This window comes from Anomaloglossus baeobatrachus, chromosome 9 (assembly GCF_048569485.1).
Source record: "Anomaloglossus baeobatrachus isolate aAnoBae1 chromosome 9, aAnoBae1.hap1, whole genome shotgun sequence".
Lineage (NCBI taxonomy): Eukaryota > Metazoa > Chordata > Amphibia > Anura > Aromobatidae > Anomaloglossus > Anomaloglossus baeobatrachus.
The window spans coordinates 83,345,275-83,489,453 of NC_134361.1; the positions used below are offsets into that span (position 1 = coordinate 83,345,275).

The following is a 144,179-nucleotide window of genomic DNA, read 5'->3' on the forward strand; positions in this document are numbered from 1 at the left end:
CTGTGAGTTACAGTTTTGCTTTCCCCATTTGTCTATTTGTGTGGGTGTAACCACGTCTGTCCAGGATCTCCCCTGGGGTGAGGGAGAGAGGGTATTAGAGCAGGGATGGCCAGGAGCAGGGCTAGGTTGGCAGTTCAGTTCCATCTGAAGTAACTCTGGGATAACGGACAGCTAGGACCCCCTTGTCTGAGGGCCAGTGTTTTCACATGGACTGTGTAGAGCGCATGAGTGTCTGTGTGCTCCACACGGCAACATGTCTGTTTTCTGCTGGCAGCACGGGTGTCAAACGGACTGCACACTGATGTGATCCATGTGACATGTACCGGAGAAAACATGTCACTTAAAAAAAATTTCTACTTACCTGTCTCTGGTACTGCTGTCACTTCTGGGTCCCGCTCATTATGCTCATGAATATTCACTGCACCAACTGTGGACCTGGAAGCAAGTGTGACAGCAGTGCCGCCAGAGACAGCAGTGCTGGAGACAGGTAAGTATACAAGTTCATGCTGTCCATGTGTTATCCGAATGTCACATGGATAGCACACGAACAGCAACCGGGACACACACATGGACAGACATACATACCTACACCATGGACCGTGCAAAGCGTTTGCTTTTTGCACAAATGTGTGAAAGCGGCATATTATGAAGTGTTTTTAGAGTATTTATCGGAATGTTTTCCTTTTTATCCTAGTCTAATTAACAATTCATATTTTAATCCTACTTCCTTGCTATTATCACGAGAAATCTAACATTTCAGGCTAGAAGTGCAATGGAGTCAAATTAAAACACTGAAAAAATCAGGTTCCGGAATGAAAAAAGTCCAGTTCCCTTCTGAACCGAGTTAAAATGTAGGTATCCTCTATAACATTCTGTTTTCCTGTCTAAAAATTTCACTAAATGGATATTTTTTAAAAAGTGTAATAGAAAACTTTATTATTTTCTGGAAGAGACCCTCTCTCCTGGCATCTGGGACACGTAGGGTGAAGCCGCTGTAAGATGGGCCCTATATTTACACCCCGTTGCGATTCTTTAATCTAAGTTTAAGGACTTTTTAGTTTTTAGATGATTGTATACAATGTTTATTGTAGGAAAACTTGTGGAATTCCAGACAATTAAACTGGCATCATTCTTAATGTTTCCCGAGTATGTTCTGTATTAGTAAGAAACTCATGAGAAATGATGAAACTTGGAACATAATAGGTTCTGATAACCTGAAAACCATTTCCTCTAGTAAACATATTCAGGCCCTCACTCTCATCATCTCGCTATACAACAATTACACCATTTCAAGATGCATGAAACTGATGAAGGAGTCTCTTAAAGTAACAAAACATGTTGCTGATTGATGTCATAGTTATGTAGAGGGATCAGCCCTTTTGTTCGGTTTATACAAACACAGAAAAAAGCTAAATAAATGTGTACACAACACTAACATACCACCTAATGCTGGCCAGATGCGCCGTCATTATTTCCGAGATATGGTACCATAAGAACAGCTCTGTACACTGCTTATCCCTAATATCTAGAAAATATGTTTTAGGCTGTGTTCACATAGTGCAGTTTTTATGAAGCTAGATTTAATAAAGCTAGCTGAAGCTGGTCATACACATTAAATTACTGTTGGAAGAACACGCAGATTTTGGCAGGGCCATACGACCAGTGTGTTTCCTGGTCTCCTGACCCTCCATTATGTAAGAGAAGAATCCTTTCAACATTCCTGATCCTTTAGTACCTTAGCAGATTAACCTCTGCCGCTTTAACTAAAGGCCCAGTCACACTAAACAACATCGCTAGCAACATCGCTGCTAACGAACAACTTTTGTGACGTAGCAGGGATGTTGCTAGCGATGTTGCTTAGTGTGACATCCAGCAACAACCCGGCCCCTGCTGTGAGGTCGCTGGTTGTTGCTGAATGTCCTGGGCCATTTTTTAGTTGTTGCTCTCCCGCTGTGAAGCACAGATCGCTGTGTGTGACAGCGAGACAGCAACAACTAATGTGCAGGCAGCAGGAGCCGGCTTCTGCGGACTCTGGTAACCACAGTAAACATCGGGTAACCAAGGAGCCCTTACCTTGGTTACCCAATATTTACCTTCATTACCAGCCTCCGCCGCTCTCAGCTGTCAGCGCCGGCTCCTGCTCTCTGCACATGTAGCTGCAGTACACATCGGGTAATTAACCCCATGTGTACTGTAGCTAGGAGAGCAGGGAGCCAGCGCTAAGCAGTGTGCGCTAGTAACCAAGGTAAATATCGGGTTGATTACCCGATATTTACCTTAGTTACCAAGCGCAGCATCGCTTCCACGTGGCGCTGCTGGCTGGGGGCTGGTCACTGGTTGCTGGTGAGCTCACCAGCAACTCGTGTAGCCACGCTCCAGCGATCTGCCAGGTCAGGTTGCTGGTGGGATCGCTGGAGTGTCGCAGTGTGACATCTCACCAGCAACCTCCTAGCAACTTACCAGTGAATCCTATCAGGTTGGATCGTTGTTGGGATCGCTGGTAAGTTGTTTAGTGTGACTGGGCCTTAAGTGTGCATGGTGTGGTATGTAAGAACAGTATATGGGCCCAATAATGTCCTTGTGACAGAGTGTATTAGTTTCGTTGTAGGTAGAAGTGGGTCCCTTTATCACGTGGGCCCTTGTGCGAATTCACAGGATGCTCCAATGCTATGTCCACTCTGGTACTCTACTTTAGGTGTTGTCCACACGTGAATTAGACTGACAGCGATCTCTTCCAACTCGCCCATATGCTTGAACATTCAACTTGCCTGGTTGAGCCATCATGTTTGAGAAAAATGGCTGTTGGCTAACCATGCATTTACCTAAGTTGCATTGCCACATTATTCTTTCATAAAAGACTTTTTTGAATTATTCTCCTCTGTCTTATTATATTACTGTTAACTTGAAATTACTCTTATAAATAGATAAAAGTTTGTAGCCTATTGTGGTCTAAGGGCACATGCAGACATCTGTGAAACTCACTGCAAATATTTAAAAAACTGACCCGCACATCCTTCAAGTGTGTTTAGGTGCCAGTCGAAAAAACCTAGAAAATACAAAATGGATACAGCCGCACACTAAATGCCATCAATGTATAAGGGAACTCTGGTACTGCATTACTGCTATATGAAAAAATTAGATTTTTAGTTTATGAATTGGCCAATGCATGTAAGCCCGGAAACCAACGGCAAGGTAAATCTCAATATTCCGGGTCCCTAACTAAAATGCCACTATCTAGGTTAAAAACATCCATGTCTGGGCAGCTAGACAAAAAAATCTAACTTGAAATGCCACTATCTGGACTAACCTCCATGTCTGGGCAGCTAGGACTCCTGGTATAAGGATTATGAACACAGCCTGGTTTATAGGGCGGAGTGCTCAGTCAGAGAGAAACTCACTGCAAATATTTCAAAAAACTGACCTGCACATCCTACAAGTGTGTATAGGTGCCAGCTGAAAAAACTTAGCAAATACAAAATGGATACAGCCGCACACTAAATGCCATCAATGTATAAGGGAACTCTGGTACTGCATTACTGTTATATGAAAAAATGAGATTTTTAGTTTATGAATTGGCCAATGCATGTAAGCCCGGAAACCAAACGGCAAGGTAAAACTCAGTCTGAGCACAAGTACAAGTACAGCCAGTCCGCAGGTCTCCCAACCCGAACGCGTCAGCCTCTTATATGTTTGTGAGGCTGTCAGGCATGGGTTAGGAGAGCTGTTGGACAGTCCATGTGTTGTGGACCCTGCGTGAACAGAGGCTGCATGAGCTATTTGGCTGCACTTATGCATTGTGGCTGAAATGTGTGAACACAGCGTTAATTATGGTCATTTCCAAAACACTGATAAAGCAATTAACTAAGTTCTCATCATAATGAGAGTGTCTTGGTTCTTGTTTGCTATTCATTGCTTACAAGGGTTTTCTGCTATTTAGATACTGCTTTTGTTTAACCTTGTTTTATGTGATCAATATCAGATTAGTCTCGAGGTCCCATAATCAGCATTTCCAGCTTTGGTGGCAGCTGGATATCAAGAGTAAGATGTAAAGTTGTAGAGAGGACTTCAGCCTACTCAGATCAATGATTACGCAAGATGCAACCATGGTACCAGAAGTCAATAGGAGAATAGCTACGGGCAAATCAACAATGAAGCCACTGGAGAAGGCCCTCAAATCGAGGAACATTTCACTGGTGATGGAGACACAACTTGCACATAGTCTGGTGTTTTCTGTAGTATCATATGAAGGCGAAATATGGACGATAAAGAAACAAGACAGAAGAAGAATCAACACCATAGAAATGTGGTGCTGGAGAAGGAGGTTATCAATACCATGGATGGCAAGAAGAACAAACATCAATTTTGGAACAAATCAAGCCAGACATATCACTCGGGGCAAGGGTCACCAAGGTACGACTTGCCTACTTTGGACAAATCATTGGAAAAGGACATTGTAGTTGGAAGAATAGAAGGAACAAGGTTAAGAGGAAGATCTGCAACCCGATGGCTTGCTAATATCAAGAAAATGGCGGAGACCCTGGTGGTCCTATCTATGCTGCACAAGATAAATGTTCCTTCAGAGCCTTCATCCATGAAGTTACCATAGCTCGAGATTGAGCTAAAATTCGTTAAAAAATAATTAAAAAAAAAAAAAATTGAAACAGAACAGCACAGCTCTGTACACTGCATACTGGATATTCTTGGACACTACAATTCAGCTCCTTTTCAATTCACTATGATCTGATCTGCAGCACCTTAGTGCATCCACTACACAGTGTACGGAGCTGTGCTGTTCTGGCTATTTATGTCTGTTTACATACGGCCTCTGCCAGAGCTGCACACAGCTGATTAATGGAGGTGTAGGGTGTGGGATTTCCACTGATGTGATATTGATCACCCATACAGAGGAGAGGTTGTCAATATCTTAGTAGCTTCTAACCCTATTAAGGCTGCTCCAAACATGCAATTGTCTGCTGACAGATTTGCAGGATAGCAGCCATGAATTTACCCAGATCCCTACATCTTGTCATAGTTCTGTCCTCAGATCATTGCTGCAGCTAAGATGCTTCTGATTTATTGCAGAATTTCTATGTGAGTCCCTATATATGTACAGCACGAGGGGTTATAAATAATAACAGTATGGCCAAATGCAATTTTTATGATTTTGCTTTTTGATAGTTTTTTTAACTGGTTAGTGTATCTCATGCCCTTATTCTCTTTTTCTTATGGAAAATGTCATGTTAACTTCATCGGATGCCACTTAGTATTTAATGTGCGGATGCTAATGTCATGAGTATGTTCCGCTTTGGGGAAACCTCATGCGAGTCTGGGACCAGAAGGTCACAGCGCCTTATATTCAAATACCAGTTGTAGACCTGTGAACAATATCTACTTTCTCTTAAGGTACCGTCACACATAACGAGATCACTAGCGAGATCGCTGCTGAGTCACGGTTTCTGTGACGCAGTAGTGATCCCGTTAGCGATCTTGTTATTTGTGACACCTACCAGCGATCATGCCTCTGCTGTGAGATCTCTAGTTGTTGCAGAATGGTCCAGGCCATTTTTTTCAAAGGCGATGTCCTGCTGGGCAGGACCCATCACTGTGTTTGACACTGTGTGACAGGGTCACAGTAACTGCTGAGATCATTATACAGATCGCTACTGCGACCTGTATTGTTCCTGCATCGCTGGTAAGATCTGACTGTGTGACATCTCACCAGCGACCTCCCAGCAACTAAGGGTACGTCACACTTTAGCGAAGCAGCAGCGATCCCACCAGCGATCTGACCTGGTCAGGATCGCTGCTGCGTCGCTACATGGTCGCTGGTGAGCTGTCAAACAGGCAGATCTCACCAGCGACCAGTGACCAGCCCCCAGCCAGCAGCGACGTGCAAGCGGCGCTGCGCTTGCATGGAGCCGGCGTCTGGAAGCTGTGGACACTGGTAACTAAGGTAAACATCGGATATGGTTACCCGATGTTTACCTTAGTTACCAGCGCACACCGTTTAGCTTAGCGTGTGCAGGGAGCAGGAGCCGGCACTGGCAGCGTGAGAGCTGCGGAGGCTGGTAACGAAGAAGACGGCCAGTATACAATAGATTTGTATCTTCAGCAAGCATTGCACGGAAAACACTACAACTTATACCTGAAGGAGCAAGGCTACAAAGCACCTGCAACTGAAATGCTCTGCTGGTAACAAAACTGACATTAACTCCTTAGGTCCCAAAGGAAATGAGACTACGTTTAATTATAGAGCCTGAGATGGTTATGAGTGACTCTAGTCCTGAATCTGTCACTAGTCTCCAAAAATAGAGGGACGACCATGACACTATGAGAACCCCTCACCGACCTAGGACATATATATACGTCCCAGGTCGCCTCCCTCCCTTTCACGTGGGTTCATGCAGTGAGCCCACATCTTTCCCCGCACATGTCGGCTGATCTGATCTCGGATGACTAGTGACAAGCAGGTCTCCAGTGGTTTTTCCCCTGCTAATCTCCCCTAGACTGACAGGTCTCCCTATGTGTCTCCCTGTGGTTGGGCAGCATGAATGTCATGACCCTTTAACCTGCACAACCCTTTTAGGGAAATTCTCATTTTACATGAATTTAATAGCATCTGGATAACATTATTGAAGGCTCTAAAACTAAAAACATTTTAGGAAGCAATGCTGGCAATGGCCCTGCGCCATTTTATATATATAGAAAAGTGGAGTATTTTGACAGACGGAATGATATGTCCCCTTATTACACAATATACAATGACAGCAAACCTGCGAGCATTAATCATCATACCTTATAGTATATGCTCCGTGGTGGATTAAGACCTAGTTAAAGCTGCAGTGTTTGCACATATGGTTATTACTTTTACATGATTGATTTAGGATAACATACAATGTAATACTACATAAAACACAAACAAAACCAGGGAACTTATAATGCATAAAGCATCTTATAGCTACTTTATAGGTCTCGGTTTCATATTCTTAAGAATGTATGGTCTTTAAAATACCAATATTTATAAGCCATTTTTAGCTACATTTCTAGTGACCTTAAAGCACCACTGCAGAGCTCTCTTTTCTTTCCGTCTAAGTGGTGTTTCTAATCTAAGGTCCCAAGTAATAGATTGTCCGAGGACAAGGATAAGCGCTTGATCCTAAAAACTCACTTAAAATTCTGCAGCTGGTTTAAGGCAAAAAACCCCAAAAATTGCCTGGGTACAGAAAGAATAATAAATTGAGATTTTCCTACGTAGAAAAAACTCACCAACCAGCGCTGAATAGTAAGATTAGTTTGTAATTTATTAAGAGCAATAATAATATAAAGAAAACAATAAATAATGAAAAATAAAATTACTGCACAAGACAGGACACAAAAGACATAATGATAATAACGCAAACAAAAACAAATGTAATAAAAACTGTGTCCTCGTGGGGCCCCGGCCGGTGGCAACCACGAATATTACTAGGTACTAAAAGTCCAACTAAGGAAAAAAAACTTCCTCTGGAATAATCAACACATGAACAATAATTGTTGCAAAGATTTCTTTCAAGGGGGTACCACATCCGTGTTAGCCCATATGTGAGGGCAAAGATTCCTTCTAGCGGGTACTTGTGCCCAAATAAATACTTCAAAGTTGATTAGATTGTGCTAACATCCACGCTGCAAGTTTTCACGGTTCCTAGTTGAGATTGAATATGCCGCGCTTCTACCAGGGAGTCTAACAGGCAGAGGGATCAGTGCACCGGGAACTCGTTACAAGTCCCAGTGTATATTACCTGACACCCGCGCTGGCAATGGGAGCTCCGTGAAGTATGGTCCTTGCGTGGGGCAATTCTCTCTCCTAGTTAGAGAGGAGGGAGTAATGCTGGATCGCAGTTTGCGAGAGTCTTTAAATCCAAACCATAGGGTGCTAGTTGAAAGTTGCTATAGCAGGATTGCACCGTCCTAGGACATGGATTCCTCCGTGCATCTACTTAGGCGTGCACCTGCCAATGAGCCGGTAAAGTCCGTAACCGGTAGAGACGAGAAGACTGTTACGTCCACTTCACAATATTAGACAAAGCTAGATCCGACGTGCGTTTCGGGGGCGTCACCAGTCCCCCTTCCTCAAGGATAGCTCAGTCATTCCATTAGAACCTATTTATAGCAAGAAAAGGAGTAAAAAAAAAAAACTGCAGACTCCCACAGAAAAATTCATGTGTGAATCATATTACAAAATACATTTTTTAGTGCAGTCATTCTGTTACAACCTATTTATAGCAAAAATAAGAAGACTGCAAATAAAAATAAAGATGAAAATAAAAATAAAAATGGATCAAACACATACAACAACCACATATTAAACACACTACATAATATATTTAGTGCAGAGATTTTTTGAAAGAAAATTCCTCCAAATGGGTTTTTTTATTATTATTAATATATAAGTAAGGATTTCCAAACTAAGCTGTGCCCATCCACAATTCACAAAACATTTTTATAAATTGTATATAGTAACATGTAAATATTAAAAACAATTCAAAAGTTATGAAAAAACATACAAAAATATATATATATCTGATTGTCTTATATAAAATATATAGTAAAAAAATATAAAAGAGTAAAAATTAAATAAATATATAGAAAAAGATTTTTGGCTAGGAATTTCCCTTATTTAACAGGAAGAAAACCCTTACTTATTTTTTATTTTTTGTTTTTAGTTTTGTTTTCATTTTTGTATTTATTTAACCATCTATACATACAACATGTTTAAAAAATTTTTTATGATTGGATAAAAACTATAAAAATTTTAAAAAAAAATTTATTTTCCTTTTTTCTTTCATTTTAAGATTATATATATAAAAAATAATAAATAATAATAATGAGTAATATCGAATATAGATAGAGATGAATTTTTGTGGGGATGAATTTTTTATATATATAGGGAAAAAAAGTGCACAGGCATAGGTATGTGCATATAGAAGAATTTATTCAGTCAAAGGCAAAAAGTTCAATGTCATTATTGAGTCCATTCGGTCTTAATGTATTTAACTCAAAAATCCATTGACTTTCAGCCCTTGACATTTTCCTAATGTAATCGCCTCCCCTCCAATCCCTTGTTACCTTTTGTATGCCCCAAACTTGAGAACCTTTAAAAGAACCCCCATGTTTCAACAAATAATGCTTAGATAATGGGTGTTTAATGCATTTGTTCCTAATATTTCTAATATGTTCACCCACTCTTCCACATAGGGGTCTGATGGTTCTACCTACATATCTCTTTTGGCAGGGGCATTGAATACAATAGATGACACCTTTAGTATGACAGGTAATCAAATCATTAATAAAAACCTCCTCCTGTCCAAGGGGAGGCGATTACATTAGGAAAATGTCAAGGGCTGAAAGTCAATGGATTTCCTAGCCAAAAATTTTTTTCTATATATTTATTTAATTTTTACTCTTTTATATTTTTTTACTATATATTTTATATAAGACAATCATATATATATATATATTTTTGTATGTTTTTTCATAACTTTTGAATTGTTTTTAATATTTACATGTTACTATATACAATTTATAAAAATGTTTTGTGAATTGTGGATGGGCACAGCTTAGTTTGGAAATCCTTACTTATATATTAATAATAATAAAAAAACCCATTTGGAGGAATTTTCTTTCAAAAAATCTCTGCACTAAATATATTATGTAGTGTGTTTAATATGTGGTTGTTGTATGTGTTTGATCCATTTTTATTTTTATTTTCATCTTTATTTTTATTTGCAGTCTTCTTATTTTTGCTATAAATAGGTTGTAACAGAATGACTGCACTAAAAAATGTATTTTGTAATATGATTCACACATGAATTTTTCTGTGGGAGTCTGCAGTTTTTTTTTTACTCCTTTTCTTGCTATAAATAGGTTCTAATGGAATGACTGAGCTATCCTTGAGGAAGGGGGACTGGTGACGCCCCCGAAACGCGCGTCGGATCTAGCTTTGTCTAATATTGTGAAGTGGACGTAACAGTCTTCTCGTCTCTACCGGTTACGGACTTTACCGGCTCATTGGCAGGTGCACGCCTAAGTAGATGCACGGAGGAATCCATGTCCTAGGACGGTGCAATCCTGCTATAGCAACTTTCAACTAGCACCCTATGGTTTGGATTTAAAGACTCTCGCAAACTGCGATCCAGCATTACTCCCTCCTCTCTAACTAGGAGAGAGAATTGCCCCACGCAAGGACCATACTTCACGGAGCTCCCATTGCCAGCGCGGGTGTCAGGTAATATACACTGGGACTTGTAACGAGTTCCCGGTGCACTGATCCCTCTGCCTGTTAGACTCCCTGGTAGAAGCGCGGCATATTCAATCTCAACTAGGAACCGTGAAAACTTGCAGCGTGGATGTTAGCACAATCTAATCAACTTTGAAGTATTTATTTGGGCACAAGTACCCGCTAGAAGGAATCTTTGCCCTCACATATGGGCTAACACGGATGTGGTACCCCCTTGAAAGAAATCTTGGCAACAATTATTGTTCATGTGTTGATTATTCCAGAGGAAGTTTTTTTTCCTTAGTTGGACTTTTAGTACCTAGTAATATTCGTGGTTGCCACCGGCCGGGGCCCCACGAGGACACAGTTTTTATTACATTTGTTTTTGTTTGCGTTATTATCATTATGTCTTTTGTGTCCTGTCTTGTGCAGTAATTTTATTTTTCATTATTCATTGTTTTCTTTATATTATTATTGCTCTTAATAAATTACAAACTAATCTTACTATTCAGCGCTGGTTGGTGAGTTTTTTCTACCTAGGAAAAATTCAATTTATTATTCATTTAATCTAAGGTCCCTGCTCCATCTTATACTCATCCTCCAGAGTTTTAACCTTCTATCATAGACAGTTGCTCCTGTGGGTGCATTATAATATTGTGTGCAGGGGATCATGATGTGTGTGGGGCACTATGGGGGCATTATATTGTGTGCAGGGGATCATGCTGTGTGTGGGGCACTATGGGGGCATTATATTGTGTGCAGGGGATCATGCTGTGTGTGTGGCACTATGGGGGCATTATTTTGTGTGTAGGGAATCATGATGTGTGTGGGGGACTATAGGGGCATTATATTGTGTGTAGGGGATCATGCTGTGTGTGTGGCACTATGGGGGCATTATATTGTGTGTAGGGGATCATGCTGTGTGTGTGGCACTATGGGGGCATTATTTTGTGTGTAGGGAATCATGATGTGTGTGGGGCACTATAGGGGCATTATATTGTGTGTAGGGGATCATGCTGTGTGTGTGGCACTATGGGGGCATTATATTGTGTGTAGGGAATCATGATGTGTGTGGGGCACTATGGGGGCATTATATTGTGTGTAGGGGATCATGCTGTGTGTGTGGCACTATGGGGGCATTATATTGTGTGTAGGGGATCATGCTGTGTGTGTGGCACTATGGGGGCATTATATTGTGTGTAGGGAATCATGATGTGTGTGGGGCACTATAGGGGCATTATTTTGTGTGTAGGGAATCATGATGTGTGTGGGGCACTATGGGGGCATTATATTGTGTGTAGGGGATCATGCTGTGTGTGTGGCACTATGGGGGCATTATTTTGTGTGTAGGGAATCATGATGTGTGTGGGGCACTATGGGGGCATTATTTTGTGTGTAGGGAATCATGATGTGTGTGGGGCACTATAGGGGCATTATATTGTGTGTAGGGGATCATGCTGTGTGTGTGGCACTATGGGGGCATTATATTGTGTGTAGGGGATCATGCTGTGTGTGTGGCACTATGGGGGCATTATTTTGTGTGTAGGGAATCATGATGTGTGTGGGGCACTATAGGGGCATTATATTGTGTGTAGGGGATCATGCTGTGTGTGTGGCACTATGGGGGCATTATATTGTGTGTAGGGAATCATGATGTGTGTGGGGCACTATGGGGGCATTATATTGTGTGTAGGGGATCATGCTGTGTGTGTGGCACTATGGGGGCATTATATTGTGTGTAGGGGATCATGCTGTGTGTGTGGCACTATGGGGGCATTATATTGTGTGTAGGGGATCATGCTGTGTGTGTGGCACTATGGGGGCATTATATTGTGTGTAGGGAATTATGATGTGTGTGGGGCACTATAGGGGCATTATTTTGTGTGTAGGGAATCATGATGTGTGTGGGGCACTATGGGGGCATTATATTGTGTGTAGGGGATCATGCTGTGTGTGTGGCACTATGGGGGCATTATATTGTGTGTAGGGGATCATGCTGTGTGTGTGGCACTATGGGGGCATTATATTGTGTGTAGGGGATCATGCTGTGTGTGTGGCACTATGGGGGCATTATATTGTGTGTAGGGAATTATGATGTGTGTGGGGCACTATAGGGGCATTATTTTGTGTGTAGGGAATCATGATGTGTGTGGGGCACTATGGGGGCATTATATTGTGTGTAGGGGATCATGCTGTGTGTGTGGCACTATGGGGGCATTATTTTGTGTGTAGGGGATCATGCTGTGTGTGTGGCACTATGGGGGCATTATTTTGTGTGTAGGGAATCATGATGTGTGTGGGGCACTATAGGGGCATTATATTGTGTGTAGGGGATCATGCTGTGTGTGTGGCACTATGGGGGCATTATATTGTGTGTAGGGAATCATGATGTGTGTGGGGCACTATGGGGGCATTATTTTGTGTGTAGGGAATCATGATGTGTGTGGGGCACTATAGGGGCATTATATTGTGTGCAGGGGATCATGCTGTGTGTGTGGCACTATGGGGGCATTATATTGTGTGTAGGGAATCATGATGTGTGTAGGGCACTATGAGGGCATTATATTGTGTGTAGGGGATCATGCTGTGTGTGTGGCACTATGGGGGCATTATATTGTGTGTAGGGGATCATGCTGTGTGTGTGGCACTATGGGGGCATTATATTGTGTGTAGGGGATCATGCTGTGTGTGTGGCACTATGGGGGCATTATATTGTGTGTAGGGAATCATGATGTGTGTGGGGCACTATAGGGGCATTATTTTGTGTGTAGGGAATCATGATGTGTGTGGGGCACTATGGGGGCATTATATTGTGTGTAGGGGATCATGCTGTGTGTGTGGCACTATGGGGGCATTATTTTGTGTGTAGGGAATCATGATGTGTGTGGGGCACTATAGGGGCATTATATTGTGTGTAGGGGATCATGCTGTGTGTGTGGCACTATGGGGGCATTATATTGTGTGTAGGGAATCATGATGTGTGTGGGGCACTATGGGGGCATTATATTGTGTGTAGGGGATCATGATGTGTGTGGGGACTATGGGGGCATTATATTGTGTGCAGGGGATCATGATGTGTGTGGGGCACTATGGGGGCATTATATTGTGTGCAGGGGATCATGCTGTGTGTGGGGCACTATGGGGGCATTATATTGTGTGCAGGGGATCATGATGTGTGTGGGGCATTATGGGGGCATTATATTGTGTGTAGGGGATCATGCTGTGTGTGGGGCATTATGTGGGCATTATATAATGTGTAGGGAATCATGATGTGTGTGGGGCACTATGGGGGCATTATATTGTGTGTAGGTAATCATGCTGTGTGTGTGGCACTATGGGGGCATTATATTGTGTGCAGGGGATCATGATGTGTGTGGGGCACTATGGGGGAATTATATTGTGTGCAGGGGATCATGCTGTGTGTGGGGCACTATGGGGGCATTATATTGTGTGTAGGGGATCATGATGTGTGTGGGGCATTATGTGGGCATTATATTCTGTGTAGGGAATCATGATGTGTGTGGGGCACTATGGGGGCATTATATTGTGTGTAGGGGATCATGCTGTGTGTGGGGCACTATAGGGGCATTAGTGTGTAGGGGATCATGCTGTGTGTGGTGCACTATGGGGGCATTATTTTGTGTGTAGAGGATCATGCTGCATGTGGGGCACTATGGGGGCATTATAGTTTGTGTAGGGGATCATGCTGTGTTGGGGTGGTATGGGGCATTATATTGTGTGTAGGGGATCAAGCTGTGTGTGGGATACTGTTGCAACATTATAGTGTGTGTAGGGTAATATGCTGTGTTGGGGGGGTATGGGGGCATTATATTTTGTGTAGGGGATCATGCTGTATGTGGGGCAGAATGGGGGCACTACGCATGTCATTTGCTGTGGTCCCAATGACCACAACTCCCCAGATCTATTTTAAGCCCCCCTGCAGTATATCCCCTGCAGAATCCTCGTGATAGAGGAAGAAAGGCACTACAAGATTATTTGGGGTACTGAATAACATTGGTGGCGGTCACACACTTGGGTAGTGCCCTTGTAAGGACAGCAGAAAATGAATGGGGCACAAGAGCTGCAGGTAAAATATAGACCTATATTAACCTTTTGGAACCCCTACATGCTCCTGCATATCACAGATCTGTTCCTGGATATTGGGTGAGATTTAACCATTTATTATCATGCCCTGTTTTTCAGGAGCGCCTTTCTGCATATTCTGGGACTGATCTTGCTGCAACTGGTAGCCACAGTTTATGTGAATCAGACCCTTATGGGAATGTGGGAACACTGGTTGAATTACTTTTAACTATTTCTGTATCTGTTAATATGGCTTTGTATGCTTTTTTTTTTATCCTAAGGTTCCCCTTTATCCACAACGATTAGGCTGCGCCCCCCATTGTCACGCTCGGACAGGCAAGGGGGAGATGTCCGATGGAACACAGAGGTACAACGGGAATGGAAAGAGAGTATGAAGGCCCTTATCATAGGGAGAGCAGAGACGGGTCACCACCTGACACTAACCTGGGTCTGCTTCCTGAGCTCCCTAATATCCCTAAACAGGTCCTTTTCCCCCTCCACCATCACGTGCCTAGTCCCTAGCTGTTCCTCCACTCACCCTGGCTAGTGCAAAGGCTGGTGAGTGCAGTAGACTTCACCACTGCTGTAACAAGAAACGGGGGACGGAAGACACATAGGGGTAACATAGACGAGAAAAAAGATAAACTCCAAACTGCAGCCAAGCAGCTATCAAAAGCTTCCTCTCTCCATGATGGTCAGTCCAGAATGATTTCTATAACCAGCATCATGTGAAGGAACATGTGACTATTTAAAGAAGAAGGTAGTGTTCACAAACCAACTGCACCTGCACCTGAGATAAGACTAACCAGGAACCTGTCACAAGTCTCCTGAGGACAGGAGACCCCCTCGTGACAGTACCACCTTTGTAAGAGGGACCTCAGGACCATCAAGACTGGACTTGCACAGATAGTAAGACATATGGAAAGAATGCCCCAACTTACTTGCGTCCACTTCTGCTGTCACCTGACCTTTCAGGTCTGGAGGTAGCAGTAATAAAATAGGATCCTGAGACATGACACATCTCCTGAGAGACGACCTGTTGAAAACGTTATGAACGATCACTTCTGGGGGTAGCGCCTGCTGAAGTCATAGCGTTAATAACGGCCGCTACTTTATATGGACCGATACATCTTGAGTCCAGATGAGCTCTTCTACCTGATCGTTTTAGTGGACACCCATATGTAATCATTCACACACACAGGTCTGGACCTGAAAGTTTATTACCAGCCATGCTTTTGTTGGGAGTAGATAAAGCCTCTGAAAGACAATCAAGAGAGGTGTCCCCCTGTGCCTTCAACACCTTAGGGGTGCTTCACACATAGCGAGCTCGCTGCCGAGATCGCTGCTGAGTCACGCTTTTTGTGACGCAACAGTGACCTCATTAGCGATCTCGCTGTGTGTGACACTGAGCAGCGATCTGGCCCCTGCTGTGAGATCGCTGCTCGTTACACACAGCCCTGGTTCGTTTTCTTCAAAGCCGCTCTCCTGCTGTGACACACAGATCGCTGTGTGTGACAGCAAGAGAGCGACAAATGAAGCGAGCAGGGAGCAGGAGCCGGCGTCTGACAGCTGAGGTAAGCTGTATCCAAGATAAACATCGGGTAACCAAGGTGGTTACCCGATATTTACCTTAGTTACCAGCCTCCGCAGCTCTCACGCTGCCTGTGCTGCCGGCTCCGGCTCTCTGCACATGTAGCTGCTGTACACATCGGGTTAATTAACCCGATGTGTACAGCAGCTAGGAGAGCAAGGAGCCAGCGCTCAGTGTGCGCGGCTCCCTGCTCTCTGCACATGTAGCTGCATTACACATCGGGTTAATTAACCCGATGTGTACTGTAGCTAGGAGAGCAAGGAGCCAGCGCTTAGTGTGCGCGGCTCCCTGCTCACACTGGTAACTAATGTAAACATCGGGTAACCATACCCGATGTTTACCTTAGTTACCAGTCTCCGCAGCTTCCAGACGGCGGCTCCGTGCAAGCGCAACGTCGCTTGCACGTCGCTGCTGGCTGGGGGCTGTTCACTGGTCGCTGGTGAGATCTGCCTGTTTGACAGCTCACCAGCGACCATGTAGCGATGCAGCAGCGATCCTGACCAGGTCAGATCGCTGGTCGGATCGCTGCTGCATCGCTAAGTGTGAAGGTACCCTTACCCTCAGGAACAGGACAATCAGTGGAAACAACCATCCCACTTCACCCACCTTGCCCAAGCTTCACCTGAAGTGGGAATAGAATAGCATGCCTTCTTTCCAGAGGCACCTTATTTACATCCAACAGGAGAGCAGAGGGGACGGTGGTGCAGAGAGGACGTGGTGCATAAGTGAAGTGGTGCATAGGAGAAGTGGTGCATAAGTGAAGTGGTGCATAAGAGCAGTGGTGCATAAGAGCAGTGGTGCATAAGATAAGTGGTCCCGAGGGGGAGTGGTGCATAAGAGAAGTGGTCTAGAGGGGGAGTGGTGCATAAGAGAAGTGGTCTAGAGGGGGAGTGGTGCATAAGAGAAGTGGTCTAGAGGGGGAGTGGTGCATAAGAGAAGTGGTCCAGAGGGGGAGTGGTGCATAAGAGAAGTGGTCCAGAGGGGGAGTGGTGCATAAGAGAAGTGTTGCATAAAATAAGTGGTTCAGAGGGGGAGTGGTGCATAAGAGAAGTGGTGCATAAGTGAAGTTGTCCAGAGGGGGAGTGGTGCATAAGAGAAGTGGTGCATAAGAGAAGTGGTGCATAAGAGAAGTGGTGCATAAGAGAAGTAGAGCATAAGAGAAGTGGAGCATAAGAGAAGTGGAGCATAAGAGAAGTGGTTCAGAGGGGGAGTGGTGCATAAGAGAAGTGGTCCAGAGGGGGAGTGGTGCATAAGGGGAGTGGTGCATAAGAGAAGTGGTGCATAAGAGAAGTGGTCCAGAGGGGGAGTGGTGCATAAGGGGAGTGGTGCATAAGAGAAGTGGTCCAGAGGGGAAGTGGTGCATAAGAGAAGTGGTGCATAAGAGAAGTGGTCCAGAGAGGGAGTGGTGCATAAGGGGAGTGGTGCATAAGAGAAGTGGTCCAGAGGGGGAGTGGTCCAGAGGGGGAGTGGTGCATAAGAGAAGTGGTCCAGAGGGGGAGTGGTGCATAAGGGGAGTGGTGCATAAGAGAAGTGGTGCATAAGAGAAGTGGTCCCGAGGGGGAGTGGTGCATAAGAGAAGTGGTCTAGAGGGGGAGTGGTGCATAAGAGAAGTGGTCCAGAGGGGGAGTGGTGCATAAGAGAAGTGGTCCAGAGGGGGAGTGGTGCATAAGAGAAGTGTTGCATAAAATAAGTGGTTCAGAGGGGGAGTGGTGCATAAGAGAAGTGGTGCATAAGTGAAGTTGTCCAGAGGGGGAGTGGTGCATAAGAGAAGTGGTGCATAAGAGAAGTGGTGCATAAGAGAAGTGGTGCATAAGAGAAGTAGAGCATAAGAGAAGTGGAGCATAAGAGAAGTGGTTCAGAGGGGGAGTGGTGCATAAGAGAAGTGGTCCAGAGGGGGAGTGGTGCATAAGGGGAGTGGTGCATAAGAGAAGTGGTGCATAAGAGAAGTGGTCCAGAGGGGGAGTGGTGCATAAGGGGAGTGGTGCATAAGAGAAGTGGTCCAGAGGGGGGGGTGCATAAGAGAAGTGGTGCATAAGAGAAGTGGTCCAGAGGGGGGGGGGTGCATAAGAGAAGTGGTCCAGAGGGGGAGGGGTGAGGAAGTATGGTGCAGAAGATAATTATTGCAAAAAAGTGCTGCAAAGGAGAAGTAGGGCAAAAAAGGAGCATTGACGAAAAAAAGTGGTTCAAATGGTGAATGGTGAAGAGAAGCGGTTCATAAGTGTTGCAGAAGAAACGTGCTGAAGAGAAGTGGAGCAGATGAAAAACTGCAGAGAGAAGCGCTGCAGTTCCCTGTAGCAATATTCCTTTTGAAGGTAGAAGACTGCAGCCTGGCCCGGCTGAGGTGACGGCTGCAGGCTCCGGGCAGCTCCTCCGCACTCACGGCCGGGCTTTCTGCATTCTCGCCGCGGCTGTTGCTGCATTTTCTTCAGCGCTGGAAGAGTTACTAAACCTTGCCCTGAATAAACCTCCGGAGCACAATAGACGCCTGTGTGTCCGTGACCGACAAGCCTCTTATCCAATAGGAGACCAGGTGTGTGATGTTCGTCCAATGGGAGCTTGGAGGCGGGGCAGAAGTCTGAGCTGAGCGTTTCCCGGCCAGTGAGTCGTGTAGAGTGCTGGGGCTGCGCAGAGGGGTCGGGAGCTGAGCAGGTCCGGACTACACCGGGACTACGGCCACTACACCGGGACTGCACACTACACCGGGACAACAGCGGGGCTGCGGAGTACACCGGGACTGCAGACGACACTGGGACTACACACTACGGCGCTACCCCGGGACTGCGGCGTCCATATGGTGGGTACCAGCCTTGTCGGCGGCCCCGGGGCAGCTGTGTGACGTTAGGCTCCGGTCTGTGCGCCTTCTGCGGTGTCTTTGTCGGTTGTCAGTATTTTCTATGTCTGCGGTAGTGCTGGTGCCATGTGTAGGGCACAGAGTGAGTGCATTGTGCCCGCCGTCCTCCTGCCGTCTACACCAGTGATGTGCGGTGCCTTTATCCGCGGGTCGGGACGGTCAGGGTCTGACGCTGTTCACACGCTGCGGCCGGGGCGATTATTTCTGGGATAACTAATAGTGAGTTGTTTTTAGACTTTTAATCAATGAAGAAATCTGCCTGTGAGAGGCGCCTGGAGTACAATGTGGGGCTGTGCTGAGGCTGGCAGGGTTTGTGGTTGTTGGCCCAAAACGCGTGGGGTGTATGTGTGTATGTGTGTGTATATGTGTATATATATGTATGTGTGTGTATATGTATGTATATATGTATGTGTATGTATATATGTGTATATATATATATATATATATATATATGTATGTATGTATGTATGTGTGTGTGTGTGTGTGTGTGTGTGTGTGTGTGTGTATATATATATATAATATAAATTTTATAAGCTGTTGTCCGTTTCTATACCGTCGCGCCGTGTTCCTCTTGTCCCTTCTCATCCATCCTCTTTTCATTCTCCCCGTCCGCCCTCTTACTTTTAGGCACAGCGTTGGGTTTTCCTGATATGAATGTTTTCTATATTTGGTCCCTGTAACACAAAAGTTTTTTGCCATCAGTCACAATCCGTCGAATTCTGGGGAAAAAATAACGATCCGGTGACTGATGCCGCTGGATCCGTTTTTTTCTCATTGACTTGTATTAGCGACAGATTACGATGGATGGGCTCACGATTCATCCGTTGTTCGACGGATTAGTCGAAAAATGTGTGTCCATCAGACGGAGACAACGGACATAACGTTTTTTGTGTACGTCGAAAAAAAGGACGGCGACAGATCCGTCACCATCCGTCGTTTGGTAGAATGGAAGCCTATGGGCGCAGGATCCGTCGTAATCCGTCAAATGACAGAATCCAGCAACTGATTCCTTTTTTTTTTTTTAACTGAGCGTGCTCCAATATCAGTATATAACGTAGAATACACCCCACGTGTCATTATCAGTGCTGTGATTGGTTTTCAGTAGCCACCCCCTTTAAAAAACAGATATGTCAAAAAACTGAAGAAACAGATGACAAACTGATGCCACGGATCCGTAAAAAAAAACAGATCTGCTGAGCCGACGGATTGTGACTGGCAAAAAACTGATGTGTGAAAGGGGCCTTATTCTCTCGGTGACGCCGGCTGCGCCGTACAGAGGTCGTCCTTATTTCATGTTCCATTTTCTACTCTTGGTCATCAATGCTTCGTTCTCTTTTGCACACACTGGCTGTAAATGACAGCGTACAGCTTCGCTTTGTGGGGCAGCCTGAGGGCTTCTCTCTTCGCTTTGTGGGGCAGCCTGAGGGCTTCTCTCTTCGCTTTGTTGGGCAGCCTGCGGGCTTCTCGCTCCGCTTTTTGGGGCAGCCTGCGGGCTTCTCTCTCCTTTTTGGGGCAGCCTGCGGGCTTCTCTCTTTGCTTTGTTGGGCAGCCTGCGGGCTTCTCTCTCCTTTTTGGGGCCGCTTGCGGGCTTCTCTCTCTCCTTTTTGGGGCCGCCTGCGGGCTTCTCTCTCTCCTTTTTGGGGCCGCCTGCGGGCTTCTCTCTCTCCTTTTTGGGGCCGCCTGCGGGCTTCTCTCTCTCCTTTTTGGGGCCGCCTGCGGGCTTCTCGCTCTCCTTTTTGGGGCCGCCTGCGGGCTTCTCGCTCTCCTTTTTGGGGCCGCCTGCGGGCTTCTCGCTCTCCTTTTTGGGGCCGCCTGCGGGCTTCTCGCTCTCCTTTTTGGGGCCGCCTGCGGGCTTCTCGCTCTCCTTTTTGGGGCCGCCTGCGGGCTTCTCTCTTTGCTTTGTTGGGCACCCTGAGGGCTTCTCTCTCCTTTTTGGGGCAGCCTGCGGGCTTCTCTCTCCTTTTTGGGGCCGCCTGCGGGCATCTCGGTTTTTTTTTGGGGCTGACTGCAGGCTTCTCGCTCCACTTTTGGGGGCCGCCTGCGGGCCCCTTGCTCCTCTTTTTGGGGCCACCTGCGGGCTTCTCGCTCCTCTAGCTGGCACAGTGATGCTTTTCGGCTGCGCACACCTGTCTCCCTGTGACATCCGCCACCTGTTCTCAGCAGGGTCCCACCTCTCGCCTTCCTCCTCTTGTCATTCACCTCTGGTCCAATCTTTCCAGGGAAGAGAGGAAGGGAGGAGTGGAGTTTGGCAGGGAGGGCTCCTACGTGGCTGGAGACCTGGGGTGGGAGCATGAGATTCCTGTCTCCAGGAAACCGCAGTACCACATTCTCCCTCCACAGAGCCCTCTCCTCCCCCTGCCATACAAATGTCCGGGGAGCACGAACACCGAGTCACTAAGCAACAATATGGACGCTCTGCGAGTGCGGCGCACACTGCCTGCCCAACAACGGGTGCTGCATTTCTCTCCTGCACCCCAGAAAGTTCTGTTTCTTTGGTTATTTGTTTATAGTTTTGTAATCAGATTCTGTTCCAGGACACGCTGTAACACTGAGCTGATCTGTACTTCTATCTCTTTGTGTAACGGTGCAGCCTTGTGATAAATGTTTGCCATTTTTCTGTTGATTTGTGTCTTTTCAGCAGTTTTCTTTCTTCCATATTGATGTGAGGTTGGGTAGATTAATGGTGTTTCCTGGGGGGACCAGAAGGGTCTGCGCCCCCCGATGCCATCACTTCACTACCCCGGATTTGTCCTGAAGCAGCGCTGCATAGCGGAGGAGCATCTGCCCGCTATGTCCTTTGTGTAGCGCTGCGTTTACACTTCACCCATTATTCATTGAGTTCATCGAGACCATTGCCTAAGCCGCTCATTTACAAGCACAGTTTTACCCACCCAAAACTCTTAATGGGGTCTTTACGGACTGTATTTCCTAGATAAATAGTGTAATTGTGAGGTCAGGTCCACACAGCGCTCTTTATGCCACAATTAAGAGTGGATCCTAGAGAGAACAATATACAGAAAACAAGCAATATCTGTAAAGATTGTTGTGTGGTCACAAACTTGCAGCACGAAGCCCCTGACCATAATGCAAAATTTGCCACAGGACCCCCAACCTTCCCATCACAGATGGGATTTTATCTGCTGTCTTTTCCATGAGAAATCTGCAGGAATATGTAGATCATGTTTTTCCGCTGCATGTGATTGAGGTTGATGATTATTTACTTCCATTTTTGGTGGATTTAATGTTTAGTTCACTCCAAAACTGTCATCAAATGTTTTAGGTTCCAGGACGCTCGTGCACTCACCATTTATATATGTCATGACCTCAGTGTAAATGTTGTGGTGAGATCCCATTTTTGGAACCAGATTTGCGCAGGATGAATGTTGTAACTTTAACACTTGAGCTGAGTTCACATCTGCGTTTTTGGGTTATGTTGTTCTCTCCTGGGAGCAGAAAACAAAATAAAACTGAAAGCCTCATCTGTCACGTGACTTCACATGATCGTCATGTTGACAAAAAAAAGTAGCACGTTGTCCTTCACTTTCCTTCTTATCCCATATGGCGGAATCTGCAAAGAAAGTCTGCTGCAAGTGTGAACCAAGCCTAAAAATAACAAACCAAGCTTTATTTACCCTCCCCCGGTCCACAAAAGTATCTCTATTGTTGCCCTGTTATTTGGTTGCAGCAGTGACTTCACATTGATAACGCTGCAGGCAATCACTTAGCTCAGCAATGTAGACGACTGGAGCCACTGACCTCAGTGATTGGCTGCACTGTTGACATGCCATCATCACTACGGCCAAATGAGACTGGGTCAGTGGTGGAGACACATTGTTGGACCAGGGGAGGGTGAGTAAAGCTCACTTTGTTCTTTACACCAAACTGAGCCTTGAGGAGAAGTTTGGTGAAAGGAGACAACCTCTTCTAATAGCGATTTTGTACTGGTGTAGCTTATACTATTATATTCTGGTGCTGATAAAGCAGAGGTCCTGTCTGGGAATTCCTCTGCTTTATTAGTGTTCAGCGTCTGTTTATACTCTGATATTATATAGAGAGAAGGTCTGCACACCAGTGACAGTGCAAGGGGAATACATGTAATAGCAGAAACTGCTATGTGAATACTGACATGAACAATCCAATAGCTATATGTAAAAATGAAAATATGACAATGGAATCTGCATAACTGCCATGAACTTTAAGAATAAAGAGAAATTTAGCTATTGAATTGATCAATACAACAGAGCCCCAACACCTCGTCATGGTATTCTCTTACATTGGAGTCTAGTGTAGCTAATGTGTGTCCTCTCTTGCAGTTAAAAAAAAAAAAAAACACTGTGTATGGGAAGCTGAGACCCAGGCTATATATGTATAATGTGGACCAGCAATACATATATAGCCTGGGTCTCAGCTTCCCATACACGGTTGGATTTTTAACTGCAAGAGAGGACAGACATTAGCTAGGGACCCCAATGTAAGAGAATACCGTGACGAGGTGTTGGGGCTCTGTTGTATTGATCAATTCAATAGCTAAATTTCTCTTTATTCTTAAATTCCATGGCAGTTATGCAGATTCCATTGTCATACTTTCATTTCTACATATAGCTGTTGTATTTTTCATGTCAGTATTCACACAGCAGTTTCTGCTTTACATTTATTCCCCTTGCACTGTCGCTGGAGTGCAGCCCTTCTCTTTATATAGTGAAGGGTTTTTTAGGGTTTTTGCACCCAGTTCGGACTTAGAATGGTGTTCCAAACGTTATTTCTTAATTGATTTATACTCTGATATTGTGATGTGACATAAATGCAGAATGGCCAGAGCTCCGTGCATCCCCAGGTTATGTGGAGGGCTGATCCCTACGGGGCCAACATGTCCTCTAATCTAAGGGTGATGGCATGAATAGCTGAATTTCCCACTCCACATGGTAAAGGACAACCATTGGATTGTGGTGCAGGAGCTGTAAGCTGCAGCTTCATCCTGTGAATGCTCCGTTTGTGACAGAGATACAGAGGAATGTGGGGTTACCGGGTCAGAGGATTAAAGCCTATCAAATGGGAAAGAATCTGTAGATTAAAGGGCATATTTGACCCCCGCCGGCCAAGACCTCTGTGAGAATTTTTTTTTTTTACCTCCTTTTGCAACTGCAGAAGTGTGGAGGAGGCATCGTGTAGCAGATCACAAACTGTACATTGCGGAGATGAAGTTCCTATGGAAACACAAATTATCAGATTGATTCATTATTATTGAAATTTCATGCCTCTTGCTTTATCGCATGGTGTTATATGCCATTTCTAGCATGCTGCATGGGAGAATGCTCGGTGTAAAGGCTGGGGAGCTATTCCTAGGCGAAAGAATCGGGGGGATATTCCTAGGCTATAGGATGAGGGGGAGATATTCCTAGGCTAAAGGATGGGGAGGAGATATTCCTAGGCTAAAGATGTGGGGGGGATATTCCTAGGCTAAAGATGTGTATGTGTGTGTGTGTGTGTGTGTGGGGGGGGATATTCCTAGGCTACAGATGTGTGTGGGGGGGATATTCCTAGGCTAAAGATGTGTGTGGGGGGATATTCCTAGGCTAAAGGTGTGTGTGTGTGTGTGTGGGGGGGGGGGAATATTCCTAGTCTAAAGGTGTGTGTGTGTGTGTGGGGGGGGATATTCCTAGGCTAAAGGTGTGTGTGTGTGGGGGGGGGATATTCCTAGGCTAAAGGTGTGTGTGTGTGTGGGGGGGGATATTCCTAGGCTAAAGGTGTGTGTGTGTGTGTGTGTGTGTGGGGGGGATATTCCTAGGCTAAAGGTGTGTGTGTGGGGGGGGGGGATATTCCTAGGCTATAGGATGGGGGGGAGATATTCCTAGGCTAAAGGATGGGGAGGAGATATTCCTAGGCTAAAGATGTGGGGGGGGGGATATTCCTAGGCTAAAGATGTGTGGGGGGGGGGGGATATTCCTAGGCTACAGATGTGTGTGTGTGTGGGGGGATATTCCTAGGCTAAAGGTGTGTGTGGGGGGGATATTCCTAGGCTAAAGGTGTGTGTGTGTGTGTGTGTGTGTGTGTGTGGGGGGGGGATATTCCTAGGCTAAAGGTGTGTGTGTGTGTGTGTGGGGGGATATTCCTAGGCTAAAGGTGTGTGTGTGTGTGGGGGTGGGGGGATATTCCTAGGCTAAAGGTGTGTGTGTGTGTGGGGGGATATTCCTAGGCTATAGGATGGGGGGGAGATATTCCTAGGCTAAAGGATGGGGAGGAGATATTCCTAGGCTAAAGATGTGGGGGGGGGATATTCCTAGGCTATAGGATGGGGGGGAGATATTCCTAGGCTAAAGGATGGGGAGGAGATATTCCTAGGCTAAAGATGTGGGGGGGGGATATTCCTAGGCTAAAGATGTGTGTGTGGGGGGGATATTCCTAGGCTACAGATGTGTGTGGGGGGGGGATATTCCTAGGCTAAAGGTGTGTGGGGGGGATATTCCTAGGCTAAAGGTGTGTGTGTGTGTGGGGGGATATTCCTAGGCTATAGGATGGGGGGGAGATATTCCTAGGCTAAAGGATGGGGAGGAGATATTCCTAGGCTAAAGATGTGGGGGGGGGATATTCCTAGGCTAAAGATGTGTGTGTGGGGGGGATATTCCTAGGCTACAGATGTGTGTGGGGGGGGATATTCCTAGGCTAAAGGTGTGTGGGGGGGATATTCCTAGGCTAAAGGTGTGTGTGGGGGGGGATATTCCTAGGCTAAAGGTGTGTGTGTGTGGGGGGGATATTCCTAGGCTAAAGGTGTGTGTGTGTGGGGGGGATATTCCTAGGCTAAAGGTGTGTGTGTGTGTGTGTGTGTGTGGGATATTCCTAGGCTAAAGGTGTGTGTGTGTGTGTGTGTGGGGGGGATATTCCTAGTCTAAAGGAGGTGTGTGTGTGTGTGTGGGGGATATTCCTAGGCTAAAGGTGTGTGTGTGTGTGTGTGGGGGGGATATTCCTAGTCTAAAGGTGTGTGTGTGTGTGTGTGTGTGTGTGGGATATTCCTAGGCTAAAGGTGTGTGTGTGTGTGTGGGGGGGATATTCCTAGTCTAAAGGAGGTGTGTGTGTGTGTGTGTGTGTGTGTGTGGGGGATATTCCTAGGCTAAAGGTGTGTGTGTGTGTGTGTGTGTGTGGGGGATATTCCTAGGCTAAAGGTGTGTGTGTGTGTGGGGGATATTCCTAGGCTAAAGGTGTGTGTGTGTGGGGGGGATATTCCTAGTCTAAAGGTGTGTGTGTGGGATATTCCTAGGCTAAAGGTGTGTGTGTGGGGGGGGATATTCCTAGGCTAAAGGTGTGTGTGTGTGTGTGTGTGTGTGTGGATATTCCTAGGCTAAAGGTGTGTGTGTGTGTGTGTGTGGGGGATATTCCTAGTCTAAAGGTGTGTGTGTGTGGGGGATATTCCTAGGCTAAAGGTGTGTGTGTGTGTGTGTGTGTGTGTGTGTGTGTGGGGGGGATATTCCTAGGCTAAAGGTGTGTGTGTGGGGGGGATATTCCTAGCCTAAAGGAGGTGTGTGTGTGTGTGTGTGTGTGTGTGTGTGTGTGGGGGTGGGGGATATTCCTAGGCTAAAGGTGTGTGTGTGTGTGTGTGTGTGTGTGTGGGGATATTCCTAGGCTAAAGGTGTGTGTGTGTGTGTGTGTGTGTGTGTGGGGGGGGGGATATTCCTAGTCTAAAGGTGTGTGTGTGTGTGTGTGGGGGGATATTCCTAGGCTAAAGGTGTGTGTGTGTGGGGGGGATATTCCTAGGCTAAAGGTGTGTGTGTGTGTGTGTGTGTGTGTGGGGATATTCCTAGGCTAAAGGTGTGTGTGTGTGTGTGTGTGTGTGTGTGGGGGGGGGGGGATATTCCTAGTCTAAAGGTGTGTGTGTGTGTGTGGGGGGATATTCCTAGGCTAAAGGTGTGTGTGTGGGGGGATATTCCTAGGCTAAAGGTGTGTGTGTGTGGGGGGGATATTCCTAGGCTAAAGGTGTGTGTGTGTGTGTGTGTGTGTGTGGATATTCCTAGGCTAAAGGTGTGTGTGTGTGGGGGATATTCCTAGTCTAAAGGTGTGTGTGTGTGTGGGGGATATTCCTAGGCTAAAGGTGTGTGTGTGTGTGTGTGTGTGTGTGGGGGATATTCCTAGGCTAAAGGTGTGTGTGTGTGTGGGGGGGATATTCCTAGTGTCACACACAGCTAGATCGCTAATGAGGTCACAAAAAACGTGACTCAGCAGCGATCTCAGTAGCGATCTCGCTGTGTGTGAAGCACCCCTAAAGGTGTGTGTGGGGGGGGGGGGGGGATATTCCTAGGCTAAAGGTGTGTGTGTGTGTGGGGGGGATATTCCTAGGCTAAAGGCATGTGTGGGGGGGAATATTCCTAGGCTAAAGGTGTGTGTATGGGGGGGGATATTCCTAGGCTAAACCTTGTGCTGGGATGACATTGCATGCACGGGTGTTGATTTCATTTAATAAAATTAAGTTCATGAGAATTGGTGGTTGTGATGTAGCCATTGTTTGCTATGTAAAACACGTTTTACATTGGGTAATATTACTGAGTTGGTACTAAACAGCCCTGAGCTGTGAGGCCTTTAGTTCGCGAGCTGCTTATCTGTCCAGGGCCGGTTTCATATACCGTTTGGCCCTACGTTCGGTGGCTCTGTTGGTGCTTATGTCTGTGCCTATAGGGCCATTGGCTGTATTCATGCAGACGGAGTCAGTGTGCTCTGTCCTGCGCCATCTGACTTTTTTCACGGACCCATACACTTCATACGTGACTCTGATCAGAAGTGGGCATGTGGCCATACTATCTTTGAGGACACGGCCATGTGAACAGCTCCAAAGACTGTAATGGGTACGTGTTCTATCTGTGAAAAAAACCAGCGCACGTACATGGAAATCGTCTAAGTGTAATACAAAGAATGCTTATATTTTTTTTGTTTCCTGATCACTTGGTATCACGTTTTGTAATCCTCCTTCAGGTGGTTTTTTTTTTTTTTGTGTAAGATTATATCTGGGAATTGCATAGACTGCAAATCTTGGATTATATCAGAATCGCTGGTTTTGTGTGCAGTAGTAATAAGCTGTGGGAAATGTTGTAATATCCTGCATTGTCCAACAGAATAAACAGTATACAGGCTGTGCCCGGGCTGTTGTAATATCTGCGAGCCTCCAAAGTGTTTTCACAAGATTTTTCCTTGCTGATTTGCAGGCAGTAAAGTGTAATACATTACAAGCATTCCATGAAATTTATAGGAATTTCATCTACATGTTTAAAATTTCTGTAGCGAGCGCATATAGCTTCCTAAGGGTATGTTCACACGATCGCAACACACTGCGTCCTGAACACAGCATGTCCCACCCTCCGGGGCCGCGAGTGTTCTCCGCAGGACACCACAGCATCTGAGCCCACAGGGTTTGGGCCACTGCGGTCTTTTTCTCTGTTCTCCCTGCGGAGAACGCTTGGGGCTCTGCAGCATAAACTGACGTGCTGCGGCTCAGGAAGCTGCGCCAGCTTATGCTGCGGAAAAAACAAGCACAGAAGGCATGGAATTTCTAGAAATCTGTCCACTGTGCTTGTACTGTACAATGCAGCGTTTGTATCTGTATGTAATACGGATTTGAGGTGGAAAATACCCCAAATAGTGTGTGAACCTTTCCTGTTTTTCTTTTAGCCTCTAATATTATCAATAATATTATTATTTAAAACATATTATATGTATCAAACAATAGAAAGAAGTGGTCCTGCACCACCGCGCTGTGTCTCGCACCAGTGTCAGCAAGAAGTAGGTTACTTCAAGTTGTTCCAGGAGATAGACTGGCCATGGGTATATGCACCAACACAGAATGGTCGTGCACCACTGCGCGTCACTAGCGGTACCGCATATGCCCGGGGTATTTTTCTTGCCGGTGATTCAATCCAGAGCGGGGTGCGTGTCACATAACAAAGTCCAGAGATGATGATGATGATGAAAGAAGAGAGGGAACTGCACTCCGCTGTGCTGAACATTTTTTATTTAAACAGGTGCAAGGTAAAAAGCTGGAGGCAACCTGTATGCCAGCTCCTGTAATGGACTACGGCTGTTTCGCCTACTGATTAGGCTTCCACGGGTCCACATGTGGTAGTAGAGCACCACCCCTTTTATAGGACTGGCCATGGGTGCTCGTTTAACAGGAGTTTTCTCATAAAGCCAGCAAATAGATAGAAAAACAATGATGGACCCATAGAAGTGCTTTTGGGCACGAAACGTTCGTCGTCCTGAGGGGACCCGCACCCAGCTCTCCTCCCGCTTTTTACCCGCACCGTTGGATGAAATAAAGAACGTTAATATCTGGATCTTCGTTGGTATGTGCCGTTGTTTTTCTATCTATTTGCTGGCTATATTCTATGTATCGTCAACTTCCTTTTCTTGGTGCAAATACAATGTTTTTTGTCCTGTCAGACCAGGTATGGGATCAGCCTGTGTAGTATAGATTACTTATATGCTTAATTTCTCACATCTTTTTATTCTTCATTTCTGGCCCATTTTTGTAGTAGTCTTAGTCCCTTCAGAGGCTATATTCCAGGATATGTTGTTGTTGTTTCCCAGTTTTTGGCCCATTTTTTTGCAGTAGTTCTAGTCCCATAGGAGGCTATAGTCCAGGAGATGATGGTGTCTCTTAGTTTCTGTCCCAGTTTTTGCAGTAGTGTTAGTTCCCTCAGAGGCTATAGTCCTTGGGTTGTTGGTGCCTCCTAGTTTCTGGCCCATTTTTGCAGTAGTGTTAAGCCCGCTTTACACGTGTCAATATGTCGTTCGATCGCACCCGCCCCCATCGTTTTTGCGACACGGGCAATTTCTTGCCTGTGTCGCACAAAGTCTTAAGCCCCCGTCACACGTACTTACCTTCCAAACAACCTCGCTGTGGGCGGCGAACATCCACTTCCTGAAGGGGGAGGGACATTTGACATCACAGCGATGTCACACAGCGGCCAGCCAATAGAAGTGGAGGGGCGGAGATGAGTGGGACGTAAACATCCCGCCCACCTCCTTCCTTCCTCATTGCCAGCGGCCGCAGGTAAGCTGTGTTCGTCGTTCCCGGGGTGTAACACTGAGCGATGTGTGCTGCCTCAGGAACGACGAACAACCGGCGTGCAGAAGGACGTTCGATTTTTATAAAATGAGCGACGTGTCAACGAGCAACGATAAGGTGAGTATTTTTGCTCGATCAGACGCTCGTAGCTTTCACACGCTACGATATGTCAAACGATGCCGGATGTGCATCACTAACGACGTGACCCCCGACGGCATATCGTTAGATATATTGTAGCGTGTAACGTACCCTAAGTCCCCTCAGAGGCTATAGTCCAGGAGATATTGGTGTTTCTTAGTTTCTGGCCCAGTTTTTGCAGTAGTGTTAGTCCCCTCAGAGGCTATAGTCCAGGAGATATTGGTGTTTCTTAGTTTCTGGCCCAGTTTTTGCAGTAGTGTTAGTCCCCTCAGAGGCTATAGTCCAGGAGATATTGGTGTTTCTTAGTTTCTGGCCCATTTTTGCAGTAGTGTTAGTCCCCTCAGAGGCTATAGTCCAGGAGATATTGGTGTTTCTTAGTTTCTGGCCCAGTTTTTGCAGTAGTGTTAGTCCCCTCAGAGGCTATAGTCCAGGAGATATTGGTGTTTCTTAGTTTCTGGCCCAGTTTTTGCAGTAGTGTTAGTCCCCTCAGAGGCTATAGTCCAGGAGATATTGGTGTTTCTTAGTTTCTGGCCCAGTTTTGCAGTAGTCTTAGCCCCCTCAGAGGCTATAGTCCAGGAGATATTGGTGTTTCTTAGTTTCTGGCCCATTTTTGCAGTAGTGTTAGTCCCCTCAGAGGCTATAGTCCAGGAGATATTGGTGTTTCTTAGTTTCTGGCTCAGTGTTTGCAGTAGTGTTAGTCCCCTCAGAGGCTATAGTCCAGGAGATATTGGTGTTTCTTAGTTTCTGGCCCAGTTTTTGCAGTAGTGTTAGTCCCCTCAGAGGCTATAGTCCAGGAGATATTGGTGTTTCTTAGTTTCTGGCCCAGTTTTTGCAGTAGTGTTAGTCCCCTCAGAGGCTATAGTCCAGGAGATATTGGTGTTTCTTAGTTTCTGGCCCAGTTTTTGCAGTAGTGTTAGTCCCCTCAGAGGCTATAGTCCAGGAGATATTGGTGTTTCTTAGTTTCTGGCCCAGTTTTGCAGTAGTCTTAGCCCCCTCAGAGGCTATAGTCCAGGAGATATTGGTGTTTCTTAGTTTCTGGCCCATTTTTGCAGTAGTGTTAGTCCCCTCAGAGGCTATAGTCCAGGAGATATTGGTGTTTCTTAGTTTCTGGCTCAGTGTTTGCAGTAGTGTTAGTCCCCTCAGAGGCTATAGTCCAGGAGATATTGGTGTTTCTTAGTTTCTGGCCCAGTTTTTGCAGTAGTGTTAGTCCCCTCAGAGGCTATAGTCCAGGAGATATTGGTGTTTCTTAGTTTCTGGCCCAGTTTTTGCAGTAGTGTTAGTCCCCTCAGAGGCTATAGTCCAGGAGATATTGGTGTTTCTTAGTTTCTGGCCCAGTTTTGCAGTAGTCTTAGCCCCCTCAGAGGCTATAGTCCAGGAGATATTGGTGTTTCTTAGTTTCTGGCCCATTTTTGCAGTAGTGTTAGTCCCCTCAGAGGCTATAGTCTAGGAGATATTGGTGTTTCTTAGTTTCTGGCCCATTTTTGCAGTAGTGTTAGTCCCCTTTGAGGCTATGGTCCAGGAGATGTTGGTGTGTAGGGGATTACAGGGTAAGCACACACAGATTCCTACATGCTGACGGATTTCCTGTGAAGTGGGCTTTTTTTGCTGATCTTTCTTTGCCTGTCCCTGGCCACTGAGCGCAGAGTTTCCGTTTCGGTGGCCTCCGTACAGAGCGCGGCCGGCATCCTGGTTACAGAAACACTAACCCTTTCACTGCTATGTTATAAAAGAAGTTCTTTTGTGATCTCGGTCACAGAAATGGTGATATTGCATTTGGGGCTCACCACCCGAACTTTTACTCGCTAAACTCCAGTACATAGGATTGTAGACCGCTGAGTAAGGCTCAGTTCACACTACATCCCACTAATAAGGATATGTTCAGGATGGGTGGGTCCGTTTCCTTTTCGTCTTTTTCTGATCGGCGGCTCTGTAGTCTGTAGGTTATAACTGGTGTTGTCTTGCTGTAGTACAAATCAGCTCTCCAAGTAATTACTCCCTAGTGAGGCTCTGCATTTACATGGTAGCCAATCGGAGGAGCGAGAGCTGCAGGGGGAGGGATAAAGCAGCACTTTGAACCAATGATGAGACGGGGGTGTGTCTCCGACCACCTCCGACTCCCAGTATGCACTGCAACTAAACTATTGCCGCAGTTCACATCTCTGTCCATATGGAAGCGACCTAAAAAAAAGCAACTAACAAGTACTGAGTAAAGCAGAAGGTAAGTTTATTGCCTTATGTTATTTTTGATCTTAGGCTTTAAAGTGAACCCTTCCTTTAATTTTTTTTTTAATTACTATTTTTTTATTATTAGTAGTTAGTTATTCTGCTTTTCCACTAATTTTGGAATCGTTTTCTGTGGCTGTTTTCCACAGTTACTGTATCTTCCCCTGTAATAAAGATGCAACTTTTCTCTTCAACTAACTGGGCATATAGCACAGAATTTCTCTGGGCTTTTGCTTTTTATCCTATGATAGAAATCCTGTGGTACACGCCCAGTTGGCTAAAGGGAAAACTTGCATCTCTATTACTGGGGGTTTAACTTTCGAATGAATGGGTACAGAAAAAGGAGAGAATCAGTGGAAGATCAGCATTTGGAAGGGGTCCTCTGTAATCTATTGCTTTAATGGAAAATATGATAATGGACTCCTCATATTTTCCTTTAAAAGCAATAGATTACAGAGTACTCCTTCCAAATGCCGATCTTCCACTGATTCTCTCATTTTTCTGTGCCCATCCATTCCAAAGAGTAATAAAGATGCAAGATGTGGTAAATAAAGTGCTTTTCACTACATATAATAGATCTGTAGGGGTTTAAAGAGGGCGTCACGCCAGGTCAAAACTGTCCAGTGTCTCCTCTTATTTTTATTTTGGCTGCTTCCCTGCGTAGTCGGCTATTTTCATTCTTAAAATCCACTTTAGGCCCTATGCACACGCTGCGGATTTGCCGCAGAAAATGTGTCTAACATTGCTGCAGTCATTCCCCAGCAAATCCTATGGGTTTTAAAAAATGCTGTGAGCACACTGCGTTTTTTTTATACCCGCGGATTTCTGTGGAATTAATGAGCATGTCACTTCTTTTCTGCAGGTACATGCGGTTTTAGCCATAGATAATGGTAAAAATCCGCAGGGACCAACCTGCGGCAAACCGCGGTAAAACCGCATGCAGTTTCGGTGCTTTTTTTTTTTTACAGCGAGTGCGGGATTCCTTAAGAGGGTCCGAATTTTCCTTAAGAAAAAGTCACTTTCTAGTGCGCACATAGCCTTACAGTCCCAGAGATATGGGACTTTTCATTAAGTGCTCATTATGGTCTTTACCAAGTGGGCGTGACTTAGTCACAGGAGCGTTGCCTTAGGCTACTCTGCATGATTTAGCTTGTGACCATGCCCCTTTGGCAAAAAAACATACAAATTAGTACTGAATAAAAAGGTCCTGATCTCTGGAACTGAAAGAAAAAAGTGGAGCAGTGGGAATAAGCCGGGGGAGTCACTCAGATATCCTGCAGCTGTTCACGGATTTGTCAAGAACACGACTACTCTCTAGCGCCCCCTTAGTGTCAGGTCAATTTCGGAACTGCCGGACAATAAGTAAATGAGGCTGCTGAGCTAATAATGCCAAATATTGGAGGTCTCACAGAAAGGGTAAATGTATATATCACCGATTCCCGCTAATGGACTATAGATATACCTTGGTACCGTTAATGATAGCACCCCAATAATTCTACACAACAATAATTCTGCTGCCACCACCGAAACTTAGTACAGGAAGTTCGGACACCCGTTACAGATAGCATATGGCCCTTCGGGTTGTGGATTCATAAATATAGAGTATGAGGAAAGAAACTATTACATTTTATAGATTTAATCCAAAATAGAAGGCAGTGTTTATAAAAATATACAAGAATTTACAAAAGGGAACAATACAAATACAGTATAGACAGTTACATAAAAAAAGAAAAAAAAAATGAAAGATTACTACACCTGGTCACAGATTATGGCTCAGATATAGGGGGAGAGGCAGCCCCTTGGAACTGGACAATCCTATGCCCAGCATGCATATCCTCTGGCATTGACGGCGGCACGGTGGCCCAGTGCTTAGCACTACAGCCTTGTAGCGCTGGGGTCCTGGATTCGAATCCCACCAAGGACACCATCTGCAAGGAGTTTGTATGTTCTCCTCGTGTTTGCGTGGGTTTCCTCCGGGTTCTTCGGTTTCCTCCCACACTCCAAAGACATACAGATAGGGAATTTAGATTGTGAGCCCCAATGGGGACAGTATTCCTGGTAAAGTGCTGCGGAATATGTTTGCGCTATATAAAACTAAAGATTTATTTATTTATTTATAAGATGGGAGCGAAAGTTGGCCACTTTTTTTTTTCCACGCTGCTTTTGCAGCTCGTTAGGAGCTTAGTAGTCCAGTCTTTGTTATTGTAGTCCAGTATTTAGTCTTTGTTATTTCGGCTTCTGTTACGGCTTCTTGTTGACTATTTTTCCTCTTCATCTCCATACTATTGATTAAACAGTCATGTTGTTATAGAATGGCGAGAAAACAAATATTAGCGCCTCTACCTGGGGAAGGCAAACTTTTTATGTCAACACATTATACCGGTATTTCAGTAGTTGCTTGGAGAGAGACGCAGAACACTCTGAAGCATTACATCCATGAATGCACCCAGCGCTTATCAGCCGCTCAATAAATGGGAGGAGGGGGCATTGTTAGAGAATTCTTGCTGAATACAATGACATCAGAAATGCAAGGAGCAGACAGAGGAAATGGGACCTCTCCCAATTCTCAGCTACCAGCGCAAAGTACACAGCCTATGCTAGATATCCTGGGAGGATCCGCTGCTATATCTTTATATACTGGAGACATTGCTGTCTTATCTCGATTGGTCTGCGCACTCTGTAGCAGCGAGGTAACATTTCTCAGTAATGACTTGTTGGCCGGGCGCCGTTCTGCATGGAGTTTTGTAGCCTCACGTGATTCTCATCAGGCTCTTACATCAGCATCCCTGTTATGTAGTGGGGGATGGAGCTGCAATATTTTATATTTTTTTCTTATTTTTCTTATTTTTTTTTTTTGTGTGTGTGTTTACGTAGTATGGTGGGAGATTCCTCCAAGTATCCACTCCCCTTATCCCCCTCCTTCATGGCCACTACTTTCTCAACACCCATCTGCATTTAATCAGTATAAAATCTCTTTGGAAGCAATTACTGATTGATTGTGGTTACATAGTTACGGTTCATTGTAAAAACGGCAACAAATAATCCGTTAACTCTCTAAGCGCTTATCATTGTGGGCATATAGCCCACCATGGGGCCATAGGCATAGTGTGCCGCTATATGGTGCCTCAGTAATGCGCTCCACTGTAGGATACAACCTTTTTTTGGAACATGGAAACTGTATGAGTGTGGAAAGCTAGTCCGCACAATCCAGCTATATCGTGACGGGGTGTATTATGTTTTGGTTGGAGCCATGATCCTAATTTTGGTACAGCCTACACAGCATGTAAATGGAGATTGGCACATGACGCCTTTTAAATGTGCATATTCGTCACGTTTTAGTCACAAAACAAATTTCCGGAAAAGAACTGTGGGTCTTTTCCTGAAGCTTTTATTTATTTATTTATTTATTTATTTATTTATTTTATTTGTTCAGGGAGTCTATTTAGGTCATTTTTTGCTTCTACTTTTTTATGCTTGTATGTAAAAAGTACCGGGCGGCTCCCAGGCGGAAGCCGCCTTTTAGAGTGGACAGGCCTCTTCTTTTAAAGGGAAATTGTCCTGTAAAATGAACTTGCAGATTTGGGGTTAATATGCAGGTTAATAGCATTCTGTATTTGCCTAGCCACCGCACTGAGGAAATTAACTTTGTTCATTGTTACATAGTTACTTAGGTTGAAAAGAAAGACCTAGGTCCATCTAGTTCAAACTTCCTCCACCAGTTCTACATTTGGTCACTAAGTCATTTATAACCAACAATGTTGATAACCAACAATGTTCCTCCTGGAAGCCTCTGGCTTTCAGTCATCAGGGCGCCACCAGCGTGGGATCAGTCCCCACTCTGTACATATTGAGCGGCGGCGGTAACAGTGTCCCTGCACTGACTGAAAGCCGGCTTAGCAGTGCATCAATTCAGAACCAGCTGTCAGTTAGTACGGTGGGCACAGTTACAGCTGTTGATCACTATGTACTGAGTGCGCTGGCCCGATGACTGAAAGCTGGAGGCTGCCTGGGGTTTCAACTTCATCTCCTCCCGACAGCTGTACAGATTCATAACAATATTAACCTGCAGATTAACCTCATACCTGCAGGATAATAGCATTTTTTTGCGACATGTTCCCTATATCTGATTGGCCTCTTAACAAATGTGAAGTGGTTAAAAGAAGCTCAGAAGACTAAATGTAAGCACAGCAAGTTGTTTTTTACATTGCAGCGCACATGTTCATTATTTTCAACAGTTTATTAGCTGAATCGCGTAATCTTTCATTATCTTTTGGGACTGTATTTAACATACTGCCATGATTTTTTTATTATTTTTATTTATTTTTTTTATTTTATGAGACTTAAAATAAAAGTTAATTTTTATTCCACTCTTGGATGTAATTTTTGTTCTACTACAAAGGTTTATTTAGCACGTTTTTTCGGGTGGATTAGGGAGTGTCCTGCCTGAAAAATGAATGTGCACATGGCTTTAGAGCGTATGTGGCTTACCGCTAACTTATCGGAATAAGCTGTTGTGTATGGACCTGAGGACTAACTGCGTCCGGCCATTATAGGACTCCTATTCTAAGGAGAACATACAGATAAAATAGGCATAAAGTAGTAGACCCGCCATATGTTTGCCATCTGATGACACCACATTAAATCCACCCAGCACCCATATAAAGCAGAGCGGCGGCCTTCTGGCCCACAATGCACAGATCAAAGCCTTACCAGGGATGAGGAGCTTTTCCTCCCAGTCAAGATTATATATATATATATATATATATATATATAATATATATATATATATATATATATATATATATTATAGTCAGTTCCATATTCAGAAAAAAGAAATAAAAAAGGATAGGCAATCAATAGAAAAGTCAAAAAAGATTGGGAAAATAGACTTGTATATATCGGGGAGTAACACACTTGACCCCCTGTACCCCGTAGCCTCAGTATATTCACCAGGTCCGCTCCACTTCAGGTAAGAAGTTTTTATTAAGTAATCCATAAAATGTGTCGGCCATATAATGTATAAAATACATCACCCTCCATAAACCTCCCCCGATTTCTGTTTTCCCTTGTTACTTTCTTAGATCTATTGGTTTCCTATCTCGAGCTTTATTTTCTTGTATCCTGCATTTTTAACCACTTTTTCGCTCTACATCTTTAATGTCTCCAATGTGAGAAATAAGACGATTTCTCCTTTACATTTGCTCCTATAGTTGATTGATACAAAGTTTGTTGAAACGACAGTGACCAATGAAGGAAAACCCTTATAACTCGCAGTCGCCAGATGATGGTTAATGTGAATCTTTAGCACATTAAATAGGATCTGGCCAGTTTTACAATCTTTGTCTGACTAAATTAGATACAGAACTGGTGTTTGATCTTTGGGATAGGAGTATTTCTGTCTGTCTGTACACCTTATAAAATGATATATTGCAGAACACCACAGCAAAGAACGCTAAATGCTTCCTTTTTGTCTGGCTCTACAGCCTATTTTCCATTTTTATTTCTTAATTGATCATTGTTCTGTCAACAGACTTTGCATAAATCAATAGTATAAGCGAAATATGAGAAACTTTGCAATATATCTGCTCAGAGAATTAACTTCCTTTTCCACTTATGAGCCACTTCCTCCCCTCCCCCGCCTCCTGCCACCACAGTGAGGTGTCTGCTTACACCTCTTGAGATACTTATTGGAGGAATGAAGAGCAGAGCGAGAACACTGGAGACGGAGAAAAATCATTCTAGGGTTTCTAACAAGGCTTTTACCTTACTGCAGAGCTTGATTCACATCTACTCTGCTCAGTACCTCTGTGTAATACTCTCCGTGCTGCTTCTCTGAGTGTGCACCATCGGGATAATAAGAGCAAGAATGCATCCCGGTGTATTGTGCAGGGAGTAGAGATGAGCGGACTTGCAGATAACCGGCACCGGCGGGTCCCTGCTAATTTTTCTTTTTTTAAAAATCTGGTTCCAGTCTGGAATCCGGTATCCATATCAGTCTATGGGAACCAGAATCCGACAATTAAAAATGTTGATGGAAGGGATAGAGTGCGTTGTACTCACCGAAGCTCCATGTCATGGCGGGCCGCTGCTTCCAGGTCGCGCATTCACTTCTGGGGCTGCATGTGTCTAGATCGTGCATTAAAAATAAAGGTAGATGCTAGAATTTAGGGGCTACTTCAAGATGTAACTTAATGTATTACATGATAGGGGGTCATGTTCAAAATGCAGCCAGATTTAGAATAAACATTCTTTTTCTAAGTCCATGTGGGCATGGAGTATATAATAGAAGCAGGCATCTGGGGGTAAGACCCCTACATGGATGGGGGGGGGGAGATGAGTAGATCTCTGCACCCGTGATGTGTCCTCTTCTGCTCATCCTGAGCCACCTGTTGCATGCAGCAGGAGGCTCCGGAAGAGCTGCACCCGCGATGATGTGTCCTCTGCTCATCCTGAGCCATCTGCTGCATGAGCAATGATTAGCGGCCCAGGGAGGCTGCGGGAGCAGTGTGTACAGCTGCGCCGGAGCCTCGGTAAGTGTGAAGTGCTTGCTTCATTCTTGTTTTCTTTATTTTTTTAATTTATCGAGTGCCGGATCCGGATCCGGGTCAAACACCCCCAGAATCCTGGGCCCAGCAACAGGGAAACTTTTTGATACTGCTCGGATCCGGACCTTTACAGTCTGGGTCCGCCCATCACTAGCAGGGAGACATCATCTCATCTTGACTCACCATCTCCACATCCTTTGTAAATTGAGAGCCTGCAGAGAGCTGAAAATACAGAATACGCCATTATTCCTCATGTCCACACCAATATATTATTCTGAAAAGTTGCCTGAAAGTTCTCTTACCTTTGTAACCATGTTCTGGAGGGTCAGTAAATAGTCTACTCCTGAAGAAATAAGTGATCTGCGTTCCTTCCTTGCCACCTTCTAGGCTTCCACATACCTCTTCTGGCAGCTGGTCCTGCCTCTGGCAGCAGGTGGGTTAACTGACATCGGGAGTACAAAGGTAGCCGTACCTTTTTGTCTTTCTGCTCAATAGCCTTACCTCTAGGAGGTTTGCTGCGGCCTTGAAAAATGTGAAGTATCAGTTGTCCTTTGATCAGTGTCCCCTTGTTAAGTTTATGCAGAGGATTGAAATGACTCAGATTTCCGCCCCGTTCTGGCCTTTGTTCTGCATTCCGCGGTTTTATATTCTTCTCTTTCCCTCTGGAATCTGCTGCAAACAGATTTCTGTGCGCAGTGAAAATATACCAGGGAGGCGACATCAGAGTATGCCGGTGCTATGTGAACCCCGGCAGCATGACGGCCCTGTATGTGATGGGATGGTGTCAGTATGTGGGGTGGTAAGACACGCAAAGTCCAGCTTGTATTAGTAAGAATTGATGCCTCCTTCATCTTCTTTAAAATGATCTGTTGTGGTACTGTATTGTAGCCCCCCCCCCCCCCCCACCCAAGGAAAAAAAATAATGGAGTCCTTCATAGTTAGGACCCTCGTTGCTCCATAGGGCGTCGATTTCTGAGATCAGTACCTTTTTAAAAACCTGTGGATCTCACCATATGTTGAGTGGGTATCTCTTTAAGGCGACCGGCCACATTAAACCGGCAATCTGACCTGCCAGGAGCATTTTATGGAGCTGGAGATGTTGAACAGGTTTGTTGAATTATAGGTTTATAAGACTAGAATCAGAATACCTTGTATTTGTCATTTATATCCCTTAGGCTATGTGCCCAAAGGACTCTGTACCCACGGATTTTGCCACGGAAAATCTGCGGATTTATCTGGATTTTCTAGATAAATCCGCAGTTTTTAGCAAGTACAGACACTCCCCATGTTATCCTATGGGATATGGGGACTGCTGTGTCCATGCTGCGGTATGTGCGGCTGCGGAATATGCGGCAGATGTCCCACAGCCACACGTAGCTGCATGTCCTTTAGAATTATCTGCAGAATTCCCTGCCCTCCACTATGGAGATAGAGGCCGGGACATCCGTAGGTAAGTCGCATGAATGTCCGCAGGTTTACCGCAGATATTTCACTGGAATCCCGCAGCAATGGATAGCTGCAGATTCCGCGGAGCAGCTGCGGGAAACCTGCGGATATATCCACAGGTACAATATCCCGTGGGCACATAGCTTTATTCTGTTCTCTGAAGTCCAGGGGGTGGTCCCAGTCATTGATGGTCAGACATCCTTGTATCATTGTGTGTACATAGAGCTGTCAGTCACTCATTAGGACAGCCCCCTTTACTCCTCAGCCAGGAGAGTTAATTAAATGCTTAACACGTTCTAGCCAATGTTTCCCCACCACGTTATATATCCGTCTTTTCCACGCACAGTGCGGTCAGATTGCACACCATTCCCAAGCTGACATGTAAATGTAGAATTCAGACTCTACTATGAACATGCAAGAAAAAAAAGGTTGTCCACTTAACAAAATAATTGTTTTTGCTACAAAAATCTATAGAACCTCCTGATATAGTTGTTTCCAAAGCTCCACAGATGCCCTGGCTTTCCCATTGTTCCCGGGTCAGAGCAGCTCCACTTCTGGTTTGTGCTGGACAAATGTGGCACGCACAAAGGGGACTAATATTCGCTATCCGCCGTCCTGCACATTTCTACTAGAACAGGTTTTAGTGGTTAACGACTCCATCAAGTCTGAAACTGCATGCCATTAAATTAGAGAAGACCGGCGGCTGATGGTCAATGTGCGACATCCCGAACCCAATGGCCTATAGTATAACATTGAAATCACTGTTTTGCATGGCAACTATTGTTCTCCTGTGATGTCGCATTGCAAGCTGCGACACAGGGTCACAAATATCTTAAAAAGAGTTGGATTTTCTGTTGCAAGTCGTAAATGATTCATATTGTTTGCAGCTTGTCGCTGCTTTGGTGTTATATGTTAAAGCTCTAAACAGTCCGCACAACAGCAAGTCACAGAGAAATTGCTCAAATGCTTTCGTCGTGAAAATATCCTGAGAATTGCTGTTGTGTGACATGGCCTGGTGTAGCCCAAGGCTTAGAAAACTCTTTTTATTATTATTATTATATATATATATATATATATATATATATATATATATATATATATATATATATATATATATATATATATATATATATTTTTTATTTATTTATGCATATAGCAGATTAATATTATCCAATATGCACCCAGGACCATGAGCAGTTCTGGGTGCATGTTGCTAATCCCTGCCTAACAGTCCCTGTATACACTAGCATAGATAAAAAGTATTTCTAACGATCTTATACCACATGCTAATGAGTGCAGGGACTAGTCCCCTGGGCGTTACTTCCCCTGGCTAGTCGCCCCCATTTGCATGTTAGCACACCCACAGTGGCGTACTATCATGCTAATGAATGTGCAGTGTCAGAGGAGATCTCGGTCACCTCTCTGCCGCCATCACCACCTGACGCTGGATTTTGGCTCAGTGCACATGATCCTGGAATTTGGGTCATGCGCACTACTTCAATTTGAAGCCAGGTTGCGTACACCCATCTTCATAGTGTGGATGACCCAAACTCCGGGGTCATGCGCACTGAGCCGAAATCCAGTGTCAAGCGGCGATGGCAGCGGAGAGGCGAGTGACATCGTCCTCTGATGCTGCACATTCATAAACATGTTAGTACACCCATAGGGGCGTAGTAACATGCTAAGAGGGCCAACTAGCAAGGGAAACAAGGCCCTTTGGACTAGTCCCCATGCTCATTAGCATACGGTATAAGATCTTTAGAAATACTTTTTCTATAGATCCCTTTATCTATGCTAGTGTATACAGGGACAGTTAGGCAGGGATTAGCAATATGCACCCAGAACTGCTCGTGGACCTGGGTGCATACTGGATCTGACAGGTTCCCTTTAAACTAATCAAGATCAGAAAGATAAATACTGACAATCCAGAATTCGGTTACCAATAGATCAGTGTGGATTCGGACCCCATCAATTGCCTGAATATGTGGCCTAAATGCTGTGTTGTCCCCTGGCCATAAAATACAATTGTGGAGCCATTGAAGGGACAGGCAGGTTGTGCACAGGTCCTGCTGGGCCGTACTAATATATGACACAAGCATGGCTGCGTGCGGGGATGTTCAGGTCCTATTATGTGACCACCTTCTGCTCCATTGAACCAGGGGTCACTGGGATACAATCCCCCGTTCTGGCGATCAGTGGGGTTCCAGCAGTGGGATACACTTATCTATTACCTACCTATTGCAGATTAACAGAGAGTAGCATGGACCCTGATGGTTGCAATGGCCGACCGCTTACTTTTTCCTTTGCAGCAGTTTTCATACATGTCTCTTATTGTCCAGCATTTGCGGCTCTCATTTTGAACTATGGGAAAATGTTTGATGACTTAATTTCTGTTTCCCCCTGTGTAAGGGTTGTTCCTGATTCTACATAGGTGACTCAGTGTGTGTGGTATGGATAGTCAGTGCTGGCGCCCGTCCATACACCTGCTTCTCACCACACCCTGCATTGCAGAAGAATGTGGGCAGCTCCGGAATATGTTTACTGATGCACACGAGTTACCCTCGTTACCTGTTTAATTTGCATTTTGTGCTTCTCCGCCGCAGTGTTCATATAGAGCAAAGCGGTGAAGTTGTGGTTGTACAGGGGGTATGTAACTCCATAACCATGCAGAAATATGATATTCAGGATCTACTTAAGGCTATGTTCGCACGTTGCGTCGGAGTACCTGCAGTTTATTCTGCACGTTTTCCTTCCCTTGGTTTTTGACCAAATGGCTTTTGACCATTTTTTAGCGCTAAAAACGCATGCGTTTTTAGTGCGTTTTTAGCGCTTTTTACCTGCGTTTTCACCTGCGTTTCTGCAGATGCGTTTTTTAGATCAAGACACTGAGAAATAAAGTTGAATTAGTCAAAAAGAATAAAAAAAGTATAAAATTAAGTTTTAATAAAACTATATGGGAAATTATCAATTTTAATGAAAAAATAGTGGTTATGCACATTTTATCAGAAAAATAGGTGAAGTTTATAATTTTTTAACATATAAATTTTCGGTTATTGTGTGTGTGTAAAGGAACATTAGAACCCATTAATTTTTGTCCAGAAAAGCATGCGTTTTTGGAGCCAAAAACGCAGTGGAAAAGCAGGTAAAAAGCATGAAAAACGCAGGAATTGTGATTTTGGTTGCGTTTTGCCATTTCTCATTGACTCCAATGTTAAGGAAACGCTGCAGAAATGGCAAAAACAACTGACATGCTGCTTCTTTTTCTGCATGGTTTTTGACCACAAATATGCAAATTAAACGCTGCAGAACAAAAAGCAAAGTGCAGACAGGATTTCTGCTTTTCCCATAGACTTTGCTGGCAATCAAAAACGCATGCGTTTTAGCGCAAAAACGCTGCTGCTAAAAACGCTGCAGAAACGCGGAAAAAAACGCAACGTGCGAACATAGCCTAAAGGGAACCTGTCACCAGGTTTTTGCCACCTTTATCTGAGAGCAGCATAATGTAGAGGCAGAGATCCTGATTCCAGCGTTGTCACTTACTGGGCTGCTTGTTGTAGTTGGAGGTTATCAATAAATGACTAGTAAACCTGTAGCCACGTAGTCCTCCATATTCATGAACGCTGTATAACCCTGTCCCACTGATTGGCTGCTTTCTGCCTATGCACAGCATACAAGTGCTGTGAATTAGTAGTGTGGGTGGAGTTATACACAGATCCGCATTCCAGAGAACTGTTAGCTCTGCAGCAGATAAAACAGGGATTTTACTAAAACTGCAGCAAGCAGCCCAGTAACACTATGTGCGCACACTGTGTTTTTTTGACGTTGTGTTTTTGTGCATTTTTTGCCACTGAAAACACACCCGTGGCAAAAACGCATGCGTTTTTACCGCGTTTCAGTGTGTTTTTGGCTGTGTTTTGTAGCATTTTTCAATGCATTGCATGGGTGGAAAACGCAGTAAAACGCAGAAAAGAATTGACATGACCATTTTTGTTTCTTTTTTTCAGCTCAAAAACGCAGCTAAAAAAAAAGCTGTGTGCGGACAGCAAAAATGAAAACTCATAGATTATGCTGGTAATGCAGTCATGCAGTTTGGAGCCCAAAAACTCACCCGAAAAACGCACTGTGTGCACATAGCCTAAGTTACACATCACAGGAATCAGGATCTCTGTAGGGGCAAAGATCCTGATTCCAGTGATTTGTAACTTAATAATGTAAGGGCATTATGCTGATCTCAGATGGGGCAGCAAAAACTTGGTAACAGATTCCAATACCTTAGTGAGAACGCATTGAAAAGTAATGACTGCCCTGAGAGCATGAAGCTTGAATTATAGCATTTCCAAAGGTCCATTTTCTGGGTCTTGCTTCTTTTTTCCTTGCCGATTTTGTTGCAGAAAACAGAAGCAGCATGTCCATTCTTTTTTTTTTTTTTTTTCCCCTGCATTTTCCGTATGTCAATAGATCAAAAAAAGCATGAAAAAAGCACTTTTTTAATCAGCAGCTTTTTTCCACCCAAAACATGCTTTTTTTTTTTGTGCAGAAAAAAACCTGCTACATGTGCACATAAACACTATAAGGCTATTTTAGGGTGAATTCCCCTTCCTTTCTTTAGTCCTGGAGCTGCTCAGTGGTGGGCAGCAGTGTTTACAGGTGCTGGCGTCATCAGCCTAATCATTGCCTCAGTCTCTTCAATGGTCGCTTGTTCAGGTATGGTCACATGCTAGTAAATGAAAGCTGCGCTGCTCCTCGTACAATCACCGGAGCGGAATCACTGAGTCAGGCATTGCAATGAGCTGCACAAGTGTGCTGATCAAACCCACCGCTATACAAGATCTCCAGTGATGGAAATGGAGCTGTCATTGAAACATCATTCATATTCCTATTTTTGTCTCTGTATAGACAGAATGGAGAATCTTTTATTTTTTAGGGTAGTTCCTATAGATACTGTAATTGAATCTGCCCAAACTATAATTCAGGTAAACTCCATTCACAGCCAAGTTTCTGTCTAGGAATTGAGTTTTCCTGATGTTTGGTGGTCTCTCCAGACCCCGTACCATAATAAACAAAGGATGTTCTAAATAAAAAAGTAATACCTTATGCTCATGTGTCCCACCATCCAGAGCTATCAGCCTTCTGTAGCTCTGTGGTTGGCGGCGCTGATCCCCTGTAGCTCTGTGGTTGGCGGCACTAACCCCCTGTAGCTCTGTGGTTGGCGGCGCTGACCCCCTGTAGCGCTGTGGTTGGCGGCGCTGACCCTCTGTAGCGCTGTGGTTGGCGGCGCTGACCCTCTGTAGCGCTGTGGTTGGCGGCGCTGACCCTCTGTAGCTCTGTGGTTGGCGGCGCTGACCCCCTGTGGCGCTGTGGTTGGCGGCGCTGACCCCCTGTGGCGCTGTGGTTGGCGGCGCTGACCCCCTGTGGCGCTGTGGTTGGCGGCGCTGACCCCCTGTGGCGCTGTGGTTGGCGGCGCTGACCCCCTGTGGCGCTGTGATTGGCGGCGCTGACCCCCTGTGGCGCTGTGGTTGGCGGCGCTGACCCCCTGTGGCGCTGTGGTTGGCGGCGCTGACCCCCTGTGGCGCTGTGGTTGGCGGGGCTGACCCCCTGTAGCGCTGTGGTTGGCGGGGCTGACCCCCTGTGGCGCTGTGGTTGGCGGGGCTGACCCCCTGTGGCGCTGTGGTTGGCGGGGATGACCCCCTGTGGCGCTGTGGTTGGCGGCGCTGACCCCCTGTGGCGCTGTGGTTGGCAGCGCTGACCCCCTGTAGCGCTGTGGTTGGCGGCGCTGACCCCCTGTAGCGCTGTGGTTGGCGGCGCAGACCCCCTGTAGCGCTGTCGGTGTATATTCTCATTATATAAAGTGTAAGCAAAATATAGGAAAGTAATGTCCTCTTTACTCAACAGTCAGCCGTGCAGGTATGACAGATAAAAGCAGCGTACTGTAATAACGTGCTAATAGCTGCCATTACTCCTTCACAGGCCCTGACAAAGGGAAGGAAGGTCACAATCCAGTTTGATTTCCTGCAGCTTTTACTCTCCCATTTTACTGCTGAGAATCTTGTGTATTCAGGCAAATGTTACTGGGAGCGCTGGGGACCGGCTTCAATCCCTCACACACGTCTTTTACATTTTCATTATTTTTTACTTTTCCCCTGTGATTTTGGGTGTTGCACAGATGGGGTACACTTAGTGCTGAGTATATGGGGTACACTTAGTGCTGAGTATATGGGGTGCACTTAGTGCTGAGTGTATGGGGTACACTTAGTGCTGAGTATATGGGGTGCACTTAGTGCTGAGTGTATGGGGTACACTTAGTGCTGAGTGTATGGGGTGCGCTTAGTGCTGAGTGTATGGGGTGCGCTTAGTGCTGAGTGTATGGGGTGCGCTTAGTGCTGAGTGTATGGGGTGCGCTTAGTGCTGGGTGTATGGGGTGCGCTTAGTGCTGAGTGTATGGGGTGCGCTTAGTGCTGAGTGTATGGGGTGTGCTTAGTGCTGAGTGTATGGGGTGCGCTTAGTGCTGAGTGTATGGGGTGCGCTTAGTGCTGAGTGTATGGGGTGCGCTTAGTGCTGAGTGTATGGGGTGCGCTTAGTGCTGAGTGTATGGGGTGCGCTTAGTGCTGAGTGTATGGGGTGCGCTTAGTGCTGAGTGTATGGGGTGCGCTTAGTGCTGAGCGTATGGGGTGCGCTTAGTGCTGAGCGTATGGGGTGCGCTTAGTGCTGAGCGTATGGGGTGCGCTTAGTGCTGAGCGTATGGGGTGCGCTTAGTGCTGAGCGTATGGGGTGCGCTTAGTGCTGAGCGTATGGGGTGCGCTTAGTGCTGAGCGTATGGGGTGCGCTTAGTGCTGAGCGTATGGGGTGCGCTTAGTGCTGAGCGTATGGGGTGCGCTTAGTGCTGCGTTATAGTGACCCGCTGACTCCCGAGCTGCGGAATCGGCACAGGGGTCATTGGGATGAGTATGTCTCGGATGGGTAATGGTGCAGATTGCCTCACAGTAACCTGCTCCAGGATGATTGTACAACACCCACTTTTTACTCCGGTCGGGGTGCCTTAATTACACATGCCATCGCTGCATGTATCCAGTAAATAGTGCAGGCTCGGACCTGCAAGAACAGTAGGGAATGATTGATCATTGCGTATATTCATATGCAATGCATAGTCCAGACCCGGATCGGGGATCATTTTTCCCTTTTTCGGCCTCTTCCTGAAGGACTTCTCACTATACTGCCACCTCTGTGATTCTAGATTCTCAATACTAGTCATCGGAGGACATGGGCGACAGATGAAAATACCCATTGGTTATTGTGGTGTAATATTACAATTAATGAACGGCTTCAGGCAGCCGCCGAGTCTCCGCAGAATGGACCATTCATTATGTCCTGCATTGCTGTGGTCTCCGGGGACCGCGCCGTATGTGCCCATTGTTTGGAATATGCTGGTAAAATATAAAGTATCGCCTCGGGGCAGCGCGCGCCCTCCATGTGTCTGCGCCTGAACCTGTCATTTTGGGGAGTATCTAATTAATTACGTTTATGTTACATTGTAAGGAAAGGTCAGGTGATATTAAACAACGCACCGTGTCTTGTGAGACCGGGAGGTGAGAGGTTAAACCTGATGGGGTTTTTTGCCATTTTCTGGTGTAATTTGAGTAAAGGGAATAGCAAAGTGTTGCTTTGAAATGATCCAGTTTGTGTCCTCCAGATTATAGTTTAGTGTCTGGAGACGAAGCAAAAAAGCTCATGAAAATGGAATGGTGGACTTCTAAGGAAACGCTTATTAAATACATTATATTTTTATATTTACTCATTTAAAGCACACCAATCACCAGGATTTTCCTATATAACCTAAAGCCAGTAATGTACTGGGACTATCAGGCTGAGTCTATACATACCTTTAGTGGTCAGCTAGGATTTATAGGTTTTGAAACACAAGCAAGTAAAGCTTGTAAAATGAGCAGCTTTTTGAATGACAGCAGCTGCCGAGTAGCTAATAGCTGGGGTGGGTATTCATAGTGATTTCCGCCCCCCTGCCTGTCCATCCTCCCGCTATCTGTTAGTAAAACTATTCTATAATAGAATTAGCATAAATAAGTGACTAGAAGGATCTTGCTGATGTCATACCCATGTGACCAGAAAGGGCGGGGCCTCAGCCAACATAGCTGATACCAGGAAGCAACATTATTTTTCTGTTGGCTGAGGCCCCGCCCCTACTGGTCACATGGGTATGACATCAGCAAGATCCTTCTAGTCACTTAGTAAAGCGATTCTATAATAGAATTAGCGTAAGCAGATAGGGGGAGGATGGACAGGTAGAGGGGTGGGAATCACTATGAATCCCACCCCAGCTATCAGCTGATCGGCAGCTGCTGTCATTCAAAAAGCTGCTCATTTTACAAGCTTTACTTGCTTGTGTTTCAAAACTTATACATCCTAGCTGACAACTAACGGTATGTATAGAATCAGCCTGATAGTGCCAGTATAGCACTAGCTTTACCTTATATACGAAAATCCTGGTGATTGGTGCGCTTTAATGTATATCTTACTTTATTACTCTGTTGACTTACCTATGGATAATCCACCCTGTAACGAATACCCAACGCATGCACATAGTCTAACAATTCCATCCAAGCTAGGACTATATGCACATGTTGAATATTTAGTTGAAAAAATGTCTGCACCATTTCTGCATCTTTGTTGGAAAAACGCAGGGCAAAAACGCACGGTTTTGCCACTTTTTTTGTGTTTTGCGCTTTTTTCATGCATTTTTGCATGTGTTCTTTTTTATTGCTTTCAATGGTGAAGGACACACACAAAAAATGCTGAAAGAATTGACTAGCTACAGATATTTTTTTTTGCACTAAATCTGCAAAACTCAACATGTGCACTACACTTCAGGTTTCTCATTGACTTTGCATCAGGATTTAATTGCGGTTTTGTGACAAAACTGCACTAAAAAACACCATAAGGCTGAGACTGCACTTTGCGTTTCCACCTGCGTTTCTGCTGCTTTTTAGGTCCGTCTTGAGAAGCACCTTTTTCATGCCAAAAGGCATGCGTTTTGATTTTTCAGCAAAGTCAATAGTAAATGGTGATTTCCTGACCCCACTTTGCGTTTCTAAACGCTGCGTTTAATTTGCATATTTTGTGGCAAAAACCATGCGTTCAAGAAGCAGCATGTCAATTGTTTTTGCCATTTTGGGTGCGTTTTGCTAACATTGCACTCATTGAGAAATGGCAAAAGCCAAGATTCCTTAAAATTCCTGCGTTTTACCTGCTTTTTATGTGCAGAAAACATGCGTTTTGGACTACCAAAACGCATGCTTTTTGAACATTAAAATAATGATTTCATATGTCCCTTTACACACACACATAATCCGACAATTTAAATTTAAGAAAAATAATAATTTATTGCTATTTTTCCAATAAATAGTATATTACCGCTATAATTTTATTAAATATTTCTATTTCTTTAATTATTTCTAAAATTCTATGTGTTGCTTTTTTTTTTTTCTTTTTTCATTTTGTTTGATGATTTAATCTTTATTTAGCAGTGTCTTGATGTTCAAAACGCATCTGTCAAAACGCAGGTGAAAAAGCGCTGAAAACGCATCTAAAACGTGGTAAATACACATGCCTTTTTCAGAAATTTAGCGCTGAAAACGCAACTTTGGTCAAATCAATTAAGCCCAAAATGTGCGTTTAGAACTGCAAGTAGGAGAACGCAAAGTGCGTCTTAGCCTTAAAATGCACTGTGTGCACATAGCCTTATACTGTGCCAGTGCTCTGCTGCAGGGTATAAGGCTGTGTGCCCATGATCAGGGTTTGCAGCATTTTGGACACAGTGTGCTTTCACTGCATCCAAAATACTGCATTGTACAGTACAAGCACAGTGGACGGGATTTCTAGAAACCCCATATGGGTCTTTCTCCCATATGTCAGAATCAACAGAGTGAAAGATGAGTGAGCAATCCAAAGAACATTTATTCCAAGCAAGTCAGAAGGTCCATAAAAAAAGGTCACCACACAGAGGGTAAAATAGTCCATGAACACGGATATACTCCAGTAATGGCATAAATGTCCCTGGCGGTCAGTCATAATCCTCCAGCAGTCCTTTTCCAGTGAAATCAGGGTTTCTCACAGTCTCTCTGGGTTGTCAGCGTCTCCATCACAGGATCATTCTTACTCCTTCTCCCTCGTCTTTCTCAGCCATATTGAACAATCTCCCAGGTAAGCATAGTGTTTAGGTGGATTCCAGGCCCTCCTCCCCCAGACTTGAGGACAAAAGCCCCGCAGGGGGTGATTAACCTGCAAACAGGATAATATACACACAAGGAATACACAAAATGGAAAGAGCACCACGCCTAAAATACGAACCTACACAAAATTATACACAACCCACAATATCACACCACAGCGAGTGTTCTCTGCAGGGACAATAGAGCGAAAGACCGCAGTTGCCCGGACCCTGATCTTGGGCACGGGCAGCTGTGGTCTCCTGCGGACATCACTGGCAGCCTCGCAGGAGACACGCTATATCCAGGATGCAGCATATCCGATCGTGAGCACGTACCCTAAATGCCATGTGACTGTCTTGCAAGTGTTGGATCTCGCAGAACCATATAGAACTGTGTATTGCTAAATAACGTGACATTGCTTGGCAGCACCCACCATCCAATAATGGACGCCACGTTTAATATTATGGGGCACTTACATCCGGTCTATATTTCCTAATTGGAGTTTGCTTTGTTGGGTATCCCGGCGCAGAATCCAGCCATAGGGATTGCTAGGGAATGGAAAAGTGGAACAGCCATGACTTTTCTTCATTAGATTAGACCTGCTTAGCTCAGCAGGATATGTGGAATACTCGCACAGGCCATTTCACCTTCTTGAAGGACGTGCTGTCGTTTTCCTCACCCGTCTGTCACTTCCTTACAGCTTTCTAGCTTGTCATCCACAAAGAATGTGGACTGGGTGTTTGCTGTGGTGTTTTACGATCCACCCTGCTCCTCTCATGGGGTTATAGTACCTAAGGTGTCTGATTATGCTTTACATTATGGAAATGTCGTCATGGTACGGCTGATATTTCATTATCCAAATGACTGTACTTTAAGAAATATATATATATATATATATATATATATATATATATATATATATATATATATATATATATATATATATATATATATATATATATATATGTGTATATATATAATATATATATATTTTTTTTTTATTTATTAAAAAAGGCAATATTGTAATAAGAGCTGCGTTCTGAGGGGTAAATGTATTAATGTTCTTTCTGCAACTGTTTTTCATTTTTACCATTGTAGTTGATGAACATGTAAAAACATTTGTTACATATCATCTCCATTTTTAATATTGCACTATAAGAGTGATCTGATATCGCCAGGGCTGGGCACATTTATATGTCTGAAATGACCTGCGGGATATGCCCAATACTCTGCGGAGTGCAGCTGCGCATGCTCAACCTTGCTCCATTCGTTGTTTTTGGGGCCACCACGATGTTGGGCGCTGTATTCAGCTATTTCTGGCATTCCCGTTGACAATCAATGGAGAGGAGGTCTAAAACGCATAGCTGTACTCTATTCAAGATGGGGCACTTGTGGATCCTTGTTCAGGATCCCTGTTGGTCCCAATGATTAGCAAGTTACCCCTTAACGCACAGATAGCGGATAACTAAATTTTGATTTTGGAAATAGCATGTTATGTCTGTTCTGTCTGATCTTTACAGCTATGTTTCTGAATTATATTTTGTTAAAGAGGATCAACCAACAGGATTTTCATATATAAACTAAATCCAGTGCTATACTGGCGCTATCATACTGATTCTATACATACCTTTAGTTGTGAGATCGGATGTATAGTTTCTGAAATACAGCCAAGTAAAGTTTCTGCATTCACTAACTTGATTGATAGCAGCTGCAGAATGTCTAATAGGTAGGTCTGGTTTTGCTAGTTATTCCTGCTTCTGTCTGCTGCCTGTCCTTCCTCCCCCCTGTCTCTGTTATTACAGGGGGAGGAAGGACAGGCAGGCAGACCGGGGTTGGAATAACTAGCAAAACCCGACCCACCTATTAGATATTCTGTAGCTGCTATCAATCAAGTTAACAGTGAATTTACCAACTTTACTTGCCTATATTTCAGAAAGTATACATCCGATCTCACAACTAAACATATGTATAGAATCAGCATAACAGTGCCAGTATAGCACTGGCTTTAGTTTATATAGGAAAATCCTCTTTAATCTGTCTTCTTTCTTTTGGACGTATAACAGCTAATTTTGCTTTTCACTGTGTTTTTTCAGACTGAAGAAGGCAGCAGACAGACGATTCCTCGTTCGCTCACACACCTCCTCATGAGCAAGAAAACATTACATTGCTGGTGGGCAGCGACTCTCACCAGACAGAAATAGGTACAAATCTACTTTCTTGGAGACATGGGTTTATAGGTTGAGGTTCACCAATAAAAATATTTGGGTAAATCCTTCGTAAGAATAGAAAATAGTCATTTTGCAATTGTTAGGAGTAATCTGCTGTGTATCAGAATTGTCTATTTGTGTAGCATGAGTGGGTGAAGATTTGAGTTTTGGTGGCGTGTGCCTTTTTAATCTGCTAATGACATTTCATTTAATTGCTGCTATTGCAGGTCCCCTGGATTCCGGTTTTGAGGTGACGCTGTTGGAGATGAGGACTTTAGAAGAGCAAGCAGCCACCACAGTGTTGCAAAGACTGCTGCAGGAGCAGCTACGTTACGGGAATCCTAATGACAACCGTAACTTGCTGGCCTTGCATCACCAAGCTACAGGGAACGTGCCCCTCTATGGTGGCGGACCAAACGAGGGACTAAATCCTCAAGACTCCCAGTTAATTCCACATGCTGCCCGCCAGGAGCCACAAGGGCAGGAGATCCAGGTGGAGAATATGATGGAGAAACAGATTCCATTGAGAGGTCAGAACAGCGAAGAGCTCCCGACTTACGAAGAGGCTAAAGTTCAGTCTCAGTACTTCCGTGGACAACCTCATGCTAGTGTTGGAGCTGCTTTTTATGTCACTGGTGTGACAAATCAAAAAATGAGGACTGAGGGTCGCCCAACAGTTCAAAGGGTAAACACAGGGAAAGTTCATCAGGATGATGGCCTAAAGGACCTAAAGCAGGGCCATGTACGGTCCCTTAGTGAACGACTCATGCAGCTTTCACTGGCTACAAGCGGTGTAAAGGCCCATGCCCCTGTAACCAGCGCCCCTCTTTCCCCACAACCGGGAGATTTTTATAAAACCTCTGGATCAAATGAAGTATACAAGACTTCATCATTGGGTGGTGGACCAAAAATGGAACAAAGGGGGCCTCCTCCTGATTACCCTTTCAAAACTATTTCCACGCTACCAACCCTAGGAAAAGCCAAGGACATGGGGCATCACTATGGGGATCCTAGAGGCAGCCTGCCGAATCGTTTAGATGGGCCGATGCTCCGTTACCAGCCTCCCCCAGAGTATGGATCATCCAGGTAGGCTTCCTTTTTCTTGTTGCTTAGCTTGACGTAATGCCTTTTGAAGTATACAATGCCTATGACCATAATCCAAATATCAAAGCACAAAAAGCATATAAACACGTATGCGAGGCAACCTTAAGATATCGGATACTTTATTACATTCATAAATAGTATTAAAAATCCTACAACTCCTAGCACGCACACGGTCAGGCTTGTAGTCCCACACATCTGAATGCTGCGTTCCTCAGACAGGGAAATGTGTCTTGGAGAAGGTCAGGGGAGTGAGATTGTGCAGGTGGTCACGCATCCGAAGAAGCTGTGCTCGGCACGGCTGGACACGCTGGGGCTGATAAATCATGACGAGCATTTCTCATGACCGTTTTGAAGAACAGTCCGCTGATGTGTACGATGCACCAAATTCATTACTAGGTGCCCGGCCTAATGGATTTGGCAGATCTTGAGGCTTCCGTGAGCCAGAACCGGCATTTCTCCTATAGTTTACACCACTTTGTGTTGGACTATAGTGGGCCGTTCCATCCTACTAAGCTCACCCACACAAATAATAAAAAGCAAGATTAAAATAAAAAGTTATCCTTAAGTTGGAAAAAAAAAATAAATCGGAATTTTGTTTTGAGGCAAAATCATCCATTACTATGAAGCAAGATGTATTTAGGTTTTTAAAACTTTTTTTTTGTTTCTTAGTTATAAATGTTTTAATGAGATTGCCAAAAGAAAGTAAGACATTACTGATAATTATGGGGGTTATTGCTTATTTTTTTTCCCCTCCTAATGTTTAGACTCTTTGGACTCGTGACCTAATTTCTCAAGAAATTGATAATTGTTGTTTATAACACTCACAATCTAGAATAACCTGAGGAGAGGAGCAGCTGCGAAGAATGGGGGGCTCCATTGTCATCAGTCACCACCACGCAATTTTATATATATATATATATATATATATATATATATATATATATATATATATATATATATATATATATATATATATATATATATATATATATATATATATATATATATATATATATATATATATATATATATATATATATATATATATATATATATATATATATATATATATATATATATATATATATATATATATATATATATATATATATATATATATATATACATACATACATACATACATACATACATACATACATACATACATACATACATACATACATACATACATACATACATACATACATGCATGCATGCATGCATGCATGCATGCATGCATGCATGCATACATACATACATGGATCTATGTCTCTCTCACAGACACCCATACAGCCAGGGCTCATATATACGCGCACAAACACACACTTTTGGTTTTGCTCCCTTTTTTCGTGAGCTGAACTCAAAGATCGAAGACTTCTATAATGTACACAAAAGGTCTTTTTCTCTCAAATATTCACAGATTTGTCTAAATCTGTGTTATTGAGCGCTTCTCTTACCAAGTTAATCCATCCACCTCAAAGGTGTGGCATATCAAGCTGCTGACTGGTCAGCATGATTATTGCACAGGTGTGCCTTAAGGCCACTTTACACAGAGATAAATCTTTGGCAGATCTGTGGTTGCAGTGAAATTGTGGACAATCAGTGCCAGGTTTGTGGCTGTGTACAAATGGAACAATATGTCCACGATTTCACTGCAACCACAGATCTGCCAAAGATTTATTTCTGTGTGTAAAGTGGCCTTTAGGCTGGCCAAAATAAAAGGCCACTCTAAAATGTGCAGTTTTACAGTATTGGGAGGAATCCTGGGTAATCGGAAAAGCAGTCAGTATCTGCTGTGACCACCATTTGCCTTTTTATTGTGGCCAGCCTAAGGCACACCTGTGCAATAATCATGCTGTCTAATCAGCATCTTGATATGGCACACCTGTGAGATGGATTATCTCGGTATAGGAGAAGTGCTCACTAACACACACTTAGACAAATTTGTGAACCATATTTGAGAGAAGGCCTTTTGTGTACGTACGAAAAGTCTTAAGGCTGCTTTACACATGTCTGTGTCGTGCGATCGCACCCGCCCCCATCGTTTGTGCGGCACGGGCAATTTGTTGCCCGTGTCGCACAAAGTCGGTAACCCCTGTCACACGTACTTACCTTCAAACGACCTCGCTGTGGGCGGCGAACCTCCTCTTCCTGAAGGGGGAGGGACGTTCGGCGTAACCGCGACGTCACACAGCAGCCGCCCAATAGAAGTGTAACATCCCGCCCACCTCCTTCCTTCCGCATTGCCGGCGGGACGCAGGTAAGCTGTGTTCGTCGCTCCCGGGGTGTCACACGGAGCGATGTGTGCTGCAGTAGGGACGACGAACAACCTGCATCCAGGAATTGACTGAGATTTAGAAAATGAGCGACGTGTCAACAATGAACGAGAAGCTGAGTATTTCTGCTCGTTCACCGTCGCATGTAGCTGTCACACGCTACGATATGTCAAACGATGCCGGATGTGCGTCACTAACGACGTGACCCCGACGACATATCGTTAGATATATCGTAGCGTGTAACGTGCCCTTTAGATCTTTTTGATTTCTGCTCATGAAAAATGGGAGCAAAACCCAGTGTTACATTTATTTTTGTTCAGTATGGGTGATGTAGCCCCAATTTTTTCACAAATTTACCCAGAAAACCATCTTTATTATGCAAATGATGGTGGCTGATGCACCATTGGCGTGGCCTACCTCTCACACTGATGATTGGCGAGATCTGCCTGACCGGAAAACTCATCCTTGTGCTCATAAACACTGCAGGAGGCGAGTGCACGCGGTACCAGTGCAGGCACACTGTGATCTATGGAGGTGTAGCAAGTGACAGGCCCTGGCAGACAGAGGAGGATACACGTGTGCCTGCTTGGCTTCTGCACTGACACTGTGCACTCAGTCAACATAGGAGGAGGCAAAACTGTGCACTGAGAGCTTAGCCATGCCAAGGGTGCATAGGGCACCCTCATGGGTATTATAAATAACAAAAAGGTAATCTTAATAGTTTAAATTGAGCTTGAGGTGTTTCCTTAGAAAGAAACCTATAGTCAGGTTTTCCCTATAAGATCTGTTTGGTTTGTAATCTGAGAACAGAATGTTGTTAGGGGCTGAGAGCCTGATTACAGTCATGTTACTTACTAGGCTGTGTTACTGTTTCAATAAAATCAGTGTTATTTCAGCATGAGATTATCACTACACGACTAGGTGAATTTACTCTGTGTAACCCTGCCCCCACCACTGATTGGCTGTTTTTTGTGTACACTATACATTGACAACTGCTAATCAGTGGTGTGGTTGGGGTTATACAAAGCTCAGCATTCTGCGCACACCTGGATCTGCAGCAGAAACTGTGATTGTATCAGTGATACCATACAGACCAGTAAGTGATATACATCCCCGTAGTCAGGGTCTGAGCCCCTACATCCTGCTGCTCTCAGATTGCATAGCAAAAACCTGCTGACCAGTAAAAAATAATGTATTAAAAGATGGAGAACGCTGTAGCAATGGCTTTTATAGGTAAACAAGTTGTAGCATAATTAGGGGTGTAATTGTGTGGACTTTGCCAGTAGAAGTGCTCTGGTGACGTCCATGGCAGATTATAGTAGTGGGTAAGTAGACGAGATCTTACAAATTTCATCTATAGGCTGTGGAATTTTTCTTAAAGCACCACTCCAGTGTGTATTTTTTCTTTTTCAGTGCTGGAGTGTTGTTTTAAATCCCTGTCCCTGATCTCATATTTATCCTCCAGGATTTTCATCCTTTCTTGTTGCTGCACTGCCGCTGCCAGCAGTGCAGCGACAAATAGCCTGAGACTGACCGGAGTGACCCTGGATGAATACTGCGACAGGTGAGTATAAGACGGGGCAGGGGGCTTCCATTTAATACCCCAATCCAGCACTGAAATGGGAAATAACGCTGGAGTAGGTCTTTAACAACAATAATAATTGATCTGTGGTGTGAATCAATATCTGGAAGTCTACCTCAAAATCCGCATGTGACATACAGACTTTGCTATAGAAAAATGTGCGGCATGTTCACCCACAGACAATGGGTTATGGAGCTATGGGACATGTGCCCATTTCATGGACTCCAGATGTGCTTTTATATTGATGTGCTGTCAGCAGGCACCTTCTAGTAGAATATACCATACAAAAAGTGAATAAGCTTGATTATCTGGATACAAAGGCACCGGTAAAATGTGGGTATATTAGGCCCCAGACAGTTCTTGAAGGTGATGGTTAGATGTCAGGGAGGAGCATCTTGTGAGGTGGTCTCCTGAAGGAGAACCAGTGATCCAACATCAGGGTTGTGGGAGCCTAATGCCCATGAATGAGGTTAGCGATGTCTTCTTCTCTGGTCAGGTCCCACAGACTATCGATTATAGCCCAATTTGCTGAAAAAGATAACATTATCTGTGGTAGAAGGGTGTCAGACCACACAGTACGTCGCTGGGTATCAGCCATTGCAGACGGGTCATGGTGCCCATTGTGATCCCTGCCTCTGCTGAATCGCCAACCTCAGAAGGGGATCATGGAGTAAGGTGGCCTGATCGCGTCATGTGAGGGGCGTATGTGTGTCTCCTACCAGAGAAGGAGGTGGCACCGGGCTGCACTGTTAGAAGACAGGCCAATGGAGGCAATGTGACGCTCCAGGCCATGTTCTTCTGGGAATCCTTGGGTCTTGGCGTTCATGTAGAAGTTATTTTACTTGGATATTGAAAATATTTGCATATGTGGACACATTCTCCCCCCCCCTTAAAGACAACTTAACTGTACATGTGTATTGCAGAGACGCTAGGCTGGTGTGACGCCATATTGCTATTGCCGATAATATAGTTTGTACAAGCGCTTAATCTCTTAATAAGTATGTGTCTGATTTCGTGTAGAAGAAGTAGGTAGTGAAATGAGGTAGGGAAACCAGTCCTGTGCATTCTTGATGGCTGATAAATTACACCTCTGAATAGAGAGTTATGAGGGATGTGACCTACATTCCTATTAATGACACATGTATAGATCCACCTTCTGGGCAGAAGCCATGATACTGACTGGTCCTAACAGCTTCCGTCACACACAACATCACCGGCTCCTGCCTTCACGAGCTTACAACGTCTTACTCCTGCGGAGGATTCAAGCGTCTCCATAAAGGTTTTATTAAAAGGCTGGTGTGCCTCCTGTCAGACCCGTCTCCTCGCCCTCCGGCCGGCTCCATGGAATAGACTGGGGGATTTGATGCTGACGGATGAGTTGGTACTCCTAGAGGATGAAGAAGGGCGGGACCACCAAATAATTTGGAGAAAGCTGTAAGATCTCTCTATACTTAAGCTTAGCACTTGCTTTTCATGTACAGTTGGTTTGTGCTTTCTTAGCATTGATTTTTGGGTTTTTTTGTTTTGTGTTTTTTTTATTGTTGGTTCTTTCTATGAACACTTTTGGCTTGGTCAGTGAAGTGAAGTTGGGCCGTGCCTTGATCTATTTGGCCCTTAAATTACACTGTGACTATTAGCGTTTATGCATTTTAGTTTTCTTCTGCTTTATCTATGCATTTGCCTCCCAATTGGAGTTGTTTGACAAAAATATGCCTGACGACCATAGTAAAGCTTACACTTTCATGTGATTTATGCTTGCACCAAAGAGAGCTGTACATCATGTGTTAAAATATAAAGAAATGTATTGTATGTTTACTGTGAAACAGCTGTTAAAAAACAATTAAGATTACAAAAAATAATAAAAATATAGATATACATATATAGACATACTGTATGTGTGTAATAAAAAAAAAATAAAATATATATATATATATATATATATATATATATATATAAATAAAAGAATTGTTATTTTTTTTTATTTTGTTTTTAGTTAGATTTTTTTAAATTGTTCGTCGCTTTTGCACTTTGTTATGCAACAGTATAGATGCATATAATCCATCCCGCGGTTTTAGCACTTTTTGGGGAGGCGGGTGTTACTTGTGATGTAGTTTGAAGGGGCTATCCTCAAGATGCATGCCCTACTCTAAAATATGAACGTCCTAAAGGGGCTTTTTGCCTCAAACTCCACAAAATCCTGAGACAGAAGTGCCAACACAGCGCAACTTGCCCTCTTTTTAATCTGACCCTTACTGTCCATTCTAAAAAGGATAAAAGGTGTATATATAGGCTTTTATTGACAGGTGGAGATTAATCTGAGATGGGGTTATTAAAGGGAACCTGTCACCAGATTTGGCAACTATAAGCTGCGGCCACCACCAGTGGGCTCTTATATAAAGCATTCTGGAATACTATGTATAAGAGCACAGGCTGCTGTGTAGAATGTAAAAATCACTTAATAATACTCACCTAAGGGGTGGTGTGGTGCATAGTGGTCAGATGGGTGTCTCTGTTCTCCGGTACCTGCGCCTCCTCTTTCGGCCATCTTTGTCCTCCTTCTTCTGAAGCCTGGGTGCATGACGCGTCCTACGTCAACCACACTAGCCAGCATTGAGGTCCTGCGCAGGCTTTTTGTTTTTTCCACACTACAATACTTTAATCTGCCCTGCTCAGGGCAGATTAAAGTGCGGCGGTACTGGACCTCCATGCCGACTAGTGTGGTTGACGTAGGACGCGTCATGCACCCCGGCTTCAGAAGAAGGAGGACAAAGATGGCCGAAAGAGTTGGCGCCGCACCCGGAGAACGAAGACACCCATCTGACCAGTCTGTACCACACCACCCCTTAGGTGAGTATTACAAAGTAATTTTATGTTCTACACAGCGGCCTGGGCTCTTATATACAGTATTCCAAAATGCTATATATAAGAGCTCAGTGGTGGTAGCCGCAGCTTAAGGTCTCAAATGTGGTGACAGGTTCCTTTTTAATACGTAGATATTATTTATATTTAAAAATATTAGTATTAATCAATATATTTATCTTTTTAAGGGACAGTATTAGAAAATATAATGTTTTGTTTTTTTTTTCTTTTAATTCTGCAGGCAAAATCAGGATGTGCAACAACATTATCAGCAGCGATCCCCACACTACCACAGTCCCACCTCTTCTCTTACATCCCTGGGATCTATGAGCCTCATTCAGTCCCCTCTCCCATCCGGCATGTCACCATCTCAGCAGCTTCCCTCCCCGAGCCATGGGGAATTCTTCTCCGGAACCCCACGGCCTCATCAAATATCCAGCCAATTTCACCATGGAGATTTTTACCGCATGTCTCAGCCATACCTTGGTCAGCAGAATCAGCAGCTTCCACCAATGGACCCTGCGCGACCTCCTCCGTTACCCTCCCCTTACTCCCAGCTGCAGGGTGACCCGTTTGCCATTGTTTCCCGGGCACAGCAGATGGTTGCTGTTCTTTCTGAAGAGAACAGGTCTCTGCGCCAGGAGCTAGAAGGATGCTACGACAAAGTGGCAAGATTTCAAAAAGTAATTACACGGCGTTGTAGTTTGTTTTGATGTTCTATTACTTTTATTTCCTTTTTTCTTCATTACAAAAAAAATTGTATTGCACTGCAGGTTTTTTTTTTGTTTTTTTTTATCGCGCATATGTTTTTTGTTTAGTTTTTTTTCTTTTCTATCGTTATAAGTTTGAGATCTCATTTGGGAAGGGAGGAAACAGGTGCAGTGTGTCATTACCGAGGGAGTGTACAGTTGGCCATGCTCCTCATGACGTTCTCTTGGCTCTTTGTAGATGGAGATGGAAATCCAGAGAGTCTCTGAAGCGTATGAAAATCTTGTAAAATCCTCGTCCAAGAGAGAGACTTTGGAGAAAGCGATGAGAACAAAACTGGAGGGCGAGATCCGAAGGATTCATGACTTTAACAGGGACCTCAGAGGTACATTACAGCGGTGTGAAAAAGTATTACTGCGCCGGCAGATGAGTTTTCCTTATGCACAAAACAATGGTGCCGATTTTAGGGTATCATCATAATTGTACACACCCTGAAATTCAGACCTAAGTCATCAAAAAGGGTTGCCAGCTTGACTTTCTAGTTTTTCTGGACTGCTTATCAAAAAATCACAATTTTTTTTTTTTATGGACACATTGGAAAACCATAATAAAACATTGATTATAAGTGATCCATCTCTACATAAAAAAAGATCGGCTGCATTCACGATAAAGTGTAAAATGATAATGATTACAGTCAAAATAATCTGTATAAGCTTCTTCAGCTTCAAAAAAAATCATGGAGACCTTGAAGAGGGACTTGTCACAAGAAAAAACACCATTACCCGCAGATATAGGGTTAATCTGCAGGTTAATAGTGTTTGAAACCTGTCTGGCGTCTGCACATTGCACCACGTTGTACTCTCACAAGCGCTGCCCCCGTGACTAAAGCGAGAACGCTGCCAGGAGGAATAGAGTTAATTTCCTCCTGGCAGCGTTCTCGCTTTAGTCACGGAGGCGGCGCTTGCAAGAGTTCAGTTGCCAATCTGTGTACAGAGAGCGGCAGCTGTAACCACTCCTCCCCCCACTGACTGACAACTGCTTGGTATTGGAGCCAGTTGTCAGTGCGATGGAGATTTAAAGCTGCCACTCTCTATAAACAGATCGGTGACTGAACTCTCGCAAGCACTGACCCCGTGACTGAAGCCAGAATGCTGCTAGGAGGCATAAAGTTATCTTCCTCCCGGCAGCCGGGTTTAATGTGCAGGTCCTGGGCAGATTTCAAATGCTATTAACCTGCAGATTAACCCCATATCTGCAGGTTACTAACATTTTTTAATACGTGACAGTTCACCTTTTCATTTTTTTGTTTTACGGATAGAACAAAGTGTTCTAATTTCACAGACTGTTCAGGAATTTAAGGATGGTTGGCAACCCAGATGTGCTGCACACCAATGTCTTGGTGAAGTCAAGGAGTTAGTGACCTCTAGTGCCTTGCCCTGCTCTCCCTCTCCCCGGGCCCTGCTCTCCCTCTCCCCGGGCCCTGCTCTCCCTCTCCCCGGGCCCTGCTCTCCCTCTCCCCGGGCCCTGCTCTCCCTCTCCCCGGGCCCTGCTCTCCCTCTCCCCCGGGCCCTGCTTTCCCTCTCCCCCGGGCCCTGCTTTCCCTCTCCCCCGGGCCCTGCTTTCCCTCTCCCCCGGGCCCTGCTCTCCCTCTCCCCCGGGCCCTGCTCTCCCTCTCCCCCGGGCCCTGCTCTCCCTCTCCCCCGGGCCCTGCTCTCCCTCTCCCCCGGGCCCTGCTCTCCCTCTCCCCCGGGCCCTGCTCTCCCTCTCCCCCGGGCCCTGCTCTCCCTCTCCCCCGGGCCCTGCTCTCCCTCTCCCCCGGGCCCTGCTCTCCCTCTCCCCCGGGCCCTGCTCTCCCTCTCCCCCGGGCCCTGCTCTCCCTCTCCCCCGGGCCCTGCTCTCCCTCTCCCCCGGGCCCTGCTCTCCCTCTCCCCCGGGCCCTGCTCTCCCTCTCCCCCGGGCCCTGCTCTCCCTCTCCCCCGGGCCCTGCTCTCCCTCTCCCCCGGGCCCTGCTCTCCCTCTCCCCCGGGCCCTGCTCTCCCTCTCCCCCGGGCCCTGCTCTCCCTCTCCCCCGGGCCCTGCTCTCCCTCTCCCCCGGGCCCTGCTCTCCCTCTCCCCCGGGCCCTGCTCTCCCTCTCCCCCTCCCCCGGGCCCTGCTCTCCCTCTCCCCCTCCCCCGGGCCCTGCTCTCCCTCTCCCCCGGGCCCTGCTCTCCCTCTCCCCCTCCCCCGCTCTCCCTCTCCCCCGGGCCCTGCTCTCCCTCTCCCCCTCCCCCGCTCTCCCTCTCCCCCTCCCCCGCTCTCCCTCTCCCCCGGGCCCTGCTCTCCCTCTCCCCCTCCCCCGGGCCCTGCTCTCCCTCTCCCCCTCCCCCGCTCTCCCTCTCCCCGGGCCCCCGCTCTCCCTCTCCCCGGGCCCCCGCTCTCCCTCTCCCCGGGCCCCCGCTCTCCCTCTCCCCGGGCCCCCGCTCTCCCTCTCCCCGGGCCCCCGCTCTCCCTCTCCCCGGGCCCTGCTCTCCCTCTCCCCGGGCCCTGCTCTCCCTCTCCCCGGGCCCTGCTCTCCCTCTCCCGTTCCCCCGGGCCCTGCTCTCCCTCTCCCCGGGCCCTGCTCTCCCTCTCCCCGGGCCCTGCTCTCCCTCTCCCCCGGGCCCTGCTCTCCCTCTCCCCCGGGCCCTGCTCTCCCTCTCCCCGGGCCCTGCTCTCCCTCTCCCCCTCCCCCGGGCCCTGCTCTCCCTCTCCCCGGGCCCTGCTCTCCCTCTCCCCGGGCCCTGCTCTCCCTCTCCCCGGGCCCTGCTCTCCCTCTCCCCGGGCCCTGCTCTCCCTCTCCCCGGGCCCTGCTCTCCCTCTCCCCGGGCCCTGCTCTCCCTCTCCCCGGGCCCTGCTCTCCCTCTCCCCGGGCCCTGCTCTCCCTCTCCCCGGGCCTTGCTCTCCCTCTCCCCCTCCCCCGGGCCTTGCTCTCCCTCTCCCCGGGCCCTGCTCTCCCTCTCCCCGGGCCCTGCTCTCCCTCTCCCCGGGCCCTGCTCTCCCTCTCCCCGGGCCCTGCTCTCCCTCTCCCCGGGCCCTGCTTTGGTATCGAGCAGCCTTGCTCTGTTTACGGGCTGTTAGTGTTTCCTTAAAACAGAACGTGTCATGTCAAAAGTGGTATCCAATTTACAGGTAGGATGCTGTAGAGCAGGAGCAGTTGATCAGAATGATTATATAGGTTTTCTGCATTTTCTTAATGGAAATCCCTGGTTTGCATATTGTCCAGTGGGTGGTTCTATGAAGTGATTGACGGTCTTTCCTATATGAGTGTATGCAGAGGCAACTGTCAATCACTAGTAGCACCACCCACTGGACTCATGCATGCAATTTACAGAGATTTCAATAAATGAAATACAAGTTATACTGAATCCTATAATATAAATCAATGCATCATTCCACTCAGCTTTTCCTTTGCTATATCGTTCTGTCCACAGATCGGGCTTCATGTAAAACCTGAGGGGTTCCCTTTACGCCACAATGCTTATATCTAGTCTCCCCCGTAGCTGAAACTGCTCAGAATCCCCTCAGAATTCCAATTTAGGGAATCTGGACACAATTCAATAAGACAGAGAACAGAATTCGGTAATTCCCATATAAGATCTTGCCTCCCATCGTTGTAGTTATTGAGCTCACAAAAATTAAAAGGCCTAAAATGATCAAGTTTTGTGTTATTATTAATCGTCCATTATATAAAGTGACGTGATCACAGATATAACCAAGCAAACTCCATATTCCAAAAGAAGTCTGATGTATGATACATTAAGAGGCTTGTACTACAGTTTTAGGTCTCAAGGACTGTGGTCTAGAGATCATCTGCTACAATGTAGAAAAAAAGTAAAAATTTCCCTAGATTTAAATATCCAAAATGGTCCATGCCCCTTGATGATCGGGTAGGCCGTGGATGCCAATGAATGCCACAATATAGTTACATGATTATGAAAAGCCTAAGGGGCACTTTGCACACTACGACATCGCAGGTGCGATGTCAGTGGGGTCAAATTGAAAGTGACACACTTCCGGCGTCGCAGGCGATATCAGAGTGTGTAAAGCCTTTTTGATACGATTAACGAGCGCAAAATCGTCGTAATCGTATCATCGGTGTAGCGTCGGTCATTTCCATAATTTGGAAATGACCGATGTTACGATGTTGTTCCTCGTTCCAGCGGCATCACACATCGCTGTGTGTGAAGCCGCAGGAACGAGGAACATCTCCTACCTGCGTCCTGCGTCTCACGCCGGCTATGCGGAAGGAAGAAGGTGGGCGGGATGTTTACGTCCCGCTCATCTCCGCCCCTCCGCTTCTAATGTCCGCCTTCCGTGTGACGTCACTATGACGCCGCACAACCCGCCCCCTTAAGGAGGCGGGTCGCCGGCCAGAGCGACGTCGCAGGGCAGGTGAGTGCATGTGAAGCTGGCGTAGCGATAATGTTCGCTACGCCAGCTATCACCATGATATCGCAGCTGCGACGGGGGCGGGGACTATCGAGCTCGGCATCGCAAGCATCGGCTTGCGATGTCGTAGTGTGCAAAGTGACCCAGCACCCGTCTGCAAAGGTGAAAAATCTCAATAGTTTATTTCATAGGATTAAAGAATAGTCCATGAGCCTATGCGTTTCGAATCTAAATTACATGGTTTGAAACGCGTAGGTTCTTAAGGCTATTCTTTTGTACTTGGATTTTTTTTTTATTTCTTATCATATTGGATTTTATTCTTATGAGATAAATATATTCAGATTGTTTTATTTTTGGAGCCGAGAGCGGAAACGTCCTTTTCTCCTAATCATCTGCCCCCATACCTGCGCCGTGGGAATGCCGGTAATTGGATGATTTGCTGTTCGGAAGTGATGTTATTAGGAGGATTTGTTCACATGACTATTTAGTTTAGGCATTCTCTCTCCAAATTGTTTGGGTGTTTCTTGTATTCGAGGCCCTGACACTTGTCATTATACTGTGACTCGTGTGAAAATAAGGAGTCATCTTCTAATCTGCGCATCCTATTCATCGGGTCTTATAAAGCACAATGGCCGTCCAGAGCATGCCGCGTAATAATGAGCACCTTGTGCTGTATTGGCTCCATTCTCTACAATGATGAGCCTCTATTCATAAAGGTGCCCAATAAAGTGTCACCCATGTGTGCCACATTGTCTATGTATATACGTCTATGCCCTGTCGGGGGGGTTCATGAATTTACTTTCTGCTTTGATGTTTTAGTAGTAGCAAATATTTATATATTATATATATTTTTACTTTTCTGTTTTTAAGAACGAATGGAAACTGCAAATAAACAACTGGCAGCAAAGGAGATTGAAGGATCGGAGGACAACCGGAAGACCATATCCCAGCTCCTCGGGCAGAGTGAGTTGTCTCCTAAGAGCACTCGGTCTCAATTCTTCACATTTCATTTATGCAATTAAAAGAAACTGAATTAACTTAAACTTTAGTGTTTTGCATAGTGTTTAGTTATCGATCTGAATAGCAAATAAGGGAATATTTGTAATGTTTTCTTTTTTTTTTTTTTTAAAGGGCTAGGACACATGGCGAGTAAAATAGTCCGAGTGGAATGCAATAAAAAAATCGCATTCCGCTCGGACCCCTGTTACTATGTGGGGCCGTTTCCAACTGCAATTATTTTCTCAGCCCTAATCAGACCGAGAAAGCAGTCGCACCATGCTGCAGGTGGAATCCAATCCGTTTTCACTCACACCCATATAAGTCTGTGGGTGCTGCACTCGGATGACACTAGAGTGCAATGCGATAATCTCATCAGCTAGCAATGGAGGAGATAGGGAGATTAATCCCTCACTCTCCTCCGCAGGATTGGATGACAGTGGCATGACACTCGGCTTAAGCCCCTGTCACACATAGCGATGTAGTTAGCGAGATCACTGAAACATCACAGCTTTTGTCATGCAACAGCGACCTCGCTACATGTGACACATAGCAGCGACCGACCCCCTGTTGCGATTTCGCCGATCGTACCTGAACGTCCTGGTTCATTTTTTGATCGTTGGTGTCCCGCTGAGCAGCATGCATCTGTGTTTGATGCCATAACAACGATGAGTGACCTCATTGGGACCCTGTCACTCAGGCGTGCCAACGACCACTGAGGTTGTTATACAGATCGCCGTATCGTTGCTGCATCGCTAATTAGATCTGCCTGTTTGACAGCTCACTAGCAACCATGTAGCGACGTACCAGCGATCCTGACCAGGTCGTATCATTGTCGGGATCGCTGGAACGTCATTACGTGTAACAGGACTTTTACACTCACAGCACAGCAGGAGCCGAGGTTCATTAGCATATTGCATCCAATGCACTCGCACCGGATGCCCTACGCTCGTGTGGCCTTAGCCTAAAAAGCCAATTGGGGGTTAACCCATTACAAAAAACGTTATCATTGGCGCCACGGTGGTTGATTAGCTGACCCGTCCACATCCAGCTCCTGAGTTTCCTGGCAGACATGATTTTGCTAGTGGATTATGTTATCCCTTACTTTGCTAAGAAGTAGCAATATTGATGACAGACTATCTCTTTGTATGTATTTGCCTTATAACATTAAAATAGTTGTCTCAACATGATAAATTGTTAAAATTGAGAAGTATTCTTTTTAAAAACAATCATTTTTGCAATTTACTTACTACAAGTCCTCTCCAGTCTCAAGAAGGGAAGGATTTTAAATTCTTTAGTTTACTGCTGGTTGTCTAAGATAGCGGCCACCTCTCCAGCCTCAGCGGTGGCCGGACTCCTAGACACAGTGCTTGCAGGCTCTTTTCTAGAAATCTCACAAGCGCTGCCTTGAAGCTGGTCGGATGGCTGGATCCGGTTGTCTTCAGTGCCCCTGCAGACCTCCGATGCTGCGGAGAAAAAGCTCTGCTTGTAGCATCGGGGAACATGTAATTCCGATCATTCGGGAGCACACTACAGGAAACCGGGAGGCACGCCGGAATATTGCTCTTCATTAAAAGTGTTTATCTGAAATCTCTAATTAGAGACATGATAATCAGTACCAAAAAGCTGGAGGAAAAAGTGTATGGCTGTATATTCAGGGTAATGTGGTATTACATGGCAGCCATTGACATGCATGTGTATGTATGTGCTTCATGGATGCATCAGCCAAAGCGAGAACTGGCCACTTATTAATTGCTCATTGCTCTGTTTGTTAAAGGTTTACCTATTTCCATGACTTCCATTTGCTCTAATAGGAAAACCTATATCCACACTGACTATTGGACGACCCCTGCAACCGGTAGGAAAGGCTAACTACCAGTTACAGCCTATCTTATGGGGCATCATTAATTCAAGCTCTTTAAAGAGGTTGTCCACTACTTTTACATTGATGGCTTATCCTTAGGCGGGCTTTACATGTTGTGACATCGCTAGCGATGTCCAGCGCGATAGCACCCGCCCCCGTCGCACATGCGATATGTGGTGATTGCTTCCGTACCGAACATTATCGCTACGGCAGCTTCACACGCACATACCTGCTCGGCAACGTCGCTGAGACCGCTGAACAATCCCTCCTTCAAGGGGGAGGTGCGTTCGGCGTCACAGAGATGTCACCGCGACGTCACTAATTGGCCAGCCAATAAAAGCAGAGGGGCGGAGATGAGCAGGACATAACATCCCGCCCACCTTCTCCCTTCCGCATTGCCGTCGGGACGCAGGTAAGGAGATGTTTGTTGCTTCTGCCGGTTTACACACAGCGATGTGTGGAGCTGCAGGAATGACAAACAACATCATACCTGCTGTCGCACCGACATTATGGAAATGAATGATGTTACACAAATCAGCGATATTGTACGCTTCTGTGCTCGTTCATCGTCGCACCTAGGATTTACACGTTGCGATGTCTCTACCGGCGCTGGATGTGCGTCACTAATAACATGACCCCGACGATATATCGGTAGCGATGTCGCAACGTGTAAAGCCCCCCTTAGGGTAGGTGATCAATATCTGATTGAACGAGATCCGACATCCAGCACCTCTATCAGCTGTTCTCGGTGCCGGAAACTGCATCAGGCAGCTGGAAGTGCTCAATTCCGTAGCTGCCCTGTCAACTGATAGCGGCCAGGTACTTCACATCCTCCTCCCATTCAAATTAATAGGAGGCGGATATGCAGTATCCAGCCGTGGCCACTATCAGCAGATGGGGTAGCTCCGGAATTACGTATTTCCTGTTGCCGGCGGTGGCACAGAAAATAGCTGATTGGTGGGAGCGCCAGGTGTCGGGCCCTGGCTGATCAGACGTTGATAGCCTATCCTAAAAGGGGGCTTTACACGCTGCGACATCGCTAACGATATATCGTCGGGGTGACTGTGTTTGTGGCTCACATCCGGCGTCGTTAGCGATGTTGCAGCATGTGACAGGCTGGAGCGACCTAAAACGATCGCAAAAAAGACCAAAATCGTTTTGTTTTGGAGAGGTTGTTTAATTACAAAAAAATCGTTGTCGTGTAAGTAGCGATGTTGTTCCTCATTCCTGCGGCATCACACATCGCTGTGTGTGACACCGCAGGAGCGACGATCATCTCCTTACCTCCGTCCACCGGCAATGAGGGTGGAAGGAGGTGGGCGGGATGTTCAGCCCGCTCATCTCTGCCCCTCTGCTTCTATTGGGCGGCTGCTTCGTGACGCTGCAGTGAAGTTGCTATGACGCCGAACGCACCTCCCCCTTGAAGGAGGGATTGTTCGGCGGTCACAACGGCGTCGCTGACAAGGTATGTGCTTGTGACGCTTCTGTAGCGATAATGTTCGCTATGGCAACGATCACCACATATCGCACTTACGACGGGGGCAGGTGCTATCGCGCACGACATCGCTAGCAATCACTAGCTATGTCGTAGCGTGTAAAGCGGCCTTAAGGATAGACCATCAATGCAAAAGCAGTGGCCAATATCTTTTTAAAGAGCTCCTTTCATTTTATGCTTTGGAAAGTTTTGGAAAATCCCTGTGGCACAGCCTCCACCGCACTCCAATACCTGTATTCATGATTTTGTACCCCAAGTAATGCGAAGAAGGATGTAAGAAGAAAGCTGCCGTAGTGTTCAGCCTTTCTGTAGAAAATTGATTCCTTCCTTTTCAAACAATACAAGTGAAATGAAAAGTGCAGCTAATGATTATCATCTGGGCGTGGGGGGCGGCTCTGTGCCTTTAAATGAAATGAGTGGAGATTTGGGTTGGACATCATTGTGCTCCATAATTTTGTAGAAACAAAGGTTTTTTAAACTGCTTGTATTAATGGTTGAGTGTGCGGTTTGATTTTGTATTTTTGCTTCATCTGCATCCTCTGGCGTTTGATGTCTCGAGGCTTTCATCTCCATTTTCCCACCCTTTTGCAGGCGGGGTGATATTATGTGGTTCCTTGTATGTAGCCAAGCTTTAGAAAAATTAAAAGAATTTGCAGCTACAGTAAAGCGGACAATCCCGTTCTGGAGCGCAGCTAATGGTTTGTGCAAATTTAAAGGTGTTTACATATTTTCTCTGGGAGTTGCCTTATTTCTCTTTTAAAATGGACTTTCTGCGTGTCGCATTTCTTTAATACCCTGTATATTTGTGCGCATTTTCACTACTCGGAAATGGGGAGATGTTTGTTTGCTATCTTAGTTTTCTAGCAGAGCTTGATATACAGTATAGCCTTTAGGTATCATCATCTTAAAGGGGTATTCCCATCTCCAAGATGTAGTAGGTGTAATAATAATAATATTGGCATATACCACTAATTAGAAATGTAGTATAGTTCTCTGATATAGCCATGTCACTTACCTCATGTGCAGGGCATTGCTGGACCTTAGTTATACATTATATAAATGGATAAAAGGAGAAGGCAACAGATCACGCACAGTATCCATCTGTCCTTTAGAAAGAGCTGTGGATATACACAGTAATTAAATTAATGGATAAAAGGAGAAGGCAACCACGCATAAAGTCACAGTTTGCTAGTTAGTTGTGCATTGTCATAACCATGGATACCTAAGGTCCTGCAATGCCCTGCACATGAGGTAAGAGACATGGCTATAGCAGGAGAACTATACTACATTTCTAATTACAGGTATTTTCTAATATTTGTATTATTATTATTATTATTATTATTATTATTATTATTATTATTATTATTATTATTATTCCTACTACATATTGGGATAGGCTCTTGGAAATGAGAATATCCCTTTTTAAGCTTGGTAGACCTGAACTGTGTATGAAAAAAGGGATGTGCGGCCACTGAGAATCTACGGCAATCTGAAAGTTTACTTTTGAATTATTACACTTTCCGATCTTCGGTTTTCCTTTTTTGACACCTGGTTCTCTACCAATCCCTTCACTTCCTCCTCTGTCCAGACAGACATGTGATACAAAAACCAGGATAATTGTGGTATACTCCGCGCTGCTGTACAAATAATCACTCCAAATAATAAAAGCAATGGTGATGGTTTATTCTACGCGTTTCGAAGAGATATCCCCTCTTCTTCCTCAGGAACATCCACCGAAACAGACATGTGACCGCTGCAGCCAATCAGTGGCTGTAACAGTGATGTGTTGGTCACCACTGCAGCTAATGATTGGCTACATTACTCACATGTCTGTTCAAACTGATCAGAAACCGGTGGGAGACCCAGGAAATGTCTGAATGGGAATTATTGGGGATCCTTAGGGTATTATACTATTTTACAGCATGTTGATTTTTATTTTTTTAGTGGCAAAACCACCACTTTTAATATATTTTCACCACCACAGCAATGATATCCTATTGGATTCTTTGAGCTAAGTATCAGCTAGGCTATTTAACAAGAACACATAAGATAAGTTTACAAATTTCTCGGTTTTCCATGATGTTTCGGTGTATGTCATGTAAAACTGCCGAGAAGAAATATGGTAATGATGGCGCTCGGGTGGTGAAATGGATGGTGGGTGGCAGATTAAACCACTTCACCTTCAGGGCTGGAGACCACACAAGGAGAGAAAAAGTTGAGGTACTGAGCGGGTTAACAATAAATAATTGGCGGATGGCGATGCGTTGCCCGGTATAGAAGTTAGATACACAACGAGAAACTGGTTACCTTTATTTGAAGTCCATAGAACACCGATCACTGTTCTGTGGACTTTAAATACAGGTAACCAGTTACTCGCTGTGTATCTCACTTCTATACTGGCCTATGCACCAACACTCCGCCACTTATCTTATGTAAAACTATCTGGGCACTAGTTTGCTTGTATGAATCCACGATCCATGGTGGGGATGGATGTGGACATAGCCCTGAGTTACAGGTACACGTGGAGAATGTGGACTCATCAATAGGGCAATAACATTCTAACTTGACCTGACTGAACGTAGCCTTCTTACTCTTTTTCTTCAGCGCTCTATTGGGAGACCCAGACGATTGGGGTATAGCTACTGCCCTCTGGAGGCCACACAAAGCACTACATTAAAAGTGCAAGGCCCCTCCCCCTCTGGCTATACCCCCCCGTGGTATCACGGGTTCTCCAGTTTTAGCTTTGTGTGCGAAGGAGGTCAGACATTCCATGCATAGCTCCACAGATTTTAGTCAGCAGTAGCTGCTGACTATTTCGGATGGAAGAAAAGAGGACACATATAGTGTTCCCAGCATGCTCCCTTCTCACCCCTGGATGGTGTTGTAAGGTTGAGGTACCTATTGCTGGTACAGGGCTGGAGCCTGACATGCTGTTTTCCTTCCACATCCCCTGGTAGGGCTCTGTGGAAGTGGGATCCTGCCGGCCTCTCAGCTCTGACGCCGGGCTCCATCCACAGACCCATTAGAACCTGATGGAGACGGAGCAGGAGTACGATCAGGGACAGGCCCTGCATCATACAGGTACTCTGTGTCCCCGGCAGGCACAGACACACTCCGGGCTGGCTGGGTGTTGTAGTGCGCCGGGGACCGCAACGTGGAGTTGGTGTCCCTACAGATTACTGGGGGACTTTTTGTGTATGGGAACGCAGCGCCGACCCCCTCTGGACCGGGCGGCGCTGCTGTGACTTGTGGTGCGCCGGGGATCCGCCGTCCGCGCTTTTACGGCGGCGGCGGTTATAAATTTAGTCCCCGGCTTTTTGGGCCTAGGACGCCGGCAGCTCCGATTCGTTCCCGCCCCCACCCTGTCAATCAGGGTAGGGGAGAGACGCTGTTCGCTAGCAGCGACGAGGGCTGGAGCCTGATTTACATGCTCCAGCCCTCATACTAAGCACAGAGGGAAGCAGGCTTCCCGCTCTTGGCCAGGAACGCCCAGGGCCCGCCCCCCTTCCTCTCTCGGGATGCCGGCAGCCATTACATGCATGCCTGGCTGGAGGAAGGACGCAAGGCTCTGGGAGACCTGGACTAGGGGCTATCTGGCGACCACACACCCGCTTTTTTAAGCGGGCGGTAAGCGATTTTTCTGTGCTGGTCCCTCTAGTGCCTCACTGTGTATCGGTGTACTGTATACAGATATATAGATATTGTATTTCTTGCACTGTGAGGTCGCTTCTGGCTGCATATCCCAGATCGCTCTGTGGAAGCAGCAACATGTCATCCTCAAAACGCAAGGCTGCCAAGGCAAAAAGGGCTGTGTATACTGCGTGTGCTGCATGTGGGGCTAATCTACCAGCAGGCTCCGATGACCCCCATTGTGTGCAATGCTCCGACCCGGTGCTGCTTCGCCAGCCGGAGTCCGGAGAGGTAGCGACCCAGGCTGAGACGCTTGTAGGTTCTGCCCCGGTGACAGGGACAGACTTTGCAGTGTTTGCAGATAATATGTCTGTGTCTATGGCAAAAATCCTTGAAACCTTGCAATCTATGCATGGGGCTCAGTCTTCGGGCACGGCGAGGCCTCTGTCCTCAGGTCCCTCTTACTTGGAATGTATCCAGCCCACAGGGGGGTCCCCGGCTTCACAGGCCGAGGTTTATGACTCAGATGATAGCCCCAGCCACCCTAAGCGAGCTCGCTGGGAAAGACCCTCGACGTCTTCACACTGCTCAGGGTCTCAGCGCAATCAGTCTCCCTGTGATGTGTCTGATGAGAGTGATCAGGAATCCACTCCTGGAACCCCTCTCAACCTGGATACCCCTGATGGGGATGCCATGGTAAACGATCTTATCTCAGCCATCAATAGGCTGTTGGATATTTCTCCCCCAGCCCCTTCAGCAGAAGAGGCGGCTGCGGAGCAGGAGAAGTTTCGTTTCCTTTATCCCAAGCGTAAATTGAGTGCTTTGTTAGATCACTCTGACTTCAGAGAATCAATCCAGAAGCACGACGCTCACCCAGAAAGGCGTTTCTCTAAACGATCTAAAGATACGCGTTTTCCTTTCCCCCCTGAGGTGGTCAAGCGCTGGACACAGTGTCCAAAGGTAGACCCCCCGATTTCCAAACTGGCAGCTAGATCCATAGTTGCAGTGGAGGATGGCGCTTCACTTAAAGATGCCAATGACAGACAGATGGACCTTTGGTTAAAATCTGTCTATGAAGCCATCGGCGCGTCGTTTGCTCCGGCATTCGCAGCCGTATGGGCACTCCAGGCTATTTCAGCTGGCTTAGCAAAAGTGGATGCTATCATGCATCCAGCAGTGCCGCAAGTGGCGCACCTTACCACGCAGATGTCGGCGTTTGCGTCTTACGCTATCAATGCGGTCCTAGAATCTACCAGTCGCACCTCAATGGCGTCCGCCAATTCGGTAGTTTTGCGCAGAGCCTTGTGGTTAAAGGACTGGAAAGCAGATGCTGGTTCCAAAAAATGTTTAACCAGTTTGCCTTTGTCTAGAGATAGACTGTTTGGCGAGCCATTGGCTGACATCATTAAGCAGTCCAAGGGTAAAGACTCCTCTTTACCACAACCCAGAACAACCAAACCTCAGCAGAAAAAGTGGCAGCAGAGGTTTCAGTCCTTTCGAGGTTCGGCCTGCCCCCATCCTGGGCAGTAGTCACGACAGATGCGAGTCTGTCAGGGTGGGGAGCAGTGTTTCTCCACCACAGGGCTCAGGGGACGTGGACTCCGCAGGAGTCCACCCTTCAGATCAATGTTCTGGAGATCAGAGCAGTGTATCTTGCCCTACTAGCCTTCCAGCAGTGGCTGGAAGGAAAGCAGATCCGAATCCAATCGGACAACTCCACAGCGGTGGCATACATCAACCACCAAGGAGGGACGCGCAGTCGGCAAGCCTTCCAAGAAGTCCGGCGCATTCTAATGTGGGTGGAGGACAGAGCATCCACCATATCCGCGGTTCACATCCCAGGCGTAGAAAACTGGGAAGCAGACTTCCTCAGTCGCCAGGGCATGGACGCAGGGGAATGGTCCCTTCACCCGGACGTGTTTCAGGAAATCTGTCGCCGCTGGGGAGTGCCGGACGTCGACCTAATGGCGTCCCGGCACAACAACAAGGTCCCGGCATTCATGGCGAGGTCGCGCGATCAAAGAGCTCTGGCGGCAGACGCCTTGGTTCAAGATTGGTCGCAGTTTCAGCTCCCTTACGTGTTTCCGCCTCTGGCGCTCTTGCCCAGAGTGCTACGCAAGATCAGATCCGAGTGCAGCCGCATCATACTCGTCGCTCCAAACTGGCCGAGGAGGTCGTGGTATCCGGATCTGTGGCATCTCACGATCGGTCGGCCGTGGTCACTGCCAGACCGACCAGACTTACTGTCCCAAGGGCCGTTTTTCCATCAGAATTCTGCGGCCCTGAACCTGACTGTGTGGCCATTGAGTCCTGGATCCTAGCATCTGCAGGATTATCTCAAGGAGTCGTTGCCACAATGAGACAAGCTAGAAAGTCGAATTCTGCTAAGATCTACCACAGAACGTGGAAGATTTTCTTATCCTGGTGCTCGGCTCAGGGAGTGTCTCCCTGGCCATTTGCATTACCCAAGTTTCTTTCCTTCCTGCAATCGGGGTTAGAAAAGGGCTTGTCGCTCAGCTCCCTTAAAGGGCAAGTTTCGGCACTATCCGTGTTTTTTCAGAAGCGTCTAGCACGTCTGTCTAAGGTGCGCACGTTCCTGCAGGGGGTCTGTCATATTGTGCCCCCGTACAAGCGACCGTTAGATCCATGGGATCTGAACAGGGTACTAGTTGCTCTCCAGAAGCCGCCCTTCGAGCCTCTGAAGGAAGTTTCCTTTTCTCGGCTGTCGCAGAAAGTGGCGTTTCTTGTTGCGATCACATCGCTTCGGCGAGTGTCTGAGCTGGCAGCTCTGTCATCCAAGGCTCCCTTCCTGGTGTTCCACCAGGACAAGGTTGTGCTGCGCCCCATTCCGGAGTTTCTCCCTAAGGTCGTATCCTCTTTTCATCTTAATCAGGATATTTCCTTGCCTTCTTTTTGTCCTCATCCGGTTCACCGGTATGAAAAGGACTTACGTTTGCTAGATCTGGTGAGAGCACTCAGAATCTACATTTCCCGCACGGCGCCCATACGCCGTGCCGATGCACTCTTTGTCCTTGTCGCTGGTCCGCGCAAGGGGTTGCAGGCTTCTAAAGCCACCCTGGCTCGATGGATCAAAGAACCAATTCTAGAGGCCTACCGTTCTGCGGGGCTTCCGGTTCCTTCAGGGCTAAAAGCCCACTCAACCAGAGCCGTGGGTGCGTCCTGGGCATTACGTCACCAGGCTTCGGCTCAACAGGTGTGCCAGGCAGCTACCTGGTCCAGTCTGCACACTTTCACCAAGCATTATCAGGTGCATACCTATGCTTCGGCGGATGCCAGCTTAGGTAGAAGAGTCCTGCAGGCGGCAGTGACACCCCCGTAGGGGAGGGCTGTTTTGCAGCTCTAACATGAGGTATTTCTTTACCCACCCAGGGACAGCTTTTGGACGTCCCAATCGTCTGGGTCTCCCAATAGAGCGCTGAAGAAGAAGGGAATTTTGTTACTTACCGTAAATTCCTTTTCTTCTAGCTCTTATTGGGAGACCCAGCACCCGCCCTGTTGTCCTTCGGGATGTTTTTTTGTTGTTTGCGGGTACACATGTTGTTCATGTTGAACGGTTTTTCAGTTCTCCGATGTTATTCGGAGTTAATTTGTTTAAACCAGTTATTGGCTTCCTCCTTCTTGCTTTGGCACTAAAACTGGAGAACCCGTGATACCACGGGGGGGTATAGCCAGAGGGGGAGGGGCCTTGCACTTTTAATGTAGTGCTTTGTGTGGCCTCCAGAGGGCAGTAGCTATACCCCAATCGTCTGGGTCTCCCAATAAGAGCTAGAAGAAAAGGAATTTACGGTAAGTAACAAAATTCCCTTCTTTTCTAGCCCTTCCACCCTCACCAGATCAGCAGTTGTTAGTCAACAGCCCTCTATTATAATTAAGACATCAACTGCAGAAGAGGGAACGCTGGCCATATAGACATTAGATAGTTGTTGGCCAAACTATCGTTTGGCTGAGCTTTCCTGCGTTCTCTAGGAGCGAGCCGCTGCCAGAATCATCTGCCGGCATCTTATCTCCCCTCTGAACAAAAAGATTGAAGTGATTGAATTCCAACTGCACAATTCTTACGTCCACCCACTAAGGGGTGCTTCACACATAGCGAGATCGCTACCGAAATCGCTGCTACGGCACGGTTTTGGTGACGCAACAGTGACCTCATTAGCGATCTCGCTGTGTGTGACACTGAGCAGCGATCTGGCCCCTGCTGTGAGATCGCTGCTCGTTACACACAGCCCTGGTTCGTTTTCTTCAAAGGCGCTCTCCCGCTGTGACACACAGATCGCTGTGTGTGACAGCGAGAGCGCGACGAAATGAAGCGAGCAGGGAGCAGGAGCCGGCATCTGGCAGCTGCGGTAAGCTGTAACCAGGGTAAACATCGGGTAACCAAGGTGGTTACCCGATATTTACCTTAGTTACCAGCCTCCGCAGCTCTCACGCTGCCTGTGCTGCCGGCTCCGGCTCTGTGCACATGTAGCTGCTGTACACATCGGGTTAATTAACCCGATGTGTCCTGTAGCTAGGAGAGCAGGGAGCCAGCGCTAAGCAGTGTGCGCGGCTCCTGCTCTCTGCACATGTAGCTGCACTACACATCGGGTAATTAACCCGATGTGTACTGTAGCTAGGAGAGCAGGGAGCCAGCGCTCAGTGTGCGCGGCTCCCTGCTCTCTGCACATGTTGCAGCACAGCGACGCGTGTCGTTATGATCGCTGCTTCAGCTGCTGTGTTTGACAGCTAAGCAGTGATCATAACAGCGACTTAGAAGGTCGCTGCTACGTCACAGAAAATGGTGACGTAACAGCAACGTCGTTGTCGCTGTCGCTTAGTGTGAACCCAGCCTTAGTGTGTCTGGGGGCCAGTCGGGAGGACACCATTCATAACCATTCTACTGTGTAAATTTGGATGCATTAAAAGATTAACTATTGTCTCCATGTGCACAATAAATGCTCTGTACTGCGCTGTGCATGTGTTTCACCTTCTCTAAAGGCATACATTTTTTCTTTTTTCCTGGTCATTTCAATGGGTTTTCTTAAGAAGATAACCTCCTTTCCTATATTCTATACTGGAGCACATGAACACACACAGGCAGGTGGAGGAATCCTCCTAGATCCAGCTCACCATGTGCACTTGGAAGTCCTTTTAGATGGTGCACGGAAAATCTCCAGCCAAGAGGTTAGCACAAACAAAAATTCAGGAATCCGGCACAGCATCTTCATAAAAAACAAATTTTTTTGATCCATTAAAATCCAAGAAAACGGACAAGACGCGTTTCGGGGACATCCTTGTTCACAATTTGTGGAGCACATGAACACCAGAGAGAGGACCTCTTTGACCGACCTGTCCGTACAGTATATCGACCGGATGGAACAAAGGGTCCGCTCACCTGTCCGGTTCATGGCCTGAAGCTCCAAAATCCAAGCCAAAGAAAGGCAATATTTATTAGTTTTCAATAAGTGGATATTTTTTTTGGATGACGTGCGTGCTGGTCATATTTACCTTTCTTTGTCTAGTATATAGACAGACCTTCATTTGAACAATCCGCCTTGTAATGGGACATTTTCCCTTCAGCAGTGGATGCAGGGAAACGTCTGGTCAGAAATGCTTAGAGAACCTGGACCCATGATGATCCGTCAGCTATCCTTTTATTACATTATTGCATAAATATTAATGACTTAACGAGCAAGCAGTTAATGCTCAGATGGGCGCGACTCGAATACCTGAGTATAATGGAAGTGAATGGAGAACTCAAGCATTTTTCCGCAATATTTAATGGAATAATGCTCGAGTTCCCCATTGGCTTCCATTATACTCAGTCCTTGAGATGCACCCATCTGTGCATCCAACTGCTCACTACAAGTACCGAGTATCTGAGCATGGTAGGGCTCACTCATCACTAATAAATATATTTAATTTAGCCTCGTCCTTTACATTAAGGCTTTGTGTGCACACTGTGTTTTTTAATGCGTCTTTTTTGGTGCAGTTTTGATGCAGTTTGTCTCTATCCTTATGCCAGCAAAGTCCGTGAGAATTCTGAAGTGCTGTGCACACATTGCTTCTTTTTTCCTTGCCGTTATGGGTGCAGAAAAAGAAGCAGCATGTCAATTGTTGGTATTTCATTCCAGCCAACGATTTCCCTGAAAAAACACATGGCACAAAAATACCCCCAAAAAAGGCACCAAAAATGCATGTGGTTTTTGGTGTGCTCTTCTGCCACAATGTGCAGATTTTTGCACCAAACACTTAACATACGCACACAGCCTTATATTGGCAGGTGGAGGATTTTCTACCCTAGTTTTCTTAGGGTTGCTCTCGTAAGCCGGTAAAGACAGCAATTAGTTGTCAGTGTTACACTTTCAGTAGATGCAGAAAGATGAAAGCGTCTTGAAGAGCTCATTACAAGTGGCAGGCTTTGCTTTAGTCTTGTTCACGTGTAAACCTTTGCCCTGATTCACCTTCCTCCCACGGCCGTGGCTCAGGAATGTGGCAGTACAGGTCGCTCAGTGACTGGGTGGTAATGGCTGCGGGGACTGGGATTGCTGTTACTAGTCACTGTCAGTGGAGCAATGTCGGTAATTTCACCAGTCCCGTTCCGTCACAGTCTCATCTGAAATTATATGTTTCTGTCTGTGCCATGGTTTCATTCCTTCCTCTGACTTTCTCTTGTCCAATCCTCTACCTCTTTATACTCCTTTATTTGTTTTCAGTTATAGTTTAATTTGTTGGAATTGATATCCGTTCCTCTTCCTCTAAACGGGGAATTTCCAAGTGATTACTTTCCCCAGTAAATTCCACTACATCCCTTACATGACTTCATTCTTATGACTTCATCTTTTGTCCCTTGGACCCATAAATTATTGTCTAAATTTGGCACCTCCGGTGAAATTACTACCAAAAGTTCTAAAATAAAAGTCACAAAAATAATCTGTCATTTCATTCAATAGGAAGATTTCGGAGTAGGAGTTCCTATGAATTTCATGTACATATGTGATGTGATCTCCCTTAAAAGGGTTGTTTGGGACTTTAACATTGATGACCTATCCTTTAGGATTTGACCTACCGTATCCTTTAGGATTTGACCTATCCTTTAGGATTTGACCTATCCTTTAGGATTTGACCTATCCTTCAGGATTTGACCTATCCTTCAGGATTTGACCTATCCTTCAGGATTTGACCTATCCTTTAGGATTTGACCTATCCTTTAGGATTTGACCTATCCTTTAGGATTTGACCTATCCTTTAGGATTTGACCTATCCTTTAGGATTTGACCTATCCTTTAGGATTTGACCTATCCTTTAGGATTTGACCTATCCTTTAGGATATGACCTATCCTTTAGGACAGGGGTGGGGAACCTTTTTACTGCCAGGGGCCATCTGGAAATTTCTACCAACCATCGGGGGCCGCACAAAATTATCAATGTGAAAATTACCCGACTACATTTGGTCAAGCAATTAATTACCTCACCCCTAATGTGGTGGCTGGAGCTGCTTTTCTTTGGTGAGGCAGTTAATTTTCGATGATATTGATCATGCTGCTTCTCACAACTGCTTTTCCGGGATTGTCTCGGTCTGGAGCGCAGTCAACTCTTTGTGATAATAAGATTGGTAAATCATATACATCACAACTGACACTGGGACTGCTGTGCATACATCACAGGAGGGGCTTGGGGCATATACATCACATGGGAGACGCTGTGACTGCTGTATATATATATTACAGGAGATGCCCCAGCCCCTCCTGTGATGTAAATGCCCCCAGTGTCTCCACTGTGATGTATATGCTCCAGCATCTTCAATGTGATATATATGCCACCAGCCCCTCCTGTCACGTATATGCCCCAGCGTCTCCTGTCATGTATATGCCCCTGCTGTGAGCCCCAGCCCCTCATGTGATGTATATGCCCCAGTGTCTCCTGTGATGTGTATGCTCCAGCCCCACCTGTGATATATACAATACAGGAGACGCTGGGGCATATACATCACAGGAGGGGCTGGGAGCATATACGTCAAAAAAAAAGGCTGAGCGCATATACATCACTGGGATGCATAGATATGGCTTTGGAGCACGGATAGCACTGGGGGGGGGCACGGACAGCACAGGGGGGGCACGGACAGCACTAGGGGGCACGGACAGCACTAGGGGGGCAAGGGGAAAACTGACAACACATGCAGAGCATAGACATCGAAACGGGGGCACAGACAGCATGAGGAAGCATGGATATCACTGGGGGCACATCACTAGGGGTGGTACACAGCACTGGGGGAGGGGGGGGGGGGGGGAGTCACACACCTCTGAGGGGAGTTGGGGGCACACAGCCCTAGGGGAGGGAGGAAAGCACGCAGACCTAGGGGAAGGGTGGTGGTACGCAGACCTAGGGGAGGGGTGGAGGCACGCAGACCTAGGGTAGAGGGGGCACACAGCCCTGGAGGACACATAACCCCGGTGGTGGGGGAGGGCACACAGCCACGGTGGGGCGGGGGGGGGGGGGGGCACACAACCCCGGTGGTGGGGGAGGGCACACAGCCACGATGGGGCGAAGGGGGGGGGGCACACAACTCTGGTGGAGCGGGCACAGAGGAAGCAGGCGCACGGCACCTGGGAAACGAGCACATAGCCCTGTGGAAGCGGGCACAGCACGGTGAGAGCACACACGGGGGAGCTGGCACGCAGCAGAGGAGATCGCGCACGGGGGAGCTGGCATGCAGCAGAGGGGAGCGCGCACAGGGGTGCTGGCACACAGCACGGGGGAGCGCGCACAGGGGAGCTGGCACGCAGCACGGGGGAGCGCGCACAGGGGAGCTGGCACGCAGCACGGGGGAGCGCTCACATTCACAGTCGGAGCAGGTACACAGAGTTGAGGCTGTGAAACTGCTGCTGGGCTTCTGTGGGACGGTGCGAAAGTACGAAAGGGCCGGAGGTTCCCCACCCCTGCTTTAGGATATATGACCTGTCCTTTAGGATATATGACCTGTTCTTTAGGATAGGTTACCAATGTCTGATAGAAGCTGGTGCGACACCCGGTACCCCCACCGATCAGCTTCTCACGGTGCTGCCGCTGCTGACTGGAACTACCACCGTTATAGGGGGACAGACCGCACTTCCACTAACATTTTGCAACATTCTTGCTTCTTGAACACTTTTCAAAATTCAATGGATTGAATAAAACTCGTGCCAAAAATTGCCACAAACTGTAACATAAAGCTACGTCTGCTTATAGCAGGTTTATGACTTGGCTTATGAACGTCAGTCTTAAAGGTGTTGTAGCAAATCCTCTCCATTAAAGGGAATCTGTCACCAGGTTTTTGCCACCTAATCTGCTAGCAGCATAATGTGGGGGCAGAGACCCTGATTCCAACAATGTCACTTACTGGGCTGCTTAGTGTAGTTTTGCTAAAATCAGTGTTTAATCAGCAGGAGATTATCATTAGAGGGCTACTTGGTGTGCTGCCAGGTAGTCCAGCATATTTGAGCTCTGTATAACTGCTAGATCTGCAGCAGAGCAAACATTTGTATTATCAAAAATGACACCAAACTGATCAGAAAGTGACACATCCCTGGAATCAGGGTCTCTGTCTCTACATTATGCTGCTCTCAGATGGGGTAGTGAAAACCTGGTGACTGAATCCCTTTGAGTACACTGATCCCCTACCTCACTGCTTTTTGCTTACCAGGGAGGGAACAGACACTTCTGATTGACAGTGTGGACCAGTGGCTTAAACTGTGTATTTTTTGGCGCAGGGGTAGAGAAGCCGATCTGACCAGTCTTAGAACAGCACTTACAAGCTCTTATAAAGAGAGCTTGTAAGTGCTGTGCTCCTTACCTGGGAGGCTGGCCACTGTGGATTACAGAGGCCTGTCTTGTAGCATTATGGTCGTGGGTACAATTCCCACCAAAGACCTCTGCAAGGAGTTTGCATGTTGCCTGGGTTTCTTCGGGGTTCTCTCCAAACACATACATGTAGATTGTGAGCCCCAATGGGGACAGTAATGATAATGTCTGTACAGCGCTGCAGAATGTGATGATGCTATAAAAAAGACAATATAATCGTTGCTTCACAAATGCAATAATTTGTCAAGAAATATAATTTCCATTTTGGTTAGGATCACGTTCTTGCTAGAAGAACAGTCCCTTCTAGTCTTGATCACAGTCAATAAAACTTTTCCTTGCATGATGGCATTTTCTTGATGAAACTACACCCACTTTTTGCCCTGTTAACAACTTTTGCTTCTGTCATTGATTTATGCCCTAGAGAGTTGTACAGAAATACACCCATCGCTGCGGCTACGCCCAGATGTTTGTTGTGCGTGGCTGGGAATAGAGGGATGTGGGTGATGTTGTTTATAATTACGTTTCAACTGAATGAGTCAAAGGATTGGCACCAGCAACGAGGGAGCGACTGCGGGAACAATGCCGGCCATTTAAAGATCGCCGCGCGCTCCGCAGGATAAAATGTGCATTATGTAGTAGAGGTCAGAAATCTGTCACTGGGGATATTGGACTACTTATTTCTAATGGGGGAAAAAGCGGGATCGTGTTCAGATCATGTTCTAGAACTAATTTTTTTTATATTTTATTTTTCAGACAAAGACCTGCAACGAGAAAAAGAGAAGCTAGAAATGGAGTTATCCTCCTTGCGCTCCATGAATGAGGACCAAAGAAGGCATATTGAGATCCGAGACCAAGCCCTAAACAATGCACAAGCCAAGGTGGTGAAGCTGGAGGAAGAAGTAAGTTGTAAAGTTCTGTACTGTACAATCAAAAAGATCCCAAGACTATATTTTTATGGTAACTTGACATTTTTCCCATTTTTATCTATACATCATACGTAAAGTGCGGGCTCAGGAGCTGAGCCTGATACAAACACCGCAGGCGTGAGCTGTGTTATACAGCTTACATTTGTATATAGCAGCAGTGATCAGAGCTTGGTCTGATTTGCTGCTGTTTAAAGGCAACCGGTCACCAGGTTTATCCCTGATGAGCTACGGCCATTACCAGTGAGCCCTTATATACAGCAATCCAGAATGCTGTATATAAGAGCCCAAGCTGCTGTGTATAACGTAAAAAACAACTTTTAATACTCACCTAGGGGGCGGTCCGATCCGATGGGTGTCACTGCTCTCGGTCCACCGCCTCCTCCATCTTGTTGCTGTCCTCTTTCATAGCCCTGTGTGCATGACGCGTCCTGCATCAGTCACAGAGAAGTCTCTGTTGCATTTATGCGCACTTTGATCTGCCTGGCTGAGGACATAGCAAATTACTGTAATGTGCAGGTGCGAGAAAAGGTCAGACCGCCTGCGCATGCTCACCACAGTACTGTGATCTGCTCTCAGTAGGGCAGATCACAGTGTGCATGTGCAGGAGCACAATGGAGGCCTCTGTGTGAATGACGTAGGACTCGTCGTGCAGATGGGGCTGGGCAGGAGGACGTCTATTGTGACGGATGGAAGAGGCGCTGAACCGAGAGCAGCAGCAACCATCGGACCAGACCTCCCCTAGGTGAGTAGTATAAAGCTGTTTTTTACATTCTACAGAGCGGTCTGGGCTCTTATATACAGTATTCTGGAATGCTGTATATAAGCGCTCACTGGTGGTGGCCGCAGCTCTTAAGGTTAAAACTTTGGTTTCAGGTTCCCTTTAACCATTTAAGTGCCTGCTTCTAGCATCCGTTGCTCAGCCGTTAACCCCACACAATACGATGACAGGGACTTTGATGGAAAAATAATTTTATGCAAAATAGCGACACAAATATTTTGGTTTTGTATTTAACGCTATACAAAGAAAACCAAAAGAACAATGACCCCATTTATCAGTATAATATAATTTGAACGAAATAGTGGAATTCAAATCTACAGCTCTTCCACCAAATAACCCTCGTATGGCTATGTTGATGCATAACTAGTCTTTGGAAGAAGGTTTTAAAGAAGCAAAATTGGAAAAAAAAAACCATTTTTCCTGGGCATAAAGGTTTTAAAAGGGTGTTCCATGGATTTTTATTTTTTGTTTTTAAATGCCTCTGGTTTAAAACCTTAAAATAATCTTCACCCTCTTTGACGATTGTAAGTCCCTTTTTGGTGCTCAATCGGTCTCCGCTGGTCTCTGCTCCCTGATCCCATCCGCGACATACTGCAAATGGCCTTATATGTCAATTAGCCAATCAATGTTCTGGGAAGGTCCTTTTCCGCCATTGACTTTCTGATCGGGCATTTCTGGCTATTTCTTGTGTGGTGAGGATGAAACAAAGAAGCCGAGACCGTGCGGTCTAGGAGAGTGCCGGAACGGGGCCTGCAGTGGATTATAATAATAGAGCAACTATTACCGTATATACTGGCGTATAAGACGACTTTTTACCCCCTTAAAATAATGGCTACAGTGGGGGGTCGTCTTATACGCCGGATATACAGCGGTGACTGCAATATGTTAACAAAAACCGCAGATTCGGGGAGGAGGGGACCTGTTCCTGACCTTAGGAGGGGTGGTGCCTCCTCCCCGGACCTACGGAGGCTGTGATTGGCTGACGAACGCCGCTCAACTAATCACAGCCACTGTAATGTTCCAGCCATTTAAAATGACTGAAACATTGAAATCCAGCCCTGGCCAGTGCAGCTGTAGCACTGGCCATTGGCTGGAGCTGGGTGACCTCACTGGATCACCCTCCCCCAGCTCCAATGCTCTGATTGGAGAGATCGGCCTTGTGACCGATTTCTCCAATCACAGTGGACCTGTTGCCGGTGACCGCCCCCATCAGCTTCACTTGTCCCTGCAGCACGCCAGCACACTGAGCACAGTGAGTGACTGTACACAGTGCAATAGCAGGGCGACAAGCTCCGGTCCCATGCTGTTATGAGACCGGAGCATGGGACCCGGAAGTTGCCGCGCTGCCATTGCACTGTACGAAAAGCGTCCCGATCCGCCGCTGCCCTCCGCGATCTGCCACCTGTCTCCCCGATCTCCTGCCCGCACCCTCACCCCCACACCTCCCGATCCGCTGCCGCCGCCGCCCTCCATCTGCTACAGTGCCACCGCTCCCCCCAATCTGCTGCCCGGCCCCTCACCTCCGTGCAGCAGATCGGAGGGAGCAGTGGCACTATGACAGATGGACAGTGAGTATATCCCAAATTCTATATTTTTAGGGCAGAAGTTGGGGGTCGTCTTATACGCCCAGTCGTCTTATACGCCGGCATATACGGTACTCATTTTATTACTTTAATCCCGATCCTATGAAGCTGCTCAGCAGACATCTTTAATTTCCAACCCACTTATTGGTTAAATCTTAGTCTAAGGTGAAACCATTGGTCTAGTTTACCGACCTAGTCCGTGTTAAGTGAAAATTGTTAGTTTTAGAGCAAAAATATTATGTGAATTTTTCTTAAGCAATTGATAATCTACTTCATATGTCAGTTGTGATAATGTTATTTTCTTAAAAGATGAGTGAATAGGTTTCGGAGCCTGTGAATGTGGTTTTGGCCACCTTTTAATAATCTTTATAAAGATGTTGGTTACTGATTAGTGAAAACCCTGCTTCTCCTCACTCCTCACATTCCACCAGAGTTTTACCACTCATGCTTCCTTAAGTGGCTCAACATTCCCAAAACTGTCAGCTCCCGGCTTGTAATGATGCACAGATTGCCAGGCTTGACTTTTTTACTGCTTCATTTACCCATTTCATTCCAAAACTAGACGAAAAATGCCGTCTATGCCGGGAGTCTGGCAATTGTCTGGGAAAGGAATTTTTAGTAAATATAATATATATATATATATATATATATATATATATATATATATATATATATATATATATATATATATGTATATGTATGTATGTATGTATGTATGTACATTTAGTAAATATAATATGTATGTATGTATGTATGTATGTGTATGTATGTGTGTGTGTGTATATTATGAAATATATATATATATCTTTACACAGTTCCTGACTTTTTCTTTCCCTTTACATGTGAATATATTCTTATTTTACCATCTGGAATCCATCAGACACTTTGTAACATTTCTAAAGGAGTGTAACATTGCGGGACCGGTGGGAGGACCCTCTATGGTGCCGCATGAAGCAAATACCTAATCCTTTTTCAACAGAACTAAAATTGAAAAAAAGTGTAAATAATAACAACAAGAATGATAATAAAAAAATTAGGCCAGTAATAGTCTTTGATATACAAAACAGTGTAAGTCAACCTTAAGGGTACATGGCATCAGTGTTAAGTGATGTTTTAGCTGCGTCCAAATCACTGCATTATACAGTACAAGCACAGTGGATGGGATTTCTAGAGATCTTATGCCCACTGTGCATATACAGCCCACAGCGTAAACTAACCTGCAGTGCAGCTTCCCGAGCCGCAGCATGTCAACTATTTGTTGCGGAGTCGCAAGCGTTCTCTGCAGGGAGAACAGAAGAGATAAATTGCAACTGCCCGAACCCCGATCGTGGACACGAGCAGCTGCGGCTTCCTGCGGAGGAGACTCGCAGCCCCGCTGAGCACGACTCACGGCGTCCAGGACGCAGCGGGTCCTGATAATGTGCATGTACCCTAATAATGGCTCTGTTGCAGTGCCTGTCATTTCTACTGGTTATATGGCATCCCTGCTGGCACAGGACATCAATGAGTGGAATTAAGTATCTTCAAGATTGCATAGAGCCACAATACTTATTCCTGCCCAGCAATATATCATTAAGTGTTAGGGCCAAAAGCCATAGTTCAGTGGCATGTTCTTGGCCATCTCCTGTGTTTTCCTCAGTGTGATGACAATTATGACTCTGTGATGGACCGGCATCTCCGGCCAACCTTATACCATAAGAGGTATCCTGAGCAGCAAGTATAAACACAGGGGATTCCTCTCATAGTTGTGTCAAGTGCATACTAAAAGAGACTTTGCTTGGCACGGGCTTGGGATATACTGGATGCTTTACATTCTAGAACTGGACCATAAAAGGCAGGAGATCTCAATGCTGGCACATCGCTTCTTATGTCCTATAGGACTTTGTACATTCAACTTTTTTTTGGCTCAGGATTTATATTTTAAATATCTTGCATGGTAATTCCTAACACTTAGATTATCACAGAACAGAGCAGGATATAGCTGAAATGCTGATTGTTTTCCAACCTTGCAAACATAGGCGGCGTTGTGCGGAGATGTTAATGCCCAATATGGGCTGCTAGGAAATAGTCCTTTGTATAAGTGAAATTCAACTCTGAAAAGTGTCTAGTTGGATTTCTGTTACGTCATGGGCATAAAGTGGTTAAGGAAAAGTCTCATCTCTCTGAAATGTGACCAAACTGGTATAGAGCCGCTCAGCCTCCCATACAAGCAGGTAAGGACAGGCCTCCTAAATGGTATTCTCACTCACCTGTTTTGCCAGTTATAGGATGGGGAATATCTAGTCATCCAAAGAACTTTCCAAAGAATGGGTTTAGACTCAGCTGCCTTTAGAAGACAGATACAGTGCCTTGTGAAAGCATTCAGCCCCCTTGAATTTTTCATCCTTTTCCCAGATTTCAGGCTTCAAACATGAAGATACAAATTTTAATGGTTTAGTGAAGAATTAACAACAAGTGGGACACAATTGTGAAGTTGAACGAAATTTATTGCTTATTTTAACCTTTTTTAAAAAATAAATAACTGAAAATCGGGGCGTGCAATATTATTCAGCCCTTTTAAGTTAACACTTTGTAGCGCCACCTTTTGCTGCGATTACAGCTGCAGTCGCTTGGGGTATGTGTCTATCAGTTTTGTACATCAAGAGACTGAAATTCTTGCCCATTCTTCCTTTACAAACAGCTGGAGCTGAGTGAGGTTGGATGGAGGCGTTTGTGAACAGCAGTTTTCAGCTCTTTCCACAGATTCTCGATTGGATTCAGGTCTGGACTGTGACTTGGCCATTCAAACACCTGGATACGTTTATTTGTGAACCATTCCATTGTAGATTTTTCTTTGTTTGGGATCATTGTCTTGTTGGAAGACAAATCACCCCAGTCTCAGGTCTTTAGCAGACTTCAACAGGTTTTCTTCAAGAATGGTCCTGTATTTTGCTCCATCCATCTTCCCATCAATTTTAACCATCTTTCCTGTCCCTGCTGAAGAAAAGCAGGCCCAAACCATGATGCTGCCACCACTATGTTTGACAGTGGGGATGGTGTGTTCATGGTGATGAGCTGTGTTGCTTTTACGCTAAACATATCGCTTGGCATTGTGCCCAAATAATTCAATTTTGGTTTCATCTGACCAGAGCACCTTCTTCCACATGTTTCTTGTGTCTCCCAGGTGGCTTGTGGCAAACTTTAAACGACTTTTTATGGATATCTTTGAGAATTGGCTTTCTTCTTGCTATTCTACCATAAAGGCCAGATTTGTGCAGTGTACGACTGATTGTTGTCCTATGGACAGACTCTCCCACCTCAGCTGTAGATCTCTGCAGTTCATTCAGAGTGATCATGGGCCTCTTGGCTGCATCTCTGATCAGTCTTCTCCTTGTTTGAGATGAAAGTTTAGATGGACGGCCGGGTTTTTGTAGATTTGCAGTGGTATGATACTCCTTCCATTTTAATATGATCACTTGCACAGTGCTTCTTGGGATATTTAAAGTTTTTGAAATCTTTTTGTAACCAAATCCGGCTTTAAACTTCTTAACAACAGTATCACAGACCTGCCTGTTGTGTTCCTTGGTCTTCATGATGCTATCTGTGCTTTAAACAGAACACTGAGACTATCACAGAGCAGGTGCATTTATACGGAGACCTAATTACACACAGGGGGATTATATTTATAATCATCAGTCATTTAGGACAACATTGGATCATTCAGAGATCCTCAATTAACTTCTGCAGTGAGTTTGCTGCACTGAAAGTAAAGGGGATGAAGAATATTGCACGCCCCACTTTTCAGTTATTTATTTTCTAAAAAAAGTTTAAAATAAGCAATAAATTTCGTTCAACTTTACAATTGTGTCCCACTTGTTGATCCTTCACCATAACATTAACATTTTTATCTTTGTTTGAAGCCTTAAATGTGGGAAAATTTTGAAAAATTCAAGGGAGCCGAATACTTTCGTAAGGCACTGTATACTTGCAAACAACCTACAATATGGCTGGATACAGTTTATTGCCTTTTCCTGGGATCTAAAGAGGCATTCCCTTCTCCAAGATCCTTTCCCAATATTTATAGGATCTTGGAGATGGAAATGCCCCATACACATTAACGTTGACTTAACCTTTCAATGCGCAACCATAGAAATCTACCATAGAAAACAAATGACCTAGCAGGTTTGCGAGGCCCCAGGTATGTGTTCTAGGGTTAACGTGCTGATATCAGTATGATCTAATGTGTCTTGAGGCTTCCTATAACCTCCCAATACCCAACAAATTGCGGTTAACTGAATATTTTTTTGGCCGATTGGCCGGCAGCCATCTCTCCAGACTCCCCCATGCTCGGGAGCAACATCGGCAGGTTCAACAACATTGGTTTATTGTGTAGTAGGCCTTTACTCGCTCCTGACAGATGGGGTAGAAGGAAAGAAGAATCGGGATTGGATAGTTTTAAGTGAAAAGCTCTAGATCCATATGTTTCTGTAAGAGGTGTACAAGAGCTGTCTGGTAGCCGATTTTTTTTTTCCGCTTTCTCCATTGAAAACCCATGAGCACTTGGCAGTTCAGTGTTTGTGCAGTAGGGAGTCGGGCACGAGAGCTTTCTGCCCAACGAATGTTTGCTTGACAGCTAAGGTCACCTTTATCAATAGTGTTATGTTCAGACTTGGAGAAGAGTCGTTCAATGAGTTTCTCTGGATTTTGAGTCACGTTTATTTTTCTTTGTTCTAATCCTTTCCAGATCTAAATCCATTTTGGTTGTTTTGCGGTAGAGAGCAGTGCATTAGCGGTGCTCCAAAAACACACTTCGGTGCAGTTCAGGTAGCCTGAGGTGAAGAAATCCATGGCTGATGGCCATTTATGTAGACACCTGAACATTACAAAGGGGCTTTTGTTAACACCACGCGTCTCGTTTCATTTCTAGTTGAAGAAGAAGCAGGTGTATGTTGACAAAGTAGAGAAGATGCAGCAAGCCTTGGCCCAGCTCCAGGCGGCCTGCGAGAAGCGTGAGCAACTGGAACACCGGCTGCGCACCAGGCTGGAAAGAGAACTGGAATCTCTCCGAATGCAGCAGGTACCGCCAACCGGGGGGGTCATTTATTTTTCTTAAGTTTTGGGAATGGTTCTTTCAACATGAATTCTTGTCCCTATAGAAATGGTTCAATAGGAATGTGGGGGTTTTTTTTTCCTCTTTATCTCTTGCTTTTCCCTGTTTGGCCAGGAACAGTTTTGCACTCCATTTTCCCTTTGATTACTGCTTTATATATTTTCATTATGGTGTTTTCTGTTGTGAACTCGACTTCTCTATAGGGTTAATTTAACTTTCAACCTTTAGACATTGTTATTACATTTTTCTTATAGCACCTGCACTGGGAAAAGATTGTATTTTTTCTTTTTTTTTTGTTTTTATAACTTTAGTGCTGAAATATGTACCCCCAGGCAACTCCTTCTTCAATGCTGTTTCCCAGAGTAAAAAAAAACACAAACCCTCCCCCAAAAACAGTCTTTCCCCGATGTTAGGCCCAATGATTTCTCCTGTCGCTTGCATGACATTGTTATGCCGTTGAGAGCTGCAGACAATCAACAATCTCTAATGGGCTGCATCACTCAGATTTTCCTCGGATGTTTGACGGGAGTGCATTGATTGGCTGCAGCTTTCACATGGCGTAACCTTGTCCAGGAGAGCCACAGTGACCGTGCTGGAACAGCACCGCTGCAGCAGGTGAGCACATCACTGGCATAAAGGTTTTTTTTTTTTTTTTTTTTTTTTTTTATACATATAAGATTTTCCTCAGATGTCTGAAGGGAGTGTGAGACCCGCAGCACATCAGTGGGTGCTGATTGGCTGCAGCTTTTACGTGGTGTAACGGTGTCATGCGAGTAACTTGAGAGCCAACACTGACAGTGCTGGAACAGCACCGGTGCAGCAGATGAGTATGTCACTGACTTTAAGGGTTTTTGTTTGTTTGTTTCTTTTCCATTTTTTTGCTTTAGTGTACACTGGGGAGCAAATAATTTAAGAAAGGGTTGTCCAAGTAGTGGATAAAGCTAGTAATAATGAGATATTTGATTATCTTTTAGAGTCCTGGACTGCCAAATGTAAAAACTAAAAAAAGCTTTCTATATCTGTTACTCCAAACACACCTTATTAAAGTATGAAATCAATCCTACTTATTCCTATGTGTTTGCTGGACTTGCAATAACTCGGTGGTGCAGGATATCTGGATTAGGTTTAGTATAGGCGACGTGCATGAGAGCTTTGTTGTCCGTTTTTGGAAATGTGATGCTGCATGCTACTGTTTAGCTTTTTAATTGCTTGTGTTTTTTTTCAGCTTTTCTGAATGTTGCCCTTTGTGTTATGGTATTATCATAGTCCACATGCACATTAAATATACATTGGCCTTCATATAGCCGACCAGCAGACGCCCCAGAATAGCCAGTATAAATTTAGTTCTTTCTTTGGCCGAAGCAAAGTGCTGCGTGTGCACATTACTCCGAAATTATTTGCACAGTCAGGTCATTGCAAACCCCCAGCCTTCCAAGAGTCCTGCAAAAACTAGCAAGGGTGAACTATGGTCAGCAGCTCCTGCGGAGAGGCAGCACAACAATCGCCTTGTTTGTGTGTTGTGTCCAGAATGAAAACCTAATCCCGCTCCCCTCAATCTGCTTCTTCAAGGACTTGTCAGCTGAGCTCCCAGTGTCTTGTATGCGAGCATGTGGAGAGTCTCCGCTCTATCAATGCTCCCTTGTTCTGCTGTCCCGTACATTATACGATCGTCTGCTCAGTGCTGCTTTATATTGTAGTGAGTGCATCCTGAAACTAATGCCAAGAGTCGCCTTAGTCAAACTGGGTTGACCATTTTACGATGAGAACATTTTATGGCTTATACTAGGGTGGTAGACCCTAACCCCTCCATTTCTCACTGCAGTACCCATCTCATGCCTCCCATTGCTGATACTGTCCGGGTATACCCTGTGGACAGTGATGAGTTACTCCATTGCCTCCCGGTTTCATGCTCTTCTCTGCTGGAGCTTAATGTTCATCTTGTGCACAGATAACTGTATAATCTTATGTATCTGCACTTGGATAAATAAGGATGCAGCTGTGGAGCGAGTTCCCGGGAGCCTTGAGCGTATACTGTCTACACACCGGCACTGTGGGCAGGAAGGGGGCTGAAAGAAGGGCTATAGGGACGAGAAATGAGGAGTATTCAGGTCTGACCTGTCAGTACACATCAATTTAGAGTTTACAGTGAAGGTGGCCAACCCCCTTTAAAGTCTACCGTTTAGTTCCAGAATACAAAGCCTAAAATCAAGAATCTGACAAGAAGTTCCATAAAAATCCTGGTCTGGCTCAGGACTAAAGGTGTTTTCACCCGAAATGTAGTGGTTATAGTCCAGGCTCAGGACTAAGGCTGCTTTCACACATCAGTTTTTTGCAATCAGGCACAATCCGGCGCTTTGCAGAAAAAACGCATCCTCTCTTTTTTTGCCGCCAGATGCGTTTTTTCCTCATAGACTTGCATTAGCGCCGGATTGTGCCGCATGGCCTTGCGTTGCGTCCGTTTTTTGCCGGATGCGGCATTTTTAGCCAATACGGCGGCTGGATGGAATGTTGCTTGCAGCGTTATTTGCCTGCGGCGAATCCAGATCCAGCGCGATGCGGCGCAATTTACAATGTAAGCCTATGGACGCCGGATGCAGCGTCCTGCGGCAAAAAAATGCATCCGGTGGCTGGATGCGGTTTTTTGAACTGCGCATGCTCAGTATCAAACCGGATCCGTCAAAAAACGGACGGGCCGCATGGAAAAACGTATGCTACGGATCCGTTTTTTTCGCCGCATTTTTTCGCATTTTCACCCGAAATGTAGAGGTTATAGTCCAGGCTCTGGACTAAATGTGTGCTCACTCGAAATGTAGCGTTTTTAGTCTTGGCTCAGGAATAAAGGTGAGCAGACTTGAAATATAGCATTTTTTAGTCCTGGCTCACGACTAAGGGTGTTCTCACCCGAAGTGTAGCGGTTAGTCCTGGCTCAGGGCTAAAGGTGTGATCAACCAAAATGTACCAGTTATAGTCCTGACTCAAGACTAAGTGTGTTCTCACACAAAATGGAACGTTTTTAGTCCTGGTTCAGGACTCAAGGTGAGCTCACCTGGAATGTATATTCTGGAATGCTGGTGGCCGCAGCTTATAGTTGTCAAATCTGGTGACAGGTTCCCTTTTAAAAATGTATCATATGTCTTGGATAGATCACATAAACAAGGAAAATGTTTGGCAAACCTACGCATTTCGCTGTTGTCTCAGAGAAACAATGATCCAAGATGGTGGACACCACTTCTCTGTAGTCTGACTCTTCCCTCTCTTTTCTTCAATCAACTGACAGTATTACAGTACTATATAAATTGGGAGATCCATAGATGTACAGTAGTGATGAGCAAGTGCTACCATGCTCGGGTGCTTGGTATACAAAACTAACAGGTCGGACTCTCAGACGGGCTCGACTCGCGTACTGAACATCATGGAAGTCAAAGGGAAAGTCGAGCATTTTTCCAAAAGATTTTTCTGAAAAATGCTCGAATTTTCTATTGACTTCCATTATTCTCGGTACTCTAGTCAAGCCCATCCGAGCGTCCGTCTTGCTTATTTAGGGTACCAAGCACCTGAGCATGGTAGTGCTTGCTCATCACTAATGTACAGAAATTAGATATTCGTACTTGTTATACCTATAAATATCAATACGGATAAGATATTTGACTTGGGTTGAAGCATTGCTTTTGTGGCTTTATGTAATATGGCTCGAGATGCTACACAAGTATGGAAGCTTACATCAGCAGTATGTACTATATCAATATCCTGTCATCCACATGAAGTCAAACTTACATAAGTTCATATTTGTTACAGCGCCAAGGAAGTACTCCATCCACCAGTGTTTCTGAGTATAATGCTTCTGCCCTAATGGAGCTTCTTCGGGAGAAAGAAGAGAGGGTGCTGGCACTGGAAGCGGACATGACCAAGTGGGAGCAGAAGTACCTGGAAGAGAGTGTAATGAGACAGTTTGCACTGGATGCTGCTGCTACTGTGGCTGCTCAGAGGTGAATAGGACTGATATTTTGGGGACATAGTTACTTTTTTTTAATTTTTTTTTTAAAGGGACCTGTTATGCCAGAAAATGCTCTAAATATACAGATATAGAGTTAATCTGTAGGTAAATGGCATTAAAATCCTCCCTGCCTTATTGGAAGTGCAGCTACAGGGAGAATATAAACGTATATCCTCCTTGCAGCTGCTTGCTATCAGTCATGGGGCGGAGAAAGCAGAGATTAGTGACAACTCACTATACTGTGAGAGGCGGTTGTAATCACTCCCCAACACATTGATTGACAGCTCTGTGGCATGTATGTGCGAGTAAGCTGTTAAAAAGAAAAAGAAAAAAGTGCCGGGGATTACCTCCGCTGCTCACAGTTTAGTCAGGGGGCGCTGTATATGTATTTCCTCCCAAAAGAGCCGTGCTTTCAGTAAGGAAGGCAGCTTTTTTAACACTACCTGCAAATTAACTTTATTTCTGCAGGTAAATAGCGTTTCTGATATGACAAGTTCCCTTTAAGTTAATCATTTCACTTCCTTAACTTTTTCTGGCTTTTGACCACTTTTTTTTTGTACCAAATTCCATGAAGAACTTATCCCGGAAGCTGAACAATTTTACTGTAGTTAGTGGATAGGTTAAATTGATTATTTTGTCATTATATTATTGGGTATTAACTAAAAATGAGCAAATCCATCCATGAGGGATACATTTTGAGTTGAATTTTTTGAAATTCGCAGTCACACAAATCAAACTTTTTGAGATTAGAGTCAGAATGGAAAAAAAAAATAAAAAAACACCAAACAAAAAAAGGTTGTCTGGCTCCATTTCACACACTGCGAAAGCATCAGTTTTGCATTGCTGCATCAGCTTTCCCTGCAACCATGACCTCTTACAGATTATCATACCTTGTGTAGTTGGGTCAGTACCTGGGCCATCGCAGATCATTCTCAGTAGAGCATGGTTTAGACAGCAGAGTTGTTTTCCATCTCCAAAGTCACTGGTTGAATCTCTGTTGGCAGTAGAGTGTAAGCTCTTATGGTCAGCAGGGTCTTCTCTCTCTCTCTCTCTCTCTTCTGTAGTGTAAGCTCTTACGATCAGCAGTCTTCTCTCTCTCTTCTGTAGAGTGTAAGCTCTTATGATCAGTGGGGTCATCTCCCTCTCCTCTGCAGTGTAAGCTCTTGTGGTCAGCAGGGTTTTCTCTCTCTTCTGTAGAGTGTAAGCTCTTATGATCAGTGGGGTCATCTCCCTCTCCTCTGCAGTGTAAGCTCTTGTGGTCAGCAGGGTCCTCTTCTGTAGAGTGTAAGCTCTTTTATGATCAGCAGGATCCTCTTTCTTCCCCCCACATATATTTTCTGAGCAATTACATGTTTGCAGTATTGAGATTCAAGCAAATTTATTTGTCGTAAATCAAATTTTTGGGGAAAATTCGGCAAACTTGGCAAATTTAGATTTCAAAGGATTCTCTCCTCTCCAGCCAAGAGAAAACTAAGGTCTGGTGAGAGAATCATAAAGAAAAATAGACTGTAAGGTGCAGAAATGAAGGTCTTTGGCTGGTAATTAAAGGTATTATCAAAGTCTATTTTTTTTTTCCCTTACGGGTCTAAGAACCGACAGGCTGTTTAGGTTTAGCCATAACTACCTGGCTGTTTTGCCAGACGCCGGCTCCGAGTGATCACAAATGGCGATTCTCCTGCTTCATTTGAACTATCGCTGACAGAGCAGCTCTTTTTCCTCTTCCCCTCTGTTGTCAATTGGGCGTTACTGTCGTCGTCATGCCCATTGACCACCAGCTCGCTTTAGTTGGGCAACAGGGATCTGGTTGTCAATCACCATGACATCGGCAGTAATACTCTGTCAACAGAGCAGAAGAGCAGCAGCTGCTCTGTAAATGTACCATCACAGAAAGCTGCAGAATTACCGGTAGCTGTGGTCCTTGACTGCTCTGAGCCGCCATAGATCGGCGCCGGGCATTCAGGCAGGTAGTTATCCACTACTGGGCTGTAAGTTCTTAGGCCCATAAGAAATAAATAAAATACAGCAGGAAACCAGGAAGCGAGCAGAATAAAACACTGGACACGTTGCTCAAAGCTGCAATTTGCTTCTTTGGGCGACATTTTACTCTGCATTTTTCACTACAAAGGAGGTTATTTTCACACAGCGAAGATTATATAATCGGCATCCTGCAAATCCCAGTATGTGCTGATGTAGTGAAAAACGAGGCCTAGGCCCGATAGATGGCCGGTTGGTGTGCATTCTCCGCTTATCTTATCTGCTGGTGAGCTCTTCTGTGTTGGAATTTACTAGTTATTTCAGGGACATGGCTGTTTGAAGAGCTGAAAGTTGTAAAACGGCATATCTGGGTTCCCAGCCAACTAGTGTATGCAAATGCCTTAACTGTGTGTGCACACTCCCCGAACTTTCTGCAAGGCACTTGCCCCAGGTTCATAAACACTAATTCTATATACTGATTCTCACCAAAGTCTTTTAGTTGTCTCCCGACCAACCTTCTGTTAGGGGGAAAAGTATGAAACTTTTTCACATCTTCCAAAACTGCTACGTTGCGTTCACTCCCTGCAGTATTTTAAAGTCATATGTTTGTGATTTTTACATATTCCTGCTGATCACATTGGGTCTTTGTAGCAGAATTGTATAGTTATTACGATTTCTTTATGTTCAATTGTTTAAGCTCACAAAAACATGAAATAGTTGTCATCTTCTGAAGAATAGCACGACTTTCATAAAAAGGTCTTTCATTAGCGTGCTTTCTGGTTCCTTTCAACCCTCCAATTCATACCCTGAAGGATCATTTTTATCCATGTACTATGCATGGTAAGGCTTGACTATACCTACAGTTAGGCTGTGTGCCTACCATCAGGGTTCAATACAAAAACCAGGATAATTGTGGTATACTCCGCGCTTCTGTACAAAGAATCACTCCAAATAATAAAAGCAATTGTGATGGCTTATTCTATGCGTTTCGAAGAGATAGCTCCTCTTCTTCCTCAGGAAAATCCCCTGATTTTCCTGAGGAAGAAGAGGGGCTCTCTCTTTGAAACGCATAGAATAAGCCATCACAATTGCTTTTATTATTTGGAGTGATTCTTGGTACAGCAGCGCGGAGTATAACACAATTATACTGGTTTTTGTATTGCTTCTGCCTTTGGCACGTGGGATCGGCTGCAGCGGTTATATGTCTCTATACTGGTTGTGAGTCTCACAACCTTTCCAGGTGAGCGGTTTTCCTATTAAAAAGTCACCATATTTTACACTGGTAAGACCCTATTGCGCTCCTTATATCCACAGCTTTTTCCTGTCTACGATCAGGGTTCAGCATTTTGGATACAGTGTGTTTTCACTGCATCCAAAACGTTGCTTTCTGGAAATCCCATGCGTGCTGGGATTGTTTTTCCCGCAGCATAAACTGTCATGTTTCACGTAGCATGTCAACTTATTGCTGCGGAGCCGCGAGTGTTCTCCAAGGCGAGAACAGAGAGAGACCCCAGTGGCCGGAACCTTGATTGTGGGCATGGGCAGCTGCAGTCTCCTGCAGACAGTAGTTTCATCCCCACAGGAGAGGACCTGCTGCGTTCAGCAGTTGCAGCCGCACAGGGGAGGACCTGCTGTGTTCAGCAGTCGCAGCCGCACAGGGGAGGACCTGCTGCGTTCAGCAGTTGCAGCCGCACAGGGGAGGACCTGCTGCGTTCAGCAGTCGCAGCCGCACAGGGGAGGACCTGCTGCGTTCAGCAGTCGCAGCCCCTCGGGGGAGGACCTACTGCGTTCAGCAGTCGCAGCCCCTCGGGGGAGGACCTACTGCGTTCAGCAGTCGCAGCCCCTCGGGGGAGGACCTACTGCGTTCAGCAGTCGCAGCCCCTCGGGGGAGGACCTGCTGCGTTCAGCAGTCGCGGCCCCGCAGGAGAGGACCTGCTACGTTCAGGACATAGCGTGTGGGGATCGTGACGTTTTGTTTGGCTATGGGCTGGGTGCTGAGCTTTCCATTGCTAAAACAAGGCAGCCAAAAAAATCAACTGAACACTAGTCTGAGGAAGGACAAGCACAGTTTACCACTAAGGTAAACAGCCTCAAAGTTTTCCTTGACCCTCTCGCCCGTCTCTGCGGAGAGCAATGCTCAACTGATCGCTTTATCCACATTGGTTTTGTCATCTCGGCAGCTGAAATCTCCTTGTTCCAGTCTTCTGATATGTCTGACATGTAAAAAAGTTTTGTGAACATGCAGTCACTTTTTAAGTTAAGTGTCATCAGCGCAAAGAAATGGTTTTGTGTTTACCTTTACTTATTTTACGCTACGTATTTACCAGTGTCTTGTGTCCTGAATGGGAAGTAACGTCTGTGCTCTTTCCATATGTTTTTCCAGGGACACCAGCTCAATCAGCCACTCTCCCAGTACAAGCTTTGATACCACCCTGGAGGCCCGTATCCAGAAGGAAGAGGAGGAGATCCTTTTAGCCAATAGAAGATGTGTAGATATGGAGGGAAGGTGAGCGCTAAGTTGCCCCCTCCCTGAAGGGTCTTGAGTACCGATTTGGCTTCATGATTCTCAAGGAACATTGGGCTCTCAGAGACCAGTAGGCGGCTTATCTCTTAACATTACAATTAGCTGTAAAACAACTATAAACCTGACTATTCAGAGAAAATGGTCATATATTGTAAATGTAAAATAATGCATAACACCTCCTTTTCCCTGTCAGGGGAGATTTAAAGACTAAGTTTACATTCACCCGACCAGGAAGACATTGCCAGTGTCATTCCACTTTTGGAGACGTGCGTGTTCTCCATGGGGAAACGCAGCGTCTGTGCCCATGATCAGGATTCTGGGCACACCGGAGTTTCACTGTGTTCTCCCACTGAGAACATTCTCGTCTCCACAGCACAAGTTGACATGCTGTGGCTCGGGAAGCTGCGCCGCAGGTAAGTTTAAACTGCGGGAAAAAAGAAGCACAGTAGATATGTGATTTCTGTAAATCCCATCCACTGTGCTTCTACTGTATAATGCAGCATTTTGGATGCAGTATAAACATGCTACGTCCAAAACTCTGTGAACACTGATCATGGGAACGTACCCGAAGATGGGTTTTGCCAAGAGACTTAGTAACAGAAGCAGATACAACAGTGGTAAATATCAGTCTGTTTCCACAGAGAATTTATAATTTGCCTTTGTTTAACTGATAGTGGCATGACAAAACAACAAAAGTGCCACCATGCAACATTTCTAAGAAGGTGGCAGCATTTCCCATTACAATAGAGACTTCAGGGTTCTGTTGAGGTTTAAAGTTCCGACAGTTCAAGTAGCCTTGTGTGGTGTCATATCCCAGGGCTGCCGATAGCAGTATCGGGCTATAGTGACTTCTTTAAATGTAAAGACAAAAATGTTTCTTTTCTCTGTGCCAGGATAAAGACTCTTCATGCTCAGATAATTGAGAAGGACGCCATGATTAAGGTGCTTCAACAACGTTCACGTAAAGATCCCAGCAAGACAGATCAACCATCTTCTATGCGCCCATCAAAGTCCCTTATGTCCATCTCCAATGCCAGCTCTGGACTACTCTCCCACTCTTCTACCCTCAGCAGCACACCCATCTTGGAGGAAAAACGAGAGGACAAAAGCTGGAAAGGCAGTTTAGGTACAATCCAATATCCTCCATGAAATTCGTCACCTGCAGCGCTTGTAAGGCCGGGGCCACACAGGGGACTAATGCGATCCTCGCATGACACTCGGCTCACGCTGGTAGCCCAGCCCAGGAGCAGAGTATCATGCGAGTGTCACTGCGACTGAGGTCCGATCATGCGATCGGACCTCAGCTGTGGGGGGCAAGCCGGCGCTGCGGAGGGGAGAGGGGGATTTATCTCCCTCTCTCCTCCGTAGCCGGCTATTCCCATTCTCGTCCTGCACTCGCGGTACACCGGTGTACTGCTAGTGCAGTGCGATTTTTCTCTCGCCCTATAGACTTGAATGGGTGTGAGATAAACTAGGAACGCAGTACAGGCACAGCATGCTGCAATTGTTTTCGTGGTCTGATTAGGGCTGAGAATATAATCGCTCATGTGCGCTGACACATAGGCTAATATTGGTCCGAGTGGAATGAGATGTTTTATCGCATTCCACTCACTCCGATTTTCATGCCGTGTGTCTTAGGCCTTATACTGCCCATAAATTTGATGGGGGTTTTTTTTTTTTGCAGATTTTGATTCTTGTTAAAGTATTTTTTTCTTTATTTGCCCCTAAAAAAAAATAAATATATATTTTAGTGACCTTTTTGAGTTATTTTAGTTCTAGTAATAATTTTCTTTGGTATATGCAAAATATTTATTCATAATAGAAAAAGCCAAGGGTGTATAATATGAATTTTATATTTTTTAATTATTTATTTTATTTTTTTTTGTATTCTTTTGCAGGTGTTTTGCTAGGGACAGAATATCGCATGGAGTCCATCTCATCCACCCCCTCTCCTGTACTTCCATCCACACCACAACTTTCTGGACATTCAAAGACTGGTAGCAGAGATTGCTGCACACAGACAGACCGAAATAATGAGCAAAGCAAAGCCCCTTCAGTGAGCGCATCTCCAGGCCCAGGGAGGCTGGCCACTCCTAGCCCTATGTATAACTCGGAGAAAACAGGTTAGTGCCAATCCATGACTGATGTCTACAGATTATGCGATTGTCTGTCTTCGACCCCCCCTGAATTCCTCAAGTCTCCGGCTGGTTTGAGCACCAGTGTAATGGCCGACCACTTTGGATTATTTGCCATTGATAATGTAAAACATTTTTTAACTTTAATATTGACATTAATCTTCTTTCTCTTCCCTACAGATGCAGTTTTTCAGTCCAGCACCTTGGATCAAAAAAGTCCAATTCCGTCCCTTGGCCAAGATCTTACAGATGGGGAATTGGTGGAATATCTGATATAATGAAAAAGTTCTATTGTTTTTTTTATTTTAACTTGTATGGTATTTATAGGAAGATCTACTTCAAGCATATTTATACACTTTTTTTTTTTTTCCAGTCAAACCGTCTTTTTATATTTGTAAATTACATTATGCCTTTTTGTACAGAACTGAAAAGACCTAAGTGTTGAAAGTAATCTATAATTCTTGGCACGGAAAGCCTATGACCGATTTCTCTTTGTAGCTTAAAGCAAAAGGCCTATCTGCTGGCAGAAGACTTGGCACCTGGTCTTGTTGGATGGCATTGGGGGATACTTAGGCGATCTTTTGTGTTTTGAATGGGGGAAAGAATTGACTGTTCTTATGGCAGCTGTATACTTTTTGTTTGTTGCCGACCCACTTTTAGGAGAATGGAAATGTACTAGTTTTTACATTATGTAGCAAATGGTAAAACAAAAATTGTACTATGATATTTTGCATTTTTAGCAGAGGTTTAGTTTGTTAAAGTATAAAGGAAAGGTTTTTATTCTGAGCATGATGAGATAGTGATGACTCCAGGTGAGCATGATGGCAAGCTTCCCCCCATGTGAGCATGATGGTGAGCACTCCAGGTGTGCATGATTGTGAGCACTTCAAGCGTGCATGATGGCAAACACTCCACGTGAGCATGATGGTGAGCACTCCACACATGCATGATTGTGAGCATGATGGCAAGTACTCCATGTGAGCATGACGGTGAGCACTCCAGGTGAGCATGATTGTGAGCACCGCACACATGCATGATTGTGAGCACTCCAGGTGACCATGATCGCGAGCATGTCACATGAACATGATTGTGAGAACTTAAAGCATGCATGATGGCGAGCACTCAACACACACGTGAGCATGATGTCAAGCGCCCCCCCTCTCACGTGACCATAATGGCGAGCTCACCCCCCCCATGAACATGAAGGTGAGCGCCCCTCACGTGAGTATGATGGTGAGCGCCCCCCCACGTAAGCATGATGGTGAGCGCCCCCCCATGTGAGCCTGATGGCGAGCACCCCCCCCTCACGTGACCAAAATGGCGAGCTCTTCCCCCCCCCTCCCCCTCATGAACATGAAGGTGAGCGCCCCTCACGTGAGCTTGAGGGTGAGCGCCCCCCCATGTGAGCATGATGGTGAGCAGTCCCATGTCAGCATGACCTTTCCTCTTTCTGCATTGTGTACCACATCAAACATTCCAATGTTCTAATTAAATTTTGCAATTCAAGCATAATCCATCATCTGCAGTGTTCTAATCTACAATGCATGAACATATACATTACTAAAGCACAGAGAATGAGTCAAATAGCAGTTGCTGAAGAATGTGTATTTTAAGGATGCATGTAGAAAGTTATTGCACGTTTTCAAAAGCAAATACAAGGGTTCAAGTATGCACAAGAGAAGGAATAAACTTTTGCTTCCAATAGCAATGGCTTCACTTAGTTCTTGCTTGCGTGTATTAGCCGTAGACTGGATCATTGTTGTTTTGCCCTTTGACCCTCTGAAGGTGATTGCACTGTGCATTGCTTTTAGTGTAATGCTATTTGCTGACGTGAATTAAAGAGAATCTGGCATCAGGTTTTTCCCCTACAATCTGCAGCCACCACCAGTGAGGCCCTATATATAGCATTCTAGAATCCTGTAAATAAGAGCCCAGATACCTCGCTGTATAATATAAAAAACACCTTTAGAATCCCCTTACGGGGTGGTCCGGTCCAATGGGTGTCGCTGATCTTGATCTGTGATGCGTCCTATGTCATCCACACAGCGTCCTCCATCACACTCTTGCTTAGATGCACCCTCTGCCCTGCTGAGGGCACAGCAAAGTACTGTAATGTGCAGGCGCGGGGGAAAGGTCATATACCACCCGCACATGCGCACTACAACACTGTGTAGATGACATAGGATGCATCATCCACCCCGAAGCTGGGAAAGAGGATGGCGATCGCAAGAAGATATAAAAGCCAAAAGCCAAAGGATCAAGACCAGCAACGACCATCGGACACAACCGCCCTTCAGGTGAGTATAATAGAAATTTGTTTTTTATGTTATACAGAGCGTCCAGGGCTCTTATATACAGTATTCTAGAGTGCTGTATATAAGGGCTGAGTGGTGGTGGCCGCAGCTGATGGGGGACAAATCTGGTAATCGGTTCCCTTTAAACATATAAGGAAGGTCACATTGATTGAAGTCTATAAACTGGGATTACCCTAATGTTTGAATAAATGAATCCCAGCGTGTCTCATCGGCAAACTATAAAATTCCCTTATTTACTGGTTTATATAATATAGCCTCAGATGCCAACATTGGGTGCTAGTTGCCATTTTTCAACTTTCGAGATCTGATACCCCAACCTAGACGTGACATTTATTCTTGGACCTGCTTTAAAAATCATTTATAGTGCTTAAAAAAAAAATCCAGAATGTTGGGGAGACATTATAAAACGCAACCATGACCTGGGCAATTTTTCCATAACCTCTCGACAAGATATTTCCATGTGCAAACATTTTAGTCTTAAGAAGGCTGAGACTTGTTGGAGCCGGATTATGATGGGCGACATATTTTCAGTTTTATCAGGAAGCATGTCGCATTTCTTTGCCAGTCTGCTTTAAAAATGTCAAAAATCTGTTCTGTATTACTTACGTAAAAGTAAGATTTGGTGAGTGAGTGCTCTGTAAAGTGGGAGATGCACTAAAAAGTAATTGTGTCACATTTAGTGGGTGTCTATTTATAGAGATTAGGATTTAGGATGATCCTAGGTTCTCGCCACTTGCACAAATCCATGATGGCTGTCTTCACCAGAAATTAACAAAAATTGTATTATGACATCACTGCAGCGTATGGGTGTACTAAATTACCTACTGATTTGCAAAGGAGTATCTAGAAATTGTTGGATCACATATTTTCGCAGGGCCGACCCACAAAATGATAGGTTAGTAAAGAGTATATGGCAACATTTTGCATATTATAGAGCTCCCTAAAATAATGTGTGCAACTGTTGGCTTCACCATAGACTGATGTGTATGGTTTGACACACCAATAACCGCAGTTATTAAAAGGTGCAAATACAGACTGTCTTTCATGTAAACTTGTTATGTTCTCTATATCCACCTCCTCTTTGGGGGCCGCCCTGTTTTGGGGGCCGCCCTGTTTTGGTGGCCTGCCCTGTTTTGGTGGCCTGCCCTGTTTTGGTGGCCTGCCCTTTTCTGGTGGCCTGCCCTTTTCTGGTGGCCTGCCCTTTTTTTTGGACCGCCCTTTTCTTGGGACCGCCCTCTTTTTGTGCTGACATTTACTGACCACGATCTAGTTTGTGAAATATACTGTTACATTTGGTTTGGTTACAAGTAGTTATATCAAGGCTCTCCTTTCCTATTCTCTGTGGACATGCAACATTTTTTGTTAAATTATCAATAATTTTTTTATTAACCATATATTGTATTTAGTTATTCAGCCATGTGATTTTAAGATATCACATTTTTTAAAAAAAGCCAATATTTTTTCATTCTTTTCCAATGTAGTTAGAATTTCCATTGATCAGTGACTTAATTTATATACAGTGGGTAAAATAAATATTGAACACGTCATTAATTTTCTAAGTAAATATATTTCTAAAGGTGGCATTGACCTGAATTTTCTTAACAGAATTTGGTAAAAACATTCATCCATTCCACACAGGCAAAGAAATCAAACCTTAGCTGTCCATAAATTTAGTGACGTGAAATAATGAGAAATGACACAAGGAATTAAGTATTGAAAACGCTTACTGAAACTTACTTAATACTTCATACACAAGCATTTGTTGGTGATGACTGCTTCATGACTCCTCCTGAATGGAGACATTAGTCACATGCATTGCTCAGGTGTGATTTTGGCCCATTCTTTCACAAACATGTTTCAAATCCTGAAGGTCCCATGAGCTCCTTCTATAAACTCTGAGCTTTAGTTCCTACCATAAATTGTCTATTAGATTCAGGTCAAGTGATTGACTAGGCCATTTTAGCAGCTTTATTTTCTTTCTCTGAAACTCATTGAGCGTATCCCTGGCTGAGTGTTTGGGATCAGTGTCTTGCTAAAATATCCACCCTCATTTTATCGTCATCATCCTGGTAGATGGCAGTAGGTTATCAAAAACGTCTAGGTACATTTGTCCATTCAGTCTTCCTTCATTTACATGAAGTTTGCAAGTGATGTATGCTGAAAAACAGCCCCACACCATGATGTTCCCACCTCCAAACTTCACTGTTGGTATGGTGATGTTATGGTGATATGCAGTGCCTTTTGGCCTCCAAACATGGTGTGTATTATGGCATCCAAAGAGTTCAATTTTGGTCTCATCTGACAAGACTATATTCTCTCAGTATTTCACAGGCTTACCTAAATGTTGTTGAGCAAACTTTGAATGTACTTGAAAATTGTTTTTTTCAGCAATGGAGTCTTGCTTGATGAATATGCATACAGGCCATTGAGGTTGAGTGCATTTTCTTTGAAACAATTGTACCTGTTGTACTGTATATTTTACAACAATAAGGTTATGAAGGTCTTGAAAGACAGCTCACTGGTTTTACCCATCATGAGATGTTTCTTGTGTGGCACCTTACACATGAGACACCTTTTTATAGACCATCAGTTGAACCAGATGATATTATTTTTCAATAAGTGGTAGGATTGTTTTCTAATTAACTGATAAATTTTAGCTTTCATCATGATTGTCCATGTCTTTTTGTACCTTTTTTTTCTTCATGTGTTCAATACGCTTCACCTGTGTCATTTATCATTTGATATCACTAAATGTATGGACATCTGGGGTTTGATTTTTCTGTATTTTTTGTTTTGTTTTTGTCCGTGTGGATTGAATGGGTTGATACCGATATATCTGAGAAATTCATGTCAATAGCACCTTTAGAAATATATGTACTGAGAAAATTGATTTGTTCACTACTTCTTTCAGCTGCTGTACATATTTTAAATATGTAGATTGAGATTTCTATAAATAAATGAAGGAGATTAATAGAGAATTATACATTTTAATTCAGACAGTATTTAGAAGTTGGAAGTTGGAGCCTGAAGCAATGTTGCTTAGCAGAAGCGGTTACAGTATCTGTGAATTTATGTAGTTACTTTTACTGAGAATGGAAATCTATGTACATATCCTGAAGATGTAAATACTTTTTGCCCTTTTTATGGGTTATTATGCTTAGCAACAACTCCCACCCCCCCCCCCACACACACACACAATTTCCCTGAACACATTGTTCCGTTGATTACTTTGCACTGCCAGAAGCATTTAGTCTGTTTTTTTTTTACCTAGCTTTTTGTTTTTCTTTATGTATAACTTCATTAAAATCAACTTTGTATCTCCTTTCTGTGACTGTTGGAGGTATCCAGCGCAAGTATTGCAGAGCAATATACTGCTGGACATTGTAGTAGCCAAGAGGTTATTTAATGACTTTGTATATTAAATGCATATTTTTCTTTTTTTCCCCTTCTACCAAGTAGAACTTGGGTATTAATATTTAAAAATTTTGACTTTTATTTTTTAGTTACTTTTATTCAGTTGGAATTTTCAGTCATTGTTTGCGCACCTCTACGGTCAATGTGTGTGCCATACCGAATACCCCGCCAATAAGATCTCCCACTTGTTTACAATGACTGGAAAGTCTTTGGCGCTCCTCTGTAGAACATATTTCAGTTTGAGGGTTTTATTTTTTTAATTCCCTTTTTTATTTTTTTTTTTTTCTGAAAAGACCCGAGCATCTTTCCTGTCTTTTCACCATCTTATTGTGTGCTTCTTCCGCTGTTATTGTGAGGCAGAGTAATGTGAAAACGAGAAAAGTATAGTCGCTGCTCTTGCCAAGATTGGCTTAAGCAGGAAAATGTAGTAGCGGTGCCAAGACATTTTTATCCTGTTGTTCTGGCTGCTAGTCACTCTCCTGTCCTTGCTGCCAGCGCCGTGTGTTAAGATGAGAACAGAAGAGGGGTTGGAGGCAGGAACTGCCGGCTTCCTGGATACTAATACCATAAGACCTAATTGTATGGATTTCATGTCAGGATTACATACAGTTGGCCTGAAATAAACAAATATTCCTCCATTTCTCGGCTGAAAGATTTCATTGGTACCCAGTATGTTTAAACCTGAAATACTCTTGTTGTTTGGAATTTACATTGACTTTTCTGCTGATAAAATCGATAATTTATTACAAAAAAGATTGGTTTGCATCAGTGGCAAACACCTAAAAGGGCCACTGTGCAAGAACAGTATACTGGCCCCTTGTTGTCCAATAGTTCATCCCAATGAATAATTTCACGTTCTTTGGAGGTCCTTACCTCTCTGGTCCTTGTGCAGCTGCACAGATTGCACCAATGCCATGTTCGCTTCTTAAGACAAAACAATCACTGATCTCGGGGAGACCAGCCAGAGAAAACACTGCTGGCAGCCAACGAGGGTGCTCAACACAGTGAAATCCTAGGTGCATTGCCCTATACCCCGAAACAGCGGTCTGTGGATGGATACCTGGCCTTGGTATTTCCCTTGTCATATCTTTAAACTTGTCAAAGAGTTGGATATTGACTAAAAGGGCCACTTAATATGGTGGTTATGGTGGTTTCCTAAATAGAGCCACTCCTTGGCTAGGTCCTTCCCGGAGGGATATCTGGCTATTTTCTGTGTCGAGACTCCTAACAGAGGCTCCACTGACTTTTTTGATTTGCATAGTCACCCCTTAATAATCACACCTAAGGTAGGCCATTGTTTCTGGTGGTGCACAACACTTGATATTGTTCAAATTTGGCAGCTGTTTTCCCCAATTTCCCCTTGGTACAGCTGAGGTTGCATCTTTTCCGTGGAAAGAGAGAAGTAACTCATCAACAGTCGGATTTGTCAGCAGGTTGGGCGTGGAAATGTCCAAATCTTTTTTTCCCCCCACAACTTCATCAGTTTGGTTGCCTTCATAAGTAGATAAAGATAGTCATGGGTTCGGCTGACTTGGCTCTTCTGTTTATGAGCACCTTAAATTTCTTAGCTCATTAAAGGGTTTGCTCAGGCTAAGCAATTGATGATCTGTCTGTAGGTGAATAGAACACAGGAGTAGTCGCTGGTGTTCGAATGGGAGATAAATGGCACCCTACACTAAATCTCCTGGGCTGCTGTTTCGCTGTGCATACTGATGACATTAGGTCACTACCAGAGCAGACTTCAGCTGATCAAAGAGGTGTTGGGAGTCAGACCCCACAAATCTCATATTGATGACCTATTTTACAGACGGGTCATCGAATGTTTATTCCCAGATAGCCCCTTTAATAGGGATCCCAAATTAGGATATCCCTACCGTAGAGGAAGGCCATATTGAAGCTATGGGGTTTTTGAGTGAGAGATGCTGATGAGAACCTATTTTACAGACGGGTCATCAAATGTTTATTCCCAGAAAACCCCTTTAATGTGGTTCTCCACTTAGGATATCCGTAATGTAGAGGGAGGCCATATTGATGCTACGGGGCCCTTTGGAGTGAGAGATCCTGATGAGAACCTATTTTACAGATGGGTCATCAAATGTTTATTCCCAGATAGCCCCTTTAATGTGGTTCTCCACTTAGGATATCCATAATGTAGAGGGAGGCCATATTGATGCTATGGGGCCCATTGACTGAGAGATCCTGTGCAAGACTTCCCTTTCCGGAGGAAGCAATCTTGGCAAACATGGGCATAGGAAACTGCTATTGTCTTCAGAGTCTCTTCTGTGTTCACAACTGTTCTCCATCTAAATTTATTTAAAGCATACCTGATTAATATTGCAGATTGTAATGTGGAAATGCATAACTTTACCGCTGCCAAGCTTGGGTTGTTTTTTTTTTTTTTTCCCCGCTTCTGTTACATCAGTGCCAAGACAAAATTGGCTGTGTTCACCCTTTGCAGATTAATTTAGTCATAACTAGGACCAGATCCAAAGAGGAAAATCAATAAGTGTCCATTCACATGTCTTCTTTGTTTTGGCTTCTACGAGAATCCATAAAGATCTGGCCCAATCTAAGGACAGGAAATACACGTGAGGACCTGGGAATATTTCAACCATCATTTATAATTGGGGTATCCAGGGCGGATTTTCACTTTGGGTATATCACACACTGCAGATGGGTTGCCAAAATTTCTGTGGCTAAAAATCATTTTCTAGTTGAAGTATCCTTCCAGTCATATTACATAAGTAGGGATTGTCTATAGTAATGCCACTAGAACTGGGACTAGAGATACTACAGCTTTTTGTGTCTTCTTGTGCTGGATATAATGCAGTATTGAACGCACTTTCAGGATTTTATACAATATACTCCTTTTTGGTATTTAATACTATATAACAGGTATATGACAAATTAGGAACTATTCTACATGTTGGAAATATTAAGGTGGCTTTCAGCTGGCCATAATATGGGCACGTTTTAGTATTCACATTATGGTGACTATACCTGTAGCTGCCATGGTTTTTTGTGGCTTCTACGTGGTTGTGGAAAAGTGGCCAAAGAAGGTTCAGGTTGGTGCAAAATGCACATAAAATGATCATGTTTCACCATTACATATTAGTTTAACATTTTCCATGAAAAATTATTCCACTAAGCCAGGAGGGAGGTTCAGTGAGAAAATAAAACCTCTTATGTCATTGAATTGGGGTTCAAACCACATGAGATATATATCCCGTTTCCAAATAGCACTTGTATTAATCACTTGGATTTAGTGCATCTTCCCTACTGGTGACCAAGCTCCCATGTAATCACAGAACGTAATTGTGGTGCTGTCCTCAGTTATGTTCTTTTTGGGTGCATGTCTTCACCTCTTTAAAAGGACTCTGTCAGCAGGTTTCTGCAATGTAATCTGAAGGGAGCTTTCTGCAAGGCTGAAAACAGAGAATTCAGCCCTGCATGTCTTTTCTCAGTCTTTTTTTGTTTACCTGCAATGTTAGTTTAAGCCCCTTATCTTTATTATTAGTGGGTCTCAGCAGAATATGAGCTGTTGTCTGAATCCACCGCCTTCTGTGATTAGCAGTTTCTGTGTATGGCAATGTACACTGAAAGCCTGGTGTGGGCAGGAGCAGCTCTCCCAGCACTTCTACAGGCAAAATCTCAAATTTTTCACTGTTTCAGAACGGCTGCAGCCACTAATCATAGTGATACATTATTGAACTTAGGGCTTCTTTACCTACATCATGCTGCTCTTAGATGGGTTAGCAAAAACCTGCTGACAGATTCCCTTTAATATGGCTCAGTATATTTCATGTTTTACATTTTCTCAGAAAATATAAAAAAAATTGTATTGGTATCTTAACGCTGAAAAAATTTACATTGATGCCAAATGCTTGTGTGTCTCTGATTCTGTATTTGATTACAATCAGCCTTACAGTGAAGGTCACAAATGTGTAAAAATGTGTGTGAGGAAGCGAGAGTAGGGTAAGCAATGTCTTTTTGTCATTTGTGAATCACCATTGTCGAGGGATTTGCTGGGCAAAAGTTTGTTCCTTTTTTTTTCTTTTCTTTTTTGTACAGTTTTTACAATGTTTTGTAACAAAAGAATTATTTTTGCACTACTCTGTTGCTATGCTCTTAAACTGGAAAATAAATGAAATCCATCAGATGCCTACATAGTCGTATTTGTGTAGTTTGTGACCTTTTTATTTCATTGTAGTTGGAACCATCTAAAACATTGTTGTCTGGAAATGATTTTACATTTCAGTCAGAGCTGCAATCCCTCAATTATTGAATTCATTTGATTTTAAAATCCAGGTATTTTCATCACTCCTTGAACCCACACATCAGTATCAAAGGGATTGTCCACTACTAGGACAACCTCCTTCTGATTCCAGGTTTCCCCCAGGTAAAACAAAGCCTATACTCACCTCCTGTACCAGCGCCATTCCAGCGTTGCAGCGGCTCGCGTGACAGTGTGACGCCACGTGAGCCCTTGCGTCCAATCAGCTAAAACAATTTTTCATTTCTACGACCCAACATAAAACTCTGTAAAGCACTTATGGGTTCAGAATGATTACTACACCCTAGATCAGGGGTGGGCAATTTAATTTTCCTGAGGGACTACATAAGAGCCCTTAACTGGTGCAGAGGATGCTGTAATAAAAAGAGATTTTTAATTTAATCTACATCCTGACAACAGTGGTTACTTAGTGCGGTTAAAACCCGATTCTCATATATATGTGTGCATATATATATATTTTTCCTTTATATTCACTGTGAGCCCACACATTGCCCTTCCCTATACAGTGTGAGTCCCCAAATATCCCCACTATATATAGTGTGACCCCCTACATATCCCCTTTATATTCATTTTGAGCCTTCACATAGCCCTTCTGTATACAGTGTGCACCCCACATAGCCTCCTCTATATATGAGCTCCACATAGCCTCCTATATATATATTGAGCCCCAATAAGCCTCCTATACACAGTATAAACCCTTGTGAAAAAAAAAGAAAAATGTAGGGACTGAAGCATCATTTTATTGGAAAAATTACATTTTTTTCATTTTTATTTTTTTTTTCTTCCTGATGTTTTGTTACCTTGGGGGTACTGGACATTCAACATGGATCCACAATCTATTCCAGTCTGTGCTCCAAAAGTAAAAAAACACATACAATCTTCTGTGCCATGCCATGGGATCAAACACTAGGAATCAATCACGTATGGGGTATTGGCATATGCAAGAGATGTTATGATACAAATTGGGTGGTCAATTTTATCCTGTTACCATTGTGAAAAAGAAAATTCAGGAGCTAAAACATTATTTTGAAAAAAATTTAAGTTTTCATTTTCATGTCCCAATGTTCTAAACTTTTGTGAAGCACCCGTAGATCCAAAAACTAGTCCCTACACTCCTAGTAATCTGTGAGGGGCATATTTTTACAAAATGGGGTCATTTGTGGGGTTCTTTGCTGTTTCGGCATCTTGTAGGCTCTGCAAATGTGATATGGAGTCCACAATCTATTCGAGCCAAAATTCCACTCCAAAATGTCAAATGGTTCTTCATCCCATCTGTACCATGCCATGTGCCCAAAGAGTAGTTGCCAGCTACATATTGGGGTATTGATGTACTGAGAAGAAAACTGATTTGCAAATTTGTGGTATCCATTTTCTCCGGTTTCCTTTGTAAGAAGAAAAAGTTTATAATTTGGCTCCTTCCCTTCTGTGCCATGCTAGGTGTCCAAACAGTAGATTGTGGCCATATATAAGGTATCGGCACTTTCAGTAGAAACTGCTTAACATGTTTTTTGGTGCATTCTCTCATTACAAGGTGTGAGAATAAGATATTTGAGAACGAAGAGTGAAAAATTTTGGTTGAAAGTATCTTTCATTTTTTCATTCCACTTTTCTATTAAGCAAATTAAGCCTCAACAAACTTCTTGAATGCAGTTTTGAATATATTGAAGGGTGTAAGTGTGAGGGTTATTTACAATGGTATCATTTTGGGTGTTTTCTGACGTATAGGCCCCTCCAAAGTCGCTTCAAAACTTAATAGGTCAGTAAAAAATTGTTTTCTAAATTTTGTTGAAAAAAAAAATTGCTGCTAAACTTTTGACTATGTATGCTTTTGCTATTATTCAATTATTGCAAATTACTAATGTCATTGCTATAGCGGATCTCAAAATTCAATGTCAGTTTGCCAATTTCTTCTTTCGTTGTCAGAGAGTTAAAAACATCTCTGAGCATAGATATTTCCAGCTGTTATGCTTCAAGAATGTGTAGTTTTGTTCAGGGGCACATTATCTCTTCTAAACTCCTCCACATTTGCTTTAAATAAACCCAGGACCAGTAAACAAGACACTCTGCTCCTCATTAACTCCTTCCTGTCGTATCAAAGACACAAAACGATCTGTGATGCTGAGTCACTTCTTACGGACAGGCCGTGAGGCGGGAAGTCGAGGAGTCCGAGGTCAAGCCAGGAGAGTACGTAAAGACAAAGAGATCAGAGAAAACTGATAGAGGCCAAGTCCAGGGTCAGATAGGTCAAAGTGAGTCAATGACAATGGGAGCAATCCAAAAGAGTAGTCAAAATGCCATTCCTAGATCAGGGCAGGAAAGATCAGAACAGCAGACAAGTGGTACATACTGCACAGAGATAGCTAAAACTGACAAAGGTCTGACCATTGTTAGCCAGCTAAATAGCCGGATAACTATCCTAAAGAGGCAACACCCAGAGGAAACTGCAGACCTGGCCAGATTGGGCTACTGGGCTGTCACTCACCATACTGGCTGTCCAACATGATTTTGCCATTAATTGGGCAGCTGAGCTGTCACTAAGGCTATGTGCCCACGTTGCGTCGAGGTAGTTGCAGTTCTAAATGCACTCTTTGGCAGAAATGGTTTTTGCCAAAGTTGCTATTGACCACAAAAACGCTATAAATACGCTTGCGTTTTTACCGCGATTTACATGCTTTTTCATTGCTTAAAGTCAGATGCGTTTTGATGACAAATACACTGCTAAATAAAGTTTTAACATTCAAATACTATGAAAAAATGGAAAAAAAATTATAACAAATATCAAGATTATAATCATAAACAAAATAGCTGATTTTATTAAAATAATAAATGTTAATATTTATGTATAAAAAAAACCCGTTAAATTAATGTTATCTTAATTTTTATTGTTGGACTATGTGTGTGTGTGTGTGTGTGTGTGTGTGTGTGTAAAGGGACATATGCCTTTAATATGTCAAAAACGCAGGCAATTGTCAAAAACGCTTGTTTTCTGCGTCCAAAAAGCATTGAAAACGCTAGCATTTTGATGTAGAATGCGTTTTGCATCTTCTCATTGACTCTGTTATCAAAACGCAGCTCAAATGGCAAAAACAATTGACGTGTTGCTTCTTTAAACGCTGAGTTTTTGCCCAAAAATATGCAAATTAAAAGCAGCGTTTTGAACAGAATGGTGTGCACAAGAAATCCCCATTTCTCATACTTTGCTTGGAAATCAAAACGCATGCATTTTGGCATTAAAACACTGCAGTTGAAAACGCTGCGGAAAAGCATGTAAAAACACAACATGGGCACATAGCCTAACAATACAAACAGCTCAACATGCTCCTGATTAAATAGGATGGCTTAGCTGTCACTCACTGGGTTCCTAGGAAACTGAGTATTGAAATCGTGACAGTACCACCTTTTCTAGAGGAGCCACTGGACCACCAGGTTTCCCAGGAAACTTTTTAATGGGTCCTGACCAAATTATAGGCCTTCACAGCTTGAGTTGGAACACATGATCTCTGCTTGAGTCCATATCCTCTTCAATAAACAAGTTATTAGAGGAAATTTCGGAACCTCCAAGAGTCCACAATCTTCTGTACCTCATACTTCAGACCTCCATTTTCTGACACTGGAGGATGGAGGCGGGGACAAGGGAGATACTACTGAAGGGACACTCCTTTAATTCTGATCTATGGAAAACATTCAGAATACAAAGAGATGGAGGAAATTTCAACCTAATGGGAACCGGGTACACTACTCCCAAAATCTCATACAGACCAGTGAGTTTAAGACACAACTTTGCCAATGATACTTTGAGGTTTGGTTGTCATCCAAAAGTATCAAACTTATCACCTACTGTAAAGACCGGACCCACTGAACATTTTCGATCAGCCTTATGTTTTTGGCGAGTTTGAGCAGCCTCAATATTCTTTTGAACCTCCCTCTAGACATCCCCAAGTTTCCATATGGAAACCTCTACCCGAGGACACTCACAACTTATCCTAGAGAATTCACCAAAATGGGGATGAAAACCATAATTACAAAAAAGGTGAGGTTCTAGTAGACTGATTTGACTTAAAAGCAAACTCAGCAAGGGGTAGACATGTAGACCGGTCTCCCTGCTGAGCTGCCACAAAACACCTTCAAATTTGTAATAACCTAGAGAGTGTCTCTGCATTAGAAAACTGGTCAACCACCACCCAAATGACAGTTTTTCCATTAGACTGCGGTAAATCCATGATGAATTCCATGAACAGATGAGTCCACGGGTCTTCTGGAATTGGCAATGGAACCAATTACCTGGCCGGCTATGACAAACTTTAGCTTGTGTGCAAACTTTATAGGAGGTAACAAAATCTCTAATATTATGCATGGACAGCGACCTAAAGAGTCTCACAATGGCTTTGTGTGAAGTTCTGACCCCAGGGTGACCGCTCAGGATAGAATCATGAAACTCTTGTAAAAGATGTAATCTTGGGTACATGGCTAGAAACAATTTAGACACCGGAGTAGCAGAAGGAGCCAGAGATTGGGCTTTACGGATCTCCGTTTCCAAGTCCAAAGATGCCATAGAAACCACAAAGCCCTGAGAAAGAATGGGGGTTTGGGGCAGACACAGCACCAAATTGCTTAATAATGCATCAGCCTTTACATTCTTGGACATGCCTGGCCATTAATCAGCTAAGTATAGAGGTTTACCAACTCTCTCTCCTGAATAATTATGTGGAGAAGATTGAGCAGTTGGAAATCACATGCCCAATCCTTATGCGCTCAGCCTCAAGCCTCTATTCCTGTCTTACCCCCTTCCTCCCCATTGACAAAACATGTATGCCAAGTGTTAAAGGGAACCTGTCAGGTGCAATCTGCACCCAGAACCACAAGCAGATCTGGGTGCGTATTTCTAATCCCTGCCTAACTGGCCCTGTATACACTAGCATAGATAAAGGGATCTTTAGAAAAAGTATTTCTAAAGAACTTTTATTATATGTGTGTCGCCCCAGGGACATCGATCCAGCTTCCAGGATGCCACAGGGTCTTCTTTTAATATGGCAAACAGGTATGTTAGTTTTTGTGAATGTGTCGTGACACCACTCACGGCTTGCGGTCAGGGATATGGATGACCGCCACTGCAGATTTTATGAGCGTCTGGGGCTGATGGGGTCTGCAGTCATATGGTGTGGCCTCCCGTGAGTGAGGCAGGCCCCAGGGGCTCTGGTGAGTAGGGTAGCGGGTCAGGAATAACTCTGACTCAGTCCAAAAGTCTTTCAACTGCTTTGTACTCACTCAGATGTTGTTGTGGTGAGCTGATCTGGCCGATGCTGTGATTATCCAGGTAGAACCAGGGCTCCTTCGGACCAGTCTGAGAGTAACTAGTTAGCTTGCCTTCCTAGCACTTCTGTGTTTGGATAATCCCTGACTTGAAGTACCATGGGGTCTATCCAGGGAAGTCGCTACTGCCTTTTCTCCCCTTTTTGGACCATTTGCCAGCAGCGTGGACCAGTTGAGATGGCTTCTGGCTTTGTCTCCTTATGGGTCCCTGCGTTGCTGCTGAGGCTCGGACTCTGTATGGTTGGTGAGGGACTTGTAGTTCCCCTCACCGGCAGGTTTAGCAGATAGTTAAACTTGAGTCTACTCTAGGGACCTGTTCCCCGTACGTGCCCCGTACTCGACTGACTCTCTTTCTGTCTTTCTGATTGACTGGTAATTGTTCTTCCCCGCTAACTGCTACTCTACGTGCAGGGTCTGACTAGTGTGAGCGCGCATCTGCGTCTCCTAGCAACCGCCGCTCACCACTACCAGACTGGCTCTCTCCACTCCTTTCCTGACAGCCTCTGCACGTTAGCTCCCAGCCCCTCCGCTACACCTCTTGAAAAGAATTGAAGGCTAGCCCTCTCTGGAGACTACCCAAGGGTCCCCTCTAAAGGTGTGGGAGACCTGGTTGCTATGTGTCTGTGCGTACACACCTCGTTCTGATCCTTAGGATTACCTGAAAGCACTGTCCCTGCATGGGTGCAGTACTCAGTGGTGCCTGACCGGGTAAGGGGTGCCACATTTGCTAAAGAGCTCAGGGACTAGTCGCAAGGATGTTAATCAGTTAGTTAGTATGCAGCAGGAGGCTCAGTATGAGCTGCGCCCTGATGATGTGTCTTCTGCTCATACTGAGCCTCCTGCTTCATTCATGAACCAGGAGGCTCAGGATGAGCTGTGCACACGATGTTTCCTCCGCTGCTCATCCTGAGCCTCCTAGTTCATGAATCATGATTCTGCCTGGCCTGCGGACAGCACCTATCATTGGTTGCAGGCAGAAACTGTCACATAAGCTGGGGGCACGTCTGACTACAACCAATCACAGACGCCGTGAAGGCCGGTGGGCGGGGAAAGCCTTGCATATGTATGAGCAATAATGAGCGGCTCAGGGAGGCCACACTTGCAGCGTACAACCGCGCGGTAGCAGTTCACAGCTGCGCCAGAGCCTTGGTAAGTATAAAGCACTCACTTCACTCTTATTTTCTTTATTTTTTCTTTCTTAATTATTTTGTTTTTTAATTTCTCGAGTGCTGGATCAAACACCCGAAATCCCGGGCCCGAGCACGGCACCCGTGCACCTTTGAAACCGTGCGGATCCGGACTTTTAGGCTATGTGTCCACGAGAGAATGTAGCTGCGGATTTTTCTGCATCAAAATCTGCAGCTTTACCGCAAAATCCGCACCTTTTCAAAGGTGTGGATTTGCCGCGGATTTACCGTAGAATTGCCGCGGCTTTTGGTGCGGATTTTTTTTTTTCCCAATTTTAAAGCCAAAATCCGGATGAAAATCCGCAACAATAATTGACATGTTGCCGATTTTTCCGGATCAAAATCCGCACGAAATCCGCTGCGGAAAAATCCGCAGCATGGGCACAGCATTTCCAAAATGCCATAGAAATGGCTGGGAAGTGCCGGTGCTGCAGATTTTCGGGAAATCCGCGGCTTTTCCGCGAGAAATCCGCGGCAAAATCCGCGCATTTTCCGCAGCGTGGACACATAGCCTTAGAGCCCAGGTCCACCCATCAGTAGAAATAAATCCTCTCTAGTTAAATATGATAAATGTATAGTCTTTGCCTATAACAGCACAGTTTTTTGGGATAATTAATCAAAGCTAACTATGGAGCCAATAACCATCTGATGATATTAGCGATAAATACGTTAAAACCCAAGAGATATAGCAGAAGTCATTTTGTGATCTGAACGCAGCTATGAGTATTCAGCTGTTATAAATGAAAATACAGAATCTGATGTTTGTCACATTTACCAAATCCAAATACGGCTACAGATCCGCAGATATGCATAATAAATCATGCCATATGCTCTCCTGCCGAATGAAATAAAAATACCTCCTGAGTAGCATTTATTTTAGAATTCTGTTTTGAGTGTTTTTTTCACAAAAGCCGTTCTGTTTAATATGTCACCATAACAAATGGTTACGATTTGTTCTTTAGATAAGCTGCTCATAAATGTCATTCCCTTAAAGATACACTCGCATAAACACCACATCTATGTTTTTATTAGTAGAATTTAGTGTCCTGATATCCCACAGGTGTGGTTTACATAGTTGTAGTGTATGGTCAGACTTTTCTGTGAAGAACATTAACTAAGAAGTAGAAGTCCAAGGAAATTTAGTGCAGGTCTGTTGCAAACTAACCGCATCTTAGTAGTAATTTTTTAGGGATTAAAGGAGTTGTCCACTACCTTTACGTTGATGGTCTATCCTTAGGATAGGTGATCAATGTCTGATCAGCCGGGGTCCGACACCCAGCACCCCCACCGATCAGCTGTTCTAGGTGCCAGCAGCAGCAGGCAGCTGAGAATGCTCAGTTCCGGAGCTGCTCAGTCTTCTGATACAGGCCGCGGCCGGGTACTGCACCTCCACCTCCTATTCTAATCAATAGGAGGCGGAGGTGCAGTACCTAGCTGCAACCGCTATCAGAAGATGGAGCAGCACCGGAACTGAGCATTTCTGGCTGTCTGCTGCTGCCGCTGGCACCTAGAACAGTTGATCAATGGGGGTGCGGGTGTTGGACCCTGACTGATCAGACATTGTTGGCCTATCCTAAGGATAGGCCATCAATGTAAAAGTAGTGGACAACCTCTTTAAATTTTGGGTAAAAGGGGGTAGGGCAACTTTTTAGAATGTGAGGGTACAGCCAGGTTGGGAAATTGAAAAAACTTTATTTATTTAGAGATTTGTTACCTTTACTGTCACATCGCTGTATTTATCATCCATCCATCTGTATTATGACATTATGGTATTTACTTTTTTGTGCAGTGACGTTGAATTACATATTCATAATCCTGGGATATACTGATCACTTTCACTTGTGAAAATCCAGGTTCTTTAGATTATATTGCACAATATTTCACCTGATATGTGTTGTAACTACAGATGAGCGGACCCATTAAACTTCAGTTTGGCGGGTTAATCTGGACTTTAGATAATAATTAGGGATGATCGAATACCACAAATATTCGGCTTCGCGAATATTCGCCGAATAGATCGCCGCTATACTCGATGCACAATATAAGTCTATGGGAAACCCGAATAACAACTATTCGGGCTTCCCATAGACTTAAATTGCGCTTTGAATATTCACATAGGAGTGACCTATTCGTCGGATATTCACGAAGCCGAATATTTGTGGTATTCGATCCCTAATAATCTGTTCTGGACCCAAAACTGACCTGAACCCCAACAGAAGTCACTGATTGGGCAGTTTGGCTCTTCGTCCACATACAGGCAGCCATCAACAGATCACTTCCGGGGGAGACTGGGAGGAGTTTTCTCTGTTTTGTTTGGTGTACACTACATCCGATCATGCTGTTGTTACCCCCAGTAAGAGCTGTTCAAACACTACAAGTGGCTCTCATTGAGCTGAGCACTGAGCGTAACCAAGCACACCGATGCTCGAGAGAGGGGTTTGCATACATGACGCACCTGAACTTGAACACTGTTTCTTCGTAAAGTCCATGTTCAGTACAAACACGGAACTTTACTTTTCAGATTCACTCATCTCTAGTTGAAACGTAAAGCTGGCCATATGCAAAAGATAGCTGTGACCAAATGCTTGTCCAGCCAACAGCTATATCCCTTGAGATACCAATAAACATTTATTCTCTTCTTGGTTCTGCAATCAAATTTATTAAAAATATTTTTGACAAAACTTTATTTCCAGGCACAGCAAAATATTAAGCATGTTAAACATTTTCAATGTTTGCTTCTCATTTTCCTCAACATCTTCTGTCTAAGAACTCCAAGGAAATTGAGGTGGCCACAGAAGCCACGACGATGACTACAACAAAGTGGCACCTATGCTTGGCTTGGCACCAATTTATTCCCAAGCAGAACAGCTTTTCTTTTCTTGATTTTTTTTTTTCATTGGAGAACGAACCGTTGTGCCTTTTTTTGCCAATGGCTCATTCGCAACCTCTAGAAAATAAAAAGGGGCAGTGCCTACAAGAAGGGCCAGTTTTAGACAAAGTGAGGCAAGGGGCAAAGGATTATGTGGCACCCCAAAGGCAAAATATTGCACCATCACAGACAAACATTTAGGTGACATTTACATGAGCGGAGTTCAGGCCGTTAGATGAGAGGAGCGCAATCATCAATATTGAAGTAGTTCAGCCCTAATTTCCCGGCCTTTGACAAAGAATGATGGAACAGAACGATCACTAATAGATCAATCTATCTCCAAACAGCAGCACATCTGCATTGTTACTATTTTGCTTTTAAAAATCTAAATTTTATTTTTTATCATTTTGTTAGTATTTTGTAAATCCACCTTTGGCTTGCAGCACTGCCTGAATCCTTCTGGGCATGCTCTTGATCTGATTTAAGAATGTCTGAACCAAAATCTGGTCCCAGGTCTCTTCTACACAGTCCCAATGTTGGTGCATACTGGTCGACCCACTTGGGTAGGTATACAGCTTTTCTTCAACTCTACCCACAAGTGTTCGATCGGGTTGAGGTCTGGGGACTTTAGGATAAGGACAACCATGACCACATTGTGAAACATTAAAAAAACCAACCAGATGGAACCGAGTAAATTTAATTTAAAAAAGAAGAAAATTAAATCTAATATATAAAGCTCAGTGTATGTGTGTATGTATGTGTATGTCCGTTAAAGGAATTTGCACCGTCGCATTTACAATCATGAAATTTTGCACAGACGCCCCATGTGACCCAGGGAACGTCATAGACTATGTTTTGACGGGAAAATTTAACCCCGCGCTTTACAATTACTCTCAAAAATCCTGCCTCCATTAAACTGAATTGGTGGGAACTGCAGGCTATTAATAGCAACTGTCAGTGGTTGTTATAGGAACAAAATAAACTGTTCGTATAAGAAGCTTATGTGTGAGGTAATAAGATGATGGTAGTGAGACAGATAGAGAGAGACGGGCAAAGAGACAGGTGGGCAAAGAGACAGACCTGGAAAGAGACAGACCTGGAAAGAGACAGCCGGGCAAAGAGACAGCCGGGCAAAGAGACAGACGGGCAAAGAGACAGACCTGGAGAGAGACAGACCTGGAAAGAGACAGACCTGGAAAGAGACAGACCTGGAAAGAGACAGACCTGGAAAGAGACAGACCTGGAAAGAGACAGACAGGGAAAGAGACAGACGTGGAAAGAGTGAGACAGACAGACACACACATAGAGACAGACAGAAAGATAGAGAGAGACAGACACACAGAGATGGCGACAGACTGATACAAATACAGACAGGGAGATGGAAACAGACAGACATAGACATAGACAGAGACAGACAGCGACAGGCAGACAGAGACTGGGAGAGAGACAGAGAGACAGTTACTATCCCGGGCAACGCCGGGTACTACAGCTAGTAATGAATAAGACGCAAAATAGAAAATGTGTCACTTGTCATCCTTGTGCAATCTGTTTTTTTTTACAGCAGCTATTAATAATTTATAAGACCATTTACAGCTTCCTTTATAAATATGAATCTTTGAATTTCAATGTATCTGTAGAATACAGATGCTATACATAGGGTATCCGATTTTATTTTTGTGCACCCATAGACTTTAATGGGTGAGTCTCCTGATTTATGGCAGAAACTAGTGCATGCTGCAATTTTTCTTCACACGGTCAATGAAAAAAATTGTTAATCTGCACTGCCTCATTGAATAATAGTGGTTGAGTACTGTCCATTTTTTCTTTCTTATGGCCAGTACTTGGTCCGAAGATATGTGAACAAGCCCTAATTTAACCGTTTTTGTTCCAGAAAAGAAGAGTAAATACAATCATGGATTGGGGCCTTGGGTGTTTCAATTTGATTATCAAGACCTGTTTCCTATCAGTCAGTGGAAACATCCAGAAACTGAAAATGCAATATGGATCTAATAATTCGTACAGCTGAGGGTTCAATACAACTGTCCTCACTCTAGGCCATTCCTTTCCCTAAGGTCTTCATACTGACATATTCTATCAGGACTTCGCAACACTTCCCACACTTATACGTATATGAAAATATGGATGCACAACTCAGATCTTTTTTTATTTATTTATACTATTTTTGTCTTGTATATCTGTATCTTGTATCTAAACCTTTTTATCTGTATTTTGTGAGACTGTGACCGGGGTTATCTATGACGGCCGGTATGTCTCGCCCCGGTTGTGCTCACTCCATGATAGAAAGTAAATCCACTCTAGGGTTAATGCTGTTTCCCTACAGGCTGAAGGAAGGGTTAAATGGAAACAGGAACAAGGGCAGGTGTGTCGGGTGTGAGGGAGTGAACACAACTCCCTGAGTTCTCTGCTGGAGAGGCACATGTATATTGGTGTGGATTTTTGTTTGGACATTAAACCGTGTGCTGTGAAACGTAATGCCTGGATCCCGTGTCTTCTGCTGCGCAGCCGACCGTGCTACCTCACATATGGTGGAGAATCGGCGGGCATCCCGGCCGGTGAGGTGTAGCTTCCTTTTCTGGTGACCCGGTAGCACATGTCCTGGATTCAAGCGGCTATACTACGGCCCAAACCCAGCGACGCCATGGAGGACATACTAAAGCATTTGGCTCAGGCTAATGCACAGCAGCAACAGACCAATGCACACCTGCTCCAATCCTTGAAATCGCAGGACCAAAGACATCAAGAACAGATGGTTCTCCTGGCCAAGTCGATCCGTGTTGGACCGGCAGCAACAACCCCGGGACCGGGTGATGACGGCAGCGTCCGGAAAGCGGTGAGACAAGCGTTGCAAAAGATGACCCCGGGGGATGATGTGGAAGCGTTCCTGGCGGTGTTTGAGCGGGTGGCCGAGCGGGAAAAGCTGCCGACCCCCCAGTGGGCTGAGGTATTGTCGCCCTATCTGACGGGGGAACCCCAAAAAGCGTACCTGGACCTCTGTACCGAGGACGCCATTGACTATGTGACCCTAAAAGCCGAAATACTGGCACGGTTGGGGGTGAATACCTGTGTACGGGCTCAGCGGGTAAATCAGTGGTTCTATGAGGAAGCCAAACCCGTACGCTCCCAGGCCTATGACTTGTTGCATCTTGTAAAAAAATGGTTGCAGCCTGACACTCTGAGCCCGGCGCAGATGGTGGAAAGGGTAGTAGTGGATCGTTTTGTGCGCACTTTACCCGTCACCGTTCAACGGTGGGTAGGACAGGGTGACCCGAGTACCCTGGACCAATTAGTGTCACTGGTAGAGCGGCATGTGGCTACGCAGGACTTGATACGGGACACTGAGACTTTGCGTACCGCCCGTCGGTCCGGCCCCTCCAAGTCTAGGGCCAAGGACCCACCGCCGACAACGGTGCAGGAGTCCCCTACCGTCCCGCCTGAGGCCGCGGCTGCCAATCCTGAGGTCAGGAAGGTTCTGTACCCTAAACGACAACCCGTCAAGGGGGTTTCCGTCCCCATTAGATGTTGGCGGTGCCAGCGGGTGGGACATATGGAAGCCCAGTGTCCACTCACCACATAGCCCATGGATTGTGGGGTTACCCGGCGGGGCTCCATGTATGCTCAGGTGGTGTGTACCGCTGACCTTGTCTCCCCGTAGACGGAGCCCCACTTGTGCCAAATACAGGTGAATGGATGTCCGGTTACAGGATTGTTGGATTCCGGAAGCTTAGTGACCCTTGTGCGATCCACCTTGAGGGCTAAAGTAAAGGCCACAGGACGTACCGTGGGGGTGGTTTGCATACATGGGGACCGCCGAGACTATCCCACGGGGATTGTCACCATCACAGCACCTTGCGGTCAGGTGCAACATGAGGTGGGACTTCTTAACACTCTTCCTTATGACGTGATCCTAGGAAGGGATCTGCCCTATTTTTGGACTTTATGGAAGGGACCCCCTAAGTCTCCTCAGATATTGGTCAGTCTGGGACCTGAGCCCTACAATCCTGAATCCGGGACACCTGCTGTAGGGGTCCCCATGATAGGGACAGAATGTGAACCCGATAGGTCGCCCCTAGAGGTATTGGCAGGAGAGGCTGAGACGGTCGAACCCATCCCGGAGTTGGAGGCGTCCCCGGATACGTTTGGGACTGCCCAACTCCAGGACCCTACATTAATACATGCCCGGAGTCGGGTGACAGTAATTGACGGGGTGGCACAGCTGCCCGGTGCCCAGGTAAGGTACCCCCATTTCGCTCTTAAGCAGGATTTACTCTACCGGGTAGATGAAGTACGGGGCGTGGGGGTAGAGCAGTTGGTGGTGCCCCAGCCGCATCGTCGGCGGGTCCTCGACTTGGCTCATAAACACCTGATGAGTGGCCACCTAGGGGTCAAGCAAACGCAGGAGCGAATATTGCAAAGGTTCTATTGGCCCGGGGTTTTTGGAGCAGTAAAACGGTACTGCGAAACCTGCCCGGAGTGTCAGATTACCGCACCCCTGACCCATTTTCGCAGTCCGTTGGTACCGTTACCCATTATAGAAGTCCCTTTTGAACGGATAGGGATGGATCTGGTGGGGCCCCTCGTAAAGTCCGCTCGAGGGCACCAACACATCCTAGTGATCGTTGACTATGCCACCCGGTATCCCGAGGCGATACCTCTCAGACATACTGCAGCAAAGCTTATAGCTCGGGAGTTGTTTGCTGTGTTCTGCCGGGTGGGGTTGCCCAAGGAGATCCTTACGGATCAGGGGACCCCATTCTTGTCTAAAGTGACCAAAGAGCTATGCCGGCTACTCCAGATCAAGCAGTTGCGTACATCTGTGTATCATCCTCAAACGGACGGTTTAGTCGAGCGTTTCAATAAAACCCTGAAAACCATGCTCAAAAGGGTGATTTCAAAAGACGGGAAAGACTGGGATATGATGCTTCCCTATTTGATGTTTGCCATACGAGAGGTGCCACAGGCATCCACGGGGTTTTCGCCTTTTGAATTGTTATACGGGCGACATCCCCGGGGATTGTTGGACCTGGCAAAGGAAACATGGGAGCAAGAGCCCACCCCCCATAAAAGTGTGATTGAACACATTTTGGGTATGCAGAACCGCATAAGCGCGGTCATGCCAATTGTGAAGGAGCATCTACAGGAGGCTCAGGCCGCGCAAAGCGGCCGCTACAATAGACAAGCTACCATGCGGACCTTTAAACCTGGGGATCGGGTGTTGGTATTAATCCCCACGGCGGAGAGTAAATTCCTGGCTCAGTGGCAAGGCCCCTACGAGAGAAAGGAAAGAGTCGGGGTGGTTAACTATAAAGTATTGCAGCCCGGTAGGCGGAAACCTGAACAAATATACCATGTCAACCTGTTAAAACCTTGGCAGGAACGGGAAAGCCTGATGGCTGTTTTTTCCCCATCTCCCTCCTCTTCGGGTCGTTCACCTCCGGCTCCAGTGACCTCCGGAGAGGACGAACCGGAAGTAAGGATTGGAGAAGCCCTCACCAAGACTCAGAGGCGAGAGGCCAGACGGTTGGTTCAGCAGAACCCCGATGTCTTCTCCGAGCTGCCCGGTAGGACCAGTCTGATACGACATGATATTGTCACCGAGCCCCACCTGAAGGTACACCTGAAGTCATACCGGGTACCGGAGGCTCGACGACAAGCCATATCGGAGGAAGTAAAGACAATGTTACCCCTGGGGGTCATCGAAAAATCCCGGAGTGAATGGGCTAGTCCGATTGTCCTAATACCAAAACCCGATGGCTCCTTAAGGTTCTGCAATGACTTTAGGAGATTGAACGAAATATCCAAGTTTGATCTCTACCCCATGCCCAGGGTGGATGAGCTGATTGATAGGCTGGGACAGGCGCGGTATTTTACCACGCTCGACCTGACCAAGGGGTACTGGCAGGTGCCACTGACGGAGTCCGCCAAGGAGAAAACCGCTTTTGTTACGCCGGAGGGTCTCTTCCACTATGTTGTCTTGCCTTTTGGGTTACATGGCGCTCCGGCCACGTTCCAGAGGTTGATAGACTTAGTGCTGGAACCCCACCAGGCGTATGCATCAGCGTACCTTGATGACATCATTATTTACAGCTCCGATTGGCAGACCCACTTGGAACAGGTACAAGCGGTGGTGGACGCGCTTCGAACAGCCGGATTGACAGCCAATCCCAAGAAATGTGCGTTGGGACTCACGGAAGCCCGCTACTTGGGCTACGTGATAGGCCAAGGAGTGATTAAGCCCCAAATTAACAAGGTTGAGGCGATCCAGAAGTGGCCTAGACCCCTGACCACGAAGCAGGTTAGGGCCTTCCTGGGTATCGTGGGGTACTACAGGAGGTTTGTAAAGGATTTTGCGGGACTATCAGCCCCCTTGACGGACCTTCTCAAAGGCAAGAAGTCCGTCATGGTGCGCTGGACTCCGCAGGCCGAGGACTCCTTCCGGGCCCTGAAGGGGGTCCTGTGCGGACAGCCCGTTCTCGTACACCCTGATTTCCGGAAGGAGTTCATAGTACAGACTGACGCCTCAGAGGTCGGCCTGGGGGCAGTGTTGTCTCAGGTGGTTCAGGGGGAGGAACACCCCGTCACCTTCTTAAGTAGGAAGCTCACCCCTCCCGAGCGGAATTATAGCGTAGTGGAGAAGGAGTGCCTGGCGATCAAGTGGGCCTTGGAGTCCCTACGCTATTACCTGCTGGGACGGCAGTTTCGCTTGGTGACGGATCACTCTCCACTGGTCTGGATGAGGTCCGCCAAGGAACGGAATGCCCGGGTTACCCGGTGGTTCCTTTCTCTGCAGAACTTCCGGTTTACGGTTGAACATAGGGCCGGTGGGTTGCAGGGCAACGCCGATGCCTTGTCCCGCGGCCCGTGTTTGATGGTGGGAGTTCAACCCCGCGCGCTTGAACTGAGGGGGGGGGTATGTGAGACTGTGACCGGGGTTATCTATGACGGCCGGTATGTCTCGCCCCGGTTGTGCTCACTCCATGATAGAAAGTAAATCCACTCTAGGGTTAATGCTGTTTCCCTACAGGCTGAAGGAAGGGTTAGATGGAAACAGGAACAAGGGCAGGTGTGCCGGGTGTGAGGGAGTGAACACAACTCCCTGAGTTCTCTGCTGGAGAGGCACATGTATATTGGTGTGGATTTTTGTTTGGACATTAAACCGTGTGCTGTGAAACTTAATGCCTGGATCCCGTGTCTTCTGCTGCGCAGCCGACCGTGCTACCTCACAATTTGTTATTTTACTATTATTAATGTATTCACTTTTTGTTTATTTTGTAATGTTTGAAAAATACAATTCCTTCAAGTTAGTTGGTTTGCTGTGGTGAACAGCAATCTCCAAGTCTGACCACAGATTCTTAATTGGATTGCCTTCTTGCTGGAAGGTAAACATTCATCCCAGTTGAAATCACTGACAGATGGAAACAGGTTCTGTTCAAGAGTATCCCTGTATTTTGCACCAGCCATCGTCCCCTTAACTTGAGCCATTTCCCCTGTCCCTGCTACCAAAAAACATCCCCACAGTATAATGCTGCCACCACCATGTTTCACTGTGGGGATGGTCTTTTTGGGGTGATGAGCTGTGTTTATATTATGCCAGACATAGCATTTACCTTGGTGGCCAAAAAGTTCAATTTTTAGTCTCCTCTGACCACAGCACCTTCCTCCATACATTGGGGGAATCTCCCACATGGCTTTGGCAAAATCAGAATTGGCTTCCAATTTTTGGCTGTAAGTAAAAGCTTTTCTCTGGCCACTCTTCCATAACTGCTAGCTCTATGGAGTGTACAGCTTATCGTGGTTGTATGGACAGATACTCCAGTCTCACTTGGGAAATCTCTAGCTTCTTCATTGTTACCGTTTGTCTCTGTGCTGTCTATTTGTTTAATGACTGGGCTGAGAGTTTTGGTGAATGACCCTCTCTTGGCAGGATTGTAGTCGTGGCATGATCTTTCCATGTGATGATAATAAATTTGATGGTGCTTCGGGGGATCATCAGAGATTTGGGGGGGGGGGGTGTTTAGAACCCAAACCTCACTAGTACTCCTTAACAGTTTTGTCTCTGACTTGTTTGGATATCTCCTTGCTCTTCAAGGTGTGTGTGATGTCGAGCACCCAGGTGTAATGAGATGCTAAACTACCAGGAGTCACTAAATACCCTAGTGTAGGAAATCTGCGGGGAAGTTGAATTAGCCAGAGGTCAAGAGTCAGAAGAAAATGTCAGTAACAGAGAGAGAAGCTGAAGTCAGTGTGTGAGCACAGAGTCAGAAAACCAGGAAGTGACGTAAAGTACCAGAAAGAGAGTTGAGCTGGGGTCAGAATACAAGCTGAAGTCGGTAGCCAAGAGGACAAGTCAGGTAAATGAGAGAGAGCGTAGCCGGGGGTCAAAAACAAGCCGAAGGTCAGGGAGGCAGGGCGTCAAGGAGACAGGACGGGGTACGAGGAATTAGGAAGCGGGACAAGATCAGGTTAGTCACTTATGGGAATCACAGACATGCACTGCAAAACAGGAACTATCACTGGCTGCTCTCTGGGTGTTCTGGCTCCCGGATAAGGCAAGTCATACCATCGAACAAGGCTTCAAAGAACAGACCCCTCCTACACCACACAGGACTTAAGGGGGCTTTACACACTACGATATCGTTAATGTTTTATCGTCGGGGTCACGTCGTTAGTGACACACATCCGGCGTCATTAACGATATCGCAGCGTGTGACACTTATGTGCAACCTAAAATGATCTCAAAAGCGGCCAAAATCGTTTGCTGCGGAGAGGTCGCCCTAAAACAAAAAATCGTTTACCTCTCATTTGCGATGTTGTTCCTCATTCCTGCGGCAGCACACATCGCTGTGTGTGACACCGCAGGAGCGAGGAACATCTCCTTACCTGCTTCCACCGGCTATGTGGAAGGAAGGAGGTGGGCGGGATGTTACAGCCCGCTCATCTCCGCCCCTCTGCTTCTATTGGACGCCTGCCGTGTAACGTCGCTGTGACGCCGTACAACATACCCCCTTAGAAAGGAGGCGGATCGCCGGCCAGAGCGTCGTCGCAGGGCGGGTAAGCCGTGTGACGGGGGAGCGCGATTTTGTGTGCGACGGGCAGCGATATGTCCGTGTCGCACAAACGATGGGGGCGGGTACGCACGCTAGCGATATCGGTACCGATATCGCTAGTGTGTAAAGCCCCCTTTAGACTGGGAACAACTAATTTACTGGAGGAAAATATGAGGCCCAGTTTTGGCTCTGCAGGAGAGCAGAGCACCACCCATCAGAATCATGACGGTGTGTACTGTATATATACTGATAGACCTTGGGACACTTAGATTATACACAGTTGGACTTGATCATGAGACTTTAGAAGATAATTGTTTGCACCAGAAATTTTTAGGGGCTTCATATCAAAAGGGGTGAATACATATGCAAATGGCAATTTTTACTTTATCCCATAAATTTAATTTTTTGCCTCTATTTTCCTGAATTCACTTCCCCAACTTAGACTATTAGTTCTGACACATCACACACAAATCAGATTACAAAAATATTTAAACACAGGTTGTAATGTAACAAAATAGGTAACAAGCAAAGGGGGTGAATACTTTTACAAGGCACTATACACAGATGTGTTGGAATATGTTTTGTATTGTTATGGCAATGATATGAAAAAGCTTTGATAAATATGAAAAAGTCAATAAAACTTTTTAATTGTATTGTCAATGTTATTTTAATGGAAAAAAAAATCCCAATACGGATCAGTCATACACAAGTGTGAATGAGCTCTTAGTTTACGAGGACAGGAGTGAGCTGTGGGTGCCGGGGTATCTAGCAGGAATAAGTCTGGACTGGTTTTTAGTCCCAAGATGTAAATAATAATTGACAACAAGCAGCAATACGGTACGGAAATAAAACACAGCATGCTGGAAAGGAGCTTTATTTACATTAAAACTGGAAAATCCTCTAGAAGCTGCTCCAAACTGGAACTTCACTAACAAAAGTTTCATCATAACTTGGCTGGATTTATTTTCACAATATTTTATGCTGAGAAAATTGTGTGTAACAATCGTGCCAGTAAAGATCATTTACTTTCACATCCCAGAATAATACTAATAATGATAATTATACCACCTTCCATCAGCATACAGCCCCCTGTAATAGAGCTAAGAGGGGGCAGAGTGCACCGAGCATCCACGGTAAAATTGCAATCACCATTCTATCTGTGAATTGTCTCTGTTGCCATAGAAATGTGGGGCGAGGACACAGGATTTCTGGCTTTTATACTCTACTGAGAGGAATTCATTATAATCTGTAAAAAAAAAGAAAAGAAAAAGACTTCCAACTGTTTACAATGAATTCACTTCCTTTCGGAGGCCCAGATCTCGTCTGCTTTCAGCATTAACTGAGTGTTCTGCAGAATCTCTTCTCCATTCCGCACGTTCGTCCTTCCAAGATAGATTTCACTAGGCTCCAAATGTGCGAGGAGCACACATTCATCACCTTCTATCTTGGCTTAGTACTGATTCGATTTTTTTTTCTTTATATGAAATGGTATGAAAATCTAATAGAACCAAGTAATATCTGTAAACAGGGGCAGAACGCTAGGAAATGCAGAAATTGTATTCCCACCAAATGACTCTTCCTTCACTAGCACAACAGGAGTATGTACCATGGTACAGGTAGTGCTTGTGATCACCACATTCATTTGTATGTGGGTCTTCAGTTGATCAACGAACTACAATCTGTAATTAAAGACTTCTCCCAAGCTGCACCAATCCTCTGGAATGCTCTACCACAAGAAACTAGGACAAACCAAAACTTGCACAGCTTCAGACGCTCCCTAAAAACACATTTTTTTAGGGTGGCCTATCACACTGCCTAATCAAAGTCAGTTCAGATATATCCCCATCTCTATTTCTCTGAACATAATTCTCCGTCAGACTCCACTGCACCCAAAACCATTACAAGGATTAGCTGATGACTGGTGCATGCAGCCTATATCTATCCCCCAGTTTTTGGAAATGGCTGGACTATTGTTGTAAATAAGCACTTGAACCTTGTGTAACCCCCACCTCACCCCATTGTAGATTGTAAGCTCTTACGAGCAGGGTTGTCTTTATTTTTGCTTTAATTATTGTATCTTGTATAACTGTTACTTATGTCTGTTTGTATATGAATCTCTTGATTGTAAAGCGCTGCGGAATATGTAGGCGCTATAGAAATAAAGATTATTTTATTATTATTAATCATAATAATAATAATAATAAGACTAATAAAAAAGGGTTATTGCCATCTTCAATATCCGATCCTAATATGTAGTAAGTGTAATAATAATAACATTAGCAAACACCTCAAATTAGAAATGTAATATAGTTAATCTGATTCACTATGTCTTACCTCATGTGCAGGGCATTGATCACATGTATAGTGGCAGTTAGTTGCTAGTGGTCGTAACTGTGGAGACACGGGGCTCAGTGGGTGCTCTCGTCCACTAAAACCCGCCGCCTTCAGAAAGACAGCGAGGCTCAGGGCTCATCCCAACTGAACGCCGGCCTCCTTAACCGTGGACGTAACACTACTCAGACAACACAGGGTGAGGGAACCACAATAATTAGACTTTATTGGATCCCCAAACAATTAACGGCACATAACACATAACCAGCAAAACACAAATGTAACAGGCAACAGAGTCTCACCCTTCCGCTGGCTCACCAGGGATTTAGAATGTCCATGCCTCAGAGGTTCCAGGACTATTTACTCCAATCCAGCAGCACCCCGCTTTTGGCGGGCACCCACCGAGAAAGGAATAATGCCAGATTTAGGAAGCTGTCTGAGGTCTGCAAAGTCTGTAACAGGTGACTGAACTGTCCCAACCTGAGTGTCCTCCTTAGGTAGTCCTGGTATGATGTTACAATCCTGGCAGCCGGAGTCGAAATCCCTAGGCTGTGGATATGGTCTCCAACCGGAACCGGAGTCCCTAGATTGAAGCCATAAGATATCCTGATCTTCTAGTCAGCTCCTAAGAGCTTAGACTGGATCCATCAACAACCACCTGGTGGCTTAAAGAAATCCCTTTTATAGCCACAGCCTTCCACTTGGATACACTGCGTCCTCATCGATTGGTTGGACAAGATTGCCTCTCCCATTGGTTGAATCTCAAGCTGCATGGACAATGTTCATCCAAATGATGTCTACAGAAAGACTGAGGGTATACATGTAGTCTGGAAGTCACCGACTAGACAATGGCTACTAAGGTAATTACATTAGCAATACACAACTACAATACAATGATTACTGGAAGAGTCTGGAGAAACAATACGTCTGGCTTTCAGTGGCCAACACAATTACATGAGTCAACAAGAGTCTTGTAAAAGCAACGAGGGACTTATCCCCCGTCTATAAACAATCTATCATCCTGTCTGGCTAAATTTTAAGAAACTTTCACCCATGAGAGTCCATGTCGTCACAGTAACCATGGATACCTAAGGTCCTGCAATGCCCTGCACATGAGGTAAGAGACATGGCTATATCAGGAGAACTATACTATATTTCTAATTGGAGGTATTTGCTAATATTATTATTATTATTATTATTATTACACCTGCTACATAGGATCTTGGAGAAGAGAATAAACCTTTAAAGGCTGTCTAGACTATACTATTTTTTTCGTTTCTAGCAAGAAAAGATAAGAAATTTAGAAATAGTGCCTTGCTATTTAAAAGGGTTTTTTAGGACTGATTCTTAGGATGGGTCATCAATATCAGCAATAGAAAATCCTGCAGTATTTTCAAATAAAACACATTGACAAATTTTTCTTCAACTTTCATCAATATCAGGTCAGTGAAGGTCTGGGGCCCTGACTGATCTCCTGTTTATGGTTCTGCCACTGCTGGATGTAACCATTGTATAGAGCTGGAACAGCACAGTTTAGTACACTGTGTAGTGGCTGCTCGGAGGTACTGCATGTCAGACAATGGCCACTGGACAGTGGATGGAGCTGTGATGTCCCATCTCTGTTCACTTTTACATTTGGCCACCATTGAAACTAGAAACAGTTGATTGTGGGAATGACGCATATTGGATCCTGTCCGATTTCATATTGACGACTGATCCTTATTGATAGTCCATGAGCATTAAAGACCTGGAAAACTCTTTTATGCAGTTTCTTTATACATTATGTAATAGAGCTTTTACATAATTTATAAGGTTGAATTTCCCTTTTTGCTCTCTAGCGTTTCATTCTTTTTTTTACATTGGAGATAATTGTTTGGCCTCAATCTTTTACTGTTCTGCCTGCAGGATCTTATTTTATTTGGGCAATATAATATTTTAGCTAAAACACATGTTTCGCTTGTGGGTCAGAGTGCTAGAAATGAGAAACAATTTGGTGATGCAAACATAAAGAGGATTTAGTGAACGGGAATCCAACAGAGGAAGAAAACACGAACAAGAAGGTAGAAATCAAAGCAGACGGTGATTCTGATCACATAATCATTTATATTAATGGCTCACTATTTAGTGAGCAGCGTGTCATGGCTCTGCCGCTGCTGAGCCGGTGCATGCATCCTCTTCCGGGGTTTTAGGTCTCATAGGAAGGGCTTGGTCCAATCTGCCTCATTCCGGAGGTTGTCCCCCATATCTTGGTGCTTCTACCTCCGGAACACTGCTAGTAATAGTTCCTGCTCTGCAGTGTGCAAAACTGGTTCCCATAAGTCTGACTCTGATCCGTCCCGTCTCCCAGCTACCTCTTCCTGACCTGTGTTCTCTTTGTACCGCTTGTCCTTCCAGTCCTCCTGACCCCGGTTCTGTCCTGTCTCTCCTTAGTCTTGTCGGTCTGACCCCCGATCCCGTCCCGTGTCTCCACCTCTTCTGTAAGTACTTTGATCTCCCGGCTACTGACCTTGGTTACTATCCCCGACTTCAGCTTTGTTTTGCCCTTCTGCCTCTGATGTTTTTCCTGGCTTCTGACCCCTTGCTTCTACCTGTTAACGGCTTGCTTACTACCTGGTACTGATGAGACATCCTGGTATTAGACTTTGGCTATCTGACTATTCTTTCGTGTGCGCTATTGCCCTCATGTGTTTTTTTTTTTGCTAACTGCACCTTGGAGCTGACCCTCCCACTTAAGGGAGTTGAATTTGTGATTGTTTGATCACCTTCAGTATATACTGCAACGCCTCATTTTTGCAGTATATAGTATAAACTAGCTGTAGTACCCGGTGTTGCCAGGGATAGTAAGTGTCTCTGTCTTTCTTCCACTCTCCCTCTCTCCCACTCTTTGTCTGTCTCTCTTTATCTGTCTGTCTGTCTCTTTCCCTGTCTGTCTGTCTCTGTCTGTATGTTTCTTTCCCTTTCTCTCTGTCTGTCTTTTTCCCTGTCTGCCTCTTTCCCTATCTGTCTCTCTCTTTCCCTGTCTGCCTCTGTCTGTCTCTTTCGTGGTCTGTATCTCTCTGTCTATATCTCTCTTTCCCTTTCTGTCTGTCTCTTTCCCTGTCTGTCTCTGTCTCTCAGCTTCTTTCCCTGTGTCTGTCTCTGTCTCGTACCCTGTCTGCCTCTCTCTGTTTGTCTTTGTCTGTCTCTTTCTCTGTCTGTATATTTCCCTCTCTGCCTCTTTCTCTGTCTGTGTATCTCTGTCTCTTTCCCTGTCTGACTCTGTCTCTCTCCCTTTCTGTCTGTCTCTCTCTGTCTGTCTCTCTCTGTCTCTTTCCCTGTCTGCCTCAGTCTGCCTGTCTCTTTCCCTGTTTGTCTGTCTCCATCTGTCTCAGTCTGTCTCTTTCTCTCTCAGTCTGTCTCTCTCTCTCTCTGTCTCTTCCTTTATCTGTCTCTCCACAGAAGCCATATTACCTCACACATAAGCTTCTTATACTATGAATGTCCTTTGTTGCCTATAGCAACCAATCACAGCTCCTATTAATGACCTGTAGCTGCCAGCTCCATTGACTTTAATGTAAGCAGTTTTTTTGTCGAATAACTGTAAAGCGTGGGGTTAAATTTTCCCTTCAAAATGTAGTCTATGAAATACCCTGAGTCACATTAGGCGTCTGTGCAAAATTTAGTGATTGTAAATGCGACGATGCAAATTCCTTTGGCGGACATACACACATACACTGAGCTTCATATTAGATAATGAATTATCTCTTCTGAAGCCTGACATTTGACTGGACTTCACATAAGTACCAAAATGGCAGTGACAGGTGCCTATAGCCAGCCATTGGCTAAAAGGACAACCTACTATTTCCCTGCAATCATATTGCTGGGGAGAAAACTGGTGTTGGAATAGACACCCCACCTTGGTTGAGCCACTTAAACACTGCTGTAAAAGCTTGACAGCAGCATTTAAGTGGTTAAATAGCAGAGTTCAGAGATCGCTCCAATTGCTGCAGTTAAAGCCAGGTGCCGGCTGTACCACACAGCTGTTACCTGATCACTATGGCTTAGCTGCTGAGTCTGCTCCATATAACCGAACCCTCCATAGAATATACTATTACATTCTGGGAAGTTATTTGTAATTGTTGGCTCAGCAGGACTTCATAACCTTTCCTTACAGTCACTGCCCTCTGCTGTGCTTCACAATAGATTTTACAAGTGGCCCGTCGTACTCCCATGTCATCATCTTCCTAGGCCTATATAGGGCCCAATAAGATAACCTGTGTTAGTATCAAGGCTCTAGTTCAGCTTGTTTTCCTGTGCACCACTATCTGTGTGGCGCCCTGGACTAGCCAGGTAGCCACAGACAAAACACCCCCCCCACCCCCCAGACAGTTACATTAGTCAGACAAAAATCCTTGTTGCCTCCCTCCAGGGTCTGATGTCCACACCAGGTGGGGCGGAGTCAGGCGGTTGGCCCCACCCACCGAGGAGTTAAAAGGCCTGTCGGCGGGAAAAGCAGTAGTTCAGTTCAGGAGGTGGAAGTGAGAGGTCACGAACTGCAGGTGTCTGGGTAGGAGCCCAGGCACTGACAGCAAGGTTGGCAGATGGTGGTGGTCGTATGCAGGAGTTGGTGGAACTCCGCAGAGCCGTAAGGACCGGGGCTGGGCGGTGGCCCACCGGTACCGGACCGGGGAACGGAGTGAAGCTAAGCACACAGGCAGGGTCATCGGACCCCGACCAGGCTTGGAGCCGCCGTCAATAGTCAAATCCGAATGTGACAGGAACCCCTGGGGTTCCCTAACAACCAAGTCCCGATTGAAGGCAACCGCTCACACCGTGAGGATATACAGCCACCGCGTCAGGCTAGAAATCCAAGGGCCAGCGCCTGCGGGCAAAACGGGCTCCTCCGGTATCTATACACCAGGGAGCGGACTACCGTTGGGAAGCCACTGGAGTCAACACAGTACACAAAGGTGCAGGGAGAGACAGCCACCATCACCTCTCTGGGGACAGACACTGCAGCCGGCTGCGGGACCCGTCCATCCAGCCGTTTGGTTTACCGGAGACTTTGTGCGTCTTTTGCTGAGTGAGTACACCAGTGCCATCCGGCACCGTGCCGCACTGTCCCTGCAACCCTGCACCTCACCGACCCTGCCTTCCCATCACACCACCGGGCCCCGGGGCCACCAACCCCTACCCACGGAGGGGGAAACAACATCCCAGCTGCTCCCTACCATCGCTCCCAGGATCCCCGTCATCAGCAGCGGTGGTGCCCATCTTCACCACGACCTGTGGGTGGCGTCACGGACTAAATCCCCAAACAAACCAACCCCCTTTTCACTCACGGGCGAGGAGCGCCGCTCGAGTCCCCGGATCCGGCCCACCGCTTGAGCCACCGAGTAGCAGCACCGGACCCGAGCGTTAGTGAGCGCAGCGCCCCGCCGCCCGCGACATCTGCGCTTGACCACCTTCTGCCTTGATGGTCTTGGACTTTCCAGGGTCCTATCTGCCTGCCATCTCCAGTTCTCCAAGTCCTCACTCCATATGTGCCTTCCTGCTGCATCAGTTCTCAGGATCTGTGTGCCCACTCGGACCGGTGGCTTAGAGGATCCACCTCACAAGATCAGCCCTAACATTAATATTGCCGTAAGACATACTTCTCAACATTAGGGGCTTAAGTCTTGCTTTTAGTTTTACTTTGGAAAAAGCTGATGTATTCATGGAAACCTGCCCATTTCATCCATGGACATTCGCAAATTTGCATGTGTTCTTTTCGAAAAATTGGTCCTAGCAAATTAAAAACTGTTGGAAAGTATGCATATAGTGTCACAAATAATGTGCTATCATACAAACAATACCACTCTATGGTAAGCAAATGATGATGCTATACAGTGTTCTTATCAAACAGGGCTGCTACATAGTAGTTGACAGTGCTATACAGTGTTTTCTTTGCAAAATCATTGCATAATCATTACGCATATGCAGTAATCCAGATTATAGCTCATATTGGGTGTTATAGTCATTGATCGTGGCCACTTTTGTTCAATAGTACGGCTTTCATAAATGAAGACTTTCAGACAAAGAAATTCAAACATGGCTGACCTGTGGTGTAGTGTGGGTTACAAGTATTTTACAGCCTCAACCTGTGGGCCAACAAAATATAGTATTGCAATTATGAATATACCCTTGTAAATAAAGTAAAATGCACATACAAAGCCATGCTATCCTAGTGGGCTAAAATAATACTGCCATGCCATGACCAATACATGGTGAATAACTAATAATTCTACTGAACTAAGCACACTGTACAAAGGCCAATATTATCAATAACATACCTATAGACTGAGCACTACATAATGATTGAATGATACCATATGTTACTAAAACCCTCGTCACCCTAAAAAAGAACAATATTACCCCCCACACAGGGATCACAATGTAGTGGTAGATACCAGCTCTGTAAACTGTCCATGTGATTACTGTACAGTTACATACAATTGTCTTTGTTTCTGAATAGAGTTGTTCCCTTTTCCTTTTTTTGCCGTCTGGCCCAGACCATAGTAACGACTTCTTGATGACTTTTCTCTGCAGAATTTTTAACACAGACACATGATATTCCAGCACCATCCAACGTATTCCAAACCTACATAAGCTCCGCATCCAGCTGATACCCCTAATTTTATGGCTGTTCCCGGTCCATTGGCTCCATCAGTGCACTTGTACAATTACCCCAATACTTAAAAACTGGTGCCATTATTTAAATTACTTCACTCTTCTCCTTAAAAAAATAGACAGTGCCCATGAAAACATTAGTGCCATATAGATAATGACAAACAAAGTTTAATAGTGCACCACACAGAGTTAAGCAGGCTTTACACGCTGCGACATCGCTAGCCGATGCTAGCGATGGTGAGCGTGATAGCACCCGCCCCTATCGTTATGCCGATATTTAGTGATCGCTGCCGCAGCGAATATTATCGCTACGACAGTGTAACACGCACTTACCTGGTCGGTGTCGTCGCTGTGACTGCCGAACAATCCTTCCCTCAAGGGGGAGGGACGTTCGGCATCACAGTGACGTCACTGCGACGTCACTAAGCGGCTGGCCAATCAAAGCGGAGGGGCGGAGATGAGCGGGACGAACATCCCGCCCACCTCCTTCCTTCCACATTGCTGGCGTGTGGCAGGTAAGGAGAGGTTCCTCGTTCCTGCGGCGTCACACGTAGCGATGTGTGCTGCCTCAGGGACGAGGATCAACTTCACCCACGCGACAGAAGCGATATTTTAGAATGGACCCCCATGTCAACGAGGAGCGATTTTGGACGTTTTTGCAACGATCCAAAATCGCTCCTAGGAGTCACACACAACGAGATCGCTACAGTGGCCGGATGTGCGTCACAAAATCCGTGACCCCAATGAGATCGCTTTAGCGATCTCGTAGCGTGTAAAGCCCGCTTGTGTTGTCTTCTCTGCCCTATGAAATAATAGTGCCCCGTTTCTGCCCTCTAGAACGGAAACCTAACCCCTGTGTGTTCTATAGGAAAAAAAAAGATAAGGACCCATTGTGCTTCCTTTAAAAGTAACAGTGCCTCCCAAGTTTGGTAGTGAGCTCTCCATCAATGGAAATCTTCAAGCGGAAACTGGATAAACATATAGCTGGGATGATTTAGGAAAACCTGCACTCGCACAGGGTTGGACCCAATGGCCCTTGATGTCCTTTCCAACGCTACCACTCTATCATTCTATGAAGTATCCACTGCAAGGAATAATCCCTTCTCAGTGCCCCCTTTAATTAATAAACCTCCCTTCAAGTAATAATTTCCTTTCAGTTTCTCTTTGACTAATATTATCCCTCCCTCAGTGTCACCCTTGTTCATCCTCCCCCAAAAATAAAGCTTATGTCCACCTAACCTGATTCTCCAACATCCAGTTACTAAGTCCTCTTCTGCCCTACATGTAACAGTGGCCTCTGCAGGTGGCATAATCCAGTGGTGTCAACAGCCTGAGACCTACAAAATGGAGTATAGTAGGGCAGCTCAGTGGTACCTGCTCTACCACAGGATCGAAATGTATAGGTGTCATACTGATGCTGATACAGTTCAAAATGGAAGCCGTCAAATGACTTGGCAGGGAATTTATTAAAATTTTGTAGCTCATCAATATTTGACACCTTGGGAAACCCCCACCTGTGCCCCCCCAAAGCTACGCCATTGTGACTAATCTAGCATTTGAGGGTGACGTTGTGTTAAACATTCCATGAGAATGATGGTGAAATCTTTAGCTAAAGCAGTTTATCCACATGTACTACAAATGAGTTGACATAGTGTAGATAATTATTACATCTCACAATTTGAGAATTTATGAGCTATATCTTCTGACAGGAGCAATTGCTCATCCGAGATAGTTGATCTTTTGAGCAACCTTTGAAATGCACACCTAACTCGTCTGAAATTGTATAGCTTTGCTTTGGAATAGCCTGATCATTGAAAGTTCCTTAGTGATAGCCAAAGGCTACCTGATTCAATTCTGATGGGTAATTGACCCTCTTCAAGAATACTAGTCTCACAGGTCTGTATGGAAAAATGTAGACTTACTTTCACGTCCATGGGTCTGTGCTCTGATACAACAATGGGTTTCTTATTCTACATGATTGCAAAATCCAGCAGAATGTTACCTGACCTGACAGGATGGAACTGTCTTTGAAGCCACTTTATTATTATTATTATTATTATTATTATTATTATTATTACGCCATTTATTTCATGGCACTTTACATGTAAAAAGGGTACACATAGTAGAGACAAATACAATAATCATAAACAAAACAAGGCAAGGTACAGGAGGAGAGAGGACCCTTCCCACGAGGGCTCACAGTCAATAGGGGATGGGTGAGGGTACAGTAGGTGAGGGTGGAGGTGGTCATGAGGTGCTATAGCGGAGTGAGGGTTATGGCAGGTTGTAGGCTTGTCGGAAGAGGTAGATCTTCAGGTTCCTTTTGAAGCTTGTCAAGGTAGGCGAGAGTCTGATATGCTGACGCAGAGCGTTCCAGAGTACGGGGGAGACACAGGAGAAATCTTGTATGAGATTGTTGGAAGAGAAGATACGAGGGGAGTAGAGAGGGAGATCTTGTGAGAATCGAAGGTTACATGCGGGTGAGAATCGAAGGTTACATGCGGGTAAGTACCGGGAGACTAGGTCACAGATGTATGGAGGAGGTTGTGGATGGCTTTGTAGGTCATGGTGAAGGTTTTGAACTGCAGTCGTTGGGCAACGGGAAGCCAGGGAAGGGATTGGCAAAGAGAAAATTTGTCACTTGCCATTAGGGATTATTTGGTGCCTGATGATTAACAAATATACAAATATCTTATTAGATTTTATTAATAAAGCAAGCATTAATAAGCAAGTCTTCTGTACAGATGGACGTGTGCCCAAAGAATCATTATCTTTGGTATTCTCCAAGAACCTCAGTCTTCTTCTATTCACAGAGTTCAAAATGAATATACTTGTAGGAGATTTTCCTTATCAGAGGCCACTATTATGTGTCTGGCGGTGGCACTAAGAGCGGTGGTCATCTCTTGCTGTGAGGAGCCAGCCAGTATAGTCAACAGAGTCATCTGTGGTGCAGGTAAGGACTCCAATCACCATGATCTGAAGGTTTGGGAAGCCATGTCATCTGCTAGTGTAGGTCCATTATGCTTTATCAAGACCAAAATCAGCGCAGCTGTCTACCAGGAAATTACCCTCTGCCGACAAACGTTTTGGAGATGGAAATTTCATTTTCCAGCAGGACTTGGCACCTGTTCACGCTGCCAAAACTACCAATACCTGGTTTAATAACCACAGTATGTATCACTGTGCTTGATTGGCCAGCAAATTGACCTGACCTAAACCCCATAGAGAATCTATGAGGTATTGTCAAGAGGAAGATGAGAGACACCAGGCCCTACAATGCAGACGAGCCGAAGGCTGCTATCAAAGCAACCTGGGCTTCCATAACACCTCAGCAGTGCCACAGGCTGATCGCCTCCATGTCACGCCGTATTGATGCAGTAATTCATGAAAAAGGAGCCACGACCTAGTGTGACGCCCTGGCAAAACCAGGTAGTCACACAAGAGGCCCCCGCATAATGCCTTCCCTCACCTAGGTCACATACAGCTGACCTGAAACCCTAGTCACCCCCCTCAGGGCAAGACAGGCATACCAGTAGGCGGGAACAGGCCTTAGGGAACGCCCAGCTAGGGGTCTAGACAGCCCGGGGCGGGAAAACAAGCAGTTAAGCTTCAGATGAAGTAGTAGTTCAAGTTGAGAGGAGTAGAGGCTGGAGCTAGGTGTAGCTCCAGCGGAGTAGAAGTTCAAGTTGAACGGTGCCAGGGTCAGAGCCCTGGTACCTTGGCTAAGTGGCAGACGGTGGTCTCCGTCAGCAGGAGACGGGAAGATGGCTCGGCAGATCCGAGGAGGACCGGGACAGGGTTGGAGCCCGCCGGTACCGACACCGGAGACCCGACCGGAAACCGTGCACAGAGGGGGTACTCAGACCCTGAAGCCAGGACCGGAACCAACGGCCTAGCTAATCAACCGATTGAGGGCAGGATTACATCCTGTCCCAACCAAAGTCCCAAAAGCAGACAACCACCCACAGAGAGGGATAGGGCAACCGCCAGGGCCCATAGATCCCACGGGTCAGCGTCAGCGGGCACGGTTCCTCAGGCACACAGAAAGCCGGGAGCGGACTCCCATGTTCCATACCGGGAAGTCTAAACACAAAACCACAATTAGTGTAGAGGAAAAGACGGCGACCACCAGCCCGGGTGGGGGACCAGAGTACAACCGGCCGCAGCGACCGGCCACCAGCACCTTGGTTTACCAAAAGACTCATGTGATTCATTTAATTGTGAGTAAGGAAACATCCCCTGGTCCATCTGGGCTCGCAAGCCCATGCCATCGCCATACCCTGCACAGAGACACTGGGCTCCGGGGCAACCATCCCTACCCATGGAGGGGTTAACATCCGGCTGCCACTACATCTCCCCCGGGTATCCCACAACAGCAGCG

At 45.2% G+C, this 144,179-nt stretch overlaps 1 protein-coding gene across 3 annotated transcripts; it reads left to right on the forward strand.

Annotated features, from left to right (window-relative positions):
• The first annotated feature begins 18,529 nt into the window (after nucleotides 1-18,529).
• On the forward strand, nucleotides 18,530-104,069 carry AMOT (angiomotin). 3 transcript variants are annotated; one of them, XM_075323847.1, is made up of 13 exons: nucleotides 18,530-18,723; nucleotides 52,490-52,597; nucleotides 52,831-53,689; nucleotides 60,666-61,107; nucleotides 61,373-61,517; nucleotides 66,411-66,503; nucleotides 84,116-84,261; nucleotides 91,556-91,705; nucleotides 95,534-95,724; nucleotides 100,090-100,212; nucleotides 101,124-101,356; nucleotides 102,129-102,353; nucleotides 102,546-104,069. In XM_075323847.1, exons 3-13 carry the CDS (start codon nucleotides 52,869-52,871, stop codon nucleotides 102,641-102,643), a joined length of 2,667 nt encoding a protein of 888 aa, XP_075179962.1. In that variant the 5' UTR covers nucleotides 18,530-18,723; nucleotides 52,490-52,597; nucleotides 52,831-52,868; the 3' UTR covers nucleotides 102,644-104,069. The 3 variants fall into 3 exon arrangements, with proteins under 3 accessions (XP_075179962.1, XP_075179963.1, XP_075179964.1); XM_075323848.1 differs by lacking the exon at nucleotides 18,530-18,723 and adding an exon at nucleotides 34,801-34,875; XM_075323849.1 differs by lacking the exons at nucleotides 18,530-18,723; nucleotides 52,490-52,597; nucleotides 52,831-53,689 and adding an exon at nucleotides 58,771-58,999.
• The last annotated feature ends 40,110 nt before the right edge of the window (nucleotides 104,070-144,179 follow it).

What these genes read in the sequence shown, in the direction of transcription:
- AMOT (XM_075323847.1), top strand. Translation starts at nt 52,869, where the DNA reads ATGAGGACTTTAGAAGAGCAAGCAGCCACCACAGTGTTGCAAAGACTG. An exon ending in AAGTGGCAAGATTTCAAAAA is followed by an intron (nt 61,108 to 61,372) that starts GTAATTACACGG and finishes GGCTCTTTGTAG; the next exon opens with ATGGAGATGGAAATCCAGAG. An exon ending in ATCCCAGCTCCTCGGGCAGA is followed by an intron (nt 66,504 to 84,115) that starts GTGAGTTGTCTC and finishes TTTATTTTTCAG; the next exon opens with ACAAAGACCTGCAACGAGAA.